Source organism: Malania oleifera, chromosome 10, assembly GCF_029873635.1.
Source record: "Malania oleifera isolate guangnan ecotype guangnan chromosome 10, ASM2987363v1, whole genome shotgun sequence".
NCBI lineage: Eukaryota > Viridiplantae > Streptophyta > Magnoliopsida > Santalales > Ximeniaceae > Malania > Malania oleifera.
Genome location: NC_080426.1, coordinates 15,448,024 through 15,592,202, shown reverse-complemented (window position 1 = coordinate 15,592,202; position 144,179 = coordinate 15,448,024). Strand labels below are relative to the sequence as shown.

Here is a 144,179-nt window from a genome sequence, read left to right as displayed (position 1 = left end):
CTACATAGCTTTGAGACTCGTGTAAACCTCCATACGGCTTCGGGACTCATGTGGGCCCCACACAGTCTTGTGGGCCCCGCATAGGATACCTATATTATTATTATTTTATCATATATTTCTACAAATTATATCAGTCAAAACATTATTTTGTGTATTTATTTACGTATATAAACAGTGTCTTGTGGCTCCGGGACTCATGTGGACCCCACATAGTCTTGTGGGCCCCACATATGATACCTATATTATTATCATCTTATTATGTATTTCTACAAATTATGTCTGTCAAAACACTATTTTATGTATATATACTTATTTACGTGTACAAACAGTGTCTATCCTGTTTATCCTATGAAATTCCATTTTGACCAGGCCGACCTCCAGGGAGCGACTGAGCCGCAATGGTCTCTGAGCACTCGCTAAGACAAGGTCTTTCTTAGGCATCAAACATGGAATCAAGGATCCTACAGAAAACACTTCTATATTGATATTAACTTAATGACTATTTTTATTATTTTATTATTATTGTACTTTAATCATATATATATATATATATATATATATATTTTTTTGGGTCATCACATCACCCCCAAAATTAACACATTTTTCAGGAAACCCAGAGAAACCGGTAGGTCAAGGCCGCCGTTGAGTGAGTGGAGCTTCCCTACCAGAAAGGTAAGCGTTGAACTAGGACTGGGAGATTTTTGTTGTAAGGTCCTAGTGACATTTTTGACTTTTTGAAAGATTGTAAATAAATATAGTATTTTGGGAATGTAAATAACTCTGGTATTACGTTTCATGGTTGAATGATTGAGATTTTATTTTACTGCTGCTTAGGCTTCCACTGTGATTGATAGGTGTCCCTGTTACCCACGGGTTCGGGTTGACCATCTTGATTTATTATGTTATATTTCATTAACGGTTGTTACAGAGGGCAATAGGACCAGCAGTTGGAGCTGCGTGTACCCGCGGAGTATGTTAACGGAGAGTATAGATGACTACTATCTAGGTAGATCCCCCAGGACATTAGTCCAGCCTTCGGGCCGCACAACCCATGCCATGGGGATGTAAATGGCGTATTTGTCACAGGGAGTGTCTTATATGTATATCTGTTAATTTATGTGAATACGGTTAATTAATAGGATAACTTCAAAGGCTTACTGAGAAAGGTGAGTGCCCTGGTAGCATTAATGGTACTAGAGCAGAGGGAAGCTACTTGTATGAGCGGGTAATCTTCCCTATCCTTGGCTAATTGTGTGTGTGAGTGTAAAATAAGAATGTTTTCATAAATGTGTTTATCTATTTAGTGAACTGGTTATTTTCTGTACACTAAATGCATGTTGGCCACACACTGACATTAACTTAGTCTTTCCCTTATTGAGCTGTGCCTCACCCTTACTTTACAAACTATTTTTTTTCAGGAAATCCTAGAGATCGGGTCCAGTGGGCTAGAGGAGTTGGGCTAGTGGTGTAAATTTATGTAGGTAGTGTGTAGATAGAGATTTTAATTTTGTTTTGTTTTATGGGATGTAGTTATATGAAAATGGATACTTTTGTGTATAAAGATAGTTAGAACTCTGGTAATGTAATTTGAGGATTTTATATTTTATTTCTGTTGCGTATGTGTGTTTTATATTTGATGAATAAAGTATCAGGTACACTGACATCACTAAAGTAGCACTCCGGGCCCACGTGGCGGGTCGAGGTTGTTAGACATTCTATATATATGCACAGTACCATACCAAAGTCTATACAAGAGCAGAACACGACTCTATAAAAAACGTACAAACGGGTGCCCAAAAACATCTCAAAATGGCAACCCACCTAAATACAATCCTAAAACTTACCCAAGCACTAACTGCAGTACACCGGCCACTACGCTCCCTACACCAAGACGCTAGTTCCGGTTACTCGAAGGACCTGTAAAAATGTACGTATAGTAGGGGTGAGACACATCTCAGTAAGGAAGAACACAGGTTATATCGGTGTGTGGCATTTGAGTGTTATCATGATGCAACATACACGCAATTAAATGCAATCCAGTACTAATTTATACAGTGCATACATGCACACATACACATACATATGATCAGCAATCTTGGTGTTGTCACACCCTTCGGCCTGAAGCCGGCCCGCGACATACGACGTCAGCCTGTAGCCAACCCGCGAACACGGCGCCACTGGCACATGGCTAGTCCCCGACTCCCATGGCATCGTACCGGCGCTAACTTGTGGATCCACACCCTTCAGCCTGATCTGACGGTATAGGCTCCACACCCTCGGATATAGAGCCGGACACTCTTGCCCATGTGGCAGGCGATAAACACACGCCCTCGGATATAGATCCGGACACTCTCAGTACCTGGAACAATTTGGAACCCCGTTCCTACTAGCCATTTAACCAATCACACACACATGCATGCTTATATAACCAAACAAACCACACCGATTTGGTAATCCAAATCATGGTTTTCCAAACAAATACAGTTTAAACAAGCCAAGGCATGGCCATCCCAATAACACAGTATAAATCAACATATACGTTTGATTTTCAACAAAACCAGGGATGCAGCTTGTTGCCCCCTTTTTCCCAAAACTGTAATAATGAAAAACTCATAGTTTTCCCCGTTAGATCCCCCCAAATAAGTAGCCAAAACACATAGAGGACCGTGAACCACAGTTCCACCGAGTCCGATTTCAAAAATAACCAATATAAACACAGTTCCCCTTACCTTTTCCCCGAATAGCAAATCCCGAACTCTAAGGTCCCTAAACAGTGAACCAAGTTCCAAAACCTACAAATCACAGTACAAAATATACTCACAATACGGTTTCCTACAAAACTACCGGATCAGAAATGAAATCCGAGCCTTACCTCGATTTTACGCTAAAACCCGAAAATCTCCGAAACAGGATTCCGATCCGTAGAAATTGTAGAGATCCTTCCACGATCTTCGTGGTAACTTCAGATTCCCGATTCCAGCAACGATCAGCGAAGAAATCTAGAGAGAAGAAGTGTAGAGAGAGTTCTAGAGAGAGAGAGAGATATTTGAAGTTTCTTAATGAAGAAGTAATGAAATTTGATATTTATAGCCCTTTGACCCAGATAAACTCGTCAACGAAATGGTGCCCTCGTTGACGAGGCCCTATAGTCCTCTCATTGACTAGACGAGGAATTCGTTGACGAATCCTGATATTCCCGGTTTCCCGAAACTCCTCGGCTTCTCCTCGTCGACGAGAAGGACAAAGACTTCGTCGACGAAATCTGGCTTCGTCGACGAGGCATGCTCTTTTATCAAAATTCCCCTCTCTTTAAATATTTAAAAACCATTATCAAAAGTCGGGTTCTTACAATCTCCCCTCCTTACAAAAATTTCGTCCTCGAAATTTGTACTCTCTTATACAAGAACTCATACACACAATCAAACACATATATACCACTCTAGAGAAAAACTGGCGACCACTACAATGTAGCCCCATCATACTCATACACATACATACCCTCACATATGGTGGAGGAATACTGTGGTTACATACACAACTATCTCAGGAGTTCACAATACACACACACTCCCGACGACTAACCACCTATCCCAACACATAGTAGGATCATGTACAAGTGCTCATTACAATTGTGGATACTTCCGGCGTATTTCCATTTCCAGTTCCCAAGAAATTTCCTCAACCTCGTGGTTTCGCCACAATACCTTCACTACTGGCATCTCTTTAGTATGAAGCTTTTGTACTTTACGGTCCAGAACCTGAACAATTATCTCCTCATACGCTAAAGTATCCCCAATTTCCAACTCATCATAACTAATAACATGTGAGGGATCCAACACCTACCTCCTCAACATGGATACGTGAAACACATCGTGGACCCTCAAAAGTGCTGGAGGTAATGCAATCTTGTAGGCTACCGGACCCACTCGCTCAAATACCTCGAATGGTCCGATATACTTCGGGCTCAGCTGGCCCTTCCTCCCAAATCTCATCACCCCTTTCATCGGAGCAATATGAAGAAATACCTTACCTCCCACTTCGAACTCTAACTCAAGGCAGTGAACATCTACGTAACTCTTCTACCGACTCTGAGTTGATCTAATCCTCTCCCGAATCAAACCCACCTTCTCAGATGCTTGCTGCACAAGTTCAGGTCCTAACACTTGACGTTCACCAACCTCCTGCCAACACAAAGGAGATCGACACCTCCGACCATACAAAGCCTCGAATGGTGCCATCCCAATACTAGATTGGAAGCTGTTATTATAAGCGAACTCCACAAGTGGCATAAACTGTATCCAACTACCACCAAAGTCTAACACACATGCTCGCAACATACCTTCCAATATCTGTATCGTTCTTTCTGACTTTCCATCAGTCTGGGGGTGGAACACTGTATTGAAAGTAAGCTTCGTCCCCAATGCTTCCTGCAAGCTTATCCAGAATCGAGAAGTAAACCTCGGATCTCGATCTGACACAATGGACACCGGTACTCCATTCATTCTCACAATCTCATGCACATACATATCTGATAACCTACACAAAGGATATCTAACCTTCATCGGTATGAGATGGGCAGATTTCGTCTATCTATCCACGATCACCTAGATAGCATTCTGCCCATGAAGCACTGGTGGCAAACCGGTCACAAAATCCATGGAAATATGCTCCCATTTCCACACCGAAATAGGCAAAGGCTACAACGGCCCTACTGGCCTCTGATGTTCAGCTTTCACCAAGACACGTCAGACACTGCTCCACGAACTGAGCAATCTACCTCTTCATACCAGACCACCAGAAGGTCTCATGCATGTCCCGATACATCTTTGTACTTCCAAGATGTACTGTATACATAGAATGATGCGTCTCCTCTAGAATCGTCCTTCCGATCTCATCATTATCGAAACACACAACCTGGTCCCAAACCTCAACACACCTCCCTCACAGATGTTAAACTCCATAGCCAATCCCTATTGTACCTTTTCCCTAACCTCTACCAACTCTGCATCACTAGCCTACCCGACTTTTATACACTCAAATAAAGTCGGCTAGACCACCAGACTAGCAAGATAAGCCTGATGATCACCAACCACCAACTCTATACCTGAGCTCTCCAAATCTAGTCTGATGTTACATTGAGTTACAACCGCAGATATAGCCGTAGGCCCTGACTTCCGACTCAACGCATCAGCTACCACATTAGCCCTTCCCGGGTGATAACTGATCGTGCAGTCGTAGTCCTTGATCAACTCTATCCACCGCCTCTGCCTTATATTCAATCCCTTCTATGTGAAGAAATACCTGAGGCTCTTATGGTCTGTGAAGATTTTACACTGCACCCCATACAGATAGTGTCGCTAGATCTTCAGTGCATATACCACAACAGCCAACTCCAAATCATGCGTAAGGTAATTTTTCTCATACTCTTTCAATTGTTGAGAAGCATACGCCACTACCTTACCTTGCTGTATAAGCACACATCACAAACCTTTCAGAGGCGCTTCGCTATAAATCACAAACCCACCATCCCTCGAAGGAATGGTCAACACTGGAGCAGTAACCAGCCGGTGCTTCAGCTCCTGAAAGCACTGCTCGCAATCACTGGTTCACTCAAATTGGACTCCCTTCCTAGTCAATCGTGTCAGAGGTCCAGAAATTTTAAAGAAACCCTCTACAAACCGACGATAGTAACTTGCTAGTCCCAGAAAACTCCGAACCTCCTACACATTCTTCAGCCTTACCCAGTCGACCACAACTTCAATCTTGCTAGGATCAACTGATATACCATCCCCAGTAACCACATGGCCAAAGAACGCAATCTGACTCAACCAGAATTCACACTTCTTCAGTTTAGCATACAGCTTCTTCTTCCGCAGAATCTGTAACACTAACCTCAAATGTTCCACGTGTTCTTCCGTACTCCTTGAGTATACCAGAATGTCGTCAATGAATACCACTACGAATCCATCTAGGTACTCATGGAAAACACTGTTCATCAGATCCATGAATACCGCTGGAGCATTCGTTAACCCAAAAGTCATGACCAAAAACTAGTAGTGGCCATATCTGGTTTGGAAAGCTGTCTTCGCTACATCCTCTGATATGACCCTCACCTGATGATATCCTGACCGCAAGTCGATCTTCGAAAAGACCCGTGTGCCCTGCAACTGGTCAAAAAGATCATCTATACGCGGTAAAGGATAGCGATTCTTCACAGTTACCTTGTTAATCTCACGGTAATCAATGCACATTCGCATCGACCTGTCCTTCTTCTTCACAAACAATACCGGAGCTCCCTGGGGTGAAACACTAGGTCGAATGAAACCCCTGGCCAGTAATTCCTGCAACTGCTCCTTCAACTCCTGAAATTTTGCTGGAACTATCCGGTATAAAGTTTTAGAGATCGGTGTCTTGCCAAGCAGCAACTCTATCATAAACTCCACCTCACGATCCGAAGGTAAACCGGGTAAATCTTCTGGAAACACATCCGGGAACTCGCTGACTACTCGAACGTCCTCGAGCCTTAAATCATCCCACGGCGGTTCCTTCATACACGCTAGGTACCCTTGACATCCGTCCAAGAGTAGCCTTTTTTCCTGTAGTGCTGAAAGAATCTGTGGCGCTGGACGCACACACGATCCCATGAATTCGTACTCTTGCTCCCCAGGAAGTTTGAAAACTACTACCTTCCTACGACAATCGATCATAGCATAACTGGAGAACAACCAATCCATCCCTAGAATGACATCGAACCCCGACATGTCATATACAACAAAGTTTACCAGTAGCAGCTTTTCTTGAATTTCCACTGAGTAGTCTACCAACATCTCCCTAGAGAAATATACACTCCCAGATGGTGTAGTAACAAATAACACCTCATTCATGTATTGGGTTTCAACCCCACACCTTCCCACAAAATTCACAGATACAAAGGAATAGGTTGCACCTGAATAAAAAAAAACAGAAGCTTTATTTGAAAGTAACAATAAAGTACCTGTAACCACGTTCCCTCCTAGCTCAGCGTTCGCTGGAGTAAAAGAGTATACTTTGGCTGGAACTGTATTCATCTGAATGGTTCCCCGAGGTATCTGATTGCTCCCTCGGTTCACACTAGATGCAAGCACATCTCGCTTTGGTGCACGATAATCACGAAACATGTGGTCTAACTGGCCACAGTTGTAGCAGCTACCCCCAAATGACCGGCACTCACCCTCGTGCCATCTGTGGCATCTGGTACAACGACCACTAGTCTGGCTCCCCTGATAATCCTGGCACTCAGTATTCTGACTATAACCCGAGCCCTTGCTCCTTTTCCTTCACAATCCCTGTTGAGATCCTGTCTGAGAACTGGAAGGTACTGTTCTCTTCCTCGATTCCTGATCCACCTCGTCCTCTTGGATACCGATCTCAATCACCGTGGATTTGTCCACTAACACCGAGAACTCGCGAATCTGAAGCATACCCACTAGTCTGCGGATATCCTTCCTCAAACCCTTCTTGAACCTCCGAGCCTTCTCATACTCCCTCGAGATCAAACATGGTGCAAAGCGGGACAGCTTTATGTATCGAGCCGCATAACCCTGCACTGTCAAACTCCCTTGAGTCAAAGCAGAAAACTCATCCGCCTTCGCATCACATACTAAATCCGAGAAGTATCTATCGAAGAACACCTCCTTGAAACGGCTCCACGTCATCTTTTCTAAACCGGCTTTCTGCTTCTCTAATAGACTCATCGCAGTCCACCATCGACCCGCCTCCACAGATAGCTGGAAAGTGGTATAAAGGACTCGCTGCCTATCCGTGCAGTGCAGGACCTCCAAGATCCTCTCAGTCTTCTCCACCCAATCCTCTGCTATCGTTAGGTCAGGTCCTCCAGAGAACGTTGGAGGGTGCATACGTGTGAATCTCTCAATAGTGCACCCCGCAGCTGTAGGAGAGTGCTCACATCTCCTCACACTCCACCCGATCTCCTATAATACCTACCATGTCAAACCTCAAGGCACAGAAGGGGACTCATCACTCGCAGTCTCCTCGGAGCCACTTCCCAGGTCATTATCCTTGGGCTCCATTCTGCCGCACAATAAGAATCTATCAGTATCCCTACAACTCGTACAGTTAACACAATGATCTACACTGATCGTGTTAACTACTCCCTACCAGGTCTAGGTCTGTCCTATCACACCAACACGAAAGTCATCAATGATTTGCCCAGCTTTTACTGGAATCGTCATCTTAGGAAAAATACAAAATACTGTTGACAAATCCCGGTCTAGCAATCGAACAACTATCAAACAACTCTACCCATATCCACATCCTATACTCTCGTATGTACTCACAACTAAGCCTAACCAAGTTTACAAGATCTAGTAACCTGGTTAGCTCTGATACCAAGCTGTCACGCCCCGAGCCCTGAAATGGGACCCAAGGGTGAAAATGTAACTTAACCTGTCCCTGTATCATACAAATAATCCAAAGATATAGTACAAAGGATGAGGGTCCGACCCCGTGGGGTTCCCAGGCACCCTAAACACATCCAAACACAAAGGAATATACGCAGGGAAAAAATCATTCTATATATATGTACAGTACCATACTAGAATCTATACAAGAGTAGAACACGGCTCTATCAAAAACGTACAAACGCGTGCCCAAAAACATCTCAAAATGACAACCCACCAAAATACAGTCCTAGCACTTACCCAAGCGCTAACCGCAGTACACCGGCCACTACGCTCCCGACACCAAGACGCTAGTTCCGATTACTCGAAAGACCTCTAAAAATGTACGTATAGTAGGGGTAAGACACATCTCAGTAAGAAAGAACACAGGTTATATCGGTGTGTGGCATTTGAGTGTTATCATGATGCAACATACACACAGTTAAATGCAATCCAGTACTAATTTATACAGTGCATACATGCACACATATACATACACATGATCAGCAATCCTGGTGTTGTCACACCCTTCGACCCGAAGCCGGCCTGCGACATACGGCGTCGGCCCGTAGCCAACCCGCGAACACGGCGCCACTGACACATGGCTAGTCCCTGACTCCCATGGCATCGTACTGACGCTAAGTCGTGGATCCACACCCTTTGGCCTGATCTGCCGGTATAGGCTCACGCCCTCGGATATAGAGCCGGACACTCTCAGTACTTGGAACAATTCGAAACTCCGTTCCTACTAGCCATTTAACCAATCACACACACATGTATGCTTATATAACCAAACAAACCACACCCATTTGGTAATCTAAATCATGGTTTTCCAAAAAAATACAGTTTAAACAAGTCAAGGCACGACCATCCCAATAACACAGTATAAATCAACATATACGTTTGATTTTCAATAAAACTCATCACCCATGCAGCTCATCGCCCCCTTTTTTCCCAAAATTGTAATAATGAAAAATTCATAGTTTTTCCCTGTTAGATCCCCCCAAATGAGTAGCCAAAACACACACAGGATCGTGAACCACAGTTCCACCGAATCCGATTTCAAAAATAACTAATATAAACACAGTTCCCCTCACCTTTTCCTCGAATAGTAAATCCCGAACTCTAAGGTCCCTAAACAGCAAACCGAGTTCCAAAAACTACAAATCACAGTATAGAATATACTCACAAGGCAGTTTCCTACAAAACTACCGGATCAGAAATGAAATCCAAGCCTTACCTCGATTTTATGCCAATACCTGAAAATCTCCGAAACGGGATTCTGATCCGTAGAAATTGTAGAGAATCCTTCCACGATCCTCGTGGTAACTTCAAATTCCCGATTCCAGCAACGATCGGCGAAGAAATCTAGAGAGAAGAAGTGTAGAGAGAGTTCTAGAGAGGGAGAGAGATATATTTGAAGTTTCTTAATGAAGAAGTAATTAAATTTGATATTTATAGCCCTTTGATCCGGACAAACTCGTCGAAGAAATGGTGCCCTCGTCGACGAGACGAGGAATTCGTCAACGAATCCTTATATTCCCGATTTCCCGAAACTCCTTGACGAGCCTCTGAATTTTGTCGATGAGAAGGACAAAGACTTTGTTGACGAAATCTGGCTTCGTCGATGAGGCCTGCTCTTTTTCCAAAATGCCCCTCTCTTTAAATATTTAAAAACCATTATCATCTGGCACCATATACGGGGCGAAGTGGGATAGCTGAACAAACCTTGTTGCGTACTACTACATCATCATAGACCCCTGTGTTAGATACAGAAACTTCGACGCCTTCGCACTCCTGACTGTAGCAGGAAAGTACTGCTCGAAGAAAATCTCCCTGAAACAACTCCACGTCATCGCTATAGGGTCAGGCCTTTACTCCTCCAATACTCTCACTAACCTCCACTAGTGCTTTGCCTCTCCGATCAATTTAAATGTGGCAAATAACACCCTTTACTCGTCTGTACATGAGAGGATTGCCAGTATGTCCTCTATGTCCTGAACCCAGTTCTCTACTACCAATGGGTCCGCTCCTCCAGCAAAAGATGGGGGTCACATACATGTGAACTGCTCGATCGTGTAGCTCTGCTCCCCCGAGCTCCTAGCCATCTCAACCATTACCTGCTGAGTGACGCTACGTAACACTGCCTCAGGGTCTGCACCACCCCTACTGGAAGGTCCTGCTCCATCACCTCCCGCATTCGTGTTATTGTTCCCCAGATCCATCCTGCAAAGGAAACAGTTAATCTCAGCATATAATCACTATCACACAACTCATACACTACAATAACTCATAAATTATTCTTTTATCTACACCTTAATCCCCATTTAAGATTCAGTCATACCACTCAGAAACAAGACCCAGTGGTAGTATCCATGGTTTTCCTGAAATTGTCACCCTAGGAAAAACACATAAACAACCCCAATACCCCTGTCTCTAGGCCGCAAGATCGAACTCTAAATTCTCACCTCATCCTCAAACAATCACTAACTCACATTTCAATCTACCCATCACCTATTTTTCCTCAAAATCCACTCCTATACTCTGCTATTGTATTCTGCTGTCTACTAAAATCTACAGAATCTAGCAACTTACGCTCTGATACCAAACTGTGACGCCCCGATTTTTATACAATTTTTTTTTCAATAATAAATAAATAATCACGTCATAAATCCACTAATCGGTCACGTCAACAATCTTACTATCATTCATACGACCTGACCCGCATTGGGTACCAAGTAAAAAGTATTTTGTTATACAACCTAACAGCGAAAGACAATATATACATATCAGTCAGAATACAATACTCAGAGTATCAACGTACATAAATACACAATACTATCACATAACCAAAAATAATACAACCATAGGGAATCACGCCTCCCTAGTCCAAACTCACCATGTATCTTAGGGTCCTAGCTCCCTATGATCACGGAGCTCTACCACCTGGCCTACCTCTGTCCCCTGAAAAATTTAGATAATTTGGGTGAGACACATCTCAATAAGAAGGAATAAATTATTTACAGTGTGTGGCCATATGAGTACAATTATAATACACTTTACTTTTCAAATCACCATTTCATTTGATAAAATACATTGATATACACATTCTCATAATTGTATAGATATACAACACAAGCTTTTATAAGCTATAAAACCATTTATCAAATTCAATGATATCCAACACATAATTATCTACGAAGTTCCTGAGAATAATAAAGATTACCCGCCCATACAGGTAGTTTCCCTCTGCCCTAACACGTTATGCAGCCGAGTATGTCCACATCTGATACCTATCAAGGCACTCACCTTACTTGATAAGCCCTCAGGCGAAGAGTTTCACTTTGCCTTAATTATTTATATTATTAACTCACATGGTTCCATTTCTCAATTTTATCATTTTTTATTTCTCAATTTCCATTCTTTCTTTCATTTCTCATTTTAGCCAATTCTATCATTTTTTTCACTTTTCATTTCCATTTTACTTTCCGGCTCATGAGTATCCTCGGTATCAAATACCAACATCGCGTCTATAACTCATGGCCACCCTGAGGATCTTTCTATACATGCCATGCTTCCCCCCATGGTAAAGGTTGTGCGGCCCGAAGGCTAGATCTAACCGCGGTTGACCGACCCGGTTAGATCAAATATCATATCACATATCGCGTCTGTAGTACGACTGGCCAGCCTAAAACCCTGATCCGGACTCAGGGGGCCCAACAACCCTACACAATGGCACAGTCTACTATCACGCCACACGCTCCAAGAGTCCGTGTGGTTGCACTAACACCACTCGCAACGGTACAGTGCTCAATATCATAACCATCCAACAGGGTTTACCACTACATACCCGCAATCATTATGCATTATTGGCATTTTATCATTCATATTTCACATATTTCCACATTTATCATTTTCATATTGCAGAATTAACATTACAATATTTTCATTTCACATATTCACATTTCAATATCAGTATTCTTAACACATTTCATCATTTAAATGATATTTTCTCAGTTCATAATTCATATCATCTCATACTATCATATACATATCTTATTTCACAATTACTAAATATTTCTCAAAACACATTTCCATATTTCATATTTCTTCATTTTCTCAGAAAATACATTTCGTACACATTTCACTTTCATCATTTTCCCACAATTCAATTCTCATATTAAAACACATTTCGGTATCACATAATTCACAAGGTAAATCATCTAACTTAGTTTAAACATTTCTCAATATAAATCATATGCCACACAAATTTCATCTAATATTGATATCATAATAAATTTCAAGTAAAATAACATATGTCATTTTCACATATTTCTCAACCATAATTTTCATTAAAAAAAAAATTGTTATAATTTATTCCCCTTACCTGACTTACTGAGAGTCTCGCTAGAACCCAAAATCTCACGCCCTTGGCGTCCGAAATTCAACTTCTGCAATTTGCATTTTTCCTAGATTAATTATTCTATTTCTCCAAAATAGTACTCATCTAGCCTTCCCTAGGCTCCATATACCTCAAATTAATATCTAAAATATTATTTAACACCCCCACTTAATTTTCTAAATTTTGCCTGCGGGTCCCAAAATTATACCCGCGGCACTCACTCAGACCCTAAATTCTAGAAATCCTATTTTAGCCCCAGATTCTTAATATTTTAGCATTTCTAAATTAATGCTAATTAATTAAAAATAAACCCCTTAATAACCCCCGCACCCCAAATTTGGGGTTTTGGCTCGACACCCCCACGAGAATTCCGTCCCGCTAGACTTGTAGAGAATCATCCCTAGATTCTCGTGATAGTGTCTGTTCGTCAATTGGGCTTATAATTTGTAAGAAATTAAAGAAAAAGAGAAAAATGGCTTACCCCAAGGAATACGTCTACGCCGCTCCTACCACCAATCCGTTCTGGTAGAAATGACGGCAGCGGAGAATTGAGTCCAATGGTATCTTCGGATTTTCAAACGGCTGAAAATCCGTCACTAAATCGAGGAGAGAGGGAGAGAGAATGAGAGGAGAGAGAGAGAACTTGCAGAGCTGCAAGTAAAAGAAAAGAAAAGAAAAGAAAGAAGAAGAAGATAAGCGAGGGGGGAAAGCAGACGATCCTGAAGCTTCAAAGAAGCTTCAGGATGTTAGATTTATATATATATATATTAATATAATAATAATAATATATTTAATTAATATTAATAATAATATATTTAATTAATAAAAATAAAAATAAATTTTAATTATTATTTTTCTTCTTCTTTTTTTACAAATTTGATTAATTAATTAATTAATAAATTTTTTTTTTTTTTGGAATCACTCCACTAATCTTCTATAACCCTTTTGGGGGTTATTACACGCCAACAGAAGAACGGGAATTGGAGATGATTGCTGTAGTGCGTGAGTTCCCTGACATGTTTCCAGAGGACTTACCAGGATTACCTCCGGACCGTGAGGTGGATTTGCCATAGAATTAGCTCCAGGTACAGCGCCGATATCGAAAGCTCCGTATCGAATAACTCCATCTGAATTGAGAGAATTGAAGGAACAACTTCAAGAGCTGCTTGACAAGGGGTACATTAGACCTAGTATTTCTCCTTAGGGAGCAACGATGTTATTTGTGAAGAAGAATGATGGGTTGATGAGGATGTGCATTGACTACCAAGAACTGAATAAAGTAACAATAAAGAATAAATATCCGCTACCCAGGATCGATGATTTGTTTGACCAACTTCAGGGCCCGCAGGTTTTCTCCAAGATTGACCTACGATCTGGGTATCACCAGTTGAAGGTGAAAGCAGAGGACGTCTCAAAAACTGCATTTCGAACCCGGTATGGCCATTTTGAATTAATGGTTATGCCTTTTGGTTTGACTAATGCACCTGCAGCATTTATGGATCCGATGAACAGGGTCTTTCACAAATATTTAGACCGGTTCGTCATGGTATTTATTGACAACATCCTAGTGTATTCTCGGAGCGCTGCAGAGCATGAAGTTCATTTGAGGTTGATTTTGCAAATGCTTGGGGATAAGAGATTATATGTCAAACTGAAGAAGTGTGAGTTTTGGTTAGAGCATATTGCATTTCTTGGTCACGTAGTGTCCAAGGAAGGTGTATAGGTGGACCTGAGTAATATAGAGGCAATAGTGGATTGGGCGAGGCCGAAGAATGTTCAAGAAGTCAGAAGTTTCCTGGGTCTTGCAGGCTACTACCATCGTTTTGTAGAAGGGTTCTTTAGTTTAGCAGGTCCTTTGACACGACTCACGAGAAAGAACGTGAAGTACGATTGGACTGAAGATTGCGAGCGGAGTTTCCAGGAGCTGAAAAGGCGGCTGGTTACTGCTCCAGTCCTGACCATTCCTTTCGAGGATGACGGATTCATTATATACAGTGATGCCTCTAAGAAGGGTCTTAGTTGTGTTCTAATGCAGCAGGGGCAGAGTAATTACTTACGCTTCTCGTCAACTTAAAGAATACAAGAAGAACTAACCAACGCATGATATGAAATTAGCAGCGGTAGTGTTTGCATTGAAAATCTGGAGGCATTATATGTATGGTGAGAGGTGTGAGATTTTTACCGATTATAAAAGTCTTAAGTACTTTTTCACCCAGAAAGAGCTGAACATGAGACAACGCAGGTGGCTTGAGTTAATAAAAGACTACGACTATATTATTAGCTATCACCCAGGAAAGGCTAATGTGGTGGCTGATGCTTTGAATCGAAAGTCTATTGATGCATTGGTCTCAGCAGTAGGAGTTTAGCATCAGATTTGTATGGACCTAGAAAGGTTGGGCTTGGAAGTGGTAGAAAGGAATCATCAGGTTGTTCTTGCCAGCTTGGTGGTGCAGCCGACCTTACAGGAGAGGATTCGTATGGCGCAGAAAGAGGATCCGGAGTTAGTTGAGGTTATGGAAGGAGTTCAGAATGGGTTGAAGCCAGATTTCAATATCTCGGGCGATGAGATATTGAGATTTCGCAATAGAGTGTGTGTACCGAATGATGTTGTGATTAAACAAATCATTCTAAAGGAGGCACACAGTTCGCTCTACACTGTGCATCCTGGTAGCACGAAGATGTACCAGGATTTGAGGGAACCTTTCTGGTGGTCTTGCATGAAAAGAGAGATCACTCGTTTTGTAGAGCAGTGTCTGAATTGTCAGCGGGTCAAAGCAGAGCACCAAAGGCCAGCAGAACCACTTCAGCCACTTCTCATCCCTGAGTGGAAGTGGGAACACGTTTCGATGGATTTTGTGACGGGATTACCTGCGGTGGTGGATTGGCAGAATGCTATATGGGTTGTAGTAGATCGACTGACGAAGACTACACATTTTATACCAATCAAAGTCAGCTATCTCGGAATAGGCTGGCAGAGCTATACATGTAGAAAATTGTACGACTACACGGTATTCCTATTTCTATTGTTTCAGATCGAGATTCTCGTTTTACGTCTCATTTCTGGAAGAGTCTACAAGATGCCTTGGGATCACAACTGACGTTCAGTACATCTTTCCACCCGCAGACGAATGGACAGTCTGAGAGGACTATTCAAACGTTGGAGGATATATTGCAGGCTTGTGTACTGGATTTTGGTGATAGTTGGATACGGTATCTACCGCTTGTCGAATTTGTGTATAACAACAGTTACCAAGCTAGCATAGAGATGACACCTTATGAGGCATTGTATGGTCGCCAGTGTCGATCTCCATCGTTCTGGGATTAGGTAGGTGAGCGGTAGGTATTGGGTTCGGAACTGGTTCAGCAGGCCTCTGCAAAGGTCGAGTTGATCAGGGAAAGAATCAAGGCAGCTCAGAGTTGGCAAAAGAGTTATGCTGATACTCGTCGTCGAGAGCTAGAATTTGAGGTAGGGGATATGGTTTTTCTTAAGATCACTTCGATGAAATGGGTGATGAGATTTGGAAAGAAGAGGAAGTTAAGACCTCGGTATATTGGGCCTTTTGAAGTCCTGAAAAGGATAGGTTCGGTTGCTTATTGAGTGGCTTTACCTCCAACACTATCCAGAGTTCATGACGTGTTTCACGTCTCAGTGCTGAGGAAGTACGTGTCTGATCCTTCGCACATGCCGAGTTACGAACCTCTAGAGATCAGTAAGGCTTTATCATATGAGGAGGTACCAGTACTGATATTAGATCAGAAAGTTCAGCAATTATGGACAAGAGAAATATCGCTAGTAAATGTATTATGGCGTAACCATGTAGTGCAGGAAGCTTCATGGGAGTTAGAGTCAGAGATACGCCAGAAGTACCAGCAATTATTTTCGGATGGTATGTAGTTATGTATAGTAGTATAGGTGGTATGGTCTTCGGGAGAGTTTTGTGTGTGTGTAATCTTCCGAAGCATCACATTGTAACCACGGTATTCCTCCGCCATAAGCGAGGGTAGATAATAAATTCGGGCCGGAGCTGCTTTGAGGGTGGCTGCCGACTCTTCTGTAGGTCTCCGACATATGATAGAATATGCTTGGTATCAGTTGGTGAATTTCAAGGACGAAATTCTTATAAGAAGCAGAGATTGTAGTAACTCGACCCTGAAAAAATGATAATAATAATAATAATAATAATAATAATAATAATAATAATAATAAATAAATAAATAAAGAGATATTTTGGAGGAGATATTTTGAAAGGAGATATTTTGAGATATTTGTATATAAATATCTTGGAGGAGATATTTATTTAGATTACTTAAAGGCTAAATTAGGTTTTATTCTATAAATTATCTCATTCTATCTCTCTCTCTCTCTCTCTCTCTCTCTCTCTCTCTCTCACTCACTTTCTCTCGCTCTCTCTTTAAGATCCTTCATCGTTCGTCGTCCGTTTCAACGATCGAAGGTTCCTGCGTGGATCAAAAGGAGAAACTCTACAACTATAGCAGATCAGATGGTCATTTTGAAGATTTTCGGGTTTTTCCCAAAAATCAAGGTAAGGATTTGATTCCGATTTCGATTAGATATTTGTATAGTAGTCGGGATTGCAGTGAGGTAATATGCTGTGGTTTTTAGGTTTCGAGGATCCAAGGTCGTTGTTTTGGACCAAACCATTCGTGTCTTCATTTCCAGGTTTAAGGTAAGGGGATTTGTTTACATCAATTTATTTTAAAAATTAAACCGGTAAAACTGTAGTCTATACTATTATGAACGTTATGATTGTTCGTTTGCAAAATTCTACTGTTAGTTTAATTATTTTTACGATTTTGGTAAATTTAGGGATTTTGCTTATGATCTCCAAACGTTTTAAAAACTTACCTAGTTGCTTTAAACTACTAGTAGGAGATGTTTGGACCCTCATTTTTCATTTAAATGACTTTTTGAACCGATTACTCCTTAAAGCAGTTTTTGACGAAACAAACGTGATATATGCTGTTAATTGGACTTATAATACAGTGGTATATACAGTTATGAACTATAGGAACTAAGGTTCCATTATACTATATGAAACTGTGGAAAATAGGTGTCGGTTAAATATCGAGCTATGTACGAAAAATGGGTTAAACCGAGAGGATATGTGCCGGTTTATACCTGATGCAATTGTATGAGTTTATGAAAATACTGAAATTGCACAGGTTGTTTGTTTTATTATAAATTGTATATATGATGAATGGAACCACAACTTGCCACCAAAGGAGTTGAAAGATACTTTTGTAATAGGAGTTGAAAGATACTCCAATTAGAAGTTGAAAAAGCTTCAATTATGGGGTTGAAAGATAACCCCCAATGGCAGGGAATATTCCTCAGCTGGAAGGGTACAGTGCAACCACACATGTAAATCAGTGCGGGTACACATAGATAGTCGGCTAGTAAGAGTAATGAAACCACTGGTGAAATAATAAACCAGATGGGGGCAGTCGGACTATATATTAGATACTTAACAGTGCCTGCACGAACAAGGCATTGTTAAAGTTATCAGTGCACAACCCGTGTCACAGAGTAAAATAGGCATACTATATCATATCAAACTGGTCGTTGTTCTAACACTCATATACATGATTTAAAAGCTATTATGGGAAATTCATGTGATTTATGTTGATATATTTTTCGCATTTCAGTATTGAAAATGTTCATTTAATGTATTGGTTTTAAATTGAATACAGAATATGGTCACACAGTGATTGTAATATCTTTCGTCTTACTGAGAAGTGTCTCACCCCATTATACAACTATTTTTTTCAGGTCCTTCTAAACGTTGATCCTAGTTGCTTAGAGGGGCTGAAGAGTTTGTTTTGAGTTTTGATTACGTAAGTATTTTATTTGTGTAATAGACTTATTTGGAGTACCTTTTTGGGAGATTGTAAAAACTGGTGATGTTCTAAGTATGGTCGTTTGTATATGACGTTATAGTTAGTAAATTTTGGTATATGTCTAATAGGAAATCCCGATGAATGTTTATGTTTTTTCGCAACATTTATATCCCAGTTATGTATGTGTTACACCCGTTTGTTCTTGTTTAGGACGGGTTGTTCGTGCATGTTTATCAGATACAGGTATATAGTATATTCGGTAGCCGCCTGAGTCCGTGTAAAGGGCCGGGTCGTTATAATAAACCCAATTGCAAATTTTGGGGAGAGAGAGAAGGAATAAAAAAAAAAAGGTCAATTTTGCGAGCGAAGAAACAGAGAGGTATGAATAGGGTTTATGGCAGTGGAGAAGAGCAGAGAACCGTGTGGAAGATGGCTTTTCCCAAAGCAGGCAAGAAGGGAGAGAGTCATCACCTACGCCACGCCCACTGTATACTCCAAAGGTTCAATAAATGAATTAATTAATTTATAGGGAGACTATTTTTTTTATCACCCTCTTGGGTCATTTTGTTGTCTTAAATGTTTGAACTAAAGATGTATTATCACGAAGATTATAACTTTAATAATGCTTGGTGAGAAAACTAAATTTTAAAAAATGAGATATTCTCATTATATAATCGAGGCTCAATAGTTATTTTCATTAAAAATAATATGAAAATATAAAAATCAATTTCATTCCATTATTACGCGGTAAACACAAACCCCGGAAATCAAGTAGACATCATTGGTGGTAGAGGTACAAAGGGCATATAGTACACAATTTTTAAAGCGCTGCCCATGTGGGTTACAGTCTGCTGTTCCCTGTCTTTATAATTCATTGAATTGGACTACTCGAGACAAAAGTGAACATTCAACTTCACTGAGTTTTTTCCTGTTTTCACTTTTTTTTTAAAAAAAATATATTAAATAATACCTCATTCTGGGAAGTATTTCCCAGAATGACCTTGACGTAATCTCGCTACTCCAAGTAGCGATATTTAACCAAATCTCGCTACTTGGAGTAGCGAGATTTACCACGTGTCAATTGGAGAATTATTTTTCTAAAAACAAATCTCGCTACTTGAAGTAGCGATTTTTTACCAAATCTCGCTACTTGGAGTAGCGACATTTTCCACATGTCAATTTAAGAATTAGTTTTGTAACAAAATATTATTTAATATCTATATTTTAAAAAATGATAAATAAGGAAAAAACTCGGTTCCTTGTGCTGTGGTGTTTTTTGGTTCGTTGGATGGATCGTCTCGGGTGGACAGCCCCAAAAATGATAAATAAAGATGCAGTCATCGATTCTCCCGAGAGGCCGCAATTACCGCGAGCAAGCATATTAATGACGAAGGACGCATTTTTTATACTAATACTTGTACTTGCTCCGCTATTCAGCCCAAGCTTGGCTGAGGAAGAGTTACGAGGTGTAAAACAAAAAAAATATGCGGATTGGCCCGTGCATACTATATTAAATATAATGATTCCATCATTCGCGATAAGATCAATAATAAGATAAATAAGAAATCAAAAGAAAAAAAGTAAGGCCATTCCATTTCCCATTTCGTCAAAAGACCCATACCCAAGTTCCATAGCTTCGGGTCTGCTATCCCGATCATGATTTTCCTACCCCCAGAGGGAAAGGTCCTTCCCCTTTAGGCCGGTTGTGGGCGAGGAGGGATTCAAACCCCCGACACCGTGGTTCGTAGCCACCGTGGAGTAGCGAGATTTTCCACGTGTCAATTTAAGAATTAGTTTTGTAAAAAAATATTATTTAATATCTATATTTTAAAAAATGATAAATAAGGAAAAAACTCGGTTCCTTGTGCTGTGGTGTTTTTTGGTTCGTTGGATGAATCGTCTCGGGTGGACAGCCCCAAAATGTGCAGAGTTGGATGGCCCACGTCAGCCCAGATTTATTAGTATCTGATTGGACAATATCAAATGGTTGACAGAGAGCTTAGTCTCTTTGGACGGCAGCAAATCCCAAGATGGGATTTAAAATCTTGTATAGAAATAATTACTAAATATGTTTATATACATTATATTATTTTTATTACTTATTAGTATTCGTAGTTGATGGATGCTAGCAAAAATAGGATGGTAGGAAATAATGGCTATATGCAGGCTACTGTGCATGCTCTGCAGCAACTGTTCAGAATTCTGACCTGCAGATCACATCCAGTATACTGACATGCACAATAAAAATGTAATTCACCTTTTTAGTAATTCATTTCTTAAAAAAAAAAGTTTCTTTAATAGGGAGGCCTAAGGGTGGTTATCGCTTGAGAATAATTAAGAAAGAGGAAGAGGTCATCTGTAACACAATTCCTTAGTCCCAATTTTAAGTCTTAGTTACTTTTAAAAATAAAAATAAAAAAATTAAATCTAATTTTGTTGATTTTAGCCTATTTTTTAAAAATATCTTTACTCATATTAATATTTAAATTAGAAGGATCCGACAGTTTCATTTATTAAGTCAAATGACAAAAATACTTATCATAGATAGTGCTGGATCTTGGGGATAATAATAATAATAATAATAATAATAATAATGCAATTATAATCTTATAAAAAATTCATTAATATTGTATTGCTGCCCCCTTATGTTTTTGGATCCATTTAAATGTTTATTAAGATCAGGCAAGACAACAAAATTAAGAAGTGTATCCTCATTTCAAAATTGTTTCATATACTATTCAAAATTTTGAATTTATTATTTTTCATATCAAATTTGTATGATATCCCCCCCATAGTACAAGCATGAAGTTATCTTTTACTTTACAAGCATGAAGTTAGACTTGAGTTCATGGACATATTAAACTATATAGAATGTTGAATTCAAGACCATTCAGTGTCAACCTGAAATCTTTAAGAGTTCAGACTTTAGACTAGACCAATGACATAATAAAAAGGATTAAATGGCATGAAGTCTTGCATGCATGCCTTTGAGAGATAGCCCCATCACATATCATGATAAAATCAAGAAAAAGCCTGCAACCTATAATCCCCAAGACTTCCAGCTTCTAAGCACCAGTCCCATGCATGATGATTAATGGCGCTAAATTATTGAGATTGATCTACTCTTACCTTCCACATTTAAATTTACCAACAAATGTTCTAAACTTCAATTATAATTTCAGAATGGAGGAAATTTCCCCAACAAATGAGAACCAAGAAGCTCCCCAAACCCCCAGTGAAAAGATAATATATCCATTGTTAGATTACCACTTATAGGAAATACAATAGTTTTAAAAACCACACAATAAACGCAAGCAACAAGACTAGACCCTAAGACCTCCCGGTAACCAGCTCCAATACCATGTTACATTATCACTTTACCTAAAAGCTTAAGCTATTATGTTTTGGGACAACAATGTATATCAAGCTTTAACATCCCCATCCCTCAATATAAAGGAGACATAAATGAATATAACATTCCATATGTAACTTATGGTTGTATGCTTGTAAATATTTGTGAATGACTAATTGAGAGGCTTCAAAATACAATGAGATGAAAACACGAAGAGAAGTTGTAAAATAAAACATGAATGATCTAAAAGCAATAGGTGAGTGGGGAAAAGGATGTCTCTAAGGCACCATGTATTTTACAAGAACTTGGCTCTTACTCGGTTTAAGATAGAATGGGATTGTGTTCTCTAACCAGCAACTTGCGCGTCAAACGTTGCGTCGTTCGTGTCATGGTGAGGTAAGTTCACATCATCGGGGACATCATTTAACCCTTCACCCATTTCCTGCTCGTGCATGTGTTCGTCTTCAATATGAACATCATTCGTAATGTTCATGCCCTCGTCCAATGCGTCGTTCGCAATGGCAAACAACGATGCTGGTATTGCACTCGGGACGTCTTCGCAACCTCCTTGCGGAAACGTGTGAGGAACAGGTGCTTCGTACTCCGACAGCTGGAATGACGATCCCGGATATTCATTAAAATCGACCGTGGACATAGCACGAACCTCCCCACCAACATCGACCTGATGTGTTTGTTTGGTGTCTTCACCGACTTCACCCAATTGCTCCGCGGGCTCATCTGGTTGCCTAACTGCAATTACACCCACTTGAGGAATAGTCTCGACATACAATTGCATCGTTAAATATGTCTCATCGACACAGTGTGCGTCCAATACAATACGCAACCCATAATCATCTGATATCGGAACCGCCTCGTAGAACGCTGTATTATTTAACTCTCGCGCAGGGTATCTTGCGGTCACCCGCAATGCATATTGATCAGGATCGATATGCAAATATTTATATATCTTCGTATATAATTTACTTAATTTACACCTATGGCCAATTCGAATAAGTCGAACTGGCCGACTACTATACCTAACACCATTTAATGCGGTTATTATGTTCCCCCCTATATATAAAAATACCGTGACTGGATCACTGCTCGAGCTTCCTGCCATTTAGATCGACGATCAGGAAATAAAACAAACCTACGCAAGACAAAATTGTATGTATAAGTGATGTGTAAATGAGACGAAATAACTAATAACTATAAACCAAATAGATGTATACAAATTCTAATGAATGAATGAACTTAGAGTTTGGACCTAACTTTCCCACCAAGAAAATAAATAGATGAATTCAACGTCTATGAATAAACAACATGAATATGTATTGATTTTCCCCATATGACATATACTTCGGATTTTCCCAAAATTGTAATTCAACTTAGAATCCAAAGAACTATGAAATGGTGCTCTTAAGAGTAATTTTTCCAAAATGGTACTTCGTACTTTGCCTCATTATGGGTTGGGTTGCCACTTAATTTGAAGTTCAATTTTGTTAAGTAGCCTTTTGAGGATTCATTGCTAATCCAAACAGCCATACTCAAAGGAGTTGAAAGGATCTTTTGGAAAAATGTTACTTAGGACGCATAACATCCCGATTCATGAAATGGGAATGGGATTGTCTTATGGCAAGTGCTTTAAAATGTGAACACTACATTTATATCGATATATTGGTGAAAAATACATAAATTCGAGGAGGAAAAAACTCATTACTACTCTCCTCTAATAATGTGACCTTTTAGCTATCATCTCTACAGTGTTCCCAGTCAGCGTCATCGACGGTGACTAGTCGAGGCGGGCTTCGCCCTCGTACCGTTGGATCTTTAATGGTGCTTTGTCGACTGTGGCCTCCTCAGGCACCCCCCACCCTAGGATCTTATACATATGGGGCTTTTTTCATGGAATTTTTTATTTTAATTTGATCCCTAAGGAACCGCATTTTTTAGAACTGCTGCACCTACCAAATAACTCGGGTAATCCAACTAATTGTCTTCTGCTACTTTAGGATTCTAATGATGGTTAGCTGTTCAAGCACCTTTCTTTTTTGACAGTTTCTGTGCAGTGTAGAGGTTACCTCTATTTATATATTGGTTAAAGCCATTGTTCTATTACATAGGATGGACTAATAACAGAGGATGGGTGAGATAACCTTTCATAGCTAAAGCTGTGATTCTGCAAACATTGCCTCTGTGTATTTGATTTTGGGTGAGTTAGAATTGAGTAGATTGTTGGAAACCAAGTAGTAGGCTTGTGAGTATTGGTGAACAAAATACAAAAGAAATTTAGGCTATGAGCTTGGAGAACTAAGAAAACTCTTCACTCAAAGAGAACTTGTCAAACCTTGCCCACATGATCATCTAAGTCTAGGAGAGGGAGAACTCATTGATGTCCAGACAGCAAGTCACATTGTAGCTGGATTCTTGAGTAGGCAGACAAAGAGGTAATAAATTTTATTTTATTTTCATAGCCTACACACACACATATTCCCAAAGCAACATTTTTTTCATAGCCTACACACACACATACATATATATATATATAAGTATGGAAAAAATCCCACCCCAAATACTAGTGTCAAAAACATGTTTTAACATTCTTTTCGAGATGGGTTAAAATTGGAGTCTCATGTATGAGAGAGAGATTATTGGAATTATTGTGAAAGGTACTAATAATCAATTATTATGTATTTGGAAAGATTTATCTTATGAGTTAGCTTTTGAAATTGAGAAGGCGTAGCATCCAACAATATATATATATATGAATCATTGTGCTGTGCTGGCCCTAATTTTTTTTTATTAGTTTTTTGAAGAACCAATTCATAAATCTAAAAATAAAATAAAACTATTTAGTTAAAGATTAGAAAAGTGAAAAAGAAAACATATTATATAAATATGTTTCTTTATGTGGTCATTTTTCAGTTTTTATTTTCAATTTTTAACTGTTTATGAAAAAAATTGAAATAGAATTCAAATTAAGATATATATATATATATATATATATATATATATAATTATAAAAGCAATAATATAATATTTTTCACAATTTTTCAATTGTCATGTAAAAAAAGATTTTATTATTAAATAAATTTGGATAGTACAACAATTAATTAAAATAATTATAATAAATTGTATTTTTATTTTTATAATATTTTTATTATATATTATTTGTAAATTTATTTTTTAATTTTATATTTAAAATATCAATTGATTTAAAAATAATACATAAATATTTTTTAATTAAAAAATTTAAGTTATATTAATTTTCATAAATATTAACCAAACATATTGTCAAATTTTAATTTTTCAAATAGCCCTAAATTAACTGGAGAAAAGAAAAGAATAAAGGGAAGAGAAAAGCTTAAGGATGTGTTCAATGTTTAGAAAATAATTCTCAATTTTCAGATTCTTCTTTTGTAAATTATAAAAATATCACATTTTTTTTTTTTATAGTTCTTTAGCATTAATATAAGAGTCAGAATTTTTTATTTTAAAATTTTTAACATAATTATTAATAACCCGGAAAATAAGGTATAAGATCCTAAGATCTTATACATATAACAATACAATTTATAATTACAATGTGCACTCACATTAACTCAAAGCATCAATTAAAACCATACAATTTATATGTTATGTTTACAACTTTAGTGGATGTGCCCAATTATATTAAAAACAGTACAAGAAAATTCAAGAATTGAATAACAAAATTTCCCATTTTGAAAGTAAACCATATGATCTAATTATAATTGCACAATTATATTCAAAAGAGTAGAAGGAAATTCAACAAATTTAGTGAGTGGATGAAACTTCAACAATTTCTAGGGCAAGAAAGATAATGCATTTTACAATGAAACAACAATCCAAAAAAAAAAAAATATATATTGGACAACAGTTTGAATGGAAAAAATAAAATATTATCAGCAAAAATTTAAATTCAAATACCCAAACAATGAAATACAAATAAAATATTATCAGCAAAAAATTAAATTTAAATACCAAAACAATGAAATACAAACCTTAAGAGTAATGCTTGTCCACGAATCTTTTAACACAAATCACAAACTCTCTATCGGATTATAAAAGCTTTCGATGAAATAAAAATAATATAAAAATCTAAGCACTGAACATGGAAAACATAACTTACCCCATCTCCTTATATAACTTTCGATTTGATGAAGCCCGCAACGGTCACCTGCTCCGGAGTTTTCCTTCAACGGTCACCTGCTCGGCTCTGCAACAGGTACTCTGTTCGCGCAAGAAAGAAGGAAGAACGGGCGAGGTTATTCTGAAGTAAATCTCGCTACTTGGAGTAGAGAGATTTGCCACGCGTCGAGAGCCAGGTGGAGGTAATTCAAAAGGCGGTTGGCAGAGCATTAATTATCCCAACAAAATCTCGCTACTTGGAGTAGCGAGATTTACCACGCGTCAAATGGTGATTGGCAGAGATTTACCACGCGTCGACAGGCGGGTGGCAGAGCATTAATTATCCCAATTAAATCTCGCTACTTGGAGTAGCGAGATTTGTCACGCGTTAGCCCGAGCCCTTCAGGCAAAAGTAAATCTCGCTACTTCAAGTAGCGAGATTTTGTTAATTATCGCTACTTGGAGTAGCGAGATTACGTCAGAGTTATTCTGGGAAGTATTTCCCAGAATGAGGTATTATTTAATATATTCTTTTAAAAAAAAGTTAAAACGGGAAAAAACTCCAACTTCACTACTTGCTTTCAAATTTTGTTCTCACTTCTAAAAATGAAAAAAGAAAAAAAAAAAAAAAATACAGATGAAAATGAGAAAATTGGTTGGGTTCAGTTGTTTTCAAATGTTAGCAGACCCCTTCCTGGAGAATTCAGAAAACAACTGCCCACCATCTATTGAATATAACTGGCACAAATTCTTCAAAAAATTAGAAAAAGGAAGAAACTACCAAACATGTCTTCTGCATCAAATTTTTTTTCATTGGGGAAAAACACCTATCAGCATTAACTGAAGAGAGACAGCTCCCTGTGCCGGAGATTAAGAAATGCTTATGCCCGGGCGATGCTTAAAGAAAACATAAACAGCAAAGCTCCTTTGCGCCCCCTCCGCATATTTGTCTCTCTGCTTCACAAGCAGGAAGACGAGGAGGGATCCTCGTTGATAACTGTTAACAGAAAGGCTTCATTCCAAAAGAGAAAGGGCATAAGGAAGAATTGTCAGTGGCACACTTAATGGTTGGGACTTGGGAGCATCAAAACTTTGCTACTGTCGACACTGTTCTTTAACTATGCGAGTGTAGGATTACAAAAACATTGAATTATGTACAGATAGGAGATGAATATAATAGTTCAATATTTAGTACTCCATAATGACTTTTGAAAAGTACACCTTACTTATGGTGAATCGTTCATGTGATGGCAGTAAATACTGAAGCTAGCAAGCAAAAAAGTTACAAATGAAGCAAATTAGGATTGTACAAATTTTAGTTTCTTTACATATGGGGTTTAGATATGCACCTTATTTACTATCTTCCTTTGACACGTGATGGTTTTGTCTTCATCAATATTAATTTTCAATTTGTATCAATTTGAAGAGCATTCTTAGGCTCCATGAATTGCACATACCTATTCATAGCCAGAATACACGTGTTACCTTTTTTTGCACTAATCTAGTTTTCGTATGAATTTACACCTTCACAAAAACTCCACACACAAAAGTAAATATCATTGTTTGATGAAAAATTAATTAAGAGCTATAGATTTGAACAACTTTGAAAGTTTCAATATTGCTTTGTAAATAAATAAACTCGTAGAATTCTTAAATATCCAAAACTGTTCATTTTCAAGGTGTTTCTCTATAAATATTGTTTAAACAAGATGTGCCTTAGCTCGGAGAAGAGGAACTCAACTAATGCATAAAAAAACATTAATTAATTAGAAAATACTTCAAGACTTCAAATGGTTGGTGGAAAATGATTTAGTGTTCCAATTTTTTTATCAAATCATCCTGTTTAGGAAAAACATGGTGAACACTACATAAAAAATATATCTTTGATAATAATATTTAAGCTCAAATGCTTTGTACGTGTGTGCGCGCGCGCGTGTAGATTTTCCCTACTTTAAATACTTATGTTGACCTACATTAAATTAACCTTTTTTTAAGTAATAAATGCAATTTTATTTATGTTGGGAGAAATTATCAGAAATATTTGACATACCGTTTAACATGTTGATTGACACATCGAGAATAATTTGATTTAAATATGTGTTTGATTTGTAAGATAAAAAATAATTATAATTACTTAATTCAATTAAAATACAAATATATACTAAAATCATATTAGTCTTTGGATACCAATGTTAAATATTTTGTTTAGACGCATGCTTAGATGTTGTAATCCACCCACAAAAATTGCACCGGGCCATATTTGCCTCGTATTCTTTTCATCTTTTTCTTTTTTTTTAATACTAATTATATACCACTTACCCATGTTCGATGGGTATAAGCCAACATGGTGAGACTTATTCACATATGTACTGTAGCAATATGACAACAATAAAATCAAACCTTAAGTCTTACTAGGTAGATTCGGTAATATGAATAATTTTCCATCAATTTATGCGATCATGGACTATTTATTTTGACAAATTCAGGACTATTAAATCCTTACTACCGTTTGCTTTCCTCCACAGTAACTCACTCTTTCTCATTGTCGTACAATGTGGCCTACATTGCAAGTGCCCAAAATATATGAGTCGTCCCTCCCTTATCTTATATTCTATAAGAGTTATACCTAACTTATCGCGAATATGTTTATTCCTTAATTTATCTTTTAGTGTTAAATCACTCATCCATCTAAGTATCATCACCTTGACAACTTTTACTTTTTGGATATTCTGTTTTTTCGTTGCTCAACATTTTGATCCATATAACATAATTAGTCTTATAGTCGTTTTATAAAACTTCCCTTTTAAGTTTAAGGGTATCATACGATCACAAAGCACATTTTAAGTGCTTCTCCATTTTACCCAATCTACTTTAACTCTAGACATTATATCATCTTCAATTTTTCCTTCAACTTACATAATAGATCAAAGATATCGAAATCTACAAGTACTATTTACTTCTCCATCATCAAATTTAACTTTATCTCTAATATTCCTCCTACCATTATTGAAATTACATTTCATATATCCTGTCTTATTTATACTTATCCTAATGCTTTTAGATTTTAAAGTTTATCTCCATAATTCTATCTTAACTTTTACTTTGTCCCTAGTTTCATTAATCAATACAATATCATTTGCAAACAAAATACACCACGAAACCTTATTTTGAATGCTCTCGATTGGTTGGTCAATCACCAAAGCAAAAAGATAAGGGTTCAAAGCAGATAAAAATTTGGATAAAATGCACAAAAGAAAAGAAAACATATTTGCACTTGTAAAATAAATTGATTAAAAATACTTATAGCAATCGCTAAATCAATCTAAACTTAATTGTTAACTAATTTGTTTCATATTTTATGGCAAAAACAACATGTAGCTAAGTCATATATAATATAACATGTTAGGATTAGGAGTTTGAGCTATTATTTAATTAGTTGAACCTCATAGACATTAACTGATTGGTCATCTTCTTAAACTCAAGTAGGTTGCAACATCTCTTCAACCTTTTAATAGCAATATAGAAAATATTTCTACTTAAATAAAAATGTTACAATAGTCAACTGAAATTAATTAATATATTTGTGGTTGAATTCACTGCACCTAAAGTGCAATCATGATACATTGTGTCTCATCATTTTATTTTGATTAATCATGAACTTTATTGTTCAATGGTATATAAGACATGATGCCTCGAAACCCACCAAGTGGGGCCTGAGTGCTACGTGTTCCAATCACCTGTATCTGATACTGTAATTAACATGCACACAGTAGAACATAAATAAATAACCTCAAATAAATACCAGAATTCTATATAATAACTCAAAAACGAACACTATAACATCCAGATATCCGTATCCACAACTAGTATTTAAAACATAACACGGTACAAATATATCTGTATATATATATACCAGTATCTCACAATACCCCAAAAAGAAACCACCAAAAACAGTCCCAGCCTAGGCCTTCAAACCCGATCTCCAGAAGAACCTGAAAAGTTGTTAATCCACTAGGGTGAGACACTTCTCAGTAAGGGTGGAATAAATTATAACAGTGTGTGACAAATGAGTTTTAATATCTACATATCAAAATAAATTGCTTCTCACATAATATTAATAACAATTGAGAAAATGTACCATTAATAACATCCCCGACATCTAATATCATATACACATCCAATATGCATAAGTACATAATTTTTATGTAAACGAAAGTCCCAAAGGATAGGGAAGATTACTCATCTATACAAGTAGCTTCCCTTTGTTCTGGTACTAAAAACTATCCAATAAAGCACTCACTTTACTCAGTAAGCCCTCAGGTGGAGAATTACTTCGCCGTCAGTATACACATCTTTATTATTTTAAAAGCGTAGGTTTCCGAGGATCGGGAAGTCTACCCGCTTATACAAGTAGCATCCCTTTGCACTGATACCAAGAAATTAACTAACAAAGCACTCGCCTTTATCAGCAAGCTCCCGGTGGTATGTTTACCTCGCCGCATGCACACATATGCATTCACAATATGTTATACCATTATTTTTATGCTATAATTAAATTCACATGCGCACAACACATTCACATAGGAATCATGCATCTCATACTTCATCTTCCAATGTCCTGAGTACATGGCCCACACAGGCACCTACGTACTTATTATCTACACGCGGCCCACATAGACACCACTACCCACACGAGGTACATAACATGGCTCACACATGCACCACCATCCACACAGGATATATAACGTGACCCACACATGTGCCATTATCCACACATGATATATAACATGTCTCACACAGGCGCCATTATCCACATAGGATATAACGTGGCCCACACAGGCACCACTCCAGCTTCCGCGACACGTGTCCCACACATGCACCACTATTCACCAGTATTCAATCCCCATGACCTACCCGTAGTACATCAATAGAACAAGCCCCTCGACCTAGGGGTGAGCAAACGGTCGGTTTGGCCAGATTCAGTTAATTAACCGAATTAACCGAAAATTTCGGTTAATAAATTATGTTAACCGAACCAACCGAACAAGGAGAGCTACCTGAACCGAACCCGACCGAATTCCTTTTCGGGTAATTCGGTTAACCGAATCTAATCGAAATAATTAAAATTAATTATTAAAGAATGGAATATGTACCTGAGTCACTGAATCGATCCATCCAGCTATTGGAAGAGGGATTTGGGATCGGGATCGGGACGAGAATAGAGAACTGGGAAGTGGGAAGTGGGAAGAGGGGCTTAGCCGCCGGCGCTTAGGACCTAAGCCTCAAGCAAAGCAACGGAGATTGAAGAGACGATTTGCGAAAAGGGAGAAGGAGAAGTGGAGAAGGACTGCCTGCTAAGTCTGGCGGAGGGAAACAAAAGAAGGACTGAAATCTGAAGGAGAAGGTGAACTGAGGTTCGAGACCGAGAGGGGAGACTGGAGAGGCTGTGGCACAGAGGAGACTTTGAAGAAGAACTGGAGAAGGAGAACTGGAGAAGGAAAACTAAGGGTCCGAGACGCCGAGATAGAGTCATCGAGAACCTGCGACGCATATGAGACTTGAGAGGACACGAACAGTTGGCTAGTCGGGGCCGTCTGGCAGAGAGGAGACTGGAGAGGATCTAGCATATATATCTATTTTATATTTAAATTTTAATTAATTCTTAATTCAGGTAATTCGGTTAACCGAATTAAATTTTTTCATAACCGACCCGATCACCGATTACCCGAAATTTAGTGAACCCATAACCGAACCGACCGACCCCTATTTGTTAACCGAACCGAACCGACCGAAATTGATCGGTTAATTCGGGTTTCCCCGAATTATGCTCACTCCTACCTCGACCTGCTAATGTCCTACCTCATATAAATGACAATATGACGAGCTCCTCGACCTACCAGTGTCATATCATGATTTATATCTAGGCAATATAACAACCTCCTCATGCCAACGTTATATTGAGATGCATACGAATAACCACACCAGTTAGGTCACACAAACACATCAATGCGTTACCACACAAGTATCCAACATATCCACATTCCCACACAATAATCCAACAGATCAATACATTTCCACACATGAGTCAAACATAGCAATTCATTTATTATGTCATAATCATTCCAAACATCCCCACATGCAAACCCAAATACCATAGTAATTCACATTCAATTTATTATGAAAATTTGTTCCCATATCACATGAATTTAATATCATATGCAATTATCCCAAATATAAACTTTAAACAAAATCATCATTTTTTAGTACTCAAACGGTTCTAAAAAAATCATATAGATAAATAATAAATTTGATATGCTCGTAAATGACTGGTTCACCTTAATAAAATACTGATATAATTTTATTCCCCCTTACCTGATTCCCTGAATCACGCCTGCAGGGCTCCCAAAATTATACCCGCGGCGCTCACCCGAACCCTAATTAAATCAAATCAACTCCAATAAAATATTATTTTAATCTTTCCTAATTTACAGTAATTAAATACTAATTAATTTATAAATAACCCATTTATCATAATTTTGAGGCTATTTTCATAACGATCCTACGAGAAATCTGCTCTGCTAGACTTGTAGAGAATCATCCATAGATTTTCGTGGTGGTGTCCGATCGCCTATTTGACTTAAAATTTAAGAAAAATTGAGACAATAATGAGAATTTGCCTTACCTCAGGAGATATGCTCACGTTACTCCTAAGACAAATTCACTTCGGTAAAATATGTCGATAGCGGAGAATGAAGTTTAGTGGTATTTTCGGATTTTCAATTGGACGAGAATCCACTGCGAAATTGTAGAGATAAGAGGAGTGAAGAGCGTGAGCTGAAAGAGTTTTTTTTTTTTTTCTTTCTTTCCCTTTCTGCACGTGAAGCTCTCCCATTTTTTTTTCCTTTCCACTTCCTGTTTGTTACAGGAAGCTTAATAACTAAGTTTCCTTTTCCCTTTTCTTTCCTTTATTTTTTACTTTACTTTTATATACATATATACATATATATATATATATATATATATATACACACACCCAAAATCCCCACATTTCTTAATTTAATTAATTTTCTTAATAATAATTAATTAATAATAAAAAAATTTTAATTAATAATTTTTTATTTTTTTTAGATCGTTATATAAGACATATGATATTATTAATATTTTTTTTTTCTCTCTCACGCTTTTGGTGAAATATAAAGTTTAATGTATTTCTAAATTAAATTGGCAAACACTTCAACTACGATTTGTCTTCTATATAATATCAGAGCAAGGACATAATTAAAAGTAATGTAATAAAGAATATATTTTAATAAGTTATAAATGTTATATACTTACTACATTCTTTAAACTCCAATTATTATAATACTTGGACCCTTTTATAAGATCATATAATTACTCGGAGTTTAATAAAAAATATAGTTAATTGTAACTAATTGTCAAGTGCATTCAACTAGTTCATATTACACGTGTATTATGTTCTAAGATTAATTTTTTAAATACAAAGAATAAAAATTATCTTACAGTTTAAAATTTACAAATTTTACATAACCCTTTATATAGCATCGTGTTTTATTTTTATTTTTATTTTTCAATGAATAATACCAAATTATACATTATTTATTTTTATTATTAAATTACAAAACTCTCAAGCTTTTAGTATGTCAAATACCTCATGGCTTATAATTAAAATATTTTTATTTAAAATAAATTATTTATTTTTTAATATATAAATTGAATGTCTTTAAAAAATAAAAAATATTATTGAGTACATCGAGTGTATGTATGACATAATTTTGTAAAGAAAAAATTATAAGTGATAGGTGCCATTATTTTTTATTTGCATTTACTGATAAATTTTTTTTAAACTCTTATTTAAATGATGTGGGTCAACATTTATAAGATACATTAAAAATTAATGATTAATGAATTGTCGAAGAAATTTTTTTCTTTTTTTGAATTTAAAATTAGGCAGATCTAAGACAGTTTCACACGACAAAACCAATGTCCGTAAGCCGGCCATAGTCGTTGGACGGGCAGTTGGACGGGGATGATTGCCTTCCCGCGTCCTGCCTAAAGCCCTAAAACACCACAAAGCCCTCCATGGCTTTGACCACACCCCTACTCCCATCCATCTTCCATTTCCTCCATAGTTAATCTTTTCACACTCACCCACAGATCTCTGTCTCAGATCCATTCTCCTCATCGCTCACTTCTTCTCCTCCCCTGCCATCGCCATTTCTGATCCATACATGCTCAATATGACGAGTTACAGACACTGGACCAATGCCGCCGGTGCCTTCTCTGTCTTATTCGCAGTAGCCATTGTTCTTTTGAGCTCGGTGCGGTTCGTCCGGACCCAAGACGGCGGCGAGGACTACAGTAACCCCGCGGTTCTCCAGCTCTTCACGCAGCTCCTCAACAGCCGCATCTCCAATCTCACCGCCACCTTCATCGCCGGCGAGTTCAAGCACCGTTCGAACTTCTGCATTCAGAATCCGTCGGTGATCTCTCCGCTTCCGTTTAGTTGGTTGTCGAGAAAGTCAGGGAAATGAAAATATTTTATTTTAGTTTTTATTATTTTTATTCCGTGTTTTGATTTCTGAATGAAGGTAGCTGAATCGTTGTGTTCGGCAGTTGCATTTGGGAATGTGTTTGGTTTGTGTCGTATTCGCATTTTGATTTAAAAAAAAAAAAGTTGAATTCAAAACATTTCAGAAACAAATGTTTCGGGTGGGATTATGTTTACAAAAAGCGTCAAAGTTCGTAACCGTATTTGTTTTTTGGGAAGATGAAATCAACTTAAATGTAGCGCAAAACTTTAAATTATCTTTTTTTGGTGGAAAAATATAGCTCGAGTCTAAACATGAAAATTGAAATAAACCAAATAAAAAACTTTCCAAAAAAAAAAAAAAGCCTAGGAATTTATTTTCTAACAAATTGTCCACATTCTAAACTCTAATGAGTTTATCAGTCAAACTATTAGTTTTCTTCTACTGTTAGATTTGTGTAGAGTTGAATTTCTTCTGATCAATAAGTTTTTCATATCTTTCAGGGAAGCAGATTGGAACCGAGCATTTAATTTCTCGTCCAATTTGGATTTCTTGTCTTCTTGCATTCAGAAAACCAAAGGTATGAGTAAATACATTTTCTTATTTGTTTATTTTTGGTTTTCTGGATAATAAAATGCACATTTTACTACTTTTGGTGTGACACTGAAAGAAATTTGGCTCAACTAGGAGTTATTTTTAGAGTGATATCTGTCTTTCACTGTTTTATGCTCCATTTGGATTCTAAGCTTCCACCGGATGCATTCAGTTGCATGGAATTGGAGTCCTAAAATTCAAATGGAGGACCCGATTATGCTCAGTTGGATTGAATACCACTCTTTGTGAGGGTTCTCGTATTATATAGCAAATAGAAATGTCAGTTATAAGGCTGAAAATCAGCAATTATGATCATCTAGGAGACTAAATAAAGCAATTACAATCAGCCTATTAATTACATAATATCAACTACAATTAGCCTACTAATTACAGAATATTTACAGCAATAATATAAAATCATGCCATAATTAGAGAGACTAATTATGGCATCGTATTTGACTGACATCCCCCCCCCCCCCTCAAATTGATGTTGGCCGATCCAGAAGCATCAATTTGCCAACAAGGAACTAATGGAGCTGCTGTGTCATAGCCTTCGTGAAGATGTCCGCTATCTGGAGGTGAGTAGAAACATGGGGCAGAGGTATAATCTGAGTGTCCAAGGCTTCTCGAATTAGAATGACAGTCTACTTCAATGTGCTTTGTACGCTCATAATAAATAGGATTAGTAGCTATAGTACTATCAGCATGAAGAGGAGTAGAATCAGATTGAGAAAAATCAAGCTCAGCCAAAAGCCCACTAAGCTAGACAATCTCAGAACATGCAGCAGACATTGCCCGGTATTCGGATTCAGTAGAGGATTTAGAAACATGAGCTTGTTTTTTACTTTTCCAAGAGATCAAAGAATCACCAAGAAACATGCACCAACCTGTGACAGACCGCTGAGTATCAAGACATCCGGCCCAATCCGCATCACTATAAGCGATAAGGCGAAGCGGAGAGCCAGTTGGAAATAACAACCAATAGCCAGGTGACCCCTGAAGATATCGAATAATACGATGAACAACAGCTAAATGAAGGTGGTGAGGAGTTTGCATAAACTGACTAATTTGCTGGACAGCGAAGGAAATATCACACCGAGTAATAGTCAAATAGTTCAAGCTCCTTACCAACTGTCGGAACACAGTGGGATAAAAAAAAAGATCACCCTCCTGAAGATTGGCTAGCCCAATCAAATCCTGAGTATATTTGCGTTGATTCAAGAATATACTTGAAGAATCTGTGTGCACTTCCAAACGCAAAAAATATGTAAGAGGACCAAGATCTTTCATATGAAAAGAAGCCTGAAGATTCTACTTAAGATGATCAATCAAGTTGGAGTCGGTGCCAGTAATGACAATATCATCCACATATACAAGTAAGAGAACAAGACTAGTCGGAGTCTTGCACGGAAACAAAGAAGAGTCATATTGGCTTTGAACAAAAGAGAGACGAAGCAAAGTAGTCTTGAATTTTTCAAACCAAGCTCGAGGAGCCTATTTTAAGCCATAGAGAGATCGCTTTAACTTACCGCAAAAGACGGAGAAGAAAACAAACCTAGAGGAGGACTCATGTCAATATCCTCTTTGAGATCACCATGAAGAAAAGCATTTTTTACGTCCATTTGGTGAAGTGGCCAGCCTTGGGAGACGACAATCGAAAGAATCGTATGCACTGTAGTCATCTTTGCCATAGGAGCAAATGTCTCCTCATAGTCCATTCCATATTGTTGCCTGTTTCCAAGTGCAACTAAGCGTGCCTTGTACCTGTCTAGAGTCCCATCAGATTGGAGCTTGACTGAGAAAACCCATTTACAACCAATGGCTTTAACAGTAAAGGGGCAAGGAATAATATCCCATGTATGATTGTCCTGGAGAGCCTGAAGTTCCTCATCCATCGCTTTTTGCCAACATTCATGTTTAATAGCCTCTAAAAAGCATGTAGGAATGGAAATGGATGACAAAGTAGTGTTAAAAGAAGTGTGGTAATCATCATACCGATCAGGACGGCGTGATATCCGAATAGATCGTTGAGGACCAGGCTCAGGAGGCATGGGAGAACTTATCGGACTTGTCTCTGATGTCATGTCAATCTTAGGAGAAGTCATCGGAACAGTTTCAGATGAAGGGTCAGTCTTGGGAAGAGGCAGAGTTGGTCGACGTCGAGTATACACAAATCCGGGTTTGAAATGGTCAGGAAGAGATGACAATTCAATAAAACAAGGTAGAATACTAATCTCAGGCAATGACTCAACATGTGTAGGAAAGAAACATTGATTCTCAAAGAAAACAAAATTACAAGATATACAAAATTTGTTAGCACAAGAATCATAGCAAACATAACCTTTGTGGGAAATACTATAACCCATAAGGCACATTTAACAGATTGAGCAGAGAGTTTGTGATGTTCATGATGAGGTAAATGAACAAAGCAAACACATCCAAAAATATGCAGATTAAGATAGCTAGGATGTTGATGGTACAAACGGTAATAAGGAGAATCAAAATTCAAGACCTGAGAGGGCAGTCTATTAATTAAGTATACTGTAGTTGATAATGCCTCAACCCAGAATTTAGACGGGGGACAAATGATTCAAGCAATAAGGTGCGAACAACATCCAAGAGGTGTCGGTTTTTTCGTTCTGCCACCCCATTTTGCTGAGGAGTACGAGGACAAGAATGTTGAGAGACAATTCCTTTGTGATGTAAGAAATCATGAAACTCGTGGGACATGTACTCCCCACCAGAATCAGACCTCAACATCTTAATACATGTAGAAAATTGGTTCTCAATATATCTGACAAAGTTATGAAAAACAGAATAGGACCTCAGATTTGGCCCGAAGAAAATAGACCCAAGTATATTGACTGAAATCATCTATGAATGTCACAAAATATTTATATCGAGCATGATAAATTATAGGAGGAATGAAGCATTTTTCTGCACGACTACCATGAGAAGGAAACGACAGAGTCTTACTTTTACCAAGTTTGCATATAGAACAATCAAATGACAAGTGTTTAGAAACATGTTCTTTATTGCCTAACAAACCAGAATTTAACATACGAGACAACACAACAGAGTTTGGATGGCCCAAACGTTTATGCCATACTTCACTCGAAGTATTAACTGTCATACAAGCCAAAGATAAACTACTAGGAATAGAAAACTGCAGTGGAAAAAGTGCCAACTTTAGGCCCTCTTGTGAGTATCTTCCCCGATACCAGATTCTGCACAAGACAACCATCACGAAAAAAAATGGACATCATAGTTTTTCTCAACTAATTGGCCAACTGAAATAAGATTATTAGACAGTACAGGAGATAAATAAACAGCTTTGAATGAAGGATTGATATCTCCTATTTCATTAATAACTAAATGACTCCCATTAGCTACATGAATTTGCGACGAACCATGATATGGACGAACGTTGCACGATGCATTAGATGATTTGGTCATATGATTGGGTGTAGCATAATCAATAAGCTAAGACTTATGCGAAGTATTACCTTGAAGCCCCAAGGCAGAGAAAGCTGACGAAGGGGTAAGACTAGAGGATCCAGCGGCAGACAATGAAGCTGAGGACATCCCTGGAGCAGAAGAAGTGTTCACTGTAGCCTGATAAGCAGTGGTGTGACGATTTGGAGGTCGAGTGGGACATTCTCTGATAAAGTGGCCTTGTTTCTTACAATAGTTGCACACTTTCTTTGCACAGTTGGTGGCAATATGACCATACTCCTTGCAGCCAAAACACTGAACCTTGCACATATCCTTACCCTTCCCTCTCCCGTAGGCTGCTTAGGCAACGGGATTCAGGTTAGCATCCTGCTGGAACTCAGCCTGTGTGAGAAGGCGCTGATCCTCGCGAAGAAATTCTCCAAAACAAGCATCCAAAGATGGTGAAGGATTTCAGTTCATTAAATTTGAGCGAGTAGCCTCAAATTCAGGGCTCAATTTCATCAGAAATTGATCTCTCTTGCTATGCTCATAAACAACTTGAACAGCAGAGATAGATGCAGCAGGTACCTTCGCATAAACCACATGAGAAAAATCTCCCTATAAATTCTGAAAACCAGAAAAATACTCCTGAATGGAGAAATTGCCTTGAGTGTAACTAGCTATCTCATATTCCAAGTGAAATCGACGTGCAGTATTATCCTGATGATAAACCTTCAGCAAGTACTCTCACATAGTCTTCGCAGTCTTATAGGCCCTTAAATTGAGCACAATAAGAGGATCAACCAACGATCTAGGACATCATGTGTGCATCTTTGACCTTCCACTTGGCCAACTCCTTAGGCTCTGTAGGAGCTGGATCACTACCATCAATCTGGTCCCACAATTCTTTTCCTGTAACAAATAAACGAAACTGGAATTCCCACGCAGAGTAATTTTTTTCAGTAAAATGCACCCCAAAGGAATCACTAGAAGACATGATGAACCCCCAAAGGAATCACTAGAAGACATGATGAAACCCAACAAAAAATTGGATCACAAAAAATAAAACCTGATCAACACCACCAAATATTTGTGTGACGAAACAGAACACCGACAGCCACCAAAGATTCTGCAGCAAACAGAATCAACACGACAGATCAACACCACAAAAGATTTGTGTGACGAAACAGAATACCGACAGCCACCAAAGATTCTGCAGCAAACAGAATCAACCGCCCAATCCCAACCCAACAGAAACTGCTGAATAACAGTTTAACACCCACCGGAAAGAACCGAAAAAAAAATTAGAACAACCCTAATTGAGATAAAGCTCTGATACCATGTCAATTGGATCGATTACCACTCTCAATGAGGGTTCTCGTATTAGATAGCAAATAGAAATGTCAGTTACATGGCTGAAAATCAGCAATTACAGCCATCTAGGAGACTAAATAAAACAATTACAATCAGCCTATTAATTACTTACAATCAGCCTATTAATTACATATTATCAACTACAATCAGCATACTAATCACAGAATATTTACAGCAATAATATTAAATCATGCCATAATTAGAGAGACTAATTATGGCATCGTATCTGACTGACAATTATGAGTCCATTGTTTGGTTATCAAATGGCTATGTAACTTAAGTCAACTTCCATGGGCCTGAGATGCAAAAACAGATCTATGACACAAGCAAGAGTTTTGAATTCCTCATGTTTGGACTTTGAGTTGAATCCAACTATTTGTAACCAAATGCAGTCGTAGGAAATACATGAATACTGGGAATCTTATAACAGGTTGGAGATAGAGTGTCTGCCTTATTTTATTCCCCTTTTAGAATCTGATTATGTTCATAGAATGGTCAGAGTTGAAATGAGGATATTGAGATGGTGAAGTGGATATGTGACAAAATTTAAATGATAAATTAGCAACTATGCTGGCGGTTAGAGATATTACTAGTGGTGGAGGGTGTTGAGAATCTGAACTTGGTGAAGAAACAGAGACGGCAAAACAGCAATACTGAATTGTAATTGAATGAATGAATTTACATCAGACTTGAGTCCTATTTATAATACATCAAAATAACAAAATGAACTCATAACTAACTCTTCTAACTAATTCTTTAGCTAATCTCTACTAACTCTTCTCTTCTAACTTCCTTTCTGTTTTAAGTCTTTCTTCGTTCCTTTTTAATTCCATGTTCTCAATATAAGATGGAATACTCCAACAACCCCCCTCAAGATGAACATGGATGTTAAGAATGTTCATCTTGCGAAGATTATGATGAAAAGATAAAAATTTGAGGGGCTTTGTAAATATGTCTGCTAGCTGTAATCTTGATGGAATATGGAAAAGTTTAATAACATGCTGCTGCAATTTTTGTCTAATAAGATGGCAATCAATCTGGATATGCTTCGTTCTCTCATGCTGAACAGGATTTGTGGCTATGGACATTGCTGATTTACTGTCAGTATATGACAGAGCTGACTGGGAATGATTGATATCCAGGTCTTGTAAGGCATACAAAAGCCATTGAGTTTCACATGTTGAAGTAGCAAGGGCTCGGTACTCTGCCTCTGCAGACGAGCGACTGATGGTAACTTGTTTCTTTGATTTCCATGAAATTAATGAGTTGCCAAGAAAAATTGCAAAACCAGTGACACTCCTTCGAGTATCTACACTGCCTGCCCAATCACTATCTGAAAAACCCTTTAATTGAAAATCTGAAGAGGATGGCCTTTAGATACCTCAATACCCGAATGGCTGCTTGATGGTGACTGACAGCAGGTTTTGCTAAAAACTGACTGAGCACTTGTACAGAATAGGCTAAATCAGGCATGGTGAGAGTTTAGTAAAGTAATCTGCCAATAAGTCTTCGATAACCTGATGGATCTCCATATAAATTGGTATCATTTGCTGATAACTTGAGAGTATATACCATAGGGAAGGCAGCAGGTTTTGAACCAGTTAAACCAATGTCAGCAAGTAAATCAAGTATATTGAACCAGTTAAACCAATGTCAGCAAGTAAATCAAGTATATACTTTCGTTGGCATAAAGAGATACCAGTTTTGGACCTTGCAACTTCCAAGCCAAGAAAGTATTTCAGCTGTCGTAAGTCTTTAATAGTGAATTTTGCATCTACAAAGGACTTCAACCTTTCAATTTTGTGAATGCTATCACTTGCCAAGAGCACATCATCCACATAAACTAATAAGGCCATAAAGGAACTATCAGATTTCTTAATGAACAGAGAACAATCAGAATTACCTTGAACAAATCCATAGGAAATAAGAGCATCGGATAGCTTGGCAAACCATTGCCTAGAAGCCTGCTTTAAGCCATAGAGACTCTTTAAAAGACGACAAACTTTCTGTTCTCCTTGGACTGCCAATCCAGGAGGCAATTCCATGTATACCTCTTCATGTAAATCACCATGCAGAAATGCATTATTGACATCTAGTTGATGGACATGCCATTGTTTGACTGCAGCTATAGCAAGTAATAATCGAATGGATGTAATTTTGGCCACAGGAGGGAAAGTATCAAAGAAATCTAGGCCTTCTTGCTGAGTATACCCTTTGGCCCCCAATCTAGCTTTATGTCTTTCTATAGTTCCATCAGCTTTATATTTTGCTTTGAATACCCATTTACAATCAATAGTCCTTTTATTTGTAGGAAGAGTAACAAGCTCCCAAGTTTTATTCAACTCTAAAGCATTGAGTTCATTTTTCATGGCAGCTTGCCATTCAGGTAGTCGAGAAGCTTGTTGATATGTTTTGGGTTCTGGAGAGTTTGTGATAGAAGTTAAAAAAGCTTTATGTGATGTGGACAGTCTGCTGGTAGAAAGAAAAGGGTGAAGAGAATAGAAATTACCAGGAGAGTCAGTTGAAGTAGATGCCTGAGTTGCACTTTGAGATGAAGAGATATTACCACAATAATAGTCCTGCAGATATAAAGGTTTTGTTTAATTCTGGTTGATTTTCTGAGCTGTAGGACTTCTTGGTCAGTTGAATCAGATATTGGATCCATATTGGAAGGAGATGGAAATGTAGATGAGTCTGAATCAATGTGTGTATGAGGTTCTGAGACAAGAGTAGAATTATTATGTGGTGATGCAGATTCTATATTCTGATATGAATTGAAGAATGAGCTGGTAGAAGGGGAATCTGAAAAAGTTTGCGAAATAGGAAACATAAAGGAATGATGTTCAGGATTTGGTGGTAACATTTGGAAAGGAAAAATTGTTTCATGGAATATGACATTCCGAGGAACAATTATCTTATTGGTGTTCAGATCCATGAGTTTATACCCTTAATATCAGAAGGATATCCTAGGAATATACACTTTGTGGCTCTTGAATCAAATTTCTGTCTGTGACTATTTAAAGTTGATGCAAAGCAAAGGCAACCAAAAACTTTTATATGAGAAAGATTAGGTGTTTTATTAAAAAGCCTTTCAAAAGGGGATTTATTTTGAAGTAGAGGAGTGGGAATTCTATTGATTATGTGTGCTGCAGTAAGCACACAGTCACTCCAAAAAATTAATGGTAGATTTGCTTGAAACATTAAGGCTCTTGCAGTGCTAAGTAGATGTTGATGTTTTCTCTCCACAACACCATTTTGTTGTGGAGTTTCTACACAACTTCTCTGATGCAAAATACCATATTTATGATAAAATTTTGTGAGTAAAAATTTTGGTCCATTATCATACCATATAGCTTTAGCAGAAGAAGAAAACTGGTTTGCTATCATTTTACAGAAAGTTTTGATTAAAGATGACACTTCTGATTTAGCTTTAAGCATGTATACCCAAGTACACCTTGTGAAGTTATCGACTATAGTGAAAAAATATAAAAAACCAGAGTAAGAAGTAGTGCCAAAAGGACCCCATATATCACAATGGATCAAATCGAAACTTTTATTAGAATTACTTTGTGATATAGGAAAAGGAAGCCTTCTTTGCTTTGCTAAAGGGCATATGTCACAAACATTTGTACAATCAAAAGTGATAGCAGAATCAATCTGTTTGAGAGAATGTAATCTTGAACTAGATACATGTCCTAATCAACAATGTCATATATCTAATGGTTTGTGAGTAGAAGATAAAGCAAAAGGTGTAGAATTAAACTAAAATGAATTGCAGGTTTTAACTTTTGATGAAGCTTGAGTTAGATGGTAAAGTCTTTCTTTCTCAAGAGCAATCCCAATCATCTTCTCCATTGACTGGTCCTATAAAAAACAATGAGAAGCAGTAAAGATTAGAGAAAGATTAGATTGTTTAGTGAGTTTGGAAACAGATAGTAGATTAAATGAAAAATGAGGAACACACAAGACATTATGAAAAAATAAGGAATCTGACAGACATATAGTACCAATATGTGTAGTTGGAACTGTAGTACCATTAGGAAGATTTATGGATGCATTAATTGGTTTAGGTATAGAATGATATAAAAGTGGTGAGCAGATCATATGATCTGTTGCACCTGTGTCAAGAATCCAATATAAATTGAGATTTGGCTTAGTAGCAACAGAATTACAAGAAAATAAAGTTGGTTTAAGTGTAGATATCACTTCACCAGAAAATTGAGAGGTGGTGACAAGATTAACAACTGGTTGGACATTATTCTGGTTGGAAGAATTGGGCTGTGCTGAATTTGCAAGTGCCATTAGTTTATTAAATTCCTTGTTGTGCCGAGCACCCCACTTGTGCCAAACACCAATACTACAACTAATGCTATTGAATATATAAGAAACTAAAGCAATGCAGAAACTAATAATAAAAATTGTAAAAAGAACATGATAAGAAATTAACGAGGTTCGGTATAGAAACAGTTCTCTCCAATGTGGGACAAACAATACAAAAAATTCAAAACAACTTTTTATACCAATGTGGAACTATTCTACCAATGTGGGACAAAAAACAACAAATCTCCACCTTGACGATAAATTCAACAAAATTTTCAGTCATCAACATTTTCTGGAGTTTCACATCATCGGCACCTTCCAAAAATATTTAGACTTGCAGGATATTGATCAAGTCCAAACAATGTTTGAATTTGATTGTTGTCACAATCTTGGTTAACATATCTGTTGGATTTTCAGCTGTAGCAATCTACTGAAGAAGTATCTTGCCTCCATCAATAATATCCCGCATAAAATGAAACCGAACGTTGATTTGCTTCGTTCGTGCATGGTAGACTTGATTCTTTGCCAAATGAATAGCACTCTGGCTATCACAGAACTCAACAATATGCTTCTGAACAACTCCCAAATTTTCAAGTAAACCCTGCAACCAAATAGCTTCCTTAACAGCCTGTGAAGCTGCCATGTACTCTGCTTTTGTTGTAGACAAGACAATGGTAGACTGTAAGGTAGACCTCCAACTCACTGGACCATTAGCAAATGTAAAAACATATCCAGTAGTTGATCGACGTTTATCCAGATCACCTGCAAAATCAGAATCCACATATCCAACAACACATTGATCAATAGTATTATTTTTCTCAAATACTATATCAGCATCAATCGTATTCATAATATATCTCGAAATCCATTTCATAGCTTGCCAATGTCCTTTACCCGGATTATGCATATACTTGCTCACCATACTAACAGTTTGTGAAATATCAAGTCTAGTATAAACCATTGCATACATCAGACTACCAACAACACTTGCATAAGGAACCTGTGACATATACTTACGTTCCTCATCTAATTTAGGAGATAAAACTGCACTAAGTTTGAAATGAGGAGCAACAGGAGTGCTTACTGGTTTTGACTGCTCAGACATGCCAAAACTCTGTACTACCTTCTTCAAATACTATTTTTGAGACAAACTAACTCTTCCTCTCATTCTGTCTCTGCAAATCTCCATGCCAAGTATCTTCTTTGCTTCACCAAGATCTTTCATCTTAAACTCTTGATTTAACTGACTTTTCACCTTATTGATTTCTACCTTATTCTTTGAAGCTATCAACATATCATCTACATACAAGAGTAAATATATAAAAGATCCATGTTGTAGTCTGCGAAAATAAACACAATGATCATGTTTATTTCTGATGTACTTCTGACCCATCATAAACTGATGAAATCGTTTGTACCACTGTCTTGGAGACTGTTTTAAACCATACAATGATTTACCCAGTTTACATACCCAATTTTCTTTTCCAGCAACCTGAAATCCATCTGGCTAAGTCATATAGATTTCCTCTTCCAAATCACCATGTAAAAATGTAGTTTTTACATCGAGCTGAACTAGTTTAAGATCAAATTGTGCTAGCCAACAAAATTTGAATGGAAGAATGTTTAACAACTGAAGAAAATAGCTCATTATAATCAATGCCTTCCTTCTGTGCGTGGCCCTTAGCTACCAATCTAGATTTGAAGCGAACATTAATTGCATCTGGAAATCCTTCTTTCTTTACATAAATCCATTTGCAACCAATTGCTTTCTTACCCTTGGGCAGTTGGGCTAGCTCCCAAGTCTAATTCTGATGAAGAGACTGCATTTCTTCATCCATCACTATTTTCTACTTGTCTGATTCAGAATTCCTCATTACTTCTTCGAAAGTGTTAGGAACATTATCATCTACAACTGGAAGTGCATACACCATATCAGTATACTGAGTAGGTTTTCGAATTTCTCGTCTTGGCCTATGAGAAACAATTGATTCTTGTTGCTGTGAAGATTCTCGAATTGAAATCTCCTCTTCTTGTACACTATTTTCCACTGTAACTGAAGAGTTACCTTGTGTAGTCTCATTTCTCACTTGGTTTCCCAAAATTGTCTCAACCTCCACTTGTTGTTGACTACCACTGGTCTTCTCTTCAACTCGTGACTCCTTACGTATTGTTTTCTTCATCATCGCAAGTTCATCAAAAGTTACATCCTTGCTTAAAATCATTTTTTTTGTCTCTAGACACCAAAGACAGTATCCTTTGACTCCTGCACTTATCCCCAAGAATATTGCTTTCTTGGTTCTTGGATCCAACTTAGATTCTTTAACATGATAATATGTCATAGTATCAAATACATGTAAAGAATCATAATCACTAGCAGGCTTTTCAGACCATACCTCATAAGGTGGTTTCCCCCCTATTGCAGATGATGGTAGACGATTGATGATATGACACACATATCTAACAGCCTCAGCCCAAAACCTTTTGTCTAACCCAACATTAGACAACATACATCGAACTTTTTTCAGCAAAGTCTGATTCATACGCTCTGTCACCCCATTCTGCTGTGGTGTATCTCGAATTGTGAAGTGTCGAACAATACCTTCATCCTGACATACCTTCATAAACGGGTCACTTGTGTATTCACCACCATTATCTGATCTGAGCTGTTTAATCTTTCTGCTAGTTTGAGTTTCAACTAATTTTTTCCACTTAAGGAAAATATCACACACTTCATTTTTATGCTTCATAGAATACACCAAAACTTTTCTGGAAAAATCATCAACAAAAGTGACAAAATAATGCATACCACCCAACGAAGCCATTTTTGTGGGCCCCCATATATCTGTATGGATGTAGTCTAAAATACCTTTAGTCTGGTGGATTGTAGCGCCAAATTTCACTCTAGTCTGTTTTCTCAGAATGCAATGCTCACAAAATTCAAGTTTGCACACCTTTGCACCTTTTAACAAACCTCGCTTAGTTAATTGTTGTAAAGATTTTTCTTCTGCATGTGCTAATCGCATATGCCATAACCTGGTTGTATCTAAACCTTCATCTTTCTCAGAAACAACAGCTGCTGAGCCAATAACTGTACTACCTTGTAAATAATACAAGTTATTTTTCCTTATTCCTTTCATCACCACCAGCGCACCTGATTTAATTTTTAAGGTTCCATCTTTCAAAGTGATAGTGAACCTTTTAGATTCTAAGGCACTCAATGAAATTAGATTCTTCTTTAGGCTTGGAACATACCTAACACCAGTCTAGGTCTTAATAGTTCCATCTTGACATTTCAATTGTATTGATCCTATTCTAGTTGTTTTACAAGTATTATCATTTCTCATAAAAACAACCCCACCATCTAATTCTTCAAAATTATAAAACCATTCCCTATTGGGGTACACGTGATAGGAACAACCAGAATCCAAAATCCACTCACCAAAATAATGTGACGAAGATATTCCAACAAGAGAAAAATCTGACTCACTTCCATCATCATTGGCTATATTGGCATTAGAATGTGCTTTGCCCTTATTCTTCTGTTGTAATTTAGGGTAATCTTTCTTCCAATGCCCTCTCTCACGACAAAAGGCGCATTCATCTTTAGCAGGTCTCCCACCAGATTTACTCCTCCCATGAGATTTACTCCTTCGAGGTATACGACTCTGAGAACGTCCCCTTATTGTTAGTGCTTCTGTTGTTTCCTTATGGACCCTTTGATCCTTCTTTCTGCATTTAGTACTAATCAATGCAGCACAAACAACATCATAAGTAACTTTATCTTTCCCATACAATAAAGTGGTGGTCAAATGTTCATAATCATCAGAGAGAGAATTCAGTAACAATATGACTTTATCCTCATCTTTCACCTTTTCATCCAAATTTGACAAATCAGCCAAAATTTTATTGAAAGCATTTATGTGGTCATTAATCGAAATACCTGATTGATACTGGAAGCGAAACAATTTCTTTTTCAAATAGAGTCGATTTTCCAGACTCTTGGTCATAAATGTATCTTCCAATGTCTTCCACAATTTCTTTACAGATGTCTCCCTCATAACACAATATTTCTGATTTTTAGCGAGACACAGACGAATCGTACCACATGCCTGACGATTGATCTTTTCCCAATCTCTGTCACCCATATCGACTGGTTTATCATCCAAAGCAATATCTAATTCTTGTTGATACAAGATGTCCATCACCTCACATTGCCACATACCAAAATTATTAGTACCAAAAGTATTCGATGATGATGTCAAAGCCGAAGGGGTTGGGGTTCGTGTGGACAGAGTTTCTTCTATTGCTGCACTAGTTTCTGCCATCTTCTATATATTTAATAGCAACCAACAAAGCAAAAGGCCTAGGATGAATAGTACGTACCAACTGTGTCTACTCTATTTTATCCTATGAAATTCCACTTTGACTAGGCCAACCTCCAGGGAGCGACTGAGACGCAATGGTCTCTGAGCACTCGCTTAGACAAGGTCTTTCTTAGGCATCAAACGTGGAATCAAGGATCCTAACAGAGGAACACCTTTGTATCAACACTATTCAACCTAGCTCTGATACCAATTGTTGTGCCGGGCACCCCAATTGTGCCAGCCACCAATACTACAACTAATGCTATTGAATATATAAGAAACCAATAATAAAAACAGTAAGAAGAACAAGACAAGAAATTAACGAGGTTCGGTATAGAATTACCTACGTCCTCGGGCGCCGATGATCAATCCACTACTTCTTGATAAAGTACAACTTTGAGGTGTGTTTTACAAATGGAGAGTTGAGCTCTTTATATAGGTTCAACTTCAAGTCCAAAAAACACTTCTCTCCAATGTGGAACAAATAATATAAAAAATTCAAAACAACTTTTTATACCAATGTGGAACTATTCTACGAATGTGGGACAAAAAACAACATTCCTCTGGAGTGAAACAAAACTTTTGTTGCTCATTACTATTTTGATTGTAGATTTCTGGAGTTGTAATGACAGCATGAGCAGAAGCCTCATTTCTTCTTCCCTTTGGTCTATTCCAGCCAAGGGGATAACCATGAAGTTGAAAACACTTATCCACTGTGTGACCATTATAGCCACAATGAGTACAGTGTAGGGTAGATTTCTTTGGTTTGTCTTTGAAAGATTTTGGCTGGTAATTCTGCTGATTAAGTTGCTTTGCCATCAAAGCATGAGTCTCATTATATGTAGCAGAATTTGTAAGCTGCCTCTGACTTTCTTCTTGAAGCAGTAGAAAGAAAACTTTGGACATGCTTGGTAATGGAACCATTAGCAGCAATTGGCTTCTAATAGAGGCATAAGAATCATTTAGCCCCACCAAAAATTTGAGTACATAATTGGATTGCTGTCTGATTTGTAGAAAATTGATAAGTTCGCAAGTACATGTTGCCATCTTACCATATGTGCATGTTGGAAATGGCCTATAGCTAATGTACTCGTCCCAAAGAGTCTTGAAGGTACTGAAACATTTAGTAACAGAAAGAGCACCCTGACTAATGCAACTCAAAGATTTCTCAAGATCAACAGCAGAAACCACAAACAACAAGCTATTTCGTATTTATTTTGAAATAGAATTCATCAACCAAGAAAGAACCAGATTATTTGCCCTTAACCATGCTGTGCGTTTGACAAGTTGATCAGAAGGGGGAGAAGCAATCGAACCATTTATAAACTGTACCTTGTTCTTGACTGTCAATGCAATGACTATTGAATGACTCCATACAACATAATTCTCTCCATTGAAGATTTCTGATACTAACAAAGCACCAGGATTATCACTTGGATGCAGGTAATATGGACTCGATGAGTCATCTGAAGGTTTGACAGGAGATGAACTGACAAGAGGAGAATTTCCAGAACTCATTTTCAAGAATTTATTCAAGAAAATGCAAGAAACATAGGATCTTCAAGAGGAAAAGAAGAGGAAAAAAAAAAAAAAAATCCCAATTAGAATTTGTAATGCGGATTGCAAAATTTAGGAAAGATGATACTGCTGCTTCTTGTGCAAGAGCTCTGATACCATGTTGAGAATCTGAACTTGGTGAAGAAAACAGAGACAGCAAAACAGCATACTAAATTGTAATTGAATGAATGAATTTACATCAGACTTGAGTCCTATTTATATTACATCAAAATAACAAAATAAACTAATAACTAACTCTTCTAACTAATTCTTTAACTAATCTTTGCTAACTAACTCTTCTCTTCTAACTTCCTTTCTGTTTTAAGTCTTTCTTCTTTCCTTTTTAATTCCATGTTCTCAATATAAGATGGAATACTCCAACAGAGGGCAGCAATTGCCCCCCCCGGACTTGAGGGCCTTTGATTTTTTTCACCCCCTAAAATCTATGTTTTAATGTTCCTTAGAAAATTGCAATTGCGCTTGTAGTTTTTTTTTTGTAATTGAATATTTATGCACTGTACTGTTACCTGAGGAAAATTATTGGCTCTGCCATTGTTAGCAGTTGGCACCAACTAAAAATGAAGAGGAAATTGGTTAAGTTGGTTAGGACATGTGTAGTGGAGATGAATAGATTCTCTATTAAAGAAGAGTAATTTTTTTGAGGTGGAGTGGTTGTTAAGACAAGAGAAACATGGATTGAGGTAATAAAAATGATTTAAGAAAATTTAATTGGATTGAAGGTATAGCCTTAAATTGAGTTGAAAGGAGAAAAAAGATCTGTGTAGCTTAAATAATTGGCATAAAGCTTTAGCTGTTGTCGTACAAAAACTTATCGATGAAATTGCACATTTTGTTAACCTGACTTGAATCATCAGGACGATTTTAACTAAGTCAACACCACCATATTTCTTCTACCTGGCAATTATGGACTTAAAAAATTCAAACTGAATAACTGAATAATAGGCGTTGTTTGTTCATTCTCTTTTCCCTTGATAATTTTCTTCATAATCCCTTTCTGGAAAATGAAATCAGGAGAAGGTGTGTTTTTGTGCAGACAGTGGCAGAAGTGGCTGCTTGTCATAGGATTGCAAATTACTGCTGTATTGTTAAAGAAAATTTCAAAAAATATAAGCTGAAGTAAGCTGGTGAGTTTGCCCTTGTTTCTGGAAAATGGCATCCCCAAAGTAAAGGGTAGTTAAGATATCTTATGGATAGCATGCACTCTGCAGGGCTGGCTGTAACTGACAATTTTTCAATATAAATTTTAAGCTTTTCTTTTCCTACATATTGAACAGAGTTGTAGATACTATTACCTCTGCTTTAGTCATGTTTTCTGTCCTCGTCTAATTTTCTGTCAATTGATTCAACAGGAGATGTCACACGGCGCTTATGTACAGCAGCTGAAATAAACTTTTATTTCAGTAGCTTTTTTGAAAGGAGATCGAGCAGCGCCAATTATTTAAGGCCCAACAAGAACTGTAATTTATCCTCATGGGTTTCTGGTTGTGAACCAGGATGGGCTTGCACTGTTGGCCCAAATCAACAGGTTGACCTGAGAAATTCACGGGACATGCCTGTTAGAATTCGTGACTGTCAAGCTTGCTGTGAGGGTTTCTTCTGCCCTCATGGTATTACATGCATGATTCGTAAGTATTTGAGAATATTTATAATTCTGTTGACAAACCCATGTAGATTTTCTATGCTTCCATATCAGTAGGTCTAGCACTTACTAAAATTTCTGTTTTCCTTATGAAAAACAATAACTGATTCATTTTCAAGCTGTTCTTCTGCCATGGTAACTTGTTGATAATAGTTTCTCACCAAGTCATGACTTGTACAGTGCATCGTCTGTGTGTATGCATGTGTGAGTTCATTCATGTGTGTGTGTGCATGTACGGGAGTAGGGAGAAATGTTTAAATTTCATCTAGCATGTCATGATGCTGGCCATAGATGATAGATCTCAATTCCCAACTAGTATCGAAAAAGAAATCTTCTCCTAAGATTTTCTTCTTTGGGATACATTAGAATCAGATTTTGATGTATTGGATATTTCATTTTGAAAGTTAAATTGCCTTAAAGCCTCATTGAATGGATCATAAAATGAAAAAAAATTTCCCAAGTTGATCAACATGTTTGTCATCTCATTGTAAAATGGGTGCTTCACAAGTGACACACTCTGTCTGCACCCCCTATCATGAATGATTACTGCCATTATTCACTTAATTGCAGAGTGCCTGAAGCACTCTAGAGGACCTTTAATTCAATGACATGAAAAATGAAGCAATGCTTCAATTTTTAACCTTTCTTTCCGATATTTTTAAGGGTAGGGAGACATGAAGGATTGTGTGTGTATTTGTTTAGGCTCCTGAAACAACCTGTAAGTTGATGAGTTGACTTCATCTTAAGCAAATTTGCTGCAGTTACAGGATTCTTAGTGGTAAGGGCTTACTCTGAGGATGGACTGTCATGAGTTCCAATCCCGGGGGAAATGCTAGAATGGAGCTCATGATCCTTGATCTCATGCCTTTGGCTTGATACTAATTGACTATTTGTTTGGTGTGGATATGGTGGGGGTATTGTGAGGCGAACCCCCCCTTCCCCCCCCACAGAAACAAAAGAAAAAAATCCAAAAAAGAGGTGGACCTATTTCTTTGAGCTTGTTTGTTTAGCTTCTTGGTTTCCATCAGGTGGCGGCTCTTGTGGCCGTGCCCAAGGAGGGTTTCCGCGAACTTATCTCCTTGTTGCCACCTACTATTTTTCTGTATTTTGCAGAAGAAAGCAAATTTTCTGCAACTGTACATTTTCTGTATGTGTACATGCCAATGGATTTTATGCAGTGAAAAATGTTGAATAAGTATGCCTTTTGGTGTTCTTTTCCTACGGTCAAATATTTAAATTTTATAGTTATATATGCCTTGGTACAAAGATTGAATGATCCTGATTTTGATCTGGTCTTTTTTGTGCCTAAATGTATTCCATCTGTTAAGATAGTTCTAATATTATGGTTGAAAGGCCACGACTTCAATTTGTCTTATTGTGGGAAGTATGCTTCCCTCTCTTTCAGAAATTGACTGTTCTAATCTTATGAAGATAACTGTAACGACCTTGTAAATTCTACTGCTATAAATATGCTCTGATACCAATAATAATAACAACAATATCAACCCGAACCCAAAGTGGGGTACCGGGGGTACACCTTTCCATTAATACATACTACAATACAGCGGAAGCATAATATACCCAATCTTCATATACAATACCAGAGTTCTACTGTCTCCATAAACATGCATATAAATATTCCCCAAACAAAAATCCATCACATCCCAATGATACACTAGGTATATTCATATACATCACCGTATCTCCCAATTACTTACCCTGAACAAAACACTATCCACTCTTGCCCTGGAGAACTCTAGGCTTGGTTTCTTGGATTTCCTGAAATGTTAAAGATTATAGGAGTGAGACACCTCTCAGTAAGAAGGAATATATTATTATTAGTGTGTGGCTTATGAGTTTTAGTGTTCTAAAAATACATTCATTAAATAATTAACTTTAATTGACAAAACATGTAAATCTAAACTCACACTTATGTATATATAGTTGAAAACACATATTTCCTTTTCCAAAACATGCCGTATCATAATACATAATTCTCTGCAATAATTAAATCATCATATATATACATACATAAGGAATTTTCCTCTGAATGGACGTGCATACATCATCATGTAATAACCCTGCATGATCGGATTGTGCGGCCTGAAGGCGGGACTTAGCCATGGCTGACCCACCACCAGGCTAAGTCAAATCTAACGTGTCTGTAGTATGATTGGCCTACCGCAGTCAGGTCCGAACCCCGAGGCGGTCAACATCTCTTCGTAGGCCCAATCGACTTCCATTATCAACACTCTCCCTGAGTAGTGTGGTTGCATTGACTATCATCATTGCTACGGTACCGTGCTCTCAATCTGAATCAGTCTATCGGGGTTCTGCTACCATATAGTACAATTCATATAATATAACTGTGTAAAATCTGACATGTTCTCAATTTATTTTGTGTGAAATCATATCATATCATATCATATCTCGGCACACAGCCATATATAATCAGCTCACAGCCATTTGTATTCGGTACACAACCATATCACATCATATCTTGGCACACAATGCACACAACCATATATAATCAGCACACAGCCATATATAATCATATCATAATTCCAAAATTTTTGAAACATTTTCTCCAATCAGCATATATATATATATATAATACTCATGGGATACAATTTGAGTAATAAATCATACTTTAATAACTATCTGGAAAATATATACATTTCACTGAAAATTTAATGAATCATCATCTTCTAGGGTTTAATTAACTCAATATACCCATTTTCCCAAAAATATGCTTATAATAATTATGATCCAGAATCCCCATTTAAATACACCGGAATATCCAGAAAACATATAAATAATTTCTGTAACCACATTTTTATAATTTAAACGATTAAATTTCTGAAAATACCTGACATAATCTATTCCCTTACCTGTTTACCGAAGATGTGCCTGCAGGGATCCTGAAACGATGCCTGCAGCATTCGGAGCACAAAACCCTGTATACATATACTTTAGTTTAATCGGCTCGACCCCGGAATAATAACTATTTTAACATCCCTAGGCTCACACACTCCTATTAATCGACTAAATTTTAAAACAACTGACTTAATTTATTTTCCTTACCTCAGCCTTGAAGTGGTGCCTAGGATCGACAAATTACGAATTTGCTCCGGTTAACTCACTAAGAATTGCAGCCAGGATTCCGAAATGGTGTTTATTTATCAATTTGGCTGAGTTTTGGGGTAAAATTTGAAGAGAGAGAGAGAGAGGGAGGACCGCAGTCCTAGAGTGAGAGAGAAAGGGTTTAATTTTTTTAAGTAAAATGAATTAGATCCCTTTTTATAGGCTGCTGTCCCAGCCAAAACCCTCAACGGTTTGGTCTTTAACCAAACCGTTTTACCGTATTTTTACCTTTACACGCTCTCAGTAACTTGAAACCGTCGATGGTTTTCCTGAGCTTGCTAAAACCGTTGATGGTTTGGTCTCACCAAACCAAACCCACACAAAACCATCGACGGTTTTCCTGAGACTCCCAAAACCGTCGACGGTTTGTTCCTGTACCAAACCGATTTTCTCTTTTCTTTATTATTTTTATTCATTATTATTTTCCTGGTCTCTACAATAACCTCCTCCAAAACTCACACATATGATATTAAAATTTTAGAAGCTGCACTCATAGTGTTCTAGTTGTCGATGAATGAGAAATTGTATCTAATCGTGTCTGGTTACTGCCATTTGTCATTTGTTCTTGAAGCTTGTCCATTAGGTTCCTATTGTCCTGTTGCAACACTTAACAGAACTACTGGCGTATGTGAACCGTAAGTTCAGATTCTAGTTCTAAAATTTCCTGTGTCTCATGTTTTTGATTGTTCTACTGTTTGCACAAATAATTACTGATAGGCTTTGCAGATACAATTACCAACTGCCTCCTGGACAGCCAAACCATACATGTGGTGGAGCAAATGTTTGGGCCGATGTAGGTAGCAGTAGCGAGGTATTCTGCTCAGCAGGATCATATTGTCCAACAACCACTCAAAAAATTCCTTGCAGTAGTGGGTGGGTATGCGTATGCATTTTGATAGCAGTTGTACTTGATTATTGCCTTCGTTAGTTACAATCTGTTTTGTTACACATTTTTTGGGAAGCTAGTTTGGATAATTTAGAATTTGATCCCTATCCAATTATTGTATGCTTTTTTGATAACTATGTATTGCGCACTAGTTTGGACACTTCAATGGTACACTTGGGGTGTATGCCTGTCCAGGTGGTGTACTTTGGAGGAGCATACAAGCCATGTATAGCCTGGTGTATATCCCAGGTGCTCACACGAAGTGTCCAATAATCACTTTAAATTATATTCACCTCTTGCTGCTGTTATATTCTTTTAAAAATGTTATGTGATATTTTCTTCATCCAATTCCAGGCATTACTGTAGGATGGGATCTACATATGAGAAACGTAAGTTTTATGATTAATTTTGACTTGTCAGTTATTATATGCCCAATAAATGGATGCATTTCTCCCTATCTGATCTTAGTAGAAAAAAAATACGTTTGCAAAATGTGTTCGCTTAAAATTCATAATCCTGAATTTTGGATATTTAAATAAAGCTGTTGACCTTTACTAAATAATTTGCAGGGTGCTTCAAATTGACTTCGTGTAATCCAAGCACAGCCAATCAAAATATGCATGCTTATGGGGTTATGCTTATAGTAAGATACTTCGTTTACTTTTTGGACCAAAAATTCGTGTCTTGTCTTGGCTGCCTTCATAGCTACATATCATTAGTTGCTCCAGAAGCCAAGCTATGCTTTAACAGACATCATTAATTGTTCATTACTGTAGATTGCTCTCCATTGGATAATGTTCCTGTTAATCTATTTTTGTAATCATAGAATCTTGGTTCTACAATATAATGCAGTGAGATGTTGTGAGTGTAAATATTTGTTTTAAATATTTTAGCTCTACTCTGCACAGACGTATTTGTCTTTTGGGTAGTTATGAGTTCATGATGTTGCAATGTCACAGATCTGAATTCTGTATCGTGCGTGAAAACAATTCACAGAAATTTAAATCAATATAATTTTAAAAGCCAGGTGTTATATACAGATCAGAACATAATTGAAGAATGTTGTGAAAATTGAATGCACAGCGGAAACAAATGATCTCACAATGCAGCGCTCAATAGTGAAATATATAGAAAACACAATCACGCAAATTATATGAAAGTAATAAAACAATGACACGAAGAATTACATGGTTTGGAAATGCCTACATCCACGGGAGCAAGCGGCAGTGTTTTTCACTATCTTCTTGTCCAAAGACATGAACATTACTGAGTTACTACATATACCATGTATATATAAGCCTCTCGGAGGTTTTCCCCCCGAGACCCAACCCATACAACTTCCCAAATTCAAAATTCGAAAAACCAATGCTGACCTACCGAGCCAAACCGTCGACGGTTTAATACCGAGAGCAAACAGTCGAAGTAACAGCACTAAAACAGTGGACTGTTTCTTGTCATCTTGACAAAACCGTGGACGGTTTGCTCCTGCAAACCACAGCTGTTGTTTTCTACCATGTTTTCTCATTGTACATGCGTTCCACTCAACATATGAGCCACATATTACAACAAAAAACAAGTTTTGGGTTTATTTTTCACAACTTGAACTAAAAATAATTCATATACTCTATGAATTCCATTTGAATTTTGAGAAGGGCTGTGACTTGGTTCATAAATAAGCCTAATATATTCTTACTGGACTAAATGCTTAATGTTAAGATTTTATGATTTCATATTGGGGAGTTTCCAAATGAAGAACATTTATTTTGGATATGATCCATGCCGTCAAAATGGAGGCTGAACACAACATCCACACCAATGCTGATGTGAAGTGGCATTCTCTTTGGTTTCAGCAATATGTATCTGTTTTCACATGTACGCACAAACATGTGCACCCGGTCATCTATTTCTGGTTTGCAAACAAGTAATGCAGTCATACAGCCTTTTTTTTTCGTATTGTTAGTGCTGCATGGTATTAGAACCCTTCCTCTTTATTTTTATTTTCACTATATTGAGATTGTGTGAGGGCAGTAAGGTGTTAGGAATGCAAATTCAGAGAAGTGTATGGCTTGAGGCAATTAAATCACTATCTTTGAAGTGATATTTGCTCCTGCCAGGATGAGTTTACTGCAGGGTGTACTGCAAATTGCTCCTGGGATAAAACAAAACCACTAGAAATATGTAGAGAACAAACAAGAATTCTCTTTCAGAATTTCTCCAGAAAGCGCAAACCTGACCAACAAAGGAAGTGAGACACTGAGAAAAGAGAAAATATAATGTAATACACCTATCATTAACATCTTATTTTTTAGAATTTGAAGAGTTACTACTCAAACCATTTCAAAACAATATAACTATTTAATCTAAATATAAACTGGCAATTATTTTCTGACAGTTGTGGTTTAAACAATTGACATTATTTGAATTTCATTGCATCTTTTTTCAAAAATGTTTAAAAAAAATTAATTTTATCTTCTCATTTTTGTCACAATATTTTACTTTATTCGTGCTTCTATTAATTTGTTATAATATAGATATAAATATCCATATATAATATTAGTTTATTTATTTTTTAACTAAATGAAAATTTTTTCTTTGATTTCAAACATTAACTTTTAAACACTTTAAGTTATTTAATTCTGATTGAATTTAATTTCTATATGTAATTATAGAAATTTATTACTTTTAAGAATATTTGGTCTTACTTTTAGAGCATACGAATACTTGTGTCAATAAGATGATTTACATTATCAATACTTCTATATATAGTATACAAATTTACTTTTTTAAGGAATGTTTTTGTGGGAATTTTATTTTAAAAATAAGGGTACTTTTACTTACAAATTGACTTTCTTTCAAAAGATAAGGATATTATATATAATATAGCTTCTCATTTTTTCCTCCAAGTGTCAATTTAGCTTGTAGTGTAAGTGTTGCCCTATAAACCCATTTAAATCTTCCAAAACATTCCATGTGGTACAAAGGTTCTATTTGCAACTACAAGCACTCCTATTATGTTTGCATCTATCCTAGCAATAGATGCACAACCCATCCAAGCCCTTTGCTTCCTCAAGAATGTACTTAAAGACCTGCGGCAAGCTATCTCTGTAAAGATCTGTTCCCAATGCAGAAGCGTTGAATAGTATGTGACCTTGCTTATATGTTATACTCAACAGCCTAGCTAAAAGCTTAGGATCAAGGTTATTTGGTTAATTTAATCATAAACTTCCTTTGCTGCTTAGGGTGTGGAACAATTTTCCTTTAGGCATTATTCGACTTGGAAACTGCATCAGATGCTCAACCTTGGCAGCAATCTGTGGCACTGGACACTCAAATACACATAGTTTGGAGACTAAAACACATTCCATTGTACGCATTTTTGTTCTTGTCCCACATGTTCTATAGTTTAATCTTTGGATGGAAAAAATTCCATTAAAGGCTAAAAGAATACAAAAGATAACATTCTATAATTTATATTTCTATATATTTATGATTTCTTGTTTGAATTTCACTTATATTCAATAAACTAGTGAGATGTAGAAAATGCTTGCTTTTTCTCGCCAAAACCAACTAAAGCAACCAAGATGATCCAATATTTGTAGCATATCATTTAAGGCATTAATATATAGGATTCTGGGGTCAAAACATGTGAATCTATATCTTTTTAAGAAGTTTGCTGATGGAAAAAATGAATTCACGGACACGGTATCTGTTAGTTCTGCGATGGCTGTGACCATTACTGTTTATGCGGAGCGTTGCCATTATTTTAAAACCATGCTAATGAGTTTTGCTAATCTTTGGTTCTATGGTTGTGAAAGCAGGAAACAAAGAACTGAAGATCATTTAAACATTCTGGACTCATCTATTCACTATTTGCCAAACATTCTGTAGTTCTTTATTTAAATAATTAAATTCAAAGGTTTGCTAAAAGCCAAACTGCTTATGGTTCTCAAAGTGTTTCTGGTTGGGTGTTCTTTCGATGTGCTACCTTATTTATGTAAATACCAACTTTATGCTGGTTTCAATTTTTCTGGTTTGTAATTGCAATTTTTAGACTAATGGCGATAAAGGGCAATCTGATATGATTGTGGTCCCATACTTTGTTAAATTTAAATTTTATGTGTTAGTTCCAGCCTCATATGATGTGGTGTCTCTAGTACATTAGAAGGCAAATAATTTCTTAGAGCTGCATTCTGCTTGGTGCTTTTGCAAGAATTATTCAACTTAAATTGTCCAGGCCAAATTAGTGGTGGGATCTTAGGATTATGATTTTTTGGACAGTTGTTTTTGTGGGATCAATGCATTGCAATCATCTTGGGCAGGGTTGACTAATGATGGCTTTGGAAGTGCCATGTGGCATAAAATATTTTATTTTTTGCGGAAGATGTTGCTGGAAACATATTGCAGCTATCTTTGACGCATTTATGAGTCAAATATTCTTTTGTATATTTGTTGGTGGGGAAATTTTGTAGTGAGTTTGTATTCCATAGTCATACTAGTTCTTTTGCTATTTGCCATGGATTTGCCCCAACATTTTTTTCACACGACATGGTCCTTCTTTGGTTATTCCTGTCTGGCCTAACAGTCTTACCACACTGGTCACCCCTAAAGCCTCCTGAATTTGGTTCCAACTTACGATATCTTACAAATTGGTGCAAGTTTCATTCATTAGTTGAATAATGTAGGGTTCTTGCCAGTGTGTCATGGGACGCAGACCTCAAATAATCAACTTTCTTTCTATTGGTTCAGTCTTATCTTATGATCATATTCTGATGATCATGTGGGCATATACTCAGGTAAGCATCAAAGGCTGTGCTTGTGCAGCCTAGGGATTTGACTGGGCTTGGTCTCAAATGTTAGTACTGGGGGAAGTCCATATGGGCGGGCTTGATATACATAAGTGAGCTCCAACTTGACCCAAGAGCTTTAAGCCTTTTGTCTTGAGTCCAACCATATATATAAGCACCCATCATCCACTTAACTTTTCCAATGTTGGACAAACTCACAAGTGGAATTCTCAACAATCTTCCCCTCACTTATGAGTTCCAACCACTTCCCCTTGAATGGAAGCCATTCTTGATTACCGCATGTCATGCAACCAACTAGGAGCACTTAACCATGAGAGAGATCACGAAACCATGGAACCCACTCATCTACGAGATTCGCATCTATAGGATTCACCGCTCCTCTTCTATGGGATCAACATACGCAAGAACACATGCATGAGCACTTGAGCCCAATGCTAGCCATGATCTCTGATACCACTTGTTAAGACTAGGAGAGTTTTCAGTTGCAGACTTGATATACATGGGTGAGCACCAACATTGATCCAAAAGCTTAAACCATTAGAACTTGGGCCCAACCATGTATATAAGCACCCATCATCCACTTAACTTTTTCAATGAGGGACAAACTCACAAGTGGAATTCTCTACATAAAATAAAACAAGAAAGGAAGAGAGATGGGGAGACCCAGCAGCCGTGAGTCAGGAAAGATGAAAAATGGGGAATCATAAAAAAGCAATGCAATAATATGTGAAAGAGTTTCCTTGGTGACATCATTATTCGCTTATATTGTTTGTTAAAAAATTTAAATTTCTTTTATTACTTTCAAGTGCCATAAATTTTCCTTCCAGACCCTGTTTTGTTGGATCCTGGTGCACTGAGCTGCCCTTATTCCTGACGCTCTTTGTTTGCCAATGCAGGCTGCATTATGTACTGTGTTACTCATTATTTACAATTGTTCTGATCAAGTACTCACCACACGGGAAAGGAGACTGGCCAAGACTAGGGAAGCAGCAGCAAGAAGTGCAAGAGAGACCGCTCGAGCACGTGAAAGGTGGAAATCTGCAAAAGAGGCTGCTAAGAAGCATGCAGTTGATTTGCAAGCTCAATTATCACGCACATTTTCTCGTAAAAAGACTGTTATGCAGCCAGAGGAACTTAGGATTTTGGGTCAAGCAAAATCTGAAATAGATGATGAGTTATTACTAACAATGCCTCCAAGTTCTTCAAGTGGATTGCAGCAACCATCTGTTGAGTTGAAAGGAAAGAAAAAGGAGCGAGGTGACCTCATGAAAATGATACATGAAATTGAAGATGACCATGATAGTTTCAAAGGTTTCAATATGGAAGTTGGGGACAAGAATTTTGAAAAGAACATGCCAAAGGGACAGCAAATGCATACTCATAGCCAAATTTTCAAGTATGCATATGCGCAGCTTGAGAAAGAAAAAGCTTTGGAGCAGCAGAACAAGAACCTTACCTTCTCAGGAGTGATTTCAATGGCTACTAATACTGAAATCAGAAAGAGACCTGTGATTGAAGTTGCTTTTAAAGATTTAACCCTTACTTTAAAAGGGAAAAACAAAGATCTTTTGAGGTGTGTAACTGGGAAAATTATGCCAGGACATATTACTGCTGTCATGGGTCCCTCAGGGGCTGGGAAAACAACATTCCTATTGGCTCTGGCAGGGAAAGCAACTGGATGCAAGATGACAGGCTTAGTTCTTATAAATGGGAAAACTGAATCAATGCACTCGTACAAGAAAATCATTGGTTTTGTTCCACAAGATGATATTGTTTATGGAAACCTCACAGTGGAGGAGAATCTCTGGTTCAGTGCGAGGTGCAGGTATGGCACATTTTTCTTATTTTTCCACACCTACTACAATTTATTTTATTACCTTCAAATTTATTTTTAAATTGTTTTTGAGGCTAAGAAATTCAAAGTGTTCTGCTAGACTGCCACAAAAACAATTTTTGGAGTTATAAAAAATTCATGGCACACAAATTTTTATTATATGAGCTATTATTAAGGATAGTTTTGCTTGGTTATTTCAATTTATAGCCATGAATATCCCCTATGTTAAGTGCAAAACCCATTCATTGTACACAATTTTGAAGAAACGTTTAAATGAAAAAACTTAAAATACCTACTTTAACTTTTTGAGTCGTTTGATTTTTTATTCTTTTGAAAAATCTAGCAACATCAAATCCTAAGTTTACCTTCTATTTAAATATGTGCATCTAGTTTCAATTTTATTTTCATAAAATTTCCATACTGTAGTTTAAGATCATTCAATTATATCAAACTCTTGTAAGACTAGTAACTAAGATGTGTGTGTATGTGTGTACTTTAAGAAGATTCAATTTTATCTAACAAGAATATACTTGCTAGTTTATTCTATATGGAATTTTTTTATGCATTAGCTTCTGATATCTAATTCATTTACTGCTAAATATAGGAATGATAGCTTTTAGCCAGTTAGAACTTTGACCTACATTAAGCGTATAGACTAATTAAACTTCATTAGACCTTTTATGCCTAGGTGCGCTGTATTGAACTACTAAAGGATATTTTGTTTGTAAATTGTGAATTATACTTGCTTGAATTGATTCTTTTTACTTTGCTCCTTATTGTGTAGTTATTTCTCCTTATGCATCACTTGCCCGTCAGACTTTTTGTTTAAATATATTTTGATTCTAGTTTGTATTTATCCTCAATCATTTCCTAAAGTTTAACAAAATGGAAAAATAAAAAATTTGACGTTTTATACTCATTTCCATGATTTTTAAAATGCAAGTAATATGAAATAGAAATTTCTGTATTTTGAACTCTTGAAACTTTAACCAAAATCGAAGTTTTAGATCTTAACCATGCGTGTCTCAAAATTCCCTCTTTATATTCTCTTTTATCCTAGTTGATATCTGCACTTCAGTTCTGGATTTATGTATGGGTCCTGTTACATGATGATGTTTACTTTAGATTAATTTTCTTTTTCTTTTTTTTTTTTATCTGAAAATTATAATTATATAAGATCAAAATGGATATGTACAGCTACACTGGGCATACCCAGGAGAGAGGAGCATTTAGCTCCATCCAATCAAAGTACTATCTACAACAATGAACAAACAGAACAACATCAAACCTGGGCATACCCAGGGGCCTTGAGGCCAAAATAACTACAACTCAAAAATTCAACAAGTGACTACAATCAGTCACTCCAGAAAAATCAGAGCCTATCAACCAATCAAGTGCAATAGGAAGGGATTTTGTCATACACAACTTGATAAATTTGGGTCTAGATCACTTTGACAATGGCATTCGGTTGAGTAACAGGCCCCTCAAATTGCTTTTTGTTTCTAAAATGCCACAAGTAGTACACTGTATTGGCCAAGCAAGCTTTGTTAGCTACCGCATGTAGCCATTTAAGGCTAGCCTTGATAGTTGACATACTTCTAGAAATTCCCAACCAGCCCCTAAGATGGTTCCAAACCATTGAGGACAGCCTGCATTTGAAAAATAGATGCTCATTTGTTTAATTTTCTTGCTTGCATTATTCTTTGCTCTTTGGCTTTAACTTCTTGGTGCATGACAGATCTCTGCCAATTTTTTCAAGACTGTCTGCTCATTTTTTTTTTTTTTTTGGTAATAAAATTCCTGATTACTGAAGACTGTCCGCGGGCTTGCCAAAAGCAGATAAGGTTCTTATTGTTGAAAGAGTTATTGAGTCTCTCGGGCTACAGGCAGTACGGGATTCTGTGGTTGGAACAGTTGAGAAGCGAGGAATTTCTGGTGGCCAGCGTAAGCGAGTAAATGTTGGCCTGGAAATGGTCATGGAACCCTCACTTCTGATCTTAGATGAACCCACATCTGGGCTGGACAGTTCATCTTCTCAACTACTTCTCAGAGCACTTAGACATGAAGCTCGTGAAGGGGTAAATATCTGCATGGTGGTTCACCAACCAAGGTAATTGCTAAATATCGTATAGAATTCTGTTTTTCCCACCCCACCCCTTTTTTTTTTAATTTTTTTATTTCTATTTTCATTTGTATCATCACCATGTAGTTCCTTATGGCCTTTGACAAGTGCGACTAGTAGATTAGAGGTTGTACCATCTTCTCTTATATTTGAGTGCATCATGCCCATTGAATTTTTATTATCACATATTTTATGAGAGGATATGTGTTATGCATGTGTAGAGGCATCCATTTTCCCCCCCTTTTCTTTTCTTCTTTCTAATGTTTTCAAGTGGGAATGGCTTTACATTATGGACCATCTACACTTTTTAGTTACAACACCAGGGATATTTTAAGTACTTCAAATGCTAAAACAGTAGAATGTTGCATGGATTGAGCAGGCTTAACTGCTTAACTGATACTCACGGGCTATTATCTTCATGAATCTGAGTGGAATGTATGATGTATATCAGGATGGTGGTTTGTAGTTCTAGTTATAGTAATTGGTAAATTTTCTGCTTCAGCTATGCATTGTTCAAGATGTTTGATGATTTATTACTTCTAGCAAAAGGCGGTCTTACTGTGTATCATGGACCAGTGAAGAAAGTTGAAGAATATTTTGCAAGCCTTGGGATCATTGTCCCTGAGCGAGTGAACCCTCCAGACCACTTTATTGATATTCTTGAGGGTATAGTGAAACCAAGCACAGAAGCACATGTGAGTTGTAAAGAGCTCCCCATCCAATGGATGCTTCATAATAGTTATACTGTACCCCCAGACATGCAAGAGTATGCTGCTCGATTTGATGTATCTGTAATGGATGCATATCCTGCGAGTGGAACAAACGTTGCTGCTGTGGAAACTGTGGACCGATCTTTTGCTGGAGAATTGTGGCAGGATGTAAAGTGTACTGTCGAGCTACGTCGAGATCATATGAGGCATGTTTTCCTGAAATCCAAGGACCGGTCTAATAGGAAAACTCCCGGTGTATTCCGGCAGTACAGATTCTTCCTTGGGAGGTAATGCTTCCACATCTCGTTTATGTACATCCAAAAATTATGTTTTGCTGTCTCAGAAGAACTTTTTATCTGCGAAGTGCAAGGGTACCTTATTTTTGTATATTGCTTTTTAGTAATGTCTTTTTAGCAGTGAATTATGAATTTATGATATGTAAAGGGCTTAGTTGAGGTCCGAGACTCTTGATATATTTTTCAATATTTTTTTATAAAAATTTTTGCCTGTGGCAGATTGGTCCAAATATTAGAATGGTGGGGGGCCTGGGGGCTCTAGTATCTTCAGGAAAAAAATGTTTACAGAAATTTGTTTTGCTTCAGGTAGTAGGCAAAAACCTGAATTTTGAAAATGCAATGACAATCATTGTTGTGTTGTCTGCCCCTGCTACTGGTTGAAATCTAAATGGGTGGGGGTTGTGCATTTGTGTACTTTGACTCAATTTCTGGCTCCTGATTTTCTTTGCACCAATGACCATTTCAGGGTTTGTAAGCAGCGACTGCGAGAAGCTAGAATACAAGCAGTAGATTATCTGATTCTATTACTTGCTGGAGCTTGCTTAGGTTCACTCACTAAAGTCAGTGATCATACCTTTGGGGCGCCTGGGTATACTTATACCATCATTGCAGTTTGTAAGTTAATTGACCTAGTTGCCCAATTATTATATTTACTATCTACATAATTTGCTCAGTTGAACCAATAGATGCACCTGCTCCATCCAGAACTTTATAAACTACTTTACTCATTTGATAAATGAACTTTTATTTTTCTTTAGTTTCTTAATGTAAGCATACATTAAGAGCAACAGGAATTTTAGAATAAGGGTCTCTGTAGATACAGCTCATGCTACCTAACATATATTTTACAATGCATTCTTCCTTAACATGTGCCCTTTATTAATTTGAGTAAATTGTTATTCCTTATTTCAGCTCTTCTATGCAAAATTGCGGCTTTGAGATCCTTTTCTCTGGATAAACTACAGTATTGGAGAGAGAGTGCTTCTGGCATGAGCAGCCTGGCTCATTTTCTATCCAAGGATACAATTGATCATTTTAATACAGTGATCAAGCCTGTTGTTTATCTCTCTATGTTCTATTTCTTCAACAACCCCAGGTCCTCCTTCATTGATAATTACATTGTCTTGGTCTGCCTTGTATACTGTGTAACTGGTATAGCCTATGCATTTGCCATCTTTCTTGAGCCTGGTCCAGCTCAGCTGGTGAGTAGTGGGAGTTCACGTTAAATAATTCATCTGCTTTTAAATAGAAATTTCCTCTTTTACTTCTTGTTTCCACTTATCAGTTGCTTATTGTTCTTCCAGTGGTCAGTACTACTTCCTGTCATTTTCACTCTCATTGCAACTCAGCCAAAAGACAGCAAATTTATGGAGAATCTAGCTAACTTGTGCTATCCAAAGTGGGCTTTGGAAGCATTTGTGATTTCAAATGCTGAAAGGTATGGCACACCTGCCCTTTTGCTGTGTGGAGGAATTTAGTAATGTACATTGATGAAGATGCAACAAACTCTATTGAAAAAAGTTCCAACTCTAGCCATTTATTGCTTATGGAAGGTCCGAATTTGTATGTGATCAGAACAGAATGTGTTTTGCTTCACACTGAAATTTTAACCATACTGCTGGATTAGGAGATGAATCTCATGTTGGAAAGAATGCTAAAAATTTCAAGCAGAACTTATTACTATATAGAATTTTCCTCACTAGTCCCCTAAGGAGGGCTTGTACCATTGAATGAAATTGCCAATGTGTCCTTAATTTGCATTTTGTTGTTTTTGTTCATAATTAATTGTTGAATTTTCATTTGGCTATTCAGTATCTTGTCTAGACGTTCCCACAGGAAATTAGCAACATGAAACAAAAAATATATTGATGAATTTTCATCCCCATATCTTTTTCAGACCACATGCTTTGTCTTGATTCTTTTGCTTTTGTGCACGATGTGGATTTCACTAGGCTTGTAGTGGGTCTATACTTGATTGATGCCATTTCCTGATTTTTGTTTGTTTGGTGGTTGGATGACTTAGTTCTGATTTTATTTGTAGTCATCAATTTATGACTCAACATGTCATTCAACAGATGAGCAATTGAGCACAAAACTTGGCGTGGGTTTTGAATTCCGTCTCAAACTTGGCCTTCAATTTTAGATGCATGCTCACTGAATTCAGTTAAGCCCAAGTGAAAGTGTTGTGTTTGTACATATTTGAGTAAACATTGGATGTCATATTTTTAAACACCCAAAGCCAAATACATGAGTCAACTGGGAAATATACATGTATACATACATATATGCACTCATATATTGGAAATACTGTCTCCTTATCGTCTATAATTATAATATATATCAATTAGTAATAATCTTCTCATTTCAGGTACTATGGAGTGTGGCTGATAACCCGTTGTGGTTCTATGTTGAAAAGTGGCTACAATCTCCATGATTGGAGTCTTTGCATGTTCATCCTCATCCTCAACGGTATAGTCAGTCGAATCATCGCTTTCTTTTGTTTGGTGAGCTTTCAAAGGAAGTGAGTTAAAACACTTCTTGTATGTGCAAAAGCAGAAATGTAGTTGTCGTGGGGTGCTCGTGTGCATACCCAAACCTTCTGAGAATTTTTGAAGAAAATTTGACACGTATTTTCACACAGTTTGCAACCAGTGGTTGCCATTAAAACGCATGTTATGCAAATGAGTAGTAAATCTGGAGCTTGATGGGCATGGCTGGTGAACTGCTGAGGCTGTTTCTGGCAGCTGCTAATTAATTTTTACCCTTTTTCTATAGAGAGATGGGGCTGCCTGTGAAGTGTAGAGATTGAAAAAGATGGCCGCAAGATGCCTGGTGATTCTTTAATTTTTAAGATTTTGCAAAACAAATACCTCCATAATGTAATTATAATATTTAAGAAATCATAATAGTTTGCGTTTGAAGATCGAATCCTCGATTTTTATTTTATTTTGCCTAGCAATTGATTCAGCTAATATGTAACATTGTAGCTGAAAGTTTTGAACATGGTGCAAAATTGTTTCTTTACTCGTATATTTTGAGATCCCGGATTTAGAGTTGTATTAGATTTGAATAAAATATAATATAAACATGTATTAAAATTTATTTAAATCTATCCAAATTCAAATTTGAAATTCGAAATCCATGCTTCCACATCAATGAATTTGAGATTTTTACTTTTGTTTCATTGCTGAAAATTCCACATTTATTTGACAATTTACAATTTTTGAATTTTTATTTCAGTGTTTTGATAGGCCTAATGGTCGGAAGGGGGGCATTTGTTCAATAGATCTTACATGAACATGCATTCACGATGATATGATCAATATTTATATTTTGATCATAACACTGTTAAAAAATATAATGAAGTTAAATTCATGTTCTGAACATTTTTATATTAAATTCAGATGAATTTTGGGATACCTTTAATATGTATAATTTTAGATTTTGAATTTAAATTTGGATGAATTTAGACAAATTTTAATATATTTTTATATTACATTTTATTCATATTCAATACGAATCTAAATCAGGCCTCATTGATTCGCTGCTATCATTTACTAATCAAAAATAAATGTTGCCATTTGATAAAAGTAAATTAATTTGAAATTTATCTAATGCATATTTTAATGAAAAATAAAATTGCAAAATAGGTATAGATCAAATGATGAACGAAAATTGAAATTACAACCAAATAAACAAAAAGGGAACAAATATGGATCAACAAATCAAACAAGCATGCAAATTTAAAAAAAGAAAAAACTGAAGTGGCACTGTGGCAGCGGGCTGTGGGCCGCGGATTTCGGTGTTTCTCTCAAGTGCCGTTCAGGGGCATTTTCGTCCCAAGGGGCTTAGTACCAGGGACATTTTGGTCCCAATGTTCCGAGATCTATAAACCTACTAACCTAGGTAAGGTCAAAGGTGCAGCCAACTTTTCTCATACCCACCTGACAATTGTGCATGAATTCCATGTTTGTCCCTGCGGGTACCCCAAATTGCCCTTCTTTTGAACCATTCTAACGTTATCAACAAAATGGTGAGTGCACAAAAATTAAAGGCATGTTTGGTGATGAAAAATAATTCAGGAATATTCAAAATGTGATTCTATATGTTGTTTGCGGATGATATTGTATTCATCGATGAAAGTAGGAGTAAAGTGAAATTTTAAGTTAGAACTTAAGAAAATCGCATTAAAGTCTTAAGATTTAAGGACAAGAAAGAATAAGGTATAATATATGAAATATAATTTTTAATAACATAAGGAGGAGTGGTAGAGAGAAGATTAAACTTAACAATTAAAAAATTAATAACACTAATAGGTGTTCTCTTTGCATAATCTTCTCTATTGCTTTTAATTGGAGCATACTACACCGTGGCAAAATGAGGTGTTTTGATTAGATTCAAAAGTCATTAAATTATAAATATAACAAGGATGATTGTAAAGCTAATCGAGTTGTGAGTTTGTATTTTTGTCTTCTAGACTTAATTAGGAAATATTGGTCCCCATCGCGGGAGAATGAGCAGCCTCAATATCATTTCTATTTATTCTCTGTTGCATGGAGTTGTAAATTTAATTCTAGGTGATTTTAAATTTATATTTGAGGCTGTGTTGTATCTAATTCAACATGGTTATAACTAGAAGTAAGTGCATATACTTTGCTTCTTTAACCTATTTAAAACTTGTCAAGCTTCTCTATTTTAATTACGAGTCTTTTAAGCATTGATTTTGAAATTTGGGTTTGAAGTGTTGATTTTTAGATAAAACATAATATAAAATTGTATTGAACTTCTTCCAAATTCAAATAAATTTAAATTTTAAATTCAAAATTTATGCTTCTAATCATTGTTGTAATGTATTTGGAGGTGAATCGAAATATTGTTATTCAGCTATTTCAAGTTTTTATAACTCAGTTAAACTAGTTTAATGACTAATTTTAAGCCCATCTATGTATGCTTTGAATTCAATGGAAATGAAGCTAGTCGACTCGATGAAGTTCTAGGCCCCAATAGGTAAAATTCAGAGTGATTCCTCAACTATCCTGTTAGGGGCCTAATTGAATGCTTGAGTATAGATTCCCTATGCTCATGAAAAAGGCCGCGACCGACCGACCGACTTGTAAATCTAAAAGGATCCATTCATAGGCTTGACCTGATATTGTTTGTCCGCAAATAAAACTCAATTAAATTAGTTTAATAACTTATTTTGCACTCATCTATGTGTGCTTTGAATTCAATGGAAATCCATTTAGAACCATATAACAGGTTGTTTTCGATTGAATTCATTTATAGTTATGAATTCTTAACATGTCTCAAATCTTTGTGTGTACTTATGTCTAGTGTGTGATTGAGAGTCTCCGACTCTCATGTGTGTATTTGGAAGCGAATTCAAATGTTATTACTCAACTAATTCAAATTTACAATTCAATTAAATTAAGATTTCAACTCAATTACGTGGATTGTTACTCTCAATTCGATTGGAGCTAGATTAGTTCACTCAAATTGAAAACTTTCTTTAAAACTGATCTAGTAATATCAAATTAAAAATCTTTTTTATGCGGTTGGAAGTGGATTGAAACCTTATTATTCAACAAATTTAATTTTACAAGCACATGAACTATTTTTGAATTTGTGCACATACAACTTAACAAAAAAAATTTAAAATAATTTTATTAAACTAACTAAATAACTAGTTAAGTTTTGTATTTGGAAAAAAATGATTAAGTTAATTTATGTCAATCTATATTTCTATAACTCATTGGATTCCTGTTATTTTTCTTTGCTTTCTCTTGCTCTTCATCATTTTCTTATAATTTTCATTCTAATAAACGGATTTTCTAGCAAACTTTTAATTCTTAGAACTCAAATTTAATTCAATGCATGTAATTGTTTGAGATCATTTTTTTAAAATTTATAGATCTCACAATTTATATTTTTTAAAGAAAAGCAATTTGGAACCATTTTTTTTTTAAAATAGAGAAGATGAAAGGAAGGGGAATTGGCATCATTTAGCATAATAATAATAATAATTCATTTAAAAAATAATAATAATGATTGTAAAAGTGTAAATTCCTTATCATACCTGTGGTAATCATAAAACACAAAACCTGTAAAACCAGAGCAGTGTTTCGGGAAAATGGCAGCTCAGTGTGTTTCCTCCATTGCTTCCCCTTCTGCTCGAAGATTTCCTTCGAAAAGGTCTCTGGCAATGATGGGTTTTCTCCGTCACATATCCATAAAATCTTATAAACCTGTCTCTCTTCAGAAAATCGCCCCAGGCTTCAGCACGCCTTCCTTCGGAAGAAAAATTCTGAGAAACTCATTTCAAGGTAAAATTTTTAATACCCATATTTGCTTTTGGTTTATGAACTTTATTTTATGTCATTTTTTTTGTAACCTTTGAAAGTTCCCAGTTTCAGTTTTTCAATCTTACTGGTGGAGCTTTGCTTCATTATATTTTTCTTTATTAAAACCGTGAGAAAATTTGAAGGTTTAATTGTGGAATTTGGTGATTCTATGATGTAATCTGTTGACATCTTTGATAATAGATTTTTCCTGACGTAATTGATGGGTTTCATTTTTTTCACTAATTGGGTTCGGTAGATAAAATACGATTCCGGAGGCATGCAAATGGGATGAGTAGGAAATTGAGAGAGCTGCATTGTGAAATTTCTTTCGTTTGACAATGAATAGGGCAACTGTTTCCCGTTTGTTGGATTCATTCCTGGAATTTGTTTTCCGCATAGTGAAAACTCTTGCTAATTTTTTGGCTTGAAGATAAATACATGACAAACCAATGTGACACTGTGCAGGGGTTTTAATTCTTCCCCACTGTTCATTTGTTGCTAAATAAATCCAGGGCTGAGATTTATGTGTGTATACTAAGTAAACACTCAAAAAAAATCCTAGAAAAGAAAAGAAAAAAAAGTGTAAATGCCTAATGACAACCTAGTGCAAATACTTCAGGGTTTAGTCCTGCAGTTTAGAATTGTTCGGCCAGTTCCATTGTCCCTTAACTCATTCAAAGTTTGGGGACTAGGAATCTGGGAATTGACTGATAAACAATCCAAATTCTGAAGCTAATCTCCCAACTTGTTGCTACCTCTTACAAAGTTAGATTGCCTGTGTTCCCTAGGGAGTCAATAAATAAGAAGATTTTCCAAACAGTGGACCTTTTAGATTATGCAAGATATGACTAGGCTGCACAATATCTCCTAGATGAACTGGGTCTTAGTTTGGTGAATCCTAGTGGGGAGATAGTTAGGCTGAGAGTTGAGGATCCTTGGGATAGGGTAAAGGCGAAGAAACCTAGTAGGGAACTTGATAGGTTAGCATATTCAGTTAAGTATTAGAAGCGTCAAATGGGGATTCTCTCTTGAAATGTGTGGGGTTTAGGGGGTCAAGATAAGAGGAGAATGGTTAAGGAGTTGGTTAACAATGTAGTCCTTATATCTTTTTCTTGAAGGAGTCTGAGTTAGGATAATGAACACTTTTTTTATTAGGAGCAAGGGACTCCAGGAGTAGAGATTGGGTGTTTCCCTTCTTTGACCACATTTTTAGTTGGGGGGGGGGGGGTTTGTTAATGGTGTGAGATAGAGAGTAGTGTTTCTTAGTGATTGTCTAGTGGGGTCTTTCTCCTTGTTAGTCTTACCAAAGCTTATGGGTTTTGGGAAGTGCTGGTTTACATATGTTTAAGGACCGGCTTTATCCTCCTTTTTTAATTATTTTTTATTTTTTGTTTTTAACAAGTTAGTAAGTGTTTTTGGTCTTTGTAGTCTGCATTTGGTGGTAGGGAGGATTTCAATGTTATCTGGAGCTCTAGAGGAGGTTTGATTTCTTTATCCAAGCGCGGGTGCCGGGCACTCAAGGACGTCCCTTTGATGGCAATCTTATGTGGATGGTTTCAAGTATTAGACAGGCCTCTTCGCAAATTGACAGATTCCTGATTACCATTGTTTGGGAAGATGTGTTTTCAAATGTTGTGCAGGAGACTCTTGCTAGGCCAGCCTCTGATCACTGCAATGTGCTTTTAGATTCTTATCTTCTGTCATGGGGTCTCACCCCTTTAAGGTTTGACAACATGTGGTTGACACATCCTTGTTTTCAGCATAGTTTTAGGGATTGGTGTGGGGGGGGCGCTGAAGTGCTTTAAATTGATGAAAAAAATGAAGTTTGTTTAATTAAATTGGAAGAGTGAAATAAAGAGGTTTTGAGGAATGTCAAAGAGAAATAAATTTTTTTTTCCTTTTTTCTTGTTGAAAAATTGTTGGTTTGGATAGGCTAGAGGAAGTTGTGTTGGATGTGCTGTAGGATGGGATTGGTTGACCTATGTCCTATGGTTCAACCCTCACACAAGCACATACTATCAAAACACTTTGGATTAAGAATTCAATTAACTAAACATAAACACCATAAATCATGCTATCTTTCACAAGTTGTTGTATTTTCAGAAGTTGTATGTGTTTGTCCAGAAAATAAGTCCCAATTGTTTCTTTCACAAAGGAATCAAGTTATATGCTGAAAACTTGTTGTTTCAAAGATTCAAGAATATAAGTTCTATGTTAGTTAACTAATATTCATCTAATTGATTTAAAGCTAGCAAGTACCAATGTTGCAATCTATGGATTCAAGGGGCTGTTCAAAGATGTGATTTTAAATCTAACGACAAAGGTTCACAAAATATAACAAAGATTCAACACAAGTATTGAGTTACCAAGAGAATGGTTTGGATGACTTTGACATTGTTCAACACGAGATAAACCACGCCTTAAGTCCTTTCGTACAAGCTTTGAGTCACCAAAATGAACGCAGCAATGCAATGAAGAAAGAGCGGCCGTGGGGGTGTATGTTGGTGGTGGCCGTGTGGTGTTGATGGAGGCCGTGAGAGGGAGGAGATGGAGATGGAGTCGCTGGATAGATAGTGGTCTCTCACCACTTGATCTCTAGAGAGAACGCCGTAGCCTCACACTATTCACTTACAAAGAGAGGAACAAGCTTTACAAGCTCAAGTAAAGAAATTCCTTTTTTATATTCAACTTCAACTCTCAACAACTCTCAATCTAACACAATTAATATTTACTAAAAAATAAGGAACTCCAACTCATAGGCACACAACTCAAGTTTAGTTGTCTTGCATTATTACAATTCAAATTTAAAATTCAAACATATTCCAAAGGAAGGCCAAAACTGTGTGGAGCCCACATGACCTTGTGGGGCTCACATGAATCTCGGACTTGAACTTGTTTCGGCATATCAACTGGGGTCTTAATGCACCGAAAGTCTTCATGTAATCCATGTGTACCTACAAAAATAGTTATGAACAAAAATGGACATTTGGAGGTCGTCCACGTGTCACCATATCTGCAAACGAAATGGGTAAGGCCGTTTGATCCCCATCATCTCTTCCGGGTCCAAAAGAATTCTTGTCCGAAGAATTAGAGGTGAAGTACTGGGAGTAAAATTCTGGGTTAAGATGAAGGAGGTCTTCTTGAAAATTCCAGCTCTTTTCGGGAAGTGGCTTATCTCTCCACTTGACCAAGAATTTGGATAAGGGTAGAGGAAAAGGCAATTTCGGTTTTCAGGTTCAAGAGGAGTGGGGTCACCTGCAAGGTTAAAATTTGAAGGTTTTACAAAAGAAGATGCTACGAGAAATGGGGTTAGATTTTTAACATTAAAAACATTGCTTAAATCAATAGGAATATTAAGCATGTAAGTATTAGAACCAGTTTTTTTTTTTAAAATTTTGAAATGATCCGTCTTGTTAGCATGTAACTTCTTCACCTTTCCTACAAGAATCTGCTCAGGACGAATACGGACTATAACTATATCACCCTCTGAAAATTCTTTCAACATGCAATGCATATCACCAGTTGATTTATAATGTTCATGATTCAAATTAACCTTTATTCTTATTTCAGAGTGTAGATTGTGTATATGCTTTGCAAAAGCATCATTCGGCTCACTCACTCTAGACTTAAGTGTTAGTGGAATAAGATCTATAGGCTTTCTAGGACTATATCCTGTGATAACCTGAAATGGGCTGAGTATTGCGGTCCTATCCACCGAACTACTGAATGCAAAATTGGCCACAGGAAGGCATAAATTGCAAGTTGTCATGTTTTCAACTACCAAACATCTTAATAGGTCCTTAAGGCTCCTATTCACTACTTCAACTTGCCAATTGGTTTGCTGGTGATAAGCACTAGGACATTTAAGTTTGGTGCCTAACATGATCCTCAAGGTTTTCGAGAAGTAACCTATGAGCTGTACATCTTCATTGGAAACAATGGTTTTGAGAAACCTATTCTCAATGACAATCTTGTTGGTTGCTCTATTATTGACGCACATGCCCCAAGTGTCATCTTTCTTGGGAGTAAGGAGAGTAGGGCAGGCACATAGACTTATGGTATCCTGAATAGAGTCATGTTCCTTTATTTCATTCACTTGTTTCATCAACATCTCATGTTCTCTCGAGTTCACTCTAGGATGTGGTAAATGAGGCAGAGATGAATAAGGAACAAGGTTAGTGACATGTGGAATCTTTCTCACGGGAGGTAACTCACTAGGTGGTTCAGGAATGACATTCTCAAACTTGGAAAGTATAGGTGATACTTCCAGTGGTGTGACATGCTCAAGAAGGGATGTTTCAATCTCCTTAGTAACAACCTTATTTACTACCTGAGTATCTCGACTCTCCTGTTCAAATTGATTTTCACTTATGATAGTTAAGGATTATCTACTAGTTTCTTTCTTGCCTTTTTTTTTCCTCACTATCTTCCCTATCAAGCGCCAAGTTCCTGGTGGGACATTGTTTGGAAAAATTTCTTTGTTTATGGCACCTGAAGTACACTATACTGCTATAATTTTGGTGGGAGGATCCGGTCATGGGTGCTTTTCCTTTGTTCATAGGTTGTTGGACTGTGGAATTGCTCCCTCGGGAGATAACTAGACCTGATTGTGCTAGTCGGGACTTGTCATAACTCTGTATCTTTCGAGAGTATGACTCATTTGAAGAGGTATCAAATCATTTTCCCATGGTCCCTTTAGTCCTTTGCTCAAAGTCGTGTGCCAAATTAAATGCATGCTCAAGGGAGTCAATGTGATGGGGAAACAATTCTCTCCTTAGTTCAGGTTTTAATCCTCTATGAAATCGGGATATTTGTTGACTAACAGTCTCATAGACACCATATCTTATAGACAACTCATTGAATTGACTCATTTGAAACAATCATGCTACCCTGGCGCAAACTGTAAAATTGATCCATAAGGTGCTCTTTATAGCTAAGGGGTACATACTTCTCCCTTAACCTATCCTTCATTAAATCCCAGTGCTCAATGGGTCTATGATCTAACCTCGCTTCCTGCCTCTCGACATTCATCCAATGGAGCTTGGCTTGCCCCGTTAACCTCATTTTGGCAAACTTAACCCGATGAGGGTTAGTCATCTTATACCAATCAAAATAGGAATCCATCCCAGTCAACCAATCTTGGAAGACTTTAGGGTCCATTTGCCCATCATAGGTGGGGGCTTCTATCTTTACTTGCATCATTACATCCTCGTAAGGATCACGATGGTCCCTTCGGTGAGATCTCCTAACGTGAAAGTCATCAACGTCATATTCCTCTCCATCCTAATGTTGGGCATAGGGCTCATGACATGTGGGTCTCCCAGCAAAGTCATATTGGTGATCCACTTGCCTTTGTGGAGGGAGGGAAGGTCTTTCTCTAAGAAGCATAGGTGGCTCTCTCTTAACATTAATCCTACGACCTCGGTAAGGATTCCCGACTTGAGTAGACATCCTAGGAGTTGGGGAAGGATTCGGACAACACTAGGGCAGCCCTTGGAATGGTGTTTGGTCACACAAAGAAGGGTCAAGGGTGAACTTAACCTAACTGACATCCATATATCCAAGATTCTGAGTATAGGTGGGCTGTTCTGGGCCCAAATCGTCGACTAATTGGGCCAAATCGTCATCTGTTTCGGTCTGAAACTGAAATCCTGCTAATGGATTTTCATCCGCGAATGCCCTTCAGTATTTTGAGCATAACTTTTGTTAGAAAACTCGAAATAGGGCGATTTTGATATCAAAAGAAAGCTAAGAGAATTTCCCACAACTTTTGTGTTCAAACTTTTTCAAGATGGTAAGGTTTTGATAGAGAAAATTGCACATCAAGTTGGCGGCAGAAAACTGAAGATGTTGGCACTTAGAGGGTTCGCCTATCTCAACCTAGGCTCTGATACCAAGATGATGTAGAACGAGATTGGTTAACCTATGTCCTACAGTTCAACTCTCACACAAGCACATACAATTGAAACACTTTGGATTAAGAATTCAATTAACTAAACATAAACACCATAAATCATGATATCTTTCACATATTGTTGTATTTTGAAAAGGTGTATGTGTTTGTCCAGAAAATAAGTCCCAATTGGTTCTTTCACAAAGGAATCAAGTTATATGCTGAAAAATTGTTATTTCAAAGATTCAAGAATATAAGTTCTATGTTAGCTAACTAATATTCATTTAATTGATTTAAAGCTAGCAAGTACCAATGTTGCAATCTATGGATTCAAGTGGTTGTTCAAAAATGTGATTTTAATCTAACAACAAGGGTTCACAAAATATAACAAAGATTCAACACAAGTACTGAGTTACCAAGAGAATGGTTTGGATGACTTTGACGTTGTTCAACACAAGATAAACCATGCCTTAAGTCCTTTCGGACAAGCTTTGAGTCACCAAAACGAACGCAGCAATGCAATGAAGAAAGAGTGGCCGTGGGGTGTATGTTGGTGGTGGCCGTGTGGTGTTGATGGAGGCCGTGAGAAGGAGGAGATGGAGATGGAGTCGCTGGATAGATAGTGGTCTCTGACCACTTGATCTCTGGAGAGAATGCCGTAGCCTCACACTACTCACTTACAAAGAGAGGAACAAACTTTACAAGCTCAAGCAAAGAAATGCTTCTTCTATATTCAACTTAAACTCTCAACAACTCTCAACAATTGTCAACAACTCTCTCAACAACTCTAAACCTAACACAATTAATACTTACTAAAAAACATGGAACTCCAACTCATAGGCACACAACTCAAGCTTAGTTGTCTTGCATTATTACAATTCAAATTTGAAATTCAAAAATATTCCAAAGGAAGGCCAAAGCCGTGTGGGGCCCACATGACCATGTGGTGCCCACATGGATATCGGACTCGAACTTGCTTTGGCATATCAACTGGGGTCTTCATGCACCGAAAGTCTTCACATAATCCATGTGTACCTACAAAAATAGTTATGAATAAAAATGGACATCTGAAGGTTGTCCACGTGTCACCATATCTGCAAATGAAATGGGTAAGGCCGGTTGATCCCCATGATGATGTTTGGGTGGGTGAGGTTGATTTAGAGAGATCGGCGTCTCATGACTCTCATCCGGCTTTTTTTTTTTTTTTTTTTGTTATTTATTTTTTTGTTTTTGGGGTGGGTGGGTGGGGGGACCTTCAAAGGGATCGGAGGAACAGCTCTATTGTAATTGTTTTAGCAGTTTTTTTTTTTAGAGGACGATGCCTTTCTTTGTACTTTTATCTTTTCTCTGTGAAAAAAAAAGAAAAAAAAATTCCTTATCTCTCTTCTGAACTGTAAATTTCATTTCAAAATGACAATAAGATCTAATGAGCTGAAGTTGCTTGGCACGAGCTTCATTGGGTTAAAATGTGGAAACTTATTTGTTGCAGACTGCAGTGAAGAATTGTTGATTCTGTTTGTCAGATTTTTATGACATAAGTTGGGAGGGCTGAAAAGTAAACTTTTGATGTATATTGATTCTTGCAGTGAGATCAGTGGCTGCTCCATTGGAAACCGTGAATGGGTTTGATGACATGGTTTCTGGAACTCAGCGGAAGTATTACATGCTAGGTGGGAAGGGAGGTGTTGGAAAGACAAGCTGTGCTGCATCACTTGCTGTAAAATTTGCCAATAACGGGCACCCAACCCTGGTGGTTTCAACTGATCCTGCACATTCGTTGAGTGACTCTTTTGCACAGGTTCGAAATTTTACTCGTGTTCTTCCCTTAAAACTGGTCGGGCTGATATAATTCCAACCAAATATCTTCATCATGTTTTTAAAACTTGTAGCAAATTGCATTTGAAGTTTATGTTTATGCTTATGTCTGTATCTGTGTGTTTTCTCTAGGATTTGACTGGGGGCACCCTAGTACCTGTTGATGGGCTTGATTCTCCACTGTTTGCACTTGAGGTATAGGGAGAAGTGATCTGTGACAAGATCTGTTATTTTTTCTAATTATGATTTTATTTTCTCAGTAGTCTATGATATCAACAACCAAGTATCTGCTTCCTTTCTGTTGGTTTTGTTGTTAAGTGTCCTTGGTATTTCTAATCTATATAATTGTAAATTTGTACCAGATAAATCCTGAGAAGAGCAGAGAAGAATTTCGCAGTGCAAGCAAAAAAAATGGAGGAACTGGCATCAAAGATTTAATGGATGGCATGGGCCTTGGAATGCTTGTGGAACAGGTGAGAATTTGTGTATTTGTATGTAATGGCGCTTTAAATTGATGCCTTTTCTCCTTCTCTCAATGACTCATGGATGGTCTTGATCTGTTACTTATACAGTGGTAAACCAATTAAAGGAAATCATGTCAACCACCTCCCCTCCCCTGATTAATTTCACAACTTTAGGTATCCTCATTGTGCAAAGTACAAATATTAATGAAAATGTTGAAAGAAAACTTGTTGGATGGAAATCATCGTATCTTTCCAATGAGGGCAGATTTCAGCCTCCCTATTGTTAAAACAGTTATCTCAAAATTGGGAGTGATTCAAGAAGATTTTTTGCTGGGAATTCCAGGGAAGATTTTAAATACTACTTTGTAAAGTGGGGAATTGTCAACAAACGTCCAGTGGAGGAGAGTTGGTTATCTTTTCAACCAAGCTGTCTTTGGGAAATGGCTTTGGAAATTCTTGGAGGAGAGGGGTAATGTGTGGAGACTGGTGATTTAAGCGAAGTATGGAGAACTGACACATGGTTATGCTTCTAATATTGGGAAGTTGGGGTGTCCTAGTTTGGAGGTTGTTAACGAACTTTCTGATAGCTCTTTAACATATAGGTGACCAGTTGCGAGAGCGATGAGGCCAAATGGAATTTGACTAGGAACAGGATGTTCTTGATGAAATACTTCCATAATATGCTCTCTTGTGTAGGCACAATAACTTGGAGGATGAGAGCTCCCTCAGAAAGTGATCTGAAAAACCAAAGCCCCTACTAAAGTTGCTTTCTTTACTTGGAAGCTTGGGAATGCATAGTGACATTGAACAACTTAGAAAGAAAGGGAAAGGTCAAAGATCTTGTTTATACTATTTTTTTGGTGCAAGAATGAAGGGGAGTTGGTTAACTGTATCCTTTCTTCATTTCTTCCTTACCAGTGAGTTTCTGGATTTGACCCTTGCTGTGATGGGAATATATTGGTGCGATCTCAGCCTATGAAGTATGAATTTCTTGATTGCCAAAGGCTCTCTGGGTAGACAGCAAGGAGATTTGGCCCCAGTTACTTGCCATCGTTTGGGTTTTATGGCAGAAAAGAATAGAGCTTTTGACGGGGTGGGGATGTTCTTCCAAGTTATTGAGGAAAGATGGCCCCAAGCACTTCTTTTTTCTGTGTGGTAGAATTTTATAGGCAACTCATGCACACAGGACTAAAAAAGCTCACTCTCTCACTTTAATGATTCCAAGAAATGTGTATTGTGTATGTACAAATTGCGAAGCCTTGGCGGATTTAGAGTATTGAATTCAATATTTATTTGAAATTCTCTTTGTGCAATTTAGGTTTAGGTTTTTCTTTTTCATCATCATTATCGTTGTCATCTCCTCTCTCTCTCTCTCTCTCTGTTTGTGTGTTTGATAGTTCAATTAGTTACTTGTTTTTATTATGATCCCTGCTTCTCTTTGGCCGGTCATGCATCTCTCTACTGATAAAGTTAGGTGAATTAAAATTGGGAGAGCTACTGGACACACCTCCTCCAGGTTTGGATGAGGCCATTGCAATTTCCAAGGCAAGTACAGTCTGCCCAACTTTTCAATCCTCCTAGAACTGCATACCACATCTAATTGGTTTTTCTTGCATACTTACTCACTACAGGATCCCTTGCCAGGTTATGCAATTTCTTGAGTCACAAGAGTACAGCATCTTTACTCGAATAGTTTTTGATACTGCACCCACGGTGAGCCAAAAATCAATTACTTTAGCTTTAAATGTTTTATGAATATCCATTAAACTTGATAAATTTTTCTTAACAGGGTCATACCCTACGGCTTTTGTCCTTGCCAGACTTCTTGGATGCATCCATTGGCAAGATATTGAAGGTTTGGATCTCAATAAGAGTTTTAGAATGCATGTGGATGGGTTGGGTTGCTGATTCAATGTAGAATAAAGCGTATTTTTATCTATTAAAACAACATAAATGGTCCAGTTATAAGCTTATTGGTAATACATACCATATTGAGAGGAATGGAAGAATAAAGTTCATGATATTTTTAATATTTTGATAGAATCAGTGATAAACTAAAGTTATGTGGCAATTTTCTGATTAGGAACATGAACTAGGGATTGCCTTAAGCTTTGCCTCGCAAAACACCATAAACAAGCAGAAGGGAGACTAGAGTTGTTGCCTCTGGGAAAACTCTTTGATGCTTAAATTAGTGAGAGCATGATGAGGAGAAAGAAGAGCTAGGGTTTTAGTTTTTGTCCTTAGGATTGCTTAGATGGGCATGCATGCTTTTTCAGAAAGGAAATTTGAATTTTAAAGCAAGATTCATTTCCCGTATCAGCCCATATTTCTTTTCTTACTGGGTAGATTCTCCAGCATGGTTGGGATCCTCTCCATTGGGGAAGTTGTTCCTAACCTTCCCCTTGTAAGACACATGGCATCGTCTGATTGGTCTGAATCCCACAACATGGAGAAAACTATTGTATTTAGTAATCAATCAATTAGCAAAGATTGTTGAGCAAAACTAGGATACATCTATAGGAACATTGTTAAAATCATCTTAATTTCTCAACATGACAAGAAAATTTACTTCAGTTCCCCTTCATTTTCTTATCTTGTACATGATATTGTGTTTTGTTTTTGGGTTGGCACCCCTCCCCCTTGGTACCCCTTTGATGAATTTTTTTCCTACAAAACAAAAGTATCTTGAGGCTTCAGTTTCAAATATTTCTTTGGTTATTTTTTTAAAATATATTTTGGTTCATGTGTCACTGATGGTATGGACTAAGCCAAATGTATACTTGGCTACTGTTTTGGTGAGCATTTCTGGTTCCAGGTGTGTATGTTCTTTGCCATGTCAGATTAATGGTAATCAGTGACAGCAGAAATTTCAAGAATTTTTCTTTTGTGGGTAGTGGGACCGCACTGGAAGGGGGTTGGGTATGAGATGCTGGGGTTGACATAACCTAGAAATATTGCCATGTTCTTGAACCCTCTCCGTTCCTTGCCATTTTTCTCTTTCTTGTTTTGTTTAATTATGTGACTTCAAATCGTGCCTTTAAAAACATGACCAGGATTTAAGTTTGATGAACTAAAAAAAGTTTTTTAGTTTGAACTAATCTTGTGTTGTTATTAGTTGAGGCTTCATTTAAGCTTTCCATAAATATCGGCATGCCAAAGAAATATGTTTAAGTAACCAATTTTTTTTCGCTGTGGCCATAGACTCCAAATTTATTGACCTCAGTGGCTTCTGGTTGTTTGTAAGGAGAGATGGATTCAGTTGATAAGAAGATTTGGTCATTATTAAATTTCGTTTCCAAAATCACTGTAAGACAAGGAAAAGGCATAAGATGAGGAAAAGGCACATTAAAAAATTACAGCAAAAGAGGTTGAATGTCACATTAGGAAAGCAGATAAAATGCAACTTATTAGTTAACATAACTTTCTAGAACCCAAAGTTGTGTTTGGGAGTATGGATTTCAGGCATTGAATTTAGATTAGTGTGGATTTGGATGAAATTCAATACAATGCTATATTGCATTTTCCAAATTCATGCCAATCCAAATCCAAGGTCTGAATTCTGAGCTCCCAAACATGGGTTTAATCTTCATACTATTGTTGGAATTGGAAATATACACATATAATTGTTTATTCCTTGGAGGCTTAGAGAACTCTTTTTTCTCCCTCACTTCTGTAGCATTTTTACTTTACGATGACAATCATACGTAGATATCTTAAATGCACATATGGCACCATTTTATTTTTAAGCATTTTTTATCTTTAGGCATTTGCAAGGACATCTTTCATGGAATCCAACAAATTATGAGTGTCAGACATTATACTTTTCTACCTCTCTTTGAACTTACATGTGCTGTATCAATTGTCTGCGATTTTTTTTTTCCCCTACTTGGGTTTGTATTTGGGAGCATGGATTTCAGTCATGAGATTTGAATTTGTGTGGATTTGGACGAAACTCAATACAAATTTGAACTATGTTTTGTCCAAATCCTCAGAAATCCAAATCCAAGGTCTGAACCCTAAGCTCCCAAACACCAAGTGAAGGATTCTTGCAAACACATTTTTGTGTGATTGAACTTATTGTGGTAGTTAAACATGTTGCTTCGTCATGAAGGCACAATTTTGCTACTAAAAGTTACAAGTAGGAGCCATGATCTATTCCATATGGATTTGTTCAGCCATGCTTCCTAATAGGTGGCCACATCATGGGTTTCTTTATTAATACATGACGTTTACTGTGTATGATAGGGGATTTGCATGTATAGAAATGGTTGCATGATGGTTTTAATTTCTTCTAGTATTACATGTATTTTTTATTTTAGCTTCTAATTAGCACTTGGAGTGCTCTTTTGTACATTTACTGACGCCTAACACATCTTTCCTTCATCCACACTGTCCAACAGCTTAAGCAGAAGTTAGCTTCAGCTACTTCAGCCATCAAATCTGTTTTTGGGCAAGAGCAAAACCAGCAGGATGCAGTAAGATTGATGTCCTTGCTAGCTATTGTCATGCTGCTCGCAATGTTAAACATTTAGATTTCTGTGATCTTTTGTAGGCTGCTAATAAACTCGAGCAACTAAGGGAAAGGATGGTAAAAGTGCGGGAGCTTTTTCGTGACACTGATTCGACAGAGTTTGTCATAGTAACAATCCCCACGGTACTTTGCTATAGAAGTGTTATCTTTTTATTAATCATTTGCAGTGTCAATTGAGGATGTTTGTCTTCAGTTGAAATTCTGTTTATTGTAACTTAATAGAAAATGATTTCCTGGTTTGTGTCGCAAAGTACCCGTGTCTAATACAACATTGTGAGCATATAAGACATTGACTAGCTTTTAAATTTTATTATGTAAAAACTGGTGAAAGATTTAGCGAATGATAGCCCATGAAAATAGGTTTGCTTGAGTGTGTGCTAAAATTATTTGGCACTGGTTTGCTTGCAACTTGAAACAGCTTTTTTTGTTTGTTCCAAGTGTTCAACAATTTTCAATGGCATAATTGTAGGATAAAAGCAAAGTGTAGGATATGTTGGAAATATAATAGAAGGAAAAATATTTACTAATAAAATTAATATTAAATAAAAATAAAAATACTTATCATAAGCTGAGTCGTGGAAGGACCACTATCCTTAAAGCCGATTTCGCACGTATGGAGAACATTTCTTAGTGCTTATAGTCACTGCGCGCACGACCTTCAGGATTACTCTATTGGCTTGATTTTATGTACACTCACAAATATCAAAGCTATAGGAGATGTATTGTCATTTAGTTACCCCGGAAAATATAACTATCAGGAAAGAGTATTGTTGTAAAATAGATTGGATATAGGAAGCACAACGGAATAAGTAAATACAACAAGCAATCAAACACAACCAATAAATGACAACACAAGGTTTATGTGGTTCGGCAATGTCTACATCCACGGAAGCAATTGACACAACAATTTCACTAAGAAATTATAGAGTACACAATACACTTCTCAAAATGATCTTTCTTGTCTCACAATACACTCGGACAAGAATATATATACTTTCCTTCGGAGGTTCCCCCCCAAAAACCAACCAACTTAACGTTCAAATTCAAAATTTGGTTGACGGTTTTTTGAAATTTCTTGAAATTGTCAACGGTTTGAGATTCCGAGAGCATGTTTCTGAAGATGTCTGAGATTTCAGTGAAATCGTTAACGGTTTCAGAAAAAGCCAGAGAAAACCGTCCAGAATGCTGCACTATATTCTTCTCCTTGTGTAAGTTAGTCATTTCAAGAAATGAGCCACCAATCACAACAATCTCCACCCTGACGAATTTATGCCCCTTAGGAGAAACACAAAAAACATAGCCCGACGCTCCACCTTGACCCTTGAACATTAAGTTGGGTTTGCCTCCCTTCTATCACTTGGAGACATGGACCAAGTCCAAGCAACACCGCTTGAACTTACCAATGACAGTTTCAGCTTCTACCATAAACCCCGACAAAGTTGTAGATGCAACACCAGAAGACTTCACCCTAGGCTTCCAATAAGACCTTCCCACAACAGTAAACACAAAAGTTGCTGCAAATCTTATATCACCAAAGTCCCCTGCATAGTTTTCAACAAAACCAACAACTGACGGTCCATTCTGTTACCTGCTGAAACACTCAATTGCACAATCATGGAGGACCTTTGACATATCCCGGACATCACAGCCCGCCCTTAAGTACCGAGCGGTAGACATTCCATATTGATTCTCCACAGAACCCCCTTAAGACGGCAAACAAAGTCTCCTTACGGTTCCGTCTACAAAGCCACCCTGAGATAACACCAATCTCTTCGTAGTTCTGTCCATTCGAATAAGCAAACGAAGACCCATCTTGGCCGTACCCAACACATTCATGTCAAAATCTTTCAACAGAGTTCCCAACTGATTAGTCGCAGTTAAAGTATTTCTAGCCATTAACATGTCATTTACACACAACAAATACATCACTTCATACATCACTATCACCCTCTTCCCAACTAGAAGTCTCACCAATTTATACCTGAGTGGTGGTCTGATAGTGCACATGGACCCACCGTGATCCCGTTGATCTCCCAAGCTGAAATTCCCTGCAATATGACCAATGTCATTTTTGCCCGGAGTCAGTTGCTCCACCTGCATCACATGTCCATTCATATCGTGATATTGTTGACCCGAGATAGAACTTCCCGCATTTCTGTCGTGAATCCTTAACTCCACCTGAATAACATGATTGCTGCTGCCGCAGTTTTCTAGCATTTGTTTCTCTTCCTTTACTTGAGTATGCTGCCCCATGACTTTAACAACAAAAGTCATGTTCTCGATCATCCCTTTGTTTGCCATAGGATCACCCAACTTGTACCCACCTTTCTTATAACCCAGAAAGATGTAATGTTTGGATATAACACCAAGCCGAGATCCTCCATCACTAGAATAGTGCACCAGTGGACATCTACTCACAATCGAGTAGTCTACCGCAAAACCTGCCCACAATTCACTTGCAACTTTCCCATCTACTGATACCTTTGGCGATCGGTCACACGAGAAACGCGCCATACTTATTGACTTCACAAAGAAGTACCTTGCAAGCGCTGCATATGGTCTGCCCTGCTCACAAAACTCCTTGAACAAAATCGGCGTACTCAGTCCCAATGGCTGACTTGAGGATTTCTCTCCTGGTCTGGTACTCCACCTCAACCATAAGTTTAACCTCGTAAACACATCAACATCAGGCTTGTGCCACATGAGATAAACCAAGACCTTCCGTGATACACTCACGAAAAACATATGTCTATCCTTTGATGCTATCATCATCGGTCCCCAAACATTTGAATACATGTAGTCACCCATATGGTTTAACTGCATATTCCACAAGGTATCTGATTCAGATTCAACAGCTGCAGCTCCACCTACAACCGTAACACCCTACAGTACATAGATATTTCCTGTTATCTTTTCTCCTTTCATCACTATCGAGTCGCCTTCACACATTTTCATTTCTCTTTTTTCAGACTTGTAACAAAATCCATTACAGTCTAAAGTACCCACTGAAATAACATTCTTTCCTAGACCCTCAACATGCCTTACATCATATATAGTTCTTACAATACCATCATACATTTTGATTTTGACATCTCCAATACCAAGTATTTTGCATGAAATATTATTTCCCATCAAAACACAACTAGTATTGACTGCCCTGTAGGTGTCAAACCATTTTCTATTTGCTGTCATATCATATGATAAGAGCATCCGGTATCTAGGATCCAAGAGTCATATGTGAGGCACTCCGAACACGATGAAACACATAGCATTTCTCCACCACTGCATTCTTATATTTGCAAATTTTGACAAACCTTGCTGATTTTTAGAATTCCCTTTCTTCCATTCGGACATTCCGGTCTTATGTGCCCGATTTCACCGCACTTAAAGCATTTCACGTCCTTCTTCTTCTTCCCAGACTGCAACCGAGATTTGCTTTGGAACTTACGTCTCCCATGTTCTTGATTACTTTTCACAACAAGTCCTTCACCATGTGAAACTTCGTCGCTAATTATTTTTCTTTGATGAAAACCAAGCAATGCACTTGTCACTTCTTCCAAATTCAAGCTATCCTTGCCCCATGTAGGAGTTGTAACCAAATTCTCATAAGTTTGAGACGTAGGTAGGGAATTTAATAGCATCAATGATTTGTCTTCCTCCTCGAACTTTACATCAACACGTGCCTAATCACTCACAATTTGATTGAAAGTGTTGATATGCTGGTTCAAATCCGAACCCTCAACCATCTTAAGCCAATACAACCTTTGCTTAAGAAAAAGTTTGTTCGACAAGGACTTAGACATTTACCGGCTTTCTAGCTTTCGCCACACAGCCGCTGGAAAATTCTCGTCCATCACATGATAGAGAACTTCATTGGCCAAACACAAGCGTGTTGTAGAAACGGCCTTTGCTTCCAATTCTCTCCATGTTGCCTTATCCATTCCAACCGGTTGAATACCACTTAAAGCCTTCACCATCCCTTGTTGCACAGTATATCCTTAACTCTCAGTTGCCACAAACCAAAATTCCCGGTTTTATCAAATTTGACGATGTCAAATGTGCGGAAGATGATCCCGACGCCATGACAACAATCACTCTGATACCAATATGTTGTAAAATAGATCGGATATAGTAAGCATAACGGAATAAGTAAACACAACAAGCAATCAAACACAACCAGTAAATGACAACACAAGGTTTACGTGGTTTGGCAATGCCTACATCCACGGAAGCAATCGGCACAACACTTTCACTAAGAAATTATAGAGTGCACAATAAATTTCTCAAAATGATCTCTCATCTCACAATACACTTAGACAAGAATATAAATACTTTTCTTCGGAGGTTCCCCCCCAAAAACCAACCAACTTAGCGTTCAAATCCAAATTTTGAATTTCTATCTCGCTGAAAACCGTCGACGGTTTTCTGAGATTTCTTGAAACCGTCAACAGTTTGAGATACCGAGAGCATGTTTCTGAAGATGTATGAGATTTCAGTCAAACCGTCGACGGTTTCAGAAAAGTCACAGAAAATTGTCGACGGTTTTCTCCCAGAATGTTGCACTATGTTCTTCTCCTTGTGTAAGTTAGTCATTTCAAGAAATGAGCCACCAATCACAACAAGTATAAAGTTATTTTGAAGAATTAAAAAAAGTGTATCTTGAAATGAAACTGTATTACAGCATCATAAATACGAAATGGTTAAGGTAGTAGTAAATATTTTAAAAACGTTAAAACTAATATATTAAATTTAAGTATACTTAATTAAAATAAAAGCCAACGACTGTTATATAACATATATTAAAGAAATATTATTATTTTTATTTTGAAACATCCATCATTAATATGGTAATACCAACAGGATAAATCTTCAGTTATTGATCTGTTCTGCCTGGGATAAAGTGGCTTATTTGAAGTATATTGACTCTACTATGGATTATTTATTAGTGATCGCTTCTAATGAATTGCTTGCTTTTAATTAATTCCTCCAAGGTTATGGCAGTTAGTGAATCATCAAGGTTGCGTGCTTCCTTGAAAAAGGAATATGTTCCTGTCCAGAGGCTTATTGTTAATCAGGTTCTTCCCCCATCAGCCTCGGACTGCAAATTTTGTTCAATGAAGAGGAAGGTATTAATTCAGTTCACTATTTTGTATGCCAAGCTTATGGCTTTAGGTAGCGTGAAAAGCATTTCTATCACCCTTTTAATGTGATTATAATCTGAATTTTATGAAGATAAAATTATTGTGCTAATAAAATGATATTGCATGTACATTGCGGATATTGTGGTTGGAAATCTTAGAAGTTATTATAGTGGTAATAATGATATTATATTTACATTCTGAATCTCTGATATTGTGGTTGGAATAATCTTTAAGAAAGTGAGCACTGCAACAATGATAGCCTTAAATTGAGGTTAACGGCGAAAAGGGTTCAGGTGGCTAAGCTCGTATATTCAGGATGAAGGAGTAGTTGTTTTCATTGTTATTTAACCATTATAAATATTAAAGATTCTTTTATAAAAGAAAGGTTTATAAATTCTCAGAAGATGGTTTAATTTTGCTCCACCTTCTATTGCATGAACTCCACCTATTGTGACATGATTACTCTCCAATCACAATCATGGGCATATATTGGAATGTAGGAAAAGTGCAAGTGGCAACTTTGAAGTTTGTTTCTTCTTCTTGTTTTCTTCATCAAATGAAGGTTATGTATGAAATAATTCTTATTGCTCGTATGATTTTCAAAATTCCAGGATCAGATGCGTGCACTTGATATGATTAGGAATGATCCTGAACTCTCCAGCTTGACATTAATCCAGGCACCCCTAGTTGATGTAGAGATCAGAGGGGTTCCAGCTCTCAAGTTCTTGGGAGACATTGTCTGGAGGTGAATGCCACTATGCATACAGCATGAATGTTACCGGGTAAAAATTCCAACCTATTGTTGAACCTTTCATAACTTCGCGACACCAAGTCTTTCAAAATTTTGTTCTTTGGTTTTACTCCCAGCAGTTTGATGCTGCAGCTTGCCGAAACAGTGTGAAGCATCCTTTATACACTTAATATATTGATGCTCTAGATTCCAGTTGAGTAGCATCTTTAAATTCTAGCTATGAAATTTGAGAATCCAAAGAGCCATCTTCTAATGTAAACATTGTCATTACGGACAGTTGCAACAGTTTTTTTTGGTTGGGTTGTAATGTAAATAGTATATGATTATGATGGAGCTCGGGTAGAAAGTATTGATTCATTTTTCAAGGGTAAGTATCTAGGTTTAGTGCTAATCAATAAGTCGGAACAGCTTCGTAAGTATATTCTCGATATAGAAATAGAAATCGAAAGGATCCAATTCAAACAAGTTTCCAATCCAAAAAGAAAATTTGTCGGAGTTGATTAAAATATTTCAATCAAATGCGTATCATGTGTACCATTCGTATTCGTATGATTTTTTTATCAAAAGAAATCACAAAAAAAGTATGTTGCTGCCATTTTGAAAGGATTAAGGATCACCGAAGTAATGTCTAGTACAAGAGTCATAATCTTGCTTATCGACTGTATAAGTAACACAGTGATTTGTTGCAAGATTTCAATGGTCATAATCTTGGTTAATCCTTGTAGAAAATTTTCAGTGAATTGGTAGGTGCCCCTGAATGGATCAATAATCAAAATTTACTGCATCTATCTGCTTTCTGTTTCTTTCAGAACTCTTCTGATATGAGTTCTGTTCATTTTGAACCAGTTATTACTGTTGCATGGGTACCACTCACAGAGCAGATGTTGAGGCTCTGTACACGAGGAAGGTGCACAGGTTTCTTGCCAGACGATGAGGCCCATGGAAGTTGAACCACACTTTTTGTTTTACAGCTTATACTGAAGCAAGATATCTCGGTGGGAAATATTGGAACCGAGTGGCCAAACTATGAATCAACAGTTTTTTCTGTACTGTAAACTTCATGCTGATTCCTGTGTATCATCAGTGTGTCGCTAGATGGATGTTCCGATGGATCAGTATGATAATTCTGATGGGTTCTTGTCATGTTACGATTTGCTTGATACACAATAATTGAATGGAATCGAATTAGTCATAACAATTTTACAGTTTTGCTATATAACTTGCGTTCCATTTCCTTCATTCATTCGATTCTTGTATACCATACATTGGATTATATTAATGGGATAATAAGTAAAGATTGATTGTTCAACGTACCTAATGTATGACATGCTTCAGTTGTATGGAGTAGGTATTATTCTTGGAGGAACTCTTTTAACTCTTTTTATTTGAGGAAATGGCAGTATGAAACCAGGACTCGATGGTACGGGTCATAATTTTTTTGTTGAGGAAGGGCGAAGTTGCGTTCAAATGGAGCTGTGGTCTTTTTGCAGATTGTGAAAACTAGGAAAGACCGATTAAGATGATTTACACACTTGTAACATTGACTAAATAAAACATAAGTGAATTAATTAGCAGGGATGTGTGCTCCATTAGCATAATCGAATGGAATGGTGCCCTAGGTCATGCTTGTTTCATAAGGTTTTTCATTTCTCAAACTATTTAGATTGGTTTGTCATGTCATTTAATCAATTGCATGTGACATATGAAGGAACCTGTGCGAAATTTTTTTAATAAGGAAACAATGAAAAATATTAAAAATAATTTAATTATGCAGAAATTCCTTTACTGAACCACTCATCTAAAGACTCAAATTATAATAATAAAAAATAATATCATGTTAAGAATAGTGTACAAATTAGTAGTATTTATCCTACTGGAGCTGTTTCCATGAAATGCATTTATCTTATACTTTCATGCGCTAAGAATAGTTAAAATTTCATCCGCATTTTGAACTTTACCTGATCAGCGAGACATAGGAGGAGGATGCTGATCTATAAGTTTGGTGCCGCATCAGGGGGTCTGGAAGGGCTTGTTGGTAATTGGAGTTTCTATATAATAAAAATAAATAAATATGAGATTAGAGATGCCGAACGAATTGTCTAATCTAATACAATTCTTCAAAATGTTCTTTGCAATACAAACGCACCCGTTACTATTTTATATTAATTAAAAATTAATTCGTAAGTTTTACATCAATCTTTTTTGTAAATTATTATGTTTTTATATAAAATGATGGGTGCAAACGCAGCCCTGGCGAGGTGAGCTACGGAGTCGGACATTGAGACTTTCATGGCGGCAAGGCTTCTTCAAAGGAGAATTCTTTCACTAATTGCTCGTAATCAGTCTCAGACTTCCCTCCTCACAGGTCAGCTGAGATCTTTCTCTTACAGTGTCTATTACTCCAAATATATGCTCGTCACCTTGTTTCTTCTCGTTCATTAACTGTTATTGACTTCTTAAAATTAGGGTTTCTAAAATTTATTTATGTTGCGAAGCTTTGATGTTGTGAGTGCGGTGTTGTAAAATATAGTTCGAAGGCTTTAAAATTGCATTCTTTTACAGAAGCTATTGTTCGATATTTGTTTGGCTGTGCTGAGTTGACTCGACTAATATTTGATATCTTATAAGCTGTTATCTGCAAGAAAAGGGCGTGGGGGTGGGGGACTGTAGGTGGGAACACGATTTGAAAAAAGAAGAAAAAGTTAGCTAATTGAATTATTGTTTTCTAGGAATCGTTCTTAGAAAGAAGAAGAGATGAAGCCCTTTAGGCGGCGAGAAATGTCCTGCTCTCAAAATTGCAACTGTAACTTAATAAAATATAAAAATTACTTTAAATTCTAAGTAATTTAATTAATGGTAGTGATGTGAATAATTTTCCTAAAGCTTTGTTTGACAGTGTGGGCTGTGTTTTAAAGCATTGGGCTCATGAGTTTGCGCAAAGCTACAGTGCTAACTAATTTAACAATTAGGGTTGATAAGCTTGCACTTTGCACCTTATTGTTTTAGAAAATGAAGTTGTATTGGTGAATTGGTTAAAATTTGCTCTAGCAAAAGAATAGTGCAATCCTCGAGTATATCTGGTCTTGTTTGATACTGAGCTGATTGGGATGCAATCAAATTCGTTGATCTATGTGCAGTAAAAATGTGGTCACATCCTTCCTCTTTTACGAGACTATGGTAAAACCACTTAAGTTTACATACTTAGATTAAAATCCCAACTTCCTTCTTGAACTAGGAGCCTCCTCTTTCATTTTTTTTGACAAACTTTTAATGTGTTGTGATAGTCACACTTAGTTCCAAGTCCTCTACATGTTATATTCCATGAATCATGTATGTAGACCCCTACAGAATGAAGTTTCTTGAATATTCAATATAAGAAAAAAGCCGTGGTTGAATCTTTTAATTATTATGTGTCCCTCAATAAACCACGAAAATGAGATGTCAACAATTTCTTATCATATCGACTGTCAACTAGCTGCTGTCTTTTACATATCTTCGTCAACTTAAAAGAACTTTCAGCTTTCTATCCATAGCTTTTGGTTTAATAAAATTAAATGTATTAGCATGTGAGGTTTAATCAAAAGGGAAATCTCAATTAAAAATGTAGCTATGTTAAGAGTTGGACGCAGGTAGCTATATATCATCAATGAAGCATATTAGTACAGCTCCTATCCCTAAACTTTAATTTCACTTTATCCAGTCTATTATTTGGTCAACAGATGCAAAAACAAGGGTATTGGAGCTTTTTCTTCATCAATAACATCTGAAGAAGTGCCTCATATATTTACCATTCCATTGAACAAGAGGATGGCATGGAAATGCACTGCTTTTTTTTATTGGAAAACCATTTGGGCATTATTTAAAGTTTGGTATAGGAATGAAACAATTCTTTTTTGAGATATCAATCTATAATTGCTAATATTGAAATGGTGTTTGCCCAATTAGGATGGTTGAATTGGATTCATGCTCACTTTTTAAATAAAAAACCTAAATTTAAGTAATTCACACAGATTTGAACACGCAGTGACAAACAATAGAAATAATGCTAGACTTCAAAGGTGGAGATAATAGAGACAACTGGTTTATACTTATAGTTTGGACTCAATCTCTGTACCTAGATTTATTCTTAAATGTACATTCTTGAGAATACCAATGCCATTCTTCATGGTGAAGATCAAACCAAATGCATAATATTGGTTCTCCATGAACCATTTCATCAAGAACAATTGTTCACTCACCTAGGTACAAGAAATAATCAGCTCAAAAGAGCCTAATTCCTCACACAACAAAGCAACTATTGCACAATACAAAGAATACCTATCGTCTTCTATCACTCAAGAACAATTGTTCACTCAACTAGATACAAGAAATAATTTGGTCAAAAGGCACTTGAGTATCGTTGCAAGAGTTAACCTTGAATAAGGTTTAGCAATCAAGTGGAAGCACAAAAATCAAAAACTAACAGCAGCAATAACAATCAATCCTTGAATCCCCACTAGGATATGTGTAACGACCCGGCCCTTTTCACGGACCCAGGTGGCTACCGAACATACGGAATACCTGTATCTGATAAACATGCACGAACAATCCGCCCTAAACAGGGACAAACAGGTGTAACACATACATAATTGGGATATAAATGTTGCGGAAAAACATAAACATCCATACATATACCAGAATTTACTAATTGTAACGTCAAATACAAACGTCCATACTTAGAACATCACCAGTTCTTACAATCTCCCAAAAAGGTACTCTGAATAAGTCTATTACACAAATAAAATACTTACTTAATCAAAACTCAAAACAAACTCCCCAATCCCATCAAGCAACTAGGACCGACGTCCAGAAGGACCTGAAAACAATGGTTGTATAATGGGGTGAGACACTTCTCAGTAAGGCGGAAGATATTACAATCAGTGTGTGACCATATTCTGTATTCAATTTAAACCCGACACATTAAATGAACATTTTCAATACTGAAATGCAAAAGATATATCAACATAAATCACATGAATATCCCATAATAGCTTTTAAATCATGTATATGAGTGTTAGAACGACGACCAGCTTGGTATGATATAGTATGGCTATTTTACCCCGTGGCACGGGTTGTGCACTAATAACTCTAACAATGCCTTGTTCGTGCAGACATTGTTAAATATCTAATATATAGTCCGACTGCCCCCATCTGATTTATTATTTCACTAGTGATTTCATTACTTATGCTAGCCGACTATCTATGTGTATCCACACTGATTTACATGTGTGATTGCACTGTACCCTTCCAACTGAGGAATATTCCCTGCCATTGGGGGTTATCTTTCAACCCCATAACTAAAGTTTTTTCAACTTCTAACTGGAGTATCTTTCAACTCCTTTGGTGGCAAGCTGTGGTTCCATTCATCATATATACATTTTTTACTAAAACAAACAACCTATGCAATTTTAGTATTTTCGCAAACTCATACAATTACATCGGGTATAAACCGGAACATACCCTCTCGGTTTAACCCATTTTTCGTATATAGCTCGGTATTTAACCGGCACCTATTTTCCACAGTTTCAGATAGTATAATGGAACCTTAGTTCCTATAGTTCATAATTATATATACCACTGCATTATAAGTCCATTTAACAACATATATCACGTTCCTTTTGTCAAAAATTGCTTTAAGGAGTAATCGATTCAAAAAATCATTTAAATGAAAAATAAGGGTTCAAACATCTCCTACTAGTAGTTTAAAGCAACTAGGTAAGTTTTTAAAACATTTGAAGATCATAAGAAAAATTCCTAAATTTACCAAAACCGTAAAAACAATCAAACCGACACTTTTACCCGGTAGAATTTTTGCAAACGAACAATCATAACGTACATAATAGTATAGACTACAGTTTTACCGGTTTAATTTTCAAAATAAACTGATGTAAACAAATCTCCTTACCTTAAACCCGACAATGAAGACACAAATGGTTTGGTCCAAAACAACGACCTTGGATCCTTGAAACCTAAAAACCACAGAATATTACCTCACTGCAATCCCGACTATTATACAATTACCTAATTGAAATCAGAATCAGATCCTTACCTTGATTTTTGGGGAAAACCCGAAAATCTTCAAAACGACGATCTGATCCGCTATAATTGTAGAGTTTCTTCTTCTGATCCACGCAGGAACTTTTGATCGTCGAAACGGATGACGAACGACGAAGGATCTTAGAGAGAGAGAGAGAGAGAATGAGAGAATTTATAGAATAAAATCTAACTTAGCCTTTAAGTAATTTAAATAAATATCTCCTCCAAGATATTTATATATAAATATCTCAAAATATCTCCTTTCAAAATATTTTCTCCAAAATATCTCCTCCAAAATATCTCTTTATTATTTTATTTATTTATTATTTATTATTTATTTATTTATTTATTATTTATTATTATTATTATTTTTTCGGGGTCGAATTTTGTCCTCGAAATTCAACAACTGATACCAAACATACTCTACCTTACGTCGGAGACCTACAGAAGAGTCGGCAGCCACCCTCAAAGCAGCTCCGGCTCGAATTTATTATCTACCCTCGCTTATGGCGGAGGAATACCGTGGTTACAATGTGATGCTTCGGAAGATTACACACACAAAACTCTCCCGAAGATCATACCACCTATACTACTATATATAACTACGTACCATCCGAAAGTAACTGTGGGTACTTCTAGTGTATCTCTGACTCTAACTCCCATGAAGCTTCCTCCACTGCATGGTTGCGCCATAATACATTCACTAGCGGTATTTCCCTAGTTCATAATTGCTAAACTTTCCGATCTAATATCAGTACTGGTACCTCCTCATATGATAAAACCTCACTAATCTTTAGAGGTTCATAACTCAGCATGTGCGAAGGATCCGACACGTACTTCCTCAGCACCGAGACGTGAAACACGTCATGAACTCTGGATAGTGCTGGAGGTAAAGCCACTTGATAAGCAACCGAACTTATCCTTTTTCGGACTTCAAAAGGCCTGATATACCGAGGACTTAACTTCCCATTCTTTCCGAATCTCATCGCCCCTTTCATCGGAGCGATCTTAAGAAAAACCATATCCCCTACCTCAAATTCCAACTCTCGATGACGAGTATCAGCATAACTTTTTTGCCGACTCTGAGCTGCCTTGATTCTTTCCCTGATCAACTTGACCTTTGCAGAGGTCTGCTGAACCAGTTCTGGACCTAGTATCTGCTGCTCACCTACTTGATCTCAGAACAACGGAGATCGACACTGGCGACCATACAGTGTCTCATAAGGTGCCATCTCTATGCTAGCCTGGTAACTGTTGTTATACGCAAATTTGACAAGCGGTGGATACCATTTCCAACTATCACCAAAATTCAGTACACAAGCTTGCAACATATCCTCCAACATCTAAATAGTCCTCTCAGACTGTCCATCCGTCTGCGGGTGGAAAGATGTACTGAACGTCAGTCGTGATCCCAAGACATCTTGTAGACTCTTCCAGAAATGAGACGTAAAACGAGGATCTCGGTCTGAAACAATAGAAACAAGAACACCGTGTAGTCGTACAATCTCCTGCACTTATAGCTCTGCCAACCTATTCAGAGAATAGCTGATTTTGATTGGTATGAAATATGCAGTCTTCGTCAGCTGATCTACTACAACCCATATAGCATTCTGCCCATGCACCAGCGCAGGTAATCCCGTCACAAAATCCATCAAAACGTGCTCCCACTTCCACTCAGGGATGACAAGTGGCTGATGTGGTCTTGCTGGCCTCTGGTGCTCTGCTTTGACCCGCTGACAAGTCAGACACTGCTCTACAAAACGGGCAATCTCTCTTTTCATGCAAGACTACCAGAAAGATTCCCTCAAATCCCGATACATCTTCGTGCTATTGGGATGCATAGTGTAGAGCGAACGGTGTGCCTCCTCTAGAATGACCCGTTTAATCACAGCATCATTCGATACACACACTCTGTTGCGAAATCTCAATACCCCGTCGCCCGAGATACTGAAATCTGGCTTCAACCCATTATGAACTCCTTCCATAACCTCAACTAACTCCGGATCTTCTTTCTGTGCCATACGAATCCTCCCCTATAAGGTCGGCTACACCACCAAGCTGGCAAGAACAGCCTGATGATTCCTTTCTACCACTTCCAAGACCAACCTTTCCAAGTTCATGCAAATCTGACGCTGAACTCCTGCTAAGACCGACGCATCAATAGACTTTCGACTTAGAGCATCAGCCACCACATTAGTCTTTGTAGTAACCTGACCCCGAAAAAAGAAAAAGAGAAAAAAAAGAAATAAATAATAAATAATAAATAAATAAATAATAAATAATAAATAAATAAATAATAAATAAATAAAGAGATATTTTGAAGGAGATATTTTGGAGAAGATATTTTGAAAGGAGATATTTGTATATAAATATCTTGAAGGAGATATTTATTTAGATTACTTAAAGGCGAAGTTAGGTTTTATTCTATAAATTCTCTAATTCTCTCTCTCTCTAAGATCCTTCGTTGTCCGTTTCGACGATCGAAGGTTCTTGCGTGGATCAGAAGGAGAAACTCTACAGCTATAGCGGATCAGATCGCCGTTTTGAAGATTTTCGGGTTTTCCCCAAAAATCAAGGTAAGTATCTGATTCCGATTTCAATTAGGTATTTGTATAGTAGTCGGGATTGCAGTGAGGTAATATTCTGTGGTTTTTAGGTTTCAAGGATCCAAGGTCGTTGTTTTGGACCAAACCATTCGTGTCTTCATTTTCGGGTTTAAGGTAAAGAGATTTGTTTACATCAGTTTATTTTGAAAATTAAATCGGTAAAACTGTAGTCTATACTATTATGTACGTTTGCAAAATTCTACCGGGTAAAAGTGTCGGTTTAATTATTTTTACGGTTTTGGTAAATTTAGGGATTTTGCTTATGATCTCCAAACGTTTTAAAAACTTACCTAGTTGCTTTAAACTACTAGTAGGAGATGCTTGAACCCTCATTTTTCATTTAAATGACTTTTTGAACCGATTACTCCTTAAAGCAGTTTTTGACGAAACGAACGTGATATATGCTGTTAAATGGATTTATAATGCAGTGGTTTATACAGTTATGAACTATAGGAACTAAGGTTCGATTATACTATCTGAAACTGTGGAAAATAGGTGTCGGTTAAATACCGAATTATATATGAAAAAGGGGTTAAATCGAGAGGGTATGTGCCGGCTTATACCCGATGCAATTGTATGAGTTTGTGAAAATACTGAAATTGCACAGATTGTTTGTTTTATTATAAATTGTATATATGATGAATGGAACTACAGCTTGCCATCAAAGAAGTTGAAAAATACTTCTGTAATAGGAGTTGAAAGATACTCCAGTTAGAAGTTGAAAAAACTTCAGTTGTGGGGTTGAAAGATAACCCCCAATGGCAGGGAATATTCCTCAACTGGAAGGGTACAATGCAACCACACATGTAAATCAGTGTGGGTACACATAGATAGTCGACTAGCATGAGTAATGAAACCACTAGTGAAATAATAAACCAGATGGGGGCAGTCGGACTATATATTAGATATTTAACAGTGTCTGCACGGACAAGACATTGTTAGAGTTATCAGTGCACAACCTGTGCCATGGGGTAAAATAGGCATACTATATCATACCAAACTGGTCGTCGTTCTAACACTCATATACATGATTTAAAAGCTATTATGGGAAATTCATGTGATTTATGTTGATATATCTTTCGCATTTCAGTATTGAAAATGTTCCTTTAATGTATCGGTTTTAAATTGAATACAGAATATGGTCACACACTGATTGTAATATCTTCCGCCTTACTGAGAAGTGTCTCACCCTATTATACAACCATTGTTTTCAGGTCCTTCTGGACGTCGGTCCTAGTTGCTTGGAGGGACCGGGGAGTTTGTTTTGAGTTTTGATTACGTAAGTATTTTATTTGTGTAATAGACTTATTCGGAGTACCTTTTTGGGAGATTGTAAGAACTGGTGATGTTCTAAGTATGGACGTTTGTATTTGACGTTACAGTTAGTAAATTCTGGTATATGTCTAATAGGAAATCCCGATGGATGTTTATGTTTTTTCGCAACATTTATATCCCAGTTATGTATGTGTTACACCTGTTTGTCCTTGTTTAGGGCGGGTTGTTCGTGCAAGTTTATCAGATACAGGAATTGCATATGTTCAATAGCCACCTAGGTCCGTGTAAAGGGTCGGGTCATTACAGTTGGTATCAGAGCCCGTAGCCAGTCGAAAGTATGATTTGATTCATGCTGCCTGGTTAGGGATATGTGCTAAACTAAGAAGTTGCTAGTTATGATAGTCTAGAATATACCAGAGTATAGGACATGGATAAGACTTTGGCTTTTGCTTTGTATATCTGAAGACGAAAATTTATTGATAGACTTCTATGTTTTTCTGGATCAGTCGAAAGGTTCAAAAAATCACGACAATCCATTGACGATTTTGTTTCCTAGTAGAAGGGTGAAATTCGAGTTAGAATGAGTATGTCAAATTTATGGAATATGTCAATGTTAAGAATGTGAACTTGGAAAATTGACCTTATATTGTGATAGCAGTAGTTGATGGGTAGGTTATTACCTTTCTAATGGGTTCTCGTAATTATTTTCAGGATGGAATCCAAGGATATCACGGCCAACGTGGGTGGCAGTAGTAGTGAGGGTGCCGACCCTGAGGCTGGTAATGACTCTACTAGTGTGTTACGTGACTTCGCACAGAAGCTTATGGCTGAGGTAGTGCGGACGAATAGGGGGCAGGATCGTCCTACGACTGAGATGGGTTGCTCCATTGAGCAGTTCACCAAATTGAAGCCCTCAGCTTTTATGGGCAGTACAGATCCAGTTTGTGCTGAGAATTGGATCCAGGAGATCGAGAAGATCCTAGATGTGTTGAACTGCACTGAAAGGCAGAAAGTCACCTTCGCCACGTTCAAGTTGGCAGGGGAGGCTGAAAGATGGTGGGTGTCTGTAAAGCAGATGGAAGAGCACCGACCGATACCAATAGCGTTGACGTGGGCCCGATTCAAAGAGCTCTTCTTTGAATGTTATTTTTCGGCCACAATTAGAAACGCGAAGATGGAGGAATTCATGAATCTGACACAGGGATCGCTGACAGTGCAGCAGTACGCTGCTAAATTCCAGGAGCTGTCTCGATTTGCTCCATTCATGATTCCTGATGAAGCAAAGAAGGCCTGGAAGTTTCAGAGGGGTCTGAGGAGCGAGATTCGTAAGCGGACGGCGATTTTGCAGTTGCAAGACTTTGCTACACTGGTTGATAAAGCCACTGTGGCAGAGGAGAGTCTACTGGAGGACGTAGAGGTTCAGGTCCTGAAGAAGAGGTCAGCGCCGCCCAGTTCTTCGTTTGGGACGAGGAAGGGTAGCTGGAAGAAGAACAGTGGTGGTACGTCTCAGAACACTGTACGTTTCCAACGTGAGAGTCTACTGGAGGACGTAGAGGTTCAGGTCCTGAAGAAGAGGTCAGCGCCTCCCAGTTCTTCGTTTAGGACGAGGAAGGGTAACTGGAAGAAGAACAGTGGTGGTACGTCTCAGAACACCGTACGTTTCCAACGTTGCTCGTTGTGTGGTAGGAGACACCCGGGGCAGTGTTGGTTGGCTACAGGGGCTTGTATGCGGTGTGGTAAACAAGGACATCAGGCGAGAGACTGTAGTATGCAGGGAAACAATGGAGCCCCGCAACAGGCATACAGGGGAAATACTCAGGCGCAGCATGGTGGTCAGCAAGGGGGTACTGCCCAGGCTAGGGTGTATTCCCTGACACCTGGCGACGCAGAGAACACTGGTGATGTAGTCACAGGTATCATTTACATGCTTTCTCATAAAGCTGTAGTATTATTTGATTCCAGGGCAACACATTCTTTTATTTCCCAAGGTTTTGTTAAATTGTGTGGATTAGAAGTGCAATTGTTAGATTATGAACTGGTGGTGGCTACACCGTCTGGATCTATAGTTGGGTGTAGTAAGGTAGTTCGGGACTTCCCGATTGAAATACAGGGGAGGATACTACCAGTTAATCTTGTGGTATACGACATGTATGACTTTGATATTATCCTAGGGATGGACTGGTTGTTTGTCAGTTATGCCATTATTGATTGCTATAGGAGAGAGGTGTTGTTTAGACCGCCAGGAAAGCAGGAATTTCAGTTCCTTGGATCGTGTGTGCGTTCTACACCACGTATCCTTTCTGCTATGCAAGCTAGAAGACTACTCCTTAAAGGGTGCCAAGGATATCTGGCATTTGTGGAAGACACGTCAGCAGAAGAACGGGAGTTGGAGATGATTGTTATAGTACGCGAGTTCCCTAACGTGTTTCCCGAGGACTTACCAGGATTACCTTCGGACCGTGAGGTGGAATTTGCCATAGAATTAGCTCTAGGTAGGGCGCCAATATCAAAAGCTCCGTATCGAATGGCTTTAGCTGAATTGAGAGAATTGAAGGAACAACTTTAAGAGCTGCTTGACAAGGGGTACATTAGACCTAGTGTTTCTCCTTGGGGAGCACCGGTGTTATTTGTGAAGAAGAAGGATGAGTCGATGAGGATGTGCATCGACTACCGAGAACTGAATAAAGTAACAATAAAGAATAAATATCCCCTGCCTAGGATCGATGATTTGTTTGATCAACTTTAGGGCACACATGTTTTCTCCAAGATTGACCTACGATCTGGGTATCACCAGTTGAAGGTGAAAGCGGAGGACGTCTCGAAAACTGCATTTCGAACTTGGTATGACCATTTTGAATTTATGGTTATGCCTTTTGGTTTGACTAATGCACCTGCAGCATTTATGGATATGATGAACAGGGTCTTTCACATTTAGACCGGTTCGTTGTGGTATTTATTGACGACATCCTAGTGTATTCTAGGAGCGCTGCAGAGCATGAAGTTCAATTAAGGTTGGTTTTGCAAATGATTAGGGATAAGAGATTATATGCCAAACTGAAGAAGTGTGAGTTCTGATTAGAGCATATTGCATTTCTTGGTCACGTAGTGTCCAAGGAAGGTGTATTGGTGGACCCGAGTAAGATAGAGGCAGTAGTGGACTGGGCGAGGCCGAAGAATGTTCAGGAAGTCAGAAGTTTTCTGGGTCTTGCAGGCTACTACCGTTGTTTTGTAGAAGGGTTTTCCAGTTTAGTAGGTCCTTTGACACGACTCACAAGAAAGAACGTGAAGTACGATTGGACTGAAGATTGCGAGCGGAGTTTCCAGGAGCTGAAAAGGCGGCTGGTTACTGCTCCAGTCCTGACCATTCATTCTGGGGATGGTCTTGGCTGTGTTCTAATGCAGTAGGGCAGAGTAATTGCTTACGCTTCTCGTCAACTTAAAGAATACGAGAAGAACTACCCGACGCATGATATGAAATTAGCAGCAGTAGTGTTTGTATTGAAAATCTGGAGGCATTATTTGTATGGTGAGAGGTGTGAGATTTTTACCGATCATAAAAGTCTTAAGTACTTTTTCACCCAAAAAGAGCTGAACATGAGACAACGCAGGTGGCTCGAGTTGATAAAAGACTACGATTGTGTTATTAGCTATCACCCAGGAAAGGCTGTAACGGTCCGACCCTTTACACGGACCCAAGTGGCTACCGAACATACGAAATACCTGTATTTGATAAACAAGCATGAACAACCCGCCCTAAATAGGGACAAACGGGTGTAACACATACATAACTGGGATATAAATGTTGCGGAAAAACATAAACATCCATCGGGATTTCCTATTAGACATATACCAGAATTTACTAAGTGTAATGTCAAATACAAACGTCCATACTTAGAACATCACCAGTTCTTACAATCTCCCAAGAAGGTACTTCGAATAAGTCTATTACACAAATAAAATACTTACGTAATCAAAACTCAAAACAAACTCCCCAATCCTTCCAAGCAACTAGGACCGACGTCCAGAAGGACCTGAAAACATTGGTTGTATAATGGGGTGAGACACTTCTCAGTAAGGCGGAAAATATTACAATCAGTGTGTGACCATATTCTGTATTCAATTTAAAACCGATACATTAAATGAACATTTTCAATACTGAAATGCGAAAGATATATCAACATAAATCACATGAATATCCCATAATAGCTTTTAAATCATGTATATGAGTGTTAGAACAACGACTAGCTTGGTATGATATAGTATGGCTATTTTACCCCGTGGCACGGGTTGTGCCCTGATAATTCTAACAATGTCTTGTTCGTGCAGACATTGTTAAATATCTAATATATAGTCCGACTGCCCCCATTTAGTTTATTATTTCACCAGTGGTTTCATTACTCCTGCTAGCCGACTATCTATGTACCCACACTGATTTATATGTGTGGTTGCACTGTACCCTTCTAATTGAGGAATATTCCCTGCCATTGGGGGTTATCTTTCAACCTCATAACTGAAGTTTTTTCAATTTTTAACTGGAGCATCTTTCAACTCCTATTACAGAAGTATCTTTCAACTCCTTTGGTGGCAAGTTGTGGTTCCATTCATCATATATACAATTTATAATAAAACAAACAACCTGTGCAATTTCAGTATTTTCGCAAACTCATACAATTGCATTGGGCATAAACCGGCACATACCCTCTCGGTTTAACCCCTTTTTCGTATATAACTCGGTATTTAATCGGCACCAATTTTCCATAGTTTCAGATGGTATAATGGAACCTTAGTTCCTATAGTTCATAACTGTATATACCACTGCATTATAAGTCCATTTAACAGCATATATCACGTTCCTTTCGTCAAAAACTGCTTTAAGGAGTAATCAGTTCAAAAAGTCATTTAAATGAAAAATGAGGGTTCAAGCATCTTCTACTAGTAGTTTAAAGCAACTAGGTAAGTTTTTAAAACGTTTGGAGATCATAAGTAAAATCTCTAAATTTACCAAAATCGTAAAAATAATTAAACCGACACTTTTACACGGTAGAATTTTGCAAACGAACAATCATAACGTACATAATAGTATAGACTACAGTTTTACCGGTTTAATTTTCAAAATAAACTGATGTAAACAAATCTCCTTACCTTAAACCCGTAAATAAAGACACGAATGGTTTGGTCCAAAACAACGACCTTAGATCCTTGAAACCTAAAACCCACAGAATATTACCTCACTTCAATCCCGACTACTATACAAATACCTAATCGGAATCAGATCCTTACCTTGATTTTTGGGAAAATCCCGAAAATCTTCAAAACGGAGATTTGATCCGCTATAGCTGTAGAGTTTCTCCTTCTGATCCACGCAGGAACCTTTGATCGTCGAAACGGACGACGAACGGCGAAGGATCTTAGAGAGAGAGAGAATTTATAGAATAAAACCTAACTTAGCCTTTAAGTAATCTAAATAAATATCTCCTCCAAGATATTTATATACAAATATCTCCTTTCAAAATATCTTCTCCAAAATATCTATTTATTTATTTATTATTCATTATTTATTTATTTATTATTTATTATTTATATTTTTTTTTCGGGGTCGGGTTACTACAATATGAGCTTGAGAACTATTTCAAAATTGAGCTACTAAAAAATTATTCTTACTCTAGCATATGAAAAATTTCTGACAAATCTAAATCAGAACTTTAAATCTAACTAGCCAAAATTTCCAATATCCAATGAATGCAAGTTGAACTAGCTTAAATATAATATAGTCATTTCATAGATCACATTCTTTATACAGTTAGTAATTAAGTTCATATTATCTTAAGTTTCTAAAAATAATTTTTCATATTGATAATGAAGCAAAATAATATTTCCAAGAGTATTAAATTTTAATTTTCAAGAATGAAACATTCGAAGGATAATAATTCAATTATGCACATTATCACAATGGTTGTTGTCACCTTGGAGCTAACCTTGAAGCATGTTCTCTAAGAGTCTTTGATGGTCTCCAAATGAAGTCTACACTTTCCTCTAAATTATGGTATAGCATTTCTCCTGTGGTAAATTTTGCATGGGTGACCCATGAACCATTCTTACACATTTCCAAGACAAAAAAAAAAAGGGCATCTGGTGCACAAGGCTGTCAGGCCATATTGGGGGTTTGAAGAGGGGACAATGTACCCAACCTTATCTCCACAATTGGAGAGGCTGTTTACATGACTTGAACCCATGGCTGATTTGAGTATAACACCTCAGAAAAATTTTTAATACATAAGTTCTTATAATGTTGATGAAGGGAGGAAGAGGTAGAAAGAGAGAAACTTAGGAAATTCAAGAATACAATCAAGATAAGAAGGAAATAGGAACACTCTTCACTAGTTTATTCATAAAAGAAAAGATTATAACCACAGACCCTTCTATTGATAATTACTATCTTTTTTTTCTTTTTGTAGGCTTTTAATGTAAAATTACTACTCAACTATGCACAATTATAGCAAATTGTAAGATGGTCAATGATAAAATTTATTAGATTTAGGACCTAACAATTACTTGAGTAGCAGCAACAGAATATTGGTCTACTTCGTGGGAAAAACTGATTTGACTTAGAAACTTTCTCAAGGCAAATTAGGTGCCATTGGAAACATCTACCTGTTTTATTTCCTATGTGTCGAACAAAGCACAAGCTCTATTAAGTTGTGATGACTGTTTTTCCAAAATTGGTCTGAGCTGTAACCCAAGAAAGTCCAATTACTCATTTTGGAAGCTTTTTCTTTGTGAAAATTTGGGTATCCAATCTGTCATCTGATATTTTCTTTGATAATTTTTTATTTTGGGTTAATGCTACATTCATTTCTATTTCCATATAGTTTGAAATTGTCTTACGTAATGTCATAAAATCAAGATGAAGTGACTAAATTAACTTAAAGTGCATGTTAACTCTTTAAAATAGAAGTGCATGTGACCGCTAGTAAAATGTGGATAATGCCAAGTATTAATAAAAATTGAACCCTGAGATGTGGCTTTCAGTGTTGATGTCTTAATGCTTGTGCAAATTTGTCTACCATGAATGATACTGGACTGTAGGCTAATTATGTAAGGGATTTTTATCATGTCTGATAACAATGGACATCTTGATGCTAACATCCAAGTGATTTCGGCTAACAGTGGGCCTTGTCTTATAATTATGTTAGATGAGGTGTTCTAGATAAACAAATTCAAACAGAGAAAATGGTGATCGATGATATACCACACTCATTTCTTTTAAAGTACAAGAACAAGTTTTCTCCAACAAAGTGTCAATTCTTTTGTACTTCCCCCCTTTCCCGCGTCATGAGTGAAGGTATTGTATTACTAGGAGATTCCTTGGGGGGGTCGCCTGTGTACAGGAAAAACTAAAAATTAAAGGGAACTGGGCATGTTCTCCGCTGAACTTACAATAGTCAATATTTTTACCAGTGTATCCTTTTAACCAGACATGGGATGGAAATTCAAGATGTTTTGGTACTTTCCATTTAATTTTATATTTTTTCATGAGCCCTAGTATTTCTTTCCTTCCAGACCAACCGGAAAACTCCAAAAAATATATCATAATTCTTTCTTCTACGTGTATAGCCTCTCAAAGCAGTTGATTGACAACCCAATGTATATTCAGCATCACATAAATTAGACACAGTTCTTACCCAATCGCAGTAACAGGTGATTTGTTGTCTCTTCTTCTTCTTACAATTGTAGCACTGATCGACCACACAAAGGCACCTCTCCTTTAGGTTATTTAGGGTGAGAGTCCTATCCTGAGGTGCTTCCATGACTTTCTTTCGTGGGGACCTTAGATTTCAACATGACTTCCCAAGGAAAGCCTTTACAAGGCTAGCCTTTTTCTTTTTCCTCCTTCCCCTTTCTTCTGTGGAGTACAGAAGAGTGGGATTTAACTGTAAACTCTTCAGATTTTGCTTGTGTGCTCTCGTCTCCCTTCCACTCTACCTTTTTGAAGAAGCCAAGTATATTCTGATACTGATCAGCTCCAAGTACCTGAAATTTCTTGCTAAGATCAGATTCAGCCTATGTAATTTCCAGCAACCACTACCCAGCGAAAAAGGAAAAATCCAGCGTTTAGTAATCATGTTTGTTGTTTGTCTATGATTTCCAGCAATGCCATTACTGATCCCTTCAGGCTTTCCACCAATAAATACAGCCTGGTTAGTGGTTGCCTAGGCACTGCTAGAGATCACATAAGCTGGAAGTTTACTTGCAGCTGAATCAGTACCTGAATGTGCTTGGGCTTCTTCAGAAAGTCGGGGGAAGGCGGAGGAAAGGACTGGTAGGTCTCGTGAAAAATAAGGGAAATTTACAGCAAAATCTCAAAGCATGATGAAGAAAGGAAACAAAAGGCTTTTAACTAGGATGTATTCTTATATTTGAAACCACCAAATCCAGCCTAGATAAGAATATGGCATGATGCCATGTACATTTGAGAAAATCTTTGATCAACTCATTTGTTCATTTTTGCTGTTCTTGCTTGATTCCATTGTACTTCTACTTAGGATTGCTTTTGTTCTGTTTAATCTTTCACCATTCCATGATCAGCATTTATATTTGAATCTCCATGATATTGTCTGGCTTCATTTGGATATTTTACAGGATCTACATTATTTGCCTGCATAATTTATGAATCATTTTGAACATGGTATCTTGGTTTAATATTCCTTTTTCCATTTAAATGCTGCCAGAACCCTCTTGGCATCCGCTGTCTGCAAATTCCTTCTTCAGAAATAGTGAACCTTTCTGGAGAGGCATTCGGAGCCAGACAGAAACAGTTAACCAGTTTAATGAGTTTGTGGACGAACACGAATCAAGGGGTTTAGAGCTCAGGTCTGAGTCAGATGGTGCTTCTTCCAGCACAAGTAACAATGACACCTCAGCTCTTACATATACCACCATATCCAAGTTGAAGACATCCTCAAGGCATGATCTTGCCATGATCTTTACTTGCAAGGTCTGTGAGACAAGGTCCATAAAGACAGTTTGCCGTGAATCCTACGAGAAAGGCGTGGTGGTGGCAAGATGTGGTGGCTGTAATAATCTACACCTGATTGCTGATCGGCTTGGGTGGTTTGGAGAACCAGGGAGTGTCGAGGACTACCTGGCTGCTCGAGGGGAGGAAGTGAAAAGAGGTTCCCTGGATACGCTGAACCTGACACTTGAAGATTTGGCTGGAACAAAGTCTTGAAATTGAGTGAAAAACTGTTGCTGTAAGTTTGTTAAGTAATTCAATGTTTTTATCCTTGGTTCTTTTTGTTGCTTTTGAAAGTAATACATGTCTGGCTAGTCATGGCATTCACATGAGCTGGTGGGTGGCGAAATTTGGTTTAAGGAAACTGAATCACTGGCCTTCAGCTTCATGTTTACTTGTTTAAATTTGATTGTTGTGTTTCCCCATATAAATTTATAGTTCTCATCTTTTTCTTATCGCCATTGTTTGTTGTGAATTATTTCCTATGATCTTGAACTGAATTTTCATGATGATCCCCGTTGATATTGTTACCTAAGTTCTTGATATTACTAAGTTGAAACCCTTTGATAGTATTATGATATGCACTTGGATGCAAAAATCACGTTAAAATGCATATTTTCTTCCTTATTTTTCTCATCATTATTAGTTATGTTTACTATATGTCCAATGTTAAGATGTGGCTGTGACAATTTTTAATTTGTCAATTCCTAATGCGGCTTGGCCAAAATCCTTGGGTGTGTCAGAAAGTGTGCATCTGGGACATCATTACAATTTTTTTTTTGGGTCCATTCTTGGCCTAATTCTAGATTTACCAGACGGGAAATAAATTCCTTAGAAAATATCAGTCATTTACAATATTTTCAGAAAGAATTATCCTAGATAATCATTTCATTCCAAAGCCCTCAGGTACTATTGTAAAGAATTACAGGATAGTAGAGGAAGAAAAATCGGGAGAAAAATCTAATTATAAGGAGAAGCTTGATAATTGGAAGGAATTGATATCATGAAGTATTCTAAAGGTAAATTAGTTGACAGAAGAAGAAGAAAGTGGTCTTGAAGAAATTAAGAAGATGCTTTCAGAAAATTGGTTGGAAAATCCGCAAGCATTATGACAGAAAGTCATGCCAGAAGCTGATATGGTGCTTAAAAACCCCGATACAGTTATCAGAAGTAAAGAGATTAGTTATCCAAATGAAATGATAAAGGAATTTGAGAAGCAAATTTTAGAATTGTTAAATTTGGGACTCATTAGGCACAGTATGAGTGAGCACAGAAGTGCAGCATTCATGGTAACAAATTATGCCGAGCAAGTGTGAGGAAAAGCCAGAATGGTTATTGATTATAAAGATCTGAATAAGGAAACAAGAGACGATGGGTATAACTTACCAAATCAGGAATCTCTTAGAAATAGAATAAGAAGGGAGAAACCCTCAGTTTATTCTAAATTCGATCTCAAATCAGGGTATTGGCAGATAAAGGTCAAAGAAAGAGCAGTAGCTCTTACAGCCTTCACAACGCCCATTGGGCTTTTCGAATGGCTAGTAATGCCATTTGGACTGAAAAATGTCCCAGGAATTTTCCATGGAAGAATGGACAGAGTGTTTGGAGGAATGACTGAATTTGTTGCAATTTATATCAATGATGTTTTAGTACAACAACAACAAAACCAAGCCTTAGTCCCACTAAGTGGGGTCGGCTATATGAATCATTTTTCGCCAGTTTCTGCGATCATGTACCATTTCTTTTGATAGATTCAAAGATATTAAATCCTTACTCACTATCTCCCAAGTTATTTTAGGTCTTCCCCTACCCCTTCTACTGCCCCCCACAGTAACTAAGTCACTCTTCCTCACAGGTGCACTATAAGGCCTACGTTGCAAGTGTCCATACCATCTGAGTCGTCCTTCCCTTATCTTATCTTCTATAGGAGCTACACCTAACTTACCATGAATATGTTCATTCCTTAATTTATCTTTCAATGTTATACCACTCATCCATCTAAACATCCTCATCTCGGCAACTTTTACTTTTTGGATATTATGTTTCTTCGTCGCCCAACATTCTGATCCATATAGCATAACTGGTCTTATAGCTGTCCTATAAAACTTCCCTTACAATTTTAAGGGTATTCTACGATCACATAGAACACTTGAAGAACTTCTCCATTTTACCCAACCTGCTTTAACTCTATGCATTACATCATCTTCAATTTCTCCTTCAGCTTGCATAATAGATCCAAGGTATCGAAATCTACAAGTGCTATTTATTTCTTCATCATCAAGTTTAACTTTGTCTCCAATATTCCTCCTATCTTACTAAAATTACATTTCATATATTCTGTTTTATTTCTACTTATCTTAAAGCCTCTAGATTCCAAAGCTTCTCTCCATAATTCTAACTCAGCCTCTACTCCATCCCTAGTTTCGTCAATTAATACAATATCATCTGCAAATAACATACACCATGGAACTTCCTTTTGAATACTCTTAGTCAATTGGTCCATCACTAAAGCAAAAAGATAAGGACTCAAAGCAGATCCTTGATGTACACCTATGATAATTGGAAATTCTCTAGTTTCTCCATCTATAGTCTTTACACTAGTCATTACTCCATCGTACATATCCTTAATGACATCGGTATACCTACAACATATAACTTTTTTTTTTCTAAAACCCACCATAGAACTTCTCTAGGTATCCTATCATATGCTTTCTCAATGTCAATAAATATCATATGCAAGTCCCTCTTCTTTTCCCTAAACTTTTCCATTAATCTTCTTAAAAGATAAATAGCTTCTGTGGTAGATCTCCCAGGCATAAAACCAAATTGATTTTCTGAGATCTTCGTTTCTAACCTTAATCTTTGTTCAACTACTCTTTCCCATAGTTTCATCGTATGACTCATAAGTTTAATTTCACGATAGTTATTACAATTTTGAATCTCCTTTATTTTTGTATATAGGTATTAAAGTGTTTTTCCTCCATTCATTTGGCATTTTCTTAGTTTTTACAATTGTATTAAATAAATTAGTTAACCATATAATTCCGTTATCACTCAAGCATTTCCAAACTTCAATTGATATGTTATCTGGTCCCATAGCTTTCCCATTTTTCATCTTTTTTAGTGCAAACTTAACTTCGTTAACTCTAATTTTTCGAATAAATCTTATATTTTTAGTCTTTTCCTTATTTGACAATTCTAAATTTAAGCCTTCTATTTGGTTTTCGTTAAACAACTTACTAAAGTAACTTCGCCATCTTTCTTTAATATCTTCATCCTTAACCAAAGACAATATCATCCTCACTTTTTATACATTTTACATTTCCTAAGTCCTTGTTCTTCCTTTCTCTAGCTGTAGCAAGTTTAAATATATCTCTTTCCCCTTCTTTTATACCTAATCTATCATACAAACTATTAAATGATCTATATTTAGTTTCACTAACGGCCCTTTTTGCATCTTTTCTTGCCTCCTTATATTTTTCAAAATTATCGCTGTTTCTACATTTTTGTCATGTTTTATACCAAATTCTTTTTGTCTTTATAATTTTTTGTACATCTTTATCCCACCGCCAACTTTCTTTGCTATTTGAGAATCTTTCCCTTGATTCGCCTAAAATCTCTTTTGCTATCTTTTTAATGGAGCTAGCTAATCTATTCCAAAGAGTATTTGAATCTATCCCATCCTCTAAGGTCCAATCCCCATCTTTGATTATTTTATCTTTAAATTTTATTATATTTTCTCCTTTTAGGTTCCACCATCTAGTTCTCCTACACTGGTTTATTTTATCATTTTTCTTCCATTTTTTAATGCATATATCTAACACTAAGACTCTATGTTGTGTGGTTAGACTTTCACCTGGAATAACTTTACAATCCTTGCATGATACACGATCTACCCTCCTAGTTAAAAAAAATCTATTTGACTTCTATTTTGTCCACTTTTAAAGGTTATTAAGTGTTCTTCTCTCTTCTTAAAGCAAATATTCATTATACTAAAATCATATGACATAACAAAGTCTAAGATCATCTCCCCAGACTCATTTTTGTCTTCATATCCATATCCTCTATGTATCCTTTCATAATTTTTATTATCTCTTTTAACGTGTCCATTCAGATCTCCTCCTATAAATATTTTCTCAGTCCCTGGTATGCCTTGTATAATATTATCCATATCTTCTCAAAATTGTTTCTTTAAGATTTTTTACTAAGCCAACTTGAGGAGCATAAGTACTAATGATATTTATTATCTCTTGTCCTAATATCATTTTAATTTTTATAATTCTATCCTTTACTCTAGTTACATCCACAACGCTATCTTTTAAGTTTTTGCCTATAATAATGCCTACTCCATTCTTATGTTTTTCTTTTCCAGTGTACCAAAGTTTAAAACCTGATTTATCGATTTCTCTAGCTTTCTCCCCCACTCACTTAGTTTCTTGAAGGCAAATTATATTAATTCTTCTTCTAATCATTGTATCCACAATTTCCATGCTTTTACCCGTAAGTGTCCCTATATTCCAAGTTGCTAATCTAATCCTAGTTTCCTGAACTAACGTCTTTACCTGCTCACGTCCAGAATGATGCAGGAACCCTCTCATATTTGACACCGTACTCGGGCGCCGACATGGCGCGTCGCTTCGAGGCGACGACCTAGCCCACCCTCGCCTACTTTTCGCTACACCCGGGTGGTTCAAGTGCAACGCGTCGCTCGTAAGGGACGCCCCAACAAATATTCGGTAAGAATTCATATCATAGTGATTTGACAAATTTTACGCTGGCTGTCAACTACCTAACGCAACCCTCCTCCTTAACCCGGGCTTGGGACCGGTTGTGTGAAAAAATTAGGCCATTTAAGTGCATCACAGGTGGAGTTATCAATGATGTTTTAGTATTTAGTAAAAATACTAAGAATTATTTAAAACATTTGAGACAGGTGGCACAAGTGTTCAGAAAAGAAGGAATGATTCTTTCAAAAAAAAAAACCATTTAGATGCAACTTCAGATATAATTTTTAGGTTAAAAAATTCGAGGTAATGAAGAGGAGCTTCAACCACACATAACAGAAAGGCTACATGAATTTCGTGATGAATTCAAAGATAGAAGGCAGTGTCAATGCTTTCTAGGAGTATTGAATTTAATTAGAAAATTCATAAAGGATTTGGCAGAAAAGGCAGCACCAATTTAGAAAAAGGTTTCAGTAAAGAATCCCTGGAATTAGACTTCAGAGGATACTGAAGTTGTTAAAGCCTTAAAGAAAGAAGCCAAAAATTTACCAAAATTAGAATATCCAGACGGAACAGAATTAGACATAATTCTGGAAACCGATGCTTTAGATAGAGCATGGGGGTGTGTTTTAAAGATCAGGAAGATCGATAAAACAGAACATCTCAGCAAATACTTGAGTGGATGTTTTAATGGAGCAGAACTTAATTACCCAGTTCATGAAAAAGAATTATTGGCAGTCGTTAAAGGAATTAGGGCCAATGAACTTTTCTTGGGTAAACCATTTATCATTAGAACAGATAGTTCATATGTAAAGCATTTCATGAGAATTAAGTTAAAACGATGCACCCAAACAAAATTGGTTAGGTGGAGAAATGAGTTACAATATTACTCCTTTAATGTTGAACATATTAAGGGAAAAGATAATATTATTGCTGATACTCTAACCAGATACTTAAATTTTTATAGAAAAGATGGCGAGCAGTGGCAGTAGCAGTAGTGGCCATATCAGATGCCCAATTTGTCAAGAAAGACATAAGGCGGCAGATTGCCCAGTTGTCAGATTTGTTGACAAACAGAGGCAAATATCTTTCAAATCGAGGTAGGAAGAAGAAAGTAACAAAAACGTTTCTCAGAAAAGAGGACGCCCAGTCCCAGTTCAGGGATAGAGTAGATGAAAAAGGGGAGTTTATCCAGAAGAGATGAAAAGTCCAATGACGAAAGTCATATCCAGTGCTTTGTTTGTAACCAGTTTGGTCACTACAGCACTCAGTGTACCCAGAATCCTAGATCCAGGAAAGGGAGAGGAGAAAAAATACAGAAAAATGAAGAGATCACAATCAATAGAAGTTTTCTAGAAACCAGAAAGGATAAGGAAACAGCTGAAGTCGAAGCAGTCGATATTGATTTGGTTCTTGAAGATTTTCTGTTAAGAACTCCAGAAATCTTAAAAACAAAAAGGTTTTTACTAGAAGGGATGATTAATAATCCAGCAATTCCAGCAAATACACACTTTTCAACCTATCTTCGAGAAATAGTGGAAATTTTGGAAGAATTTGAATCCATTATTTCAAAATATTTCGTAATCATTAACAGGGAAAGTACATCCGAACTCACTCACCAGCAGATTAAGCTTAAGGTGGAGATGGACATTCAGCTTAAGAAAAACAATTTTACTACTAGAGCGATAGTTGGTATTTCAATTAAAGCAGTTTTGGATGAAGAGCGGATTGTGTATTCCGAAGCTACACATTCCTAGAAGCATTAAACCAGAACTTCTTGTTGTAGTACAGAAGGCTTTAAGGACGGGAGAAATTCACTTTTTTGGTTTCAGTAAAACAGGGTAGGCTTTCAACTTTCTACCAGCAATGGTGAAATATGTGCTAAATTTTACCCATCTAGGACGGATTTGGTGGACTAGCTATATTGAACCAGTTGAGTTGAAAACAGGAAAAATCTTGTTCTGGAATCTTCTTCCAGAAGATTGGAAAGAAGGAACCGTTTTAGATTTTTATGAAGAGGAACCAGATTGGGAGGATTTTCAGAAGCATAGAAAATTCTATGATTTGGTCCAGAGTCTGTGGGGAATCTATTTGTTAGAAGCCAGGATGACTTCAAACTGTATTTTCTTCTCAGACCATGAAATTCTGATTTCCATTGAAGGAAAGTTTCTCCAAAAATTCGAGGAAACTAGTTTAGTAGAATTTGCGATTAATGCAAGAGATGTAATTAATCATATTAAAGATTTGGAGCAGCATCTTCCTTCAACCCAAGCCATGAAGAGCGATCTTCAGATAGTACTGACAGAGCTGGCAAAAAAGGAGCACGATGAAGAAATCATTTGTGTCCTAAAAGATCTCTGAAGAAGGACGAGATCTTTGCCAAGTGTAAAGATTAGATGATAGTCCAGACACTTATCATATCTCAGACCAGATTGAGCGGACTACTCAAAAAGGTCATATCAGACATCTGTCCAGAAACGTGTCATATCCTAGGCCTCCCTGAAAGGACGATTCAACGGGGTCATATCATGTGTATTTAGTCAAAAGTAGCTTTATTAAAGTTAGTTGCTTTATTAAAGTTGTGTCGGTATTTTGTTTTGTTTTGAAAGGATGAGTCAGCAAGCTATGTGCTATCCTCCCCTTTATAAAAGTTGTTTTTACTTTATGTCAAAGTAGGTTTTACTTTAACTTTATGTCAGGCATCTGCTTTTGAGAAAGCAAGTTTATGCTTATCCATTAGCGATTGCTTGCCTATTTAAGGGAGCTCTGACCCTTATGTTCGGGGAGGGAAAATTAAAAAGCATTAATACAAATTTATTCGGTTCAAGAGATCTCTCTCTTTTTGAATCTTTATTTCTATTCCAAACATTAGAGTGTGACGGTTGAAGTTCTAAGGAAGCTCAATGAAGCTCGTCGGAAGGAGAGCTCGCAGACGTTCCACATAGACACCAAGCACATTAGTGGGAAACGAAAGATTACCTGTTACAGCTTCGTTTAGGGTTGCAGAAAGAGATCAGGAAAAGGTTATAAAATTGTTATTAATTAATTTTCCTTTCCCCCTTTGTACTCTAATCTCAATTTTGAGTCCAGTAGGGATTCGCGAGAAATTTTGTGTCTAGTAGGACACAGGCTCTGATACCAATTTCTCGCGAATCCCTACTGGACTCAAAATTGAGATTAGAGTACAAAGGGGGAAAGGAAAATTAATTAATAACAATTTTATTATCTTTTCCTGATCTCTTTCTGCTACCAAATAAATAAATGAATAAAATAACAAATAAAAAAATTACTTGGAGATTGTGTTAAATTAATATGCACAAAACATGCTATGCTACACCCAGGCTCTTTTTTATGAGTGGAGTAGCAATACTTAGTAAACAAGCTTACTACGGGAGACAAATTGGTTTTATGAGAAAAAGCTAGTAATATTGTATGCAAAATATTTAATTATGCAAAGAATCATTTTGATTTTGGCTATCAAGACGGTAACACACTTACCGCAGATTTTCCAAAGGCAAATCCACAGTTTTGAAAATGTTGGAAAAATAATAGAAGGAAAAAAATAAATATTAATAATCAATCAAATACATGTACTTATTTGAAGTTGAGCCGTGAAAGGATTACTATTCTTAAAGTCAATTTTATGCTTAGGATAACATATCTTGGTGCATATAGTTACTACGCACAAAACCTCTAAAATTATTTAGTAGGCTTAGTTGTGTGCGCGCTGAAAAACACTTAAAAGAGTTATAGGAGATATATTTAATTACCCAACAATGTCAAAGAAAAGAAAACAAAAAAGACTAGAAGAGTATATATTATATCTTATTTAAATTAAAACATACCTTTTATAAGCTAAACTAAAAAAACTTTTAGTCGTACTAAAAAGTATACTTAAAAATCTAAGTAAAAAGGATATAACCATCAAATTAAAATCATGTATTTAATTAAATTAAATGGTGGCTACTTAATAGTACATATTTATCTCATGTACAAAATGTATATATTTTTTAAATTTGAAACATTAAAGGAAATACAATATAAAGGAAATTCTATGTGTCCAATCATATAGAATTGGACATGCAATTTCAAAGGAAATCTCGAAGCTGGCACGGACATTTGCAGTATACCTAAGTCTACAAATGAGCGAACACAAGTTGAGCTGAATCAATCTTTGAATAGCTTGAAGTCTGTTTGATTGCTTGAAAGAGAGCTTAGAGCTCGAGCTTGAATTGAGCTTCAAGTACGTTGATCAAGCTTGGTTGAGCTCAACTTGTTTAAAGATTGTTTCACATTAATAAACAAGTTGAGCTTGAATATAACTTGAAAGTTCAATCTCAAGCTCATGCTCAATTCGATTGAAACTTGTTTCAAATTAATAAATGAATCTATCCAATTGTCATCTCAAAGACAACCGAGGAGGGAGGGTGAATAGGATTTGATGAAAAAATTAAATGTATTTAATACAAAAATTAAAGTAATTAAAATAATCAATGAAAATACACAAATATAAAAGCAAATTAAAGAGAGAAGAATTGCAAGCTCCTTTATAGTGGTTCAGCTATTCCCGCCTACGACTACTCTCTAAATATCAATCTTCTTGAGGTTCCACTAATTACCTTTACTTTAATGGCGACAAGAACATCAATTTACATCTCTTATTTTTCTCAAAGACAAGGAAACCAAAAAATCTTGTTTTACGGAGATCAAAGAACCAATACAAAAAAGATTAAAAATGAAAATTCCTCATAAAGAATAATTTACACGTTAATGCTCACACAAGAAATTCTCAAAGAATTAAACAACTGAAAGCTCAAGAGTTTTTTAAACTATCTCTCAAGGATGATTAATTAAAGTACAAAGAGAGATTGAGAGAGAATGAAAGTAAGAGCACTTGGATTATTTAGCATATGTTTATTCTCTAACATTCTCAAGGCTTAGGAGGGTATGTGTATATATATAAAAGATAAAAACTAACCGTTTTCTCCTTATTGGAGTCTTTTGGCTTGCAGATTGATTGATTGCTTACCAGCTGTTAGAGAGGGAAAAGTGACAGTTATAAGCAAAACCTATCATACCGGTTGACTGCCTTTAGGGACTAATTGATTGTCTCTAGCCTTTACTTGAGGCCGATCAACCATCCTCTAGGGCTAGCCAACCGCTCGTGGCACAAAAGACATATTTGGTCTACTTTTAATCCAATTTAGCTAGTTTTGGTCAATTAATGTTATGCCTATTTTTTCATACATTTACAAGTTGAAGTGCATTACAAATAAGAGAATAATAGTACAAATAAATCAAATAAAATCTTCAACTTTGTTTTAATTTCAATGACTTGAATATTGTAGAAGACATTTTAAACACAAAGTCATTATTCTATAATAATTTGTTATCATCAAAATAGAGTTAATGAAACCTTAGGGCTACTAATAGACTAGTTAGAGATAATTGATAATTAACCAAGACAATTTGAATAAAAAATATTTCAAAATTTAAAAGTTCAATATTTAGTTAGACTAGTATCGAATTAGTTCAAGACATCTCGCACTAGCAAATGAGTTAGGTCTCAAGCCTACTAAATTGAGTAGGACTCTGACTTATTTAGTTGAGAAACTTAAAATTTGAGATTGAGTTTAGCTCATTCAACTTGATAATTTTAAGTATTGAGTCAAACACTGAGTAACTTACAAGGGATTTAACTTATTTGCAAGTCATATACAATACATGGAAAATAAGGGAGACATTGAACTAAATTTGGAAGCAAGATTATTTGGGACATCAAGATGTCTTAAACTCAAAAGATTTGAGTTCTTTGTAGTTTTAATGGTGATCCTCGCTTTTGAGCCTTTTCCCCTTCCCCCCACCCCTTCCCACGTATTGCCTTTGGTAACATACCCTGCTTAATTCTTACAAAAAAGAAATAAAAAAAATTAAATAATTTGAAGAACTATTTTTTTTACTTTATGTATTTTATAATTTTTAATGATTTAAATAACACAATAACAAAAATAAAAAATAGAAATAAAAAAACTAGATGGGACCAGCCAGCAGACTTGAACGGGTTAAACGATTAACCCAACCCGGTTTAAGGTTTTTTAGGATAAGATCAAGGAAGAGGGGTCAAATTACCCTCAGGGTGTGGTTCAGGTAGTAGTGCGGGCTGCAGGAGTGCCTTTCATGAGGTCAGGTGTTCAAACCCTCCCGGGCTCCTTTCCGTCCCTGGACTTTTGAATTTATCCTCCCTTTGGAGTTGTGGGGTCAATTTCAAGGGGTGCAGGATTAGTCACGTGGACCATAAAACGGACGCGTGGATATTCGGTGCGTATTCCAAAAAAAAGGAAGAGGGGTCGAATCAAACCATTTGTTTCCTCCTTCCGGCGCAGAAAGGGAGAAGAAAATGGGGGAAGCGCATGCCCAGCCAGTGCTCCAGTCGCCACCACCGACTCCATCGACCGATGCCGCTGCCGTGACCGTGATCAGCTCTCTGGTAAATCCCTCTCTCTCTCACACACACAAACACACATTTTTTCCTTTGTTGCTTTGCCAGGAGGCTGCCGCCCACAAGGTCACTGTCAGCAATTGTGCTTGCATTTTCTTTTGCCAGTGGGATATTCTTTTTGGATTCGTCCGGGTGTCCACGACCATCAACGACGTCCGTTTTACGGTCCGTCGCACCGGTCGTGACTAATCCCATGCCCACGTGACAGCGGCCCCACACCACCACGCAGGAGGTAAACTCAGGTGCTCGCCGCAAGAATCGAACCCGGGGTGGAAGAAATCCCTGACCTTGTGAAAGGCAACCCCGAAATCCGCCCTTGCCAACTGAGCTCAGCCCTGGGGGCACCAGTGGGATATTCTTGGATGCTTTCTGAGCGACTTTCTTGAGAACCAATCATCTCTGTTTTCAGTGTCTCAAAAATCTAGATTCATATGTATGCTGAATGAGGGTGATGATGGACTGTGATACCGGTGATGGTTGCGGATTATAACCTGCGATCAGGCGAATCATGGAGTATGAATGAGCAACGCCAGCGTATCTGTGATTGTTCTATGCGTTTCCTCGAGAGCAAATCCCATAAGAAAAACTAATAAGATAAAAGCACTTGGTCGCAAACCCCTGTGATATTTTTCTGATCACAAGAATTACTCGGGGATCCAAATATCGCCTCTTTCTATTTATGTAAAAGATAGACATGAAGAAAATGAATCTTAAAATTGAGCAATTCCAATATGGTCTTTGTGCTTGATCAATTCCCTAATCTAAATAACTTCTCTATTTTCTTTTTTCAATCCATTTCGTTTTTTCTTTTCATTTTAGTTCAATCGTTTCAAGGAATCCTATGCTATTCACTTTACAACAGGTCTACCAAGACATTTACAAATAGCAATTGCTTTCATTATCATCTAGGGGCGAGAGAGACCGAGAAGTCTGTGGGTACGCCCATTTTCTCCGCCCACGTTATCGATTCCAGATACAGCTTCGACACCGTGCCTGCCACCCGACCCATATCCGGCCTCTTACCCGGATCCGCATCCACGCACTCCAATCCCATACGCGCCATCGCCTCCGCCACCCCCACCGGGTATGAATCCCCCAACCGGCGGTCCACCCACTGCCGCAACCGCCCGTCGTCCACCGCCCCCCTCGCCGCCTCGATCACGCTCTCCCTCTCGTACCCCCCGCTCTCTTCGTCCACTCGATACTTCAATGGCTCCTTCCCCGACAACAGCTCCAGAATCACTATCCCGAACGCGTAGACATCCGTCCTTCGAGTCGCGATTCCTGTGCTCTGGAACTCCGGCGCCATGTACCCCCTCGTCCCTTCGATTCTCATCACTCGGCTCCTCGATCGCTGCAATTCGATCTTACTTTCCGTCGAATTTTTGAGATCTTCTACCGCGATCTCGCCGCTGAGGGCGGCAGTGCCGAAATGGCAGATTTTCGCGTTCAAGGATGGTTCCGTGACGACGATGCTTGAACTCTTGATGCGGTTGTGGACGAATTTCCGGTCCAGGCCGGCGCTGTGGTGGATGTAATCGAGGCCGTGCGCAAGGTCGGCAGCGATCTGCATTCTTGAGAGCCAGTTCGAGAGCACGGTGAAATTAGGATTTCTAGGGTTCCTCAGACACTCCGCGAGGTTAGCGCCGTGGACGTAGTCATACACCAGATAAATGTAATTACCGGAGATCGAAGCGCCGAGAAGCTTGATTACGCTCATATGGTGGCACTTGCAGATCGTCCCAAGCCTCTCACGGAGCTCCTGCAGCTCCATCGGGCGGCGGAACTTTCGCTGAAAAACGACGACGTCTTTGCCGCGGATGCTGCACCGCCAAGAAGAGGAGGAGAAGCGTTTGGCGAGCGCGAAATTGTTGGTGGCAGAGCAAATTTCAGAGAACTCGTAGATGTGAGCGTTATCTGCTAAGGACTCTTTGATGGTTGACAGAGCTGCCTGTGTCGATGTCGACGACGATCCCGACAAGTACCTGTAGCTCGAACCGCTGGTGTAGTTGCCGTCCGTGAAACTGCCCGACGACGGTTCTCCGATCGAAGACGCGCGCGTAGCTTGTTGCGATGGTTGGGAAGATGACTTCGCGGATCGCGCGGTTCGTGAATTCGAGATTTTCGATTTGATTACGCGAACATTCATCTTCGATTTGCACATGAAGGGGCAAAGATGGAGGCCCTAGGGCTTCGATGCAGTGTCGGGGATGCTAAAATGCGCCGGAGGAGGTGGCGTATCATAGCAAAATGGGGACGGAGCGAATAACACTGTAACAGACGGCGGTGGTCCTCGTGCGGAAAAAGCACCGGCACGTCAATTTGAGCGATTGAGGTTTTTTGGCAGTCATTATATGAAGGTTTTGGAAGACACGTGGCATTTCTCGAGAACAGATGACTGAGGTGGTGTTGCCTACTTTTTTTTAGTGTAGGACCCTTTTGCAGTAATTTATGAGATTTAATTTATTAAAAAACGTTATATAATATATAATAACTATGTTGAAAATGGGTAAAACGCAAATTTATGAATTTGTCAAAAAAGATTGCAACATTTTCTATAAAGTTTATTGAAAAAATGTCATCCATTTTTAAATATTTAAAAAATAATAATACTTATACGACTTTAGTAAAATTGAATAAAAAAATAAAATTATATTACATTAATGGAATATTTATTTTAAAAATAACAAAATTATATTCCTTCTAAATTCTAATAATATTTAAATTATAAAAAGAATTTGAGAAAAATATGATTCATTGTTGACTGTCTATTGTAACATATTCATTTTTACATTATTGATATTATTTAAAATTCATTTAAATTTATTATTTATTTATTTATTTATTTAGGAGCTTAAATTTATTATTAAGACAAATAAATTATTTTTTGTTCGAATTCAATTAAGAAAAAAAGTATTAAGTGAGATCACTTTTGTTTTTTTAAGAGATTGTATCTTTTCCACAAATTCTCTTATTTGAAATTATAAATTTTAAGTGCTAAATTTGGATTTGTGTATGTTAAGGTAAAACTTAAAATAATTTTATATTTTATTGCCCATACTTGCACAAATCTAAATTTAAAATTCAAACACATGTTTAGTGACAAGAAAAATATTTTGGTGTTTTTAAGGAAAATTTTAAAATTTAAATCTAGCAGCTTGTTTGGTTAATATTTTAAATCACTTTTGTCTTTAATTGAACCAATAATCACAACATAATTAGAATAGTTAAAAAATACAAAAAATTACATATTAGAAAATTTTATAACAAAAAAATAATTATAATTATTTAACATAATTATTATATTTATAAATTCACTTTTTTGTGTTGCAACAACTTTGTTGTGTATAATAATTGAAAAATGATGATAATCGTGTTTTTTTTCAATGACTTATATTTTTTCAATTTTTTTTAAAAAATTATGGATATTTTTATTTTAATTAGTTTTAAATCCACATGGTCATTTTATTTTAATTTTATTAATATTTGTGTACATAAGAATTTAATATAAAAAAAGGCAAACTCTACATATCAAAACAATATACCAACAAATTACCATAACAATTGAAAATGAACAACAAAATAAATGGATATCACCGCTTGTTTTTCAACTGTGATAACAGAGAACAAAAAATAAAAATAATACTAAATAATCTTTAATTTTATTTTATTTTTATGATTTAAGGAAAAAAAAAACATTTGTGAGGTGAAGGAGCAGTTGAAGGATGATACTTCATGATGAGCGGATAATGGACATTGACTTTGTTTTGTCCCCTTCAAATATCCAATATGCCATGCCATTTATAATACTTCACAATTGGGTGATTAAGGGAGGAGATATTTTAGAAAACTCAGGTTGAACTTGTTGATGACGGATGGGGTGATGCCTTTTTTGGGGCACTCAACAATTAATTTCCAAGTTGAATTTGGACCAACGTCTAATTCATACGTGGAGACCCTTTTGTACAAGGTCCTGCCCAGTTGAGATTTTCTTAAAAATTGCAAAAAGGTGGTCTTCCCTGTCTTTGGGGAAAAAATGATGTAATAAAAAAAATAGCAAACAACCTCATTAATAAAGGATTTTCTTCTTTGTTATGGAGTAGAATGTTCGCCAGGAGAAAAGGATCAAATCTTGCACTTCTTTCTTAACATCCCATTCATTTAATCGGTTCATCATTTGGTCATGTTTTATCGGCAAATCTCTGACTCACGCATCGACTCCATCCCCGCCATTGTTGATACTAGTCTTCAAGCCAAGTGACCGCCACAATTATGTAGTGTTTGATGTCAATAGGATTCATGTCTTGAAGTACTCCTGAGGTGTTTGTGATTTAAAACCTCTCCGATGCAGTTGATGTTGACGATGTTTGTGGTGGAGTTTTCCCCAAGTATATAATGCAAAGTCGAAGATCAATCAGCACCTAGCACCACATGTTTTCAATTCGAACATAACTCGAAAGGGGGTGATAGAAAGAGACCCTTAGTGGCCTGGAAGGATGTGTGTTTACCAAAAGACGAAAGGGGATTGGGAGTTTTTGATCTCAAAACATGGAATAAAGCTATCCTTATTAAAGCGTTGTGGAATATTCATGATAAAAAAGATTCTCTATGGGTGAAATGGATAAATTAGAATTATTTGAGAGGCTGTAACATTTGGGAGGCTTCTTCTAAACATGAGGACTCTCCTTTGTTTAAGATGATCATTGAACTTAAGAATAATGTACTGCAACATTGCAGAGACCAACAAGAAGCCGACTTTCAGTTAAGGAAATGGGTGATTGGTGACAAAATCTCGTGTTCAGAAGTCTATCATTTCTGGAGAAGGAAAGGAAGTAAGGTTCCGTGGTTTAATGTTGTATGGATGAATGGTTGCACTCCGAAACACTCCTTTATTCTCTGGCTTGGTGCAAAAGGTAGACTAGCTACTACTGACAATATTCATGTGGAAGGGATTAACCATTCTTGTTGCTTTTGTAATAGGGAGGAGGAAACAATAGACCATCTCTTTTTTAAATGCACTTTTTCAGCGGCAGTTTGGGGTCACTTGAGGAGTTGGTTGGGCATTACAAGAGCTTTAACCACACTTAAGGCTTCTCTAAAATGGATGCATAAAGAAGCTAGAGGTACGGGGGTTCAATCAGTGGCTAAAAAAGTTTGTTTTGCTGCCACAGTGTATTATTTATGGCACTTCAGAAATAAGAAGATATTTGAAGGTAAGGTTACCCCTTTAGAAGCCATTGTTCGAGTCATTCAAATGCATACATACAGAACTGTATTCGACAGATTTCCCAGGTTTGTAAAAACCTGGGAACCAGCAGAATGTGAGTGATCTTTTCTGATTTTAGGAATGGTTTTGAGTTGTAATGGTAGGAATATTTAGGAGTTGGCCTACTGTAGGGGCTGGAGTAATAGTTTCTGTTTTAGGTGTCTCCAGTGGTTGATGCTTACTGCCTGCTTTACTTTGGCTCAGCCTGCTTGCCTAATCTGCTGATTTTTTGATGATTATTTTGGTTGAGTTATGCTGTGCTCTGTTGATCTGTAATGACTCTCCAGGCTACTATGTCTCTGGGGTTGTGAAGAAGGATTCTTAAGTTCCTAGTTTCAGGTTTAATACAAGGCTGAATGTATTATCCTCTGTTGATGTCGCTGTGTTGGGTTGCAGTTTTAATCTGGTTGTGCTGGAAGTTGGTGTCTCATTTCTAGTGGATCATGTTCAATATGGAAGATCTGCTTTGAGCTGCTGGACTCTGGTGTGAACAGTGAAGGTCAGTTTGTTAGATGAAGTGTTGGGGTCTTATTCAGTATGAGGTGTTGCTATTGGATTCTTGGTTGAAGGGACTTGTTCTCTTTTGGATTGGCGTTTGATTAACAATTGGTAGTAAACTCGGACACAAAAAAAAAAAAAAGAGTTGTTTCCTGATTTCCCCTTTCTTTCTTCCCATTTTCATTCCTTTTATTTTCTTTTTCTTTCTTATCTCATTGGGTTTTCGGAATACTCTGAGGAGGTTGGAGTTTCTTGATGTCTTGAAGTTAGTCTTCATTTTGGGCCTGGTCTTCTTTCTCATTGTGGATGGTGTACTAACCAAGTTGATAGTCCACTTCAAGCTGGAGGGCTACTTAAAGATTTAATGCTTCTGTTCGACATGTGACTTTTCTTGTTGGAGGGTGTTGCGCCTTGATTCCTCCTGGTTTGGATATCCATCATTTTTATAGCTTTCTGTCTAGTGATGATTTGAGTTCTAAGATATTTTTTATTGCATTTTAGTTTTGGTTTTGATTATTTTTAGTTAGTTGATGGCTTTTTGCCTTGGGAATTCCCAGGTTTTGATGTAATAGTGTTCATTTTGTCGATGGAAGTTTTGCTTCCTTCTTCTCGGGTATGCCAGAGTTTCTGTACATATCCATTTGATCAATATAATTTATCATTTACTGATCAAAAAAAAAGAACATAACTCGAAAGGAGAGAGGACAATTTTTGCAATTCGAATGGGAATGGAGTTGTGGGTGTCGTCCACAGTAGAAGTAATAGAGATGCTCGCATTGTTGAGCAACTCTATTCTGACTCTACAGATTTTGTCGTTATAATCATTACTAAAATCAGATTGGAGAGTTGACACTTTGGGCGTGAAGGATGATACTCAATAATATAGGTTATGTATCACAACATATACAAATAGTAATAAAATAAATTTTAGTTAATAAATTTGAAATTACAAATGCAGAAATTTTTTCTTACAAATATCACTCTGGCAGAGTTGAGACTTTTGGCGACGACTAAGCAGTTGGGTGTCGTGTGGATGGTTAAAGAGGGATGTGGGCATGAGGGGTAATATTCAAATTTCAACTTTGGCGTGCCGTGCAGAATTCAAGCAACCGAAGATCAATCATAATTTTATTAGTGGTTTGGATAACTTCAGCAACCAAAGATTTAATCATTTTTGTTTTGACATTAAGGGTAGGAAATGTCAACTGCTGGGCACCTCACAATTTATGGTTTTATCTTATTTGCAGTGCAAAAGTGTTTGAATTTAAGAAAAAAAAAAATTAGTAGACTTTAATTGATTCAACAACTTATAATAATTAATATTACGATAATGAGTAAACATTAGAGATATAAAAACAAATGTAATTAAGCCGTAAACTTAGACATTAAAACTACAAAATATACATTTATATATACAACAATAAGAATAAAACCAAATCTTAAGTCCCACTAGGTGGGATCAGTTATATGAATCATGTTTCGTTAATTTATGCAATGATATATAGATTATTTCTTTTGACAAATTTTTGGAGATTTTATTCTAAGTTATTTTAGGTCTATCACTACCTCTTCTACTGCTTCCTATAGTAATTAACTCACTCTTTCTCACTGACACACCATGTGGCTTACGTTGTAACCATTTGAGTCTTCTCTTTTTTATCTTATCCTTATCTTATCTTCTATAATAGTTACACCTAACTTATTACGAATATGTTCATTCCTTAATTTATTTTTCAATGTTAAAGTACTCATTCATCTAAGCATTTTCATCTCGACAACTTTTAATTTTTAGATATTCTGTTGCATCGTCGCCCAACATTTTGATTTATATAGCGTAGCTAATCTTATAGCTATACTATAGAACTTTCCTTTTAATTTTAAGGGTACTCTACCATCACAAAACACACTTGAAATACTTCTCCATTTTACCTAATTTGCTTGTGTGTGTAAACATGTTGATATATCAATACTACATAACTTTTAGATATATAAGTATATGATTTAATGATGATTTTATCTTTTTGCTTCTTTCAACAATACTACAGTTTAATTTCAATTAAAAATTCATTATCTTTACAATTATTTTTGACAAAAATATCGAAGTATGATTTTGTTTTTTAAAAAACGAACTATATAATTATAATATAATAAGTGTGGAAGGACGGAAGCTTGTAAAACGAAAAGAAAAAGGGAGAGAGGCCAACCTTTCGTTCTATATTTCCTCCGTAATTTTTGCGGGCTCCTTTTCTTCCCTTCATATTCATTTTTGAATCTCTCAAAGTGGAGAGATTTGAAAAGAAAAGAAATCACTTGTGTAATATTTTTTAATAAAATGTCCAATTGAGTAAAAAGAAAGAAAAGTAATGTAAATAGAGAGTTAATTAATTTAGTCAATAAATAAAAGGTTAATTCGGGAAAATAAAGTTAAATCTTTACTTTTCTTCTTATTAAGGGTAAACCAATGTGATCTTGACATTTTAGGTGCTTGCATGGGAGGGATGCCACTTCCAAACAGTTCATGAGGGAAGTCTCTCTCTCTCTCTCTCTCTCTCTCTCTCATAAATGACTTTTTTGGTCTTCGCCCTTTATGGAGGTGCTAAATGAATTAAGAATTTTATTTAAGAAAAGAAATTAAGAGGAGAATAAGAATGAAATGTATTTTTTATTTTATTTTATTTTATATTAAATAATATTAAACATAAAATTTATTTTTATATCATTGAAATTTTTAAAAATCAAATGTTATTCATGTGTAAAATCAAAGCTTTACTCATTAATTTGTTATATATTTTATTTTCCTTCTTACTTTCTCGATAATCAAATATGAAAATTTGGATTCTTGTAAATTTCCTTTTTCTTATACTTTTTAAGTTTCAAACTACCACTCTTTTATTTTCTCTCTTAATTATCAAAATTAAGTGTTTGTGTCAATCAACAAATATGCATATTTGTAAAAACTCTATTTCACTTTCGCAAGTTATTAATCTCTTTTAATGACAGCAAGTTCAAAATATTTGAGAATTTCTTGAATTTAAGGAATCGTAGTACAATTTATTCATAATTTATTCAAAACTGAAGTCTCAAATCATTAGGGCTCTATTTGGTTCAAGCATTTTTTTTTAGGGGAAAAAAAAGAAAAAGAAAAAGAAAATCTATTTTCCATTTTATTTTCTTTCCATATATCAACAACTATTAAAAATAAAGTGTCGCTATGACGATATGATTAAAAATTAAGAAATATTAAATATTAATAATGTATAAAATTAAAACTTTTTCTCATTAATTTATTTTATATATATATATATATATATTTATATTCTTATTTTTTTCGAACATAAAAGTATATTCCTTTATATTTGACTTTTTTTCTTATATTTTACAAGTTTCAAAATGTGTTTATAAATATAAAGAAACTTATTCCAATTCAATTTCTAAGGGTCTAATTGGTATTGTCGTTGTTTTCAATTTTTTTGTTTCAGTATGATGAAAAAATAGATTATAAAAACATATTTGCTTATGTTGTCAGTTTCCTATTTTTATTGTCGATTTTTACCTGTTTACCAAAAAATTAAAAATTATATTTTGTAGTTTTCAGTTGTTTTGACAACCTATTATCAGAAATCTTAACATCCAGATATAGATTTTTTTTATTAAATAATTCATTTTATATACTTTTAAATGATCATATGAATCTAAATATAATTTAAATAAAAATATGCATAAATTTTAAAAAATAATAATAAAGTTAATTATAATATACTTTTACTATTTTTCAATTGTCATGTCCAATAAAATTTTTATTGCTTAGTAGACTTTGAAAGTAAAACAATTAAGCAAAATAATAATAAATTTATTTTATCATAATAACTTTTCAAAATGTGTATTATTAGTAATTTTATTATTTTAATCATATTTTTATAATATTATTTGATTTAAAATAGAAATGAGTATTTTTTTTTTTTGAACTAAAGTTTTAATTTGTATTAATTTTATAAATATTAAACAAACATGTTGCTGTTTTTAAATCCTAATTTTTAATTTTTATTTCTAATTTGTAGTTTTTATTTTAAATTTTTATGTTTCTAATTTTATTCTAAACTGGTCTAATTTTGTTTAGAAAGAATGGAGACGTGTGGGAAACCCGGTGAAAATTGAATAAAGACCAAGATATTCACACAAATAACCTAGTGACACGTGTGTCTTGTCTCCTCTGGCTCCGGCATCTAGTCCAGATAATGACGCATGCATATGGAAAATGGAACTGGCGCTGCCGCCCATCACCCATTGCCTTTTGGGAGCATCCCAACTTATTACCCCTAACCCCTCTAATTTTTAATATTGATGAAGTTATAGGTAATTTTATGTGCTAGTGGCGGATTCAAAAATTTTCTTTGGGGACCAAAAAATATATTTTTTTTATATATCCTCTGAGAAGGTTATTAAAATACAAATACATTTACATTTAATGCTATTAATAATTATTTCAAAAATAATATCTATGTACCCAAAAAAAATATAATGAAAAGAACTCCTATTATATCATTATCGTTAATTTATCCTATTTTATTCATTTTTTTTTATTAATAGCCTCTAAATTTTATGTATAGAAGCTGTTCCATATACTATTTCAACCAAATATTAATCTCATATTTGATTAATGGTCAAGTTTCCAAACAGTACTCTAAGTCTCAGTCACCAATTTTCAGGATAGAAATATTTAAAAAAAAAAACGCATGCAGGAGAAACTAGAAAGAGAAGAAGCTAATTAATTAATTTGCATGAGCCTCGCCATTTAACCTGCAAATCCTCCATTCCTGCAGGAATTGAGCACGTACCCTTCTCTTCGTAAAACCTAACAGCATTCGCATTCCAGTCAAGCACACACCACTCCACTCTTCTCGTACCCCATCTCCACCGCCTGCGACGCCACCGCCGACAACAGCATCATTTCTAATCGCTTCCTCCGGCAACATTCCCTCACGAACAAGTCCTCCGCGTAAAACCCCGGCTTCCCCAGAAATATCGAGTAGTTCGGGAAGAACAGCACGAACTCGGCCGCTGCAGCCGCCGGGAGGTGATCGGAGAAGGGGCTGCGAGAGACTTCGGGGATGAAGACGGTGAAGGAGTGGAAGGGCGGGTGGGTGAAGAGGGTGGCGGCGAGGGAGGCTTCGGTGGCAGGGAAGTGGTCGGTGACGCGCTCGAAGACGGCCATCTGCCTGGCGAGCTTGTGGAGGAGAGGGACGACCGATGGGTTCCCCAGTCGGATTCTAGCGAACAGGGTGGTTCTGACTGGGGTTTCAGGCACAGCGGTGGCGGGAGGTGATGGTGGTGCGACTGCGGCGGCAGCCATTGCCGGGGGTTCGATGGTAGGCCAGATGGCGGGGCTGTGAGGGTAGGTGATGGTCACCTAGATGTAAGGGCATGGGGGTCTTTTTACTCAAAAAGAAAATTTTATGGAATGTGGTTGTAAAGGGCAAATGGCAGTTAAATATTAAAGTCATTAAAGTGAGTGGTTGTGATAAATTGTGTTACTCAAAATAATTTATTTGTTAAATAATAGATATTGTTTTAAAATAGTAATAATAAAAGATGATATTTTTGTAATTTATCTGAATATACACTATCTTTTATTAATAATAATAATAATAATAATAAAAATATTATACTGTTTTTAAATAATTGATAAAATTATTTATTTACTTGACTCGTAACATTTAAGACTTTTGTTGTTATGATTGTCTAATAGGCATAGGTCCCTCTTGAGATCCAATTATTTTATAAGTAAAGAAATTTTCTCTAAACTTTTAGTAATAAGGTTCAAAGTTTTGATTAACTTATTTATTATTTTATTGTTAATACTATTAGCATTCACAAATACTATCCATGGAATTATTATTATTTTTTTATTTTTTATTTTTTCTTTAGTAAATTATAATTGAAGAACTTAAATTGGTATGGTATAATTTTAATACAAATTTCTAATTAGTATTAATTTATTAATTGTGACGATCACATGACATTTTTTCATTTGCAAACTTGAGTTAATTATGTTAGAGATGGAGCCAGAAACACAGTTGGAGACGATTTGAGCTAAGTCAGAAAATGTGTGAATTTATTCTCCATTTATCTCTTGATTATAAACTTCCAATTTGTGATTAATTTGTATTGATTCGCATTTAATTATAATGTAAAAATTCAAGCCTATATAAAGAGGTTGTGGAAAGTGATAGAACAACAACAGCACAGTGCAGAGAGAGCACAGAGAGTGCAGAGAGGAAGAAAGAGAAAGAGAGAGAGAGAATTGTAACATTTTTCGGCAAGTTATTGAATAGTTGGTATGTGCTCCGTAGACGTAGGTCATTCTTAATCGAACCACGTAAAATTCTTGGTGTCACTTTGATCTGGATGCTCACAGGGTCCTAACAAGTGGCATCAGAGCCCGGTTGGAGCAGAAAAGTCAGATTGGAAGTGATCCCGAAATTCAGAACTCTGTCCAATAGATCAAAGTTTTGACGCCACCATTGCATTCACCTCGCAGAGACGAAGAGAAGCGTGTTCGCCAGAGCTCGAACGGAATTCAGACAAGCCTGCACGCGCCTCCACGCGTTTTGCCGGAGCAAGACACCTCTCCACGCGTCTGCGACGCGCCGCACGCGTCTTCCTTGCCTGAACCACCTCGACCCGACCCGTTACGCTACCCAGCCCAACCCGAAAAAACTCTCAACTCCGAGTGAACCCGAGATCCGATCCACGAACCGGATCCGACTCGCCGCTTAGAACCGGCCACGTCAGCTGACACGCCAGCGAGAGCCACGTTAGCCGGAGCCGCCAACGAGAGCCACGTCATCAAGTGGGTCCCACTGCCACATCAGCCGCCACATCAGTCGGTGAGCCCAACATCATCAGTTTGACTGAAAACTTTGACTGAACTTTTCGGGGTAGTTTTGGGTCCGTTTTTCGAGCGAATCGAACCATTGCTAGGGTTTTTGATCGTTCCGGATCCATCCGTGCTATCCATTTGAGCTAATTCCATCTCTAAATTAGCAAATCAAGATGTCAAATGAAAAGAGCTCAAAAATCGAAATGTTCAACGGGAACAATTTCGGTTTCTGGAAGATGTAGATAGAAGACTATTTGTTTGGGAAGGAATTGCACTTACCGTTGAAGGGTAAGCCAACATCCATGAACAAGGACGAGTGGGAGTTGCTTGATCGAAAAGCCCTCGGAGCCATCAGAATGACGTTATCGAAATCTGTGGTGTTCAATATCAAGCATATAACATCCACCAAGTTTCTGATGGATGCACTCTCAAATATGTACGAGCAGCCTTCAGCCGCAAACAAGGTATATCTCATGAAAAAACTATTTACGATGAGCATGTCTGTAGGTAAGAGTTTCAGCAGGCATCTGAATAACTTCAATGAGTTGTCTGATCAACTCGCCTCAGTTGGGATAACGTTTGATAATGAGATTCGGGCTCTACTAATTCTCAGTCAGTTGCCTGAAAATTGGAATGGTGTCGTCATTGCCATTAGTAGCTCCGCAGGAAAATCAAAGCTTGTATACGATGAGGTCGTCAGCATGATTTTGACAGAGGAAATAAGAATGCAGCCGAACCATAGCTCCAATTCGAGTTCAGCCTTTAACATGGAGAATCGAGGCAGAGGAAACAGGCATTGACGATCAAACAACCGCGACAGATCTAGGCCGAGGCGGTCTCTATCCGAAAATTCCAGAGGTACTCAGGACACAGGTTCCCAGAGTACTAAAGTTATTGAATGATGGAACTGTAGAAAGACTGGTCATTACAGGAACCAGTGCAGGAGTTAGAAGAAAGAATTCAAGACGAGGGCAAAGACAGAAGCAAATATTGCTTCTGAGAATGATGAGATGTTGATCTGCTCTTCAGAGAGCAAGCAGGAGTCTTGGGTCTTAGACTCCGGAGCCTTATTTCATGCTATATGCTGCAAAGATTACCTAGAGGAGTACATACCAGGTAATTTTGGTAAGGTGTACCTTGGCAACGTTCAACCTTGCGACGTAACCGGCAAGGGAGTTGTGAAGATCAATATAAATGGGTCAGTATGGAAGCTGAAGGATGTCAGGTATATTCCAGACCTGAGAAAGAATTTGATCTCAATTGGTCAACTGGCAGATGAAGGATACACGATGAAATTCATTAGCGATGAATGGAAAGTCTCAAAGGGTGTACTAACAATTGCACGAGGTAAGAAAAGAAGAACACTTTTTCTAACCTCTAATGCCTCCATGTCTATTTTAGTTGCTGCAGGAAATGACGACAACAACATCTGGCACTAACGACTTGGTCACATGAGCGAGAAGGGACTCAGGGTGATGCACTCAAAGGAAAAATTGAGTGGTCTACAGTCAGTGCAGGTTGACATGTGTGAGGATTGTATAGTCAGGAAACAGAAGAGGGTTAGTTTCCAAATAAACACCCATGAATGTGTTGGGACACATCAGCAGAATACCGAGAATCCTCAGGTGGAGGAACCAGTGAAGTAGATTGTCGCACCACCATCTCCTACTCCAGCTCCAGAGCTTAGAAGATCTACTCGGTCTCATATACCAAACAAAAGGTATATTGATTACTTACTTCCTACAGATGGAGGAGAGCCTGAATGCTATGATGAAGCATGTCAAGTGGCAGATATGAGCAAGTGGGAGCTTGCGATGAAGGATGAGATAAAGTCCCTCACCTCCAACAGAATGTGAAAGTTGCCCAAAGGCCTTCACAACAAGTGGGTGTACATAATCGAAGAGGAGCATGAAGGCTCCAGAAGATACAAGCCTCAGTTGGTAGTCAAAGGCTTTGAGCAGAAGGAAGGAATTGACTACACCGGCATTTTTACACCAGTTGTGAAGATGACAGCCATCAGATTAGTCCGCAGAAATCGAGCAGACAAGAAGGTGGCGACTACAAAGGAACTCAAGTTGTGTTCAACTTCAGTTGGACTTCATGCTTGAAGACACATATTATGAGCACACCATTTCTTCATGATACTCTTGTTGAGGAGGTGTCTCTGTCTCCAAGTGGGAGATTGTTAGAGATGGACCCAGAAACATAGCTGGAGACGCGTTGAGCTGAGTTAGAAAACGTGTGAATTTATTCTCCATTTATCTCTTGATTAAAAACTTCCAATTTGTGATTAATTTGTATTGATTCGCATTTAATTATAATGTAAAATCCAAGCCTATATAAAGAGGTCGTGGAAAGTGATAGAACAACAACAGCACAATGCAGAGAGAGCACAGAGAGTGCAGAGAGAGTTGAGAGGAAGAAGGGAGGAAGAGAGAGAGAGAGAGAGAGAGAGAGAGAGAGAGAGAGAGGGAGAGAGAATTGTAACATTTTCCGACGAGTTATTGAATAGTTGGTGTGTGTTCCGTGGACGTAGGTCGTTCTTGACCGAACCACGTAAAATTCTTGGTGTCACTTTGATCTGGATGCTCACAGGGTCCTAACAAATTATAATAAATTAAATTGCTAAAATGATTTATAGGTCTAATGTATAGTGGAATTATGTTTCCGTAAATCACTTGAATATCCACTAAGATGAGAACTTTTCTTTAGTATATTATAATAATAGCATGGTTAGACCTTGAATTTTTATTTACACATTACTTTTTAAATTTAAGTTATGTCATTTAATTTTCTAAGTTTTTAATAAAATGACAATATATGACCTCATATCATCGATTGCCTTGCTTTTCATTAATTCGGCTAAGTAACACATTATTATATTGTGTTAAGAGTGAACTGTGCTCCGACATCAATTTAGACAATTCAACACGAGCTTTATTTTTCATCCCATTAAGATAAATAGGTGATGTAAATTAAAGGTGCATCATTTTATTTAAAACAATTACTTGAATTTTACGGCAAATTCATAAAATATAATTATTTTTTAATTACATGACAAGACTCAAAAGTTAGCTCCAAAAAAAAAAAAAGAGTTAAATTCCTTAAATTATTTGCGGTGGGCGCAATTGTTTCATCTTGGGTCGGACAAGCAAGCAATAATTTAAAAAATCTTAGAATAATGTGCAATTTGTTGTAAATGAAATCAAGAGAGAATTATAGAAAAATTAAAGTAAAGAAATTTAGAACTATAGAAATTTAGCAGTGTAGTTCTTCAGAAACTGAATGTTGCTAATCATCTTTTTATCTCCAGTTTGATTGTAAAACATATCCTTATATAGGCAAAGATTATATTCGTATCCCAAAGGTCAATTCCATAATGAACCATTATGTGGGCATACCAAAAGTTATAACTTATTCTCAAGATAGTCGTCCACATATATAATATACATGTTTTACAACACTTCCCCTTGAATGGTTATACACTATGAATGTTCGTTAAAACCTTCACTAAGGAAAACCCGGTGGGATAAAACCTTAACGAAGGAAAAAGAGTACAGTATTCATACTTCCCTTCAAAAAATACAATCAATTAAGAAATGTCCTTAAGTTGTCGCATTCCAATGTTATGTACATGTTTTTTTTTTAAATTGAAGTTGGCAATGCTTTTGTGAATAGATCTGCTGAGTTGTTACTCGAACGAATTTTGCAAATGTCAACATCTCCTTTCTTCGTAAGTTCACGAGTGTAAAAGAACTTTGGTGAAATATGTTTAATTTTATCACCTTTTATGTACCACCTTTGATTTGTACAATACATGCTGCATTGTTCTCGTACAATATTATTGGCTTGTCATTCTCCAGTGATAATCCACTTGTTCCTTTAATGTGTTGGATTATAGTTCTTAACCATAAACATTCACGACTTGCTTCGTGAACTGCCAATATTTCTGAATGGTTTGAAGAGATAGCAATGATCGTTTGCTTTACAGATCGCCAAGAGATAGTAGTATCACCACATGTAAAAATATAGCTTGTTTTTTATCGAATTTTATGAGGATCAGAAAAACATCCAACATCAGCATATCCTTTCAACATAGACTCTACTCCTTTTGGGTAAAACAAACCCATATCAGATGTGTAGCGGAAATAACAAAGAACATGTTTTACTCCATTCCAATATCTCTCAATTGGTGTACAACTAAATCTTGCCAGAAAATTTACCACAAAAGTTATATCTAGTATAGGGCAATTTGCAAGATACAAGAGTGCTCCAATTATACTAAGATAAGGTACTTTAGGACCAAGTATTTCTTCATCATCTTCTCGAGGACGAAAAAGATCCTTTTTCACATCAAGTGAACGAACAACCATCGGGAAACTTAATGGATAAGATTTATCCATACAAAATTGTTTCAAGATTTTTTCTATATAAGATGATTGATGAATAAAAATTTCACTTGTTAAATGTTCAACTTGAAAACCAAGACAAAATTTTGTCTTCCCAAGATCCTTCATTTCAAATTCTTTCATTAAGTAGTCAGCAGTCGTTGAGATCTCTTCTGGAATTCCTACTATGTTTATGTCATCAACATAAACTGCAACTATAACAAATCCAAAATTTATCTTCTTGATAAAAACACAAGGATAGAAAAGATTATTTTCATATCCAATTTTCAACAAATATTCACTTAAACAATTGTACCACATTCGTCCAGACTGCTTCAATTCATAGAATGATCTTTGTAATTTAACAGAATACATTTGTTGTTGTTTTGGATTATATGTTTCAGGCATTTTAAATCCTTTAGGGATTTATATATATATATGTCATTATCCAATGAGTCATACGAGTAACTTGTCACTACGTTAATGAGGCGAATGTCAAGTCCTTCAGAAACCGTTAAAATAATCAAAAATCTGAAAGTAACTGCATCCATAACAGGGGAATAGTCTCATTATAATTTATACCAGACCTTTGTGAAAAACCTTGTGCTACAAGACGCGCCTTGTATTTCACAATTTCATTCATTTCATTTCTTTTACGTACACAAACTCATTTATACCCAACAGGTTTAATATTCTCAAGTGTTTGGACTACTGGTTCAAATACCTTATGTTTAGCTAATGAGTCTAGCTCAACCTGTATTACTTCTTTATATTTTGGCCAATCATTTCGATATCAACATTCTTCTACAGTTTGAGGTTCAGGCTTATTATCATTAATAATTTATGAAGCAATCGCATATGTAAACACATTGTCAACAACAACTTCATTTCTTCTCCGCATATTTCCAAATTTTAATGAGATCTCATAATTTTCCGGTACCGGAAACACTTCTGGTGTTACTTCTGTGGAAATATGAGATTATTGATCTATATTTCTTTTAACCTCTTCTTGAGTGTTAATGACCTCTTTTGGAGTGTCATTTTTATTCATTTCCTTTTTCTTTTGAAGAAGAGTATCCTTTGCATCAATTGGTCTATCACGCTCATGACGCATTTTAGATTCATTAGATGATATTCCCATTGGGTGTTCTTCAGGAACAATCAATCTAGCAGGAATATTTGTGACTGGAACATATGATTGAGTGACCCTAAAATATATAATTACAAAATATTTCAAATAATTTAAATATATATATATATATTGTATATTAAATTACAAAATATTTAGATTAAAAATATAAGTATACACCCCCTAAAATTACAAAATAATAGGATTATACTAATAATATTAATCCAAATTATGTGAAAAGATTATTTGTCAAATTAGCGAATATTAAAAGTATTTAAAATGTTCCTTAAAGGACACTCTATTAGCTTGACTTCTCATTTACATTGTACATTAGAGATCTCAATTTGACTTTGAAAAATTAATAATGAAAATTTCTATTTTGTTTTGTTTGTTATAGTTTTCTTTCCTTTGGGTGCAAGCATATACATGTTATCTCCACTAGCGAAAATTTGTGGGATCACCACTAGTATTACAAATTAAAGATGCCAGATATGCAACTCCAGCTCAACTCCCTAGCTCCCACCAAAAATCTGAAGAAAGAGCACCCACGTGAATGGCTCCAACAAATAGTTGTTTTATTTTATTCTATTTTATTTTCTGTTTTTTGGGCAGTTATTTTCCCTGCTCTGCTTGAGATTCCTTTTTCTATTATCATTTCCTTCTCCCTATTTATCTTCCCCCGAGTGTACAGTTCAATGTGTGAAAATGCGAGGAAGACAAAATTCTTCTTTCCCATCTTCATCTCTCTCTGCTCTGTGCTGAAATTTTCTTCTTGCAGAGCAGTTCATTTCAATTTGTTTCATGGTATCAAAGCCAAGTTAGTCTCAATGGCTTGAACTGACTCCACCAATTCCGATCAAGACACCAATCAAAACCAAAACCAAAACACCAATTCAACAGCCTCAAACCATCACTCAATCCTTCTTGATCCATCACAGCCCAGCAGCCCATACTTCATCAGCACCAACGACCACTCTGGAGCTTTACTCATCACGCAAGTATTGGATTCCAGCAATTATCATCCCTAGGCAAGATCAATGAAGCGTGCCTTGCGTATTAAGAACAAGCTGGGTTTCATCGATGGCAGCATTCGTGAGCCAATTGATCCTGACAGTTCCTTGATGGATCATTGGCTTCGTTGCAATGACATTGTTATTACTTGGCTGCAAAACTCCATGTCGGTTGACATCAAATGCAACACCCTGTATGCAAAAACGGCACACCAGCTGTGGGTTGAACTCGAGCATCATCTTGCACAGCAAAATGCCCCAAGGATTTACGAAATCAAACAAGGAATTGCTGCCCTGATGCAGCAACAAGATTCTGTGAGTTGTTACTTCTCCAAGCTGAAAACACTTCTCGATGCACTGATGAACTATGAATTTATCCCTAGTTGTAGTTGTGGTGGCTTGAAAATAGTGATCGAAAATCAACAAAGGGACTAGGTAATGAAATTCCTAATGGGACTCAATGACTCCTACAAAGGTTTGAAGGTACAAATATTGCTCATTAAACCTTTCCCCAATTTGAATGAGGTTTGTTCAATCATCCAACAGGAAGAGAAGCGTAGAGAGATATCTTCTGATCCTTCTCTCACAGAACCTCTTGCTCTCCTGGTCAAGGATAACACCAGACAGCTCACACCTCAAAACAGCTCTCAAAGACGTGACAAATACTATTGTTCTCATTGCAAAATTCATGGTCACTCTCTGGAGAGGTGTTTCAAGGCTAATTCTAGCAAACCAGTGTGCAATCACTGCCATATTCCTGGACATACTACAGAAAAATGTTACAAACTTCATGGCTATCCTCCAGGGCACAGACTTCATGGTAGAACTCCACCTATTGGCACGTATGCCCATCAGGTTTCATCATCTCCTCTACCTGTTCCAGAACAAGGAACTCATGGAGGTCAAAGCACTATAACTCAAGAGCAATATCAGGAACTAATGGCCATACTCAGGCAGACCAGTCAAGCCTCGGTGCATTCTGTTCAAACTGCCATAGCTTCTCCTCCTGATGCACACATTCCTCAGTTCTCTGGTATACCTCTCTATCTCTTAGCTTACACAAGCAAACCCAAAGACATTTTAGTTGTTCCCTGGATAATTGGCACAGGTGCAACAGATCATATGGTTTGTGCAACCTGTTTCTTCACTTCCATAACAGCTGAAGTCTCCTACTCTGTAACCTTGCCTAATGGAGAAGCTGTCGCTGTGACCCACATTGGCACAGTGAGACCAACAAAAGACCTTATTCTTCACAATGTCCTGTGTGTTCCATCCTTTTCTTTCAATCTCATCTCTGCCAGAAAATTGGCTCACACCTTGAAGTGTTGTCTTATTTTCTTATCTAAAAAATGTTTTATTCAGGACCTTTTGACTTGGCGCACGACTGGAATGGGTGAGGTGAAGAATGGGTTATACCATTTGCTGCAGAATGAAGTTCCTCCAGCATCCAAGCCCTGTCCAAAGCCACCAACATATCACCACAAACAGCTGCCTTACACATTGCTGCAAACCCAGTTTTCCATGAACGCACAAAACACATTGAGCTAGATTGTCATCTCATTCGTGAAAAAAATCAAGACGGTAGTCTCATTACTCACCATGTCAACAGCCACTCGCAAATGGCAGATATGTTCACCAAACCTATAGCCTCTTCTCTCTTTTATTCTCACTTGTCCAAGATGGGAGTAGAAAACATCTACTCTCCGTCTTGCGGGGGTCTATTACAAATTAAAGATGCCAGATATGCAACTCCAGCTCAGCTCCCTAACTCCCACCAGAAATCTGAAGAAAGAGCACCCACATGAATGGCTCCAACAGATAGTTGTTTTATTTTATTCTATTTTATTTTCTGTTTTTTGGGCAGTTATTTTCCCTACTCTGCTTGAGATTCCTTTTTCTGTTATCATTTCCTTCTCCCTATTTATCTTCCCTCGAGTGTATAGTTCAATGTGTGAAAATGCAAGGAAGACAAAATTCTTCTTTCCCATCTTCATCTCTCTCTGCTCTGTGCTGAAATTTTCTTCTTTCAGAGCAGTTCATTTCAATTTGTTTCAACTAGAGGTACCTATTCTAATAGGTAAGAATAGGTTTTATTTAAGGGTCATAAGAGATATTTATTTTAGGTGTTTTTTGCGTCTTTATTTCTAGTAAAAGGAAGTTGTATCTCCCTATAAGAAAATAGTACTAGAAAAGAGAATATACACATATACGATCTCCTCTCTTTTTCTTTCCCTATAATATTGATTTTATATTTTCAATTATTTATATTTGAGCATCGATTTAAATTGCTCATCTTGTATCTCTATCAACGTGCCCATGAAAATAGACTGCTGCAAGTGAACCTAAGTTTTGGCATCTACTAATATCACTAGCACATAATGAAACAATACTTATTTTTAAGATATCAATTATCCCTCGACTCACAAATTAGAGTGTACTATTTTATTTTAATTATTATTTATTTTGTTATATAAATTTGTTAATTTTATAGCATATAAGTTAAATAGATTAATCTACTCTTAATTTTCAAACATGGGTAGTGCAATGTAGATTAATCAAATTAGCATCCTGTCCATTTTATAAAAGACCAAGTTTACTATGAACAACCTTGTGCCAAAGAGCTTTAGGTTCTAAGAGAGTGCCATAACCATTTCCTCACTGACGAGATGTTTTTACACACCAAATTACCTAGACCAAAACCACCCACCCTTTTATAACTACTCACATCGTCCCAACCTACTAAATGATCTCTCTTCAACTCACCATTGTCCGATCACAAGAAATGCCTAATCGACACCTCTAACATACGACCAACTCTCACCAGAGTTCTAAAAAGGGATAAATAAAACAACAGAATAGAAGAGAGACAAGAGTGAGTGAGAGAGTAATATGACGTCCTAGAAAGAAAAACACTCCAATCCACCCATCCAACCTCCTAACAATTCTCTCAAAAATCAAGTCTCGAAACAAATCAACTATAGGATTATCCCCCTAAAGGAACCCTTAAATAGGTAATACGCCAACCCAAACTTGCAACTAGTTAGCCTAGCAAACGGATTCCAATCCAAGCCTAATACCACAAAGCCACTAATAGGGAAATTAACTATTAAACTCCAACAATTTCTCAAAAACCTAAAGAACAGTGAGCACAATAGAAAAGTTGTTCCTATACTCAAAAGAAAAAGAATAATATCATCCATAGGCCATAGGTGAGAAACGGGCAATACCCTCATTGGCCACTTTAATCCCTTCCACCAAAAATCCCAATGAACCCCTTTATCAATCAATCTACTTAAAGCATTTGTCACAAATAGGGAAAAGGAAGGGGGATAATAATATCACCTTGCCTTAGTCCCCTAGAAGCTCAAAACCGAAAGACTTAGCCAATCATTAATTAAGACAAAAAATACCACTAACGAGAGAACCCATGGATCCTTTTCTTCTAGCAACATCCTCAACCACCTCATTGGCCACCAATACAAGATTAAGGAATTGTCTTTTACCGATTAAAGCACTTAGATTATAGGAGATGTCACCCGCCAAGACCGTTGTAATCTCTTAGATAAGACCTTAGTTAAAATCTTATAAACACTAGTAACCAAACTAATATGTCTAAACTCATTAACTTTATAGTAGCACCACATTTTTTAAGGACAATAAAATATGAAATTAAGGCTTCTACCAACCACCTCATAATAATAATAATAATAATAATAATAATAATAATAATAATAATAATAAAAACTCTTGAAATTTTCTATAAGGCCACCCTTCAAAAAACCCCAAAAATATTTTTTTTATTAGAAAAATAAGGGAATTGTAAATGCATTTGGTTTCGAAAGCTCTCTCTCTCTCTATCCATTTCAAACACAATGCCTTAAATGTCTTCCTCCTCAAAAAGCCTCTTAAGCCAATCGACTTTGTCCCTCAAGACAAAACACCAATCCAACCTCTCTATCATAGCTCCTCCTACACCCTCCTTAGAAAACAAGTTCATGTAGAAATTTATAATCAACCTTGCAATACAATC

At 36.9% G+C, this 144,179-nt stretch overlaps 6 protein-coding genes across 9 annotated transcripts; 4 read left to right on the top strand and 2 right to left on the bottom strand.

Moving 5' to 3' along the window:
- Positions 1-34,139: 34,139 nt before the first annotated feature.
- Positions 34,140-68,775, top strand: LOC131165397 (ABC transporter G family member 28-like). Of its 3 annotated transcripts, none has more exons than XM_058123143.1 (15): positions 34,205-34,697; positions 35,253-35,329; positions 51,764-52,039; positions 55,769-55,832; positions 55,924-56,070; positions 56,438-56,472; positions 56,653-56,726; positions 61,785-62,713; positions 64,536-64,832; positions 65,347-65,841; positions 66,317-66,465; positions 66,763-67,052; positions 67,155-67,288; positions 68,219-68,319; positions 68,626-68,775. In XM_058123143.1, the coding sequence occupies exons 1-15, from the start codon at positions 34,450-34,452 to the stop codon at positions 68,643-68,645; spliced, it is 3,336 nt and encodes a 1,111-aa protein (XP_057979126.1). In that variant the 5' UTR covers positions 34,205-34,449; the 3' UTR covers positions 68,646-68,775. The 3 variants fall into 3 exon arrangements, with proteins under 3 accessions (XP_057979125.1, XP_057979126.1, XP_057979127.1); XM_058123144.1 differs by having other exon boundaries at positions 68,407-68,775; XM_058123142.1 differs by having other exon boundaries at positions 34,140-34,697; positions 68,219-68,775.
- Positions 68,776-71,945: 3,170 nt separating this feature from the next.
- Positions 71,946-92,000, top strand: LOC131165396 (ATPase GET3B-like). The gene is made up of 12 exons (XM_058123141.1): positions 71,946-72,173; positions 79,671-79,882; positions 80,032-80,094; positions 80,262-80,372; positions 81,834-81,908; positions 82,008-82,076; positions 82,153-82,218; positions 84,764-84,838; positions 84,916-85,017; positions 89,886-90,020; positions 90,647-90,817; positions 91,633-92,000. Exons 1-11 carry the CDS (start codon positions 71,981-71,983, stop codon positions 90,782-90,784), a joined length of 1,239 nt encoding a protein of 412 aa, XP_057979124.1. The 5' UTR covers positions 71,946-71,980; the 3' UTR covers positions 90,785-90,817; positions 91,633-92,000.
- A 1,022-nt stretch (positions 92,001-93,022) lies between these two features.
- LOC131165395 (uncharacterized) lies at positions 93,023-110,210 on the top strand. 2 transcript variants are annotated; one of them, XM_058123139.1, is made up of 4 exons: positions 93,071-93,151; positions 100,682-100,746; positions 101,454-102,655; positions 109,472-110,210. In XM_058123139.1, exons 3-4 carry the CDS (start codon positions 101,455-101,457, stop codon positions 109,969-109,971), a joined length of 1,701 nt encoding a protein of 566 aa, XP_057979122.1. In that variant the 5' UTR covers positions 93,071-93,151; positions 100,682-100,746; position 101,454; the 3' UTR covers positions 109,972-110,210. The 2 variants fall into 2 exon arrangements, with proteins under 2 accessions (XP_057979123.1, XP_057979122.1); XM_058123140.1 differs by lacking the exon at positions 100,682-100,746 and having other exon boundaries at positions 93,023-93,151.
- An 11,358-nt stretch (positions 110,211-121,568) lies between these two features.
- LOC131165394 (protein LYK5-like) lies at positions 121,569-123,548 on the bottom strand. Its single transcript, XM_058123138.1, has one exon. The coding sequence runs from the start codon at positions 123,140-123,142 to the stop codon at positions 121,880-121,882; it is 1,263 nt and encodes a 420-aa protein (XP_057979121.1). The 5' UTR covers positions 123,143-123,548; the 3' UTR covers positions 121,569-121,879.
- A 7,893-nt stretch (positions 123,549-131,441) lies between these two features.
- Positions 131,442-132,093, bottom strand: LOC131165393 (GCN5-related N-acetyltransferase 8-like). The gene has a single exon (XM_058123137.1). The coding sequence runs from the start codon at positions 132,090-132,092 to the stop codon at positions 131,616-131,618; it is 477 nt and encodes a 158-aa protein (XP_057979120.1). The 5' UTR covers position 132,093; the 3' UTR covers positions 131,442-131,615.
- Positions 132,094-140,176: 8,083 nt separating this feature from the next.
- LOC131166525 (uncharacterized) lies at positions 140,177-141,697 on the top strand. Its single transcript, XM_058125119.1, has 2 exons — positions 140,177-140,464; positions 140,696-141,697. Exons 1-2 carry the CDS (start codon positions 140,177-140,179, stop codon positions 141,695-141,697), a joined length of 1,290 nt encoding a protein of 429 aa, XP_057981102.1.
- The last annotated feature ends 2,482 nt before the right edge of the window (positions 141,698-144,179 follow it).

Coding starts and splice junctions, on each gene's coding strand:
- LOC131166525 (XM_058125119.1), top strand. CDS start 140,177: ATGAAGCGTGCCTTGCGTATTAAGAACAAGCTGGGTTTCATCGATGGC. Junction 140,465..140,695: donor TGATGCAGCAACAAGATTCT/GTGAGTTGTTAC, acceptor ATCATCCAACAG/GAAGAGAAGCGTAGAGAGAT.
- LOC131165395 (XM_058123140.1), top strand. CDS start 101,455: ATGGAATCCAAGGATATCACGGCCAACGTGGGTGGCAGTAGTAGTGAG. Junction 102,656..109,471: donor CACTGGTGATGTAGTCACAG/GTATCATTTACA, acceptor AAATGCTGCCAG/AACCCTCTTGGCATCCGCTG.
- LOC131165396 (XM_058123141.1), top strand. CDS start 71,981: ATGGCAGCTCAGTGTGTTTCCTCCATTGCTTCCCCTTCTGCTCGAAGA. Junction 80,373..81,833: donor TTGGAATGCTTGTGGAACAG/GTGAGAATTTGT, acceptor CTACTGATAAAG/TTAGGTGAATTAAAATTGGG. Junction 85,018..89,885: donor TCATAGTAACAATCCCCACG/GTACTTTGCTAT, acceptor AATTCCTCCAAG/GTTATGGCAGTTAGTGAATC.
- LOC131165394 (XM_058123138.1), bottom strand. CDS start 123,142: ATGTGCAAATCGAAGATGAATGTTCGCGTAATCAAATCGAAAATCTCG.
- LOC131165397 (XM_058123142.1), top strand. CDS start 34,450: ATGCTCAATATGACGAGTTACAGACACTGGACCAATGCCGCCGGTGCC. Junction 62,714..64,535: donor TGGTTCAGTGCGAGGTGCAG/GTATGGCACATT, acceptor TGATTACTGAAG/ACTGTCCGCGGGCTTGCCAA. Junction 65,842..66,316: donor TACAGATTCTTCCTTGGGAG/GTAATGCTTCCA, acceptor TGACCATTTCAG/GGTTTGTAAGCAGCGACTGC.
- LOC131165393 (XM_058123137.1), bottom strand. CDS start 132,092: ATGGCTGCCGCCGCAGTCGCACCACCATCACCTCCCGCCACCGCTGTG.